We start from the raw sequence: 144,179 nt of genomic DNA, 5'->3' as shown, positions 1-144,179 counted from the left end.
GTGTTCTACTCAATGCTGAGCAAAGGGTCTGAATACTTATGACCATGTGATTTCAGTTTTCTTTTTAATAAATTTGAAAAATTTCTACATTTCGGTTTTTTTGTCTGTCAGATGGGGAGCTGAGTGCACATTAATGAGAAATAACATGAACTTTTTTGATTCTAGCAAATGGCTGCAATGAAACAAAGAGTGAAGATTTAAAGGGGTCTGAATACTTCGTACTCACTGTATATGTGTACATGTATATGCATGTATATATATGCGAATGTGTATGTATGTGTAGCTATCTATCTTTTCTATTTTTTTCTGTTCTCACCTCTCTCTCATCCCTTTTTTCCTGTTTTTTTCTCTTTTTTTCTTTCCTCTCTCTATCTCTCTTCTTCTTCCTGCCTGTCAGATCTGGTAAGAATAAATAAAATAAAAATAAAACTACAATTGACCAGAAAATCCTACGAAAACTGATAGAGCTCTTCTTGAAAAAAGCAAATATGTTTGGTACAAAAGTGCATTCAGATCATCATTCTGACTGCAAAAACTGCCAGACTTGACAAGCCCCCCCCCCCCCCCCCCCCCCCCCCCGAAAAAAAAGAACTCCCCGGAGCAACGGCTCCTCCGGCTCTTTGACTCCACAGATGCTGCTATTGGCAGCCATGACATTTCAGCCTGTCAGCACTTCAGAGGAACAGACAGCAAGGCAGAAACAGCTCAGCATCCAGTTATGAAGAGAAAAGCCCAAAAACTCAGAGGAAAGGAAGGATTTGTGGAGCAACATTTAACAAAGAAGAAGTGCGACATGGCGAGGCCGGCCCGGATTCTCAGGAAACAAAACCAAATCCAGGAAACGTGGATGAGAAACTGTGAGGTGTGGATTCAATGAAACGGGACACCAGAGGAGGCCGAAGTCATCACAGTAAGATTTGGACAGATTGCAGTGATATGACAGATGTATGGCTCACTCATAGTTAATAAGTCCAAACTTCATTATTGTGGAGTGTAAAATGAAGGATTGGGCAATGAGGATGCTGAGATGAAAGTTACTGACTGCATCCAAAGCTTCACATGAGGAGAGGAACTCTGAGCACAGACAGCACAACGCTGAACATAATATTGATCCTGAAAATCACTTTGATCACAAGAAGAATCACAACACAAGTTTTGCTGTGGTTACAATTTCTGAGAAATTATTAAATGATGAACCAGACAGCACGGCTCAATGAAAGGTCATGACCTTTACAGGCGGGACCAAAGGGGGCGGGGCTTTGTGTTTCAGGTCCTGTTATCAGTGTCGAGTTGTTGAATCGATGTTTGAAACTGAAAATGTAATGGAACGTGTTACAGCTGACATAATGAGACAAAATGCAAAAATATAATTGTACAGAGCAGCAGGTACTAACCTGACACATTTAAAGATAAACTGTCAGAAATATATGATGTCATCAGTAAAGTATTAGATTTTTTTTTGTGGAGACTTCAGCGTTGATGGTTTGAATCCTTCTGGGTGAACACTAAGAACTGAGTCTATCAGCTCTGTGTTTGTGTGGGCTCTTCCCCTCAATCTCATATCCTCATAGAATAACTGTAAATGCTGCTGCACTCATTAATAATATCTTCACAAATGTTCCTGAGGGGAACATAGCTGCTGCTCTCGTTATAAATGTTGTGAGTGATCATCTGTCTGTTTTTGAAAAAGATACACAAACCACCATTAACCATCTGAGGACCAATTCAGGACTGGAGCAACATTTATGTTGATGATGCTGATAAAGCACATGAAGGATTCATTTCTATGATACTGCCCCCTGCTGGCTAAAGCAGTCAAAACAAAATCTCTATCTAGTAATGATGTTTTTAAGGCCAAAGCAGAAGTTAGCATTGCCGTGGTTCCATTAAGAAAAAAAGGCTTTTGAATTATTACAGAAAACCTCCTGAAAATTCCTCTTTTGTTTCCAAGATAACAGGATAAACTTCCTGATTTTCCTGAAACATCTCAGATCTTTGTTTAAACTGGGAGAAGCTGTGATTGTTTTTCAGCACAGAGCTGAAAACAAGACATGCACACATAAAAATAATAATGATAGTAACAATAATCTAGCAGAGGATTTTTCACAATACATTTTCAAAGTGCTTCACAAGCAAAATCAGACAAAATCAGCAGGTTCAAAAAGGTCAGACACAAAAGGTGAACTGAATCAGTAACGTGTAGGAAAACAAAGGGAAATCAGTAATATGGGAAATAATTGATCAGTGACTGCAAACACTTTGTCCCTGTGCTGCTGTGTGTGGTACAGGTGAACACAAACACACATTCTGGACACATTTGAATCATATTCTTCACATTTTACTGGCTACATCCATATTTCAACACTGAGCATTTAAATCATTTATATCTCATTATTCTGAATCATATGCAATAATTCTGAGTATCAGCCGAGTGTCTCTGCTGCAAACTCCCTCCAGCAGATGAGCTCACAATAGGAGCCTCTAGTGGACATTAGAAGAACTGCAAGTACACACACACACACACACACACACACACACACACACACACACACACACACACACACACACACACACACACACACACACACACACACACACACAGTCTTAGCTATTGTAAAGGAACAGGTTCTATGTATAAATCCTTTTTAATAAAATAAACATGGTTCTCTTTAGAACATTACTGATTAACAAATAAACATGTTTTAAAGAGATGGGGTGAAAACAGATGATTAACTAAATAACTCCTTGTCTTATCCATCCATCCATCTTCTTATGCTTTTCATGGTCACTGGGGGGGCGGAGCCTATCCCAGCTGTCAGGGGCGAGAGGCAGGGTACACCTGTACAGGCCAGCAGCCTGTCGCAGGGCTAACACAGAGAGACACACAAGCATTCACACTCACATTCACACCTGTGGGCAGTTTAGACTCAGCAGGTAACCTAACCCCACTGACTGCATGTCTTTGGACTGTGGGAGGAAAGCGGAGAGAACCCACACAAACACGGGGGAGAACATGGAAACTCCACCCAGAAAGGCCCGGTGGGGGATTCAAACCAGCACCTTCTTGCTGTGAGGCAACAGTGCTAATCAGCGCGCCACCATGCTGCCCTCCTGCTCTGATATAGAACATAAATCAGATAATAACAACAAACATACTCTAAATGATCCCATTTCAAACTATCTCACAGACACTGATGGAGAACAGGGGCCCTCCTTCTCCTCCTTTCCATCCACCTCTACTTCCCTTCCTCTCAGCCTGTGTTCCCCTCCGCTCCTCCTCCTCCTCCACTCCTCCTCCTCTTCTCTTCCTCTCCTCTCAGAGATCTTCACATTAAAGATGTCCTGGCTCTTACCTCTAAGCTCTCAGCACCAATTAGTTGACTTTACTAGAAAATTGTGGAAACTCGTTGCCTTAAACCATTTCAGTTTTAACATAATGTGAAATTAAATATATTAATTTGTATGAACACAGAATCTTAATTGGATACAGCAGACAAATCAGGAGTACATTAGTAATCTTTACTTAAATTCATTAGTTCACATCAATTATTTCTTTTCTGGAGTCCAACTTAAAATAATCATTATGTTTATTACTACTTAAAATCATTAATAATAATAATAATACACCTAATATCTTTTCTGCTACTTTGATTACACCATTTTTATTTTTCAATTGTTAACAAAAGTAGAAGAAAGCCTCACATATTAATGTTTGAATATTTATATTTTTATTTGAGCAAACATCCAAAGGGAACACTTGAAATGTGTAACTGCATCTTATTGCAACAATAAAAACAAACAAACTTGTGAACCAACAGACGAGTAAAAAGAAGCCTTTATGTCCTTAAACTGGATCCAAGCAGAGTCGCACAATTTAATAAAAAGTCACTGAATAAATAAATGCTGAGTCCATTTGTTTGGTTATGATGAACAACTCACAGATTCATAAAAATCTGACATATTTGAGTTCAAATATAATTTTACATACAAACTAAAAACAGCATAAAGATCACAACATTTAGGCTACAGTACTGTCTTCAAAGGAAGCTGTTTTTCTAAAGGAAATAAGAACAGGTCGCTTTCCAAATAAAAGTTTCTGCAAACTTGTCAGGTTTTCTCAATAGTCCAACTAAATCTAATAACTGAAATAAAAACAAAGCTTCTCTGCCACAGAGTGGGAACCTGTCCTGGGTCAAACTCAGCATCTGCCTAAAGATTGCTGGGATAGCCTCAAACGTCTCACAGCCCCCGACTAAAGTAGAAATAATGGAAGAGCAACAAAAACTTTGATGGTTGTGAAACCTTTTTCAGCTGAGAACTAAAATGCAGTCCTGAACATCAAACTCTACTTCCTGTCCCTCAGTCAGCTTAAAGAAACTAAAGTGTTTTTTAACTGGCTGTAATCCTCACAAAAGTCGGGTTTGTAGCTCTGCTGGTCAAACCATCTTTACTGTTCCTGCCTGTGTTAGAGAGATTTGGGAGCAGAGAAGTGGAATAACACTGTATATACGGCACAATCGTTCAGGCCTATTTTCAGCATTTTCTACATCGAGAGCTGATTTTTAAACGTTTGTAACCTGCTTTTAGTTCTGTGGCCCCTGCTGGATGAACAGGAATGTGCTCTTCATAGACTCGAGGGAGCTGAGAGGAAGTGCATCTGAAAGTCCAAACAGGAAGCAGATAGCTTTTAGCAGATCTGAAACTCTGTCCATCACGACTTGGCCCTCAGTGACGATCTTCAATGAGGCCGGACTGAGATGGACCACAGAACAAGGAGGAGCAACGAGGAGGAGCAACAAGGAGGAGCAACAATGAGGAGCAACAAGGATGAGCAACAAGGAGGAGCAACAAGGAGGACAAACAAGGAGGAGCAACAAGGAGGAGCAATAGAGGTGTGGAACATGGTTCACTCAGACTCAACCCAACCTCCCTTGGGATGCTGTTAAAGCTCTGCTGGAAGTTGGATTTGAAGTAGTGATGGGAAGTTTCGGCTCTTTTCAGAGAGCCGGCTGTTTCGGCTCCCAAACGGCTCTTTACTTGTTATCATTTGTAGCCTCATATTTTAGACTAAATAAGCAAAAATGAATGGTTTGTGTGCTGAGAAGCCCTTTGGCCTTCAGTCTTTTTATAACCTTTATAACTGCTTTATTTTGTGCATTTGTCCTGTTAAAAAAAAAACCTTCTTTTGTTTAACATTTTAAATGTTTAAAGTTTTGGGGAGGGCGGTGGATGCAGCGACAGTTGTTGTTGGTTCAGGACCCGTCTCACCAGGGTCAGTAGATGGAGACCTAGCTTGCCCTCTCTCCTCCAGCTGCACCACAGGATGGATTGTTCTTATGTCGGTGCAGGTTTGTGGTGGAACCTGCTCTCACTGTAATTTTCACTTTGCAATGACGCCACTCTGCTCTGCTATTTCTAATTTCCTTAAATTGCAGCTAAATGCTGCTTCTTTTATGGGTATCACTCATATTCATGTGTTTTTGCACCGTTGTCTTCCGCCATCTTGCTGTCTGTACCTGGACTACGCCCACGCATGGTTGAGCATCTGTCTCCCCCCTGCTTTAATATAATGGTATAATCCCATGTCCCCTGTGTGATTGGCTGCATGGTGTGCCCATCAGTTCTGCCTGTCCTCAGGTTTGTGAGCAGAGCTAATAAGAAATTGGGGAGTCGGCTCTTCTGATTCACTACCTTAGAGCCGGCTCTTTGGCAAACGACGCATCACTAATTTGAAACTCTCCTGGACAGGAGCTTCAGCCAGATGCTCCCAGCACACTGGGTACACCGGGTCTGTCCAGTATCCTTCCCACCACCTGATCCAAGTCACCGCCAGGTGATGATCAGCTGAACAGCTCTGCTCCTGTCTTCACCTGAGTGTCCAGAACATACGGCCACAGATCTGAAAATCCATCATCAATTTGCTGCTGAGGGTATTCCTGTGCCACATGCACTTATGAACACCCTTATGCTCAAACATTATGGACAAACTGTGATCAGCACAAAGGTCCAATAACAGAACAGCATTCATGTTCAGATGGAGCAGGCTGCTCCTCCCAGTCACGCGCCTCCAGGTTTCTCTGATATTATCTATGGAAGCGTTCAAGTCCCCCAGTAAGACACTGGAGCCTCCTTCAGGTTCTCCACCCAGGGTCTCCATGAAGAACCAGACCTAGCTAAAAAACATGGCTGAAAACCAGTGAGAACAGTGAACATCTGCAAACACTGACACAGCTGCACAGATTCAGAGGTTTAACAGAGCATTTCATAACAGACATTTCAGCAACTTTACAGGAGAGACTGAACAAAACATGACCATAGTTTGCTCTGACTTTGTGCTCTGATTTTAGGTTTTAAGCATGTTTCTTTTTACAGACTGATGACACAATGCTTAAAACCCTTTAACACCGAATGTGTCCCCTGTGACACGACATACTTCAAAAGTGCCGCCGGTCGCGGACTTCCGGTAACAAATACCGTATTACCCCTATATGGCTGTGACGTGCAATTTCTGGGCTTTCAGGAACCGCTTGCATTTTTTCGATAGGACAAACGGTTGCGGAGTTACGGTAATACGCCAGCTGATCAACGTTCCTTTGATCAGCCGACTCCGAGCTGATACACCACATCTCAATCAGCTGTTCGCCGCTATTGAGGACAAGTAACGGGCACTTCAGCAGTGATTGCCCAGCATTAAAGGGCTACTGAATAATAATCTCTTTTATTTCAAATTTTATTTTTTCACATTTAAATTTAAAAAATATTCATAAATGCCTTTTGTAGTTTGAAGATTAAAGATGGACATATCTGATATTATAATAAACAGGAAAATACATTAGTGTCTTTATTTAAAGCACATAAATCATTTAAAGGCCATAAGAGTAATAAAGAAAGTGATTTTAAATATCAGTTTTATAATTTTACATTTTCAATGTTAAAAACAGTTCTAGATTTGATAGGTGGATCTATTGTACTGCAATAATAAACACATCAGTATGAAAAAGGAACTGGATTGATGACAGTTTGCACACCATAAATTAAACTCATCATGTCTCATATTTGATCAGCTGTGGATATAAAGTGAGAAAACCTTTAGTTGTTGACTAAATGGAAGCACAGATTGAAGACGAGGGTTCTCTTCAGATGGAGAAACATTGATTTCCTCTGAGAAATCAGAGGTTCATCATCAAAGACCTGAATCTGAATCAGGTGCAGATATAAACTGAGGAAATTTGTAACTAGAAGAAGAAAGTTGGATTGTTTGATCAGGATTCACTTCCGATGAAAAATCATTTCTTCTCAGTTTTTCTTCGTCAGTCTTCAGAAATGTTCAGTGGGGTTGAGGTCAGGTGACTGTGGAGGAAAGTCCATGACTGTCAGCACTACCTGCCCTTCTTTGGTCTTCAAGGATTTCTTAAAGGGCTGAGCTGTGTTTGGGCTCAGTATCCTGCTGCATCAATGCTCTCCACAAACATTCATCATGATAGTAAGGCATGTCTCTGAAGGATGGAGTGCTGCTTCTCTTTGCTTGGACTTGAATCTCCATGTGGCTTTGACCCTCTGTGGTCTCCTTCTCTCCTGTTGCTCTCCTTACATTCACCCTTCTGTTACTGACACTTGTCTCTAAGTGGACTTCATCAGTGACTGGACTTTTCTCCATCATCCACTGTGAATGCTGCTCTGTCTGAGCCCACCCCGACTGTCCTGTTTCTCCTCCTGAGAAGAGCTTTAGAGACGCTCCTCATCTTCTGAGTCTCCACAGCCTTCTTCTGACAGGACTTTTGCTGCTTGGACTCTTGTGTTCTTTATTGAGCCAAATCTGGATCTGTGATCAAGCTGCTTACTTCATGATTATTTAGAGACTTTACCCATAACTGAAGCTTTCCCACCAGTTTCCCTCTAGCTCCACTTCTTTTTGCACTTCATAGTAATAATATTCTTTCATCTTTAACTCATTGTTCTGTACATTTATACGCAGATATTGGATTGTATCGCAGGTTCTCCACAAGCAGCGACGAAAGCCTCAAATCTTCTTCTAATGTTCTCCAAGCTGGACTTAATGACCTTAAACTTGTTGCACACTGAGTTTATGTTGTTCTCCAGAGTGACAGGTGAGAGCTGCAATAACGGACACATTTCCACTGTTCACTGGTCCAATATTAAGAAAGTTACAGACCTCAGCATTTGGACAAACAACCAAGTTCTATTCAAATCACATACAGACGATCTTATTAAGAAAGAAAAATTTGATCAAACTTATTTTCTGTACAGAAATACAGCTAACTTTTCATTGTCCTTTAATGGAGACACAAAGTTCATCAGAAGATCCAGAGGAACACACGGGGATGATGGAGGACTCTGGATCATCAGGACACAGCTCATCCTCTCTCAGCACACACACCGTCCTGCTCACTCTCATCAGGACAAATATCACCAACTCCAGCTGTGGAGAGAAGAAGGAGCAGAGGTGATTAATGAGTGTTTCCAGAGACTCTCCATCTGCTGTCAGTCAGTGATGCAGCACGTCCAGTATAAAGAGCAGCAGTGGAGCAGCTGTGGAGTGTATCCAGCTTCCTCTCAGCTCTCATGTTAACATGTTGTAGTGAACACGCTGAGCTGGACGCTCACAGACCTGCAGAGACTTTTAGCATCAATTCCTGTTTCCTCTGCAGATTTCACTCAAGTCCACAGTGGAAACAAACTGCTGAGAGTCCTGAACGCTTCATTACTGCACAAACACGTCACTGATGGATTACTGCACAAGGACACACACACAAATGTGACTCCTGGACTTTAACAGAGGTTCTGCTCTGTAGAAAGACCACATGGTTACTAAATATAATGATGGTTCTCTGAAATAAGAGCCAGTGATCTGCAGGCTTCAGTCAGACTGATCTCAGAGCTGTTAGAAGAAACTGATCAGCTGTTTAGTGTTGAAATGAGAGAACAAACAGTGTGAGATCAGATGTGATGAATGAGGACCCCTGTCTCTATACATGTAAGGCTGTGAGCTGGAATCCAGCTTTATTTCCTGGAGACATCAACACAACAACAGCAGTCGTCTTCACATCATCTCAAACACATGATCACAACAAGCTTCTGGCTGATCTGATTGGCTGACTGTTGAGTGTCTGTCACCATTCTCCTCTCACAGCTTCACTGAGGAAAGCAGCCACTGAGAAGGCTACAGCTTTACAGGAAACACTGGATCTTTGCTTTCATACTAACTGTGTTTAGTACAATACTGCTGAGAGCAGCACAGACTCACTCCAACCCTCTACTGACCTCAGATCCTTCAGACTACAGTGTGGACTCTCCACAAGATCAGACAGCTGCTTCACATCTGATCTCTGCAGGTTGTTTGCCCACATGTACAGAGTTGTCAGATGGGAGGGGTTGGACTTCAGAGCTGCAGCCAAAGATGAACAGCTGATCTTTGTCAAACTGCACCCATACAATCTGAAAAAGAATCAAAGATGCAGATAAAATCAGTGATGATGCACTCAGATGTGTTCAGGTGTGAAATGTGCAGCTCAGCATTACTGTGTCCTAATCAATGAACTTTTCTCTGAAATGAGATGAGCGACTTTGTGCTTCTGTTATTGTGGATCATCATCATGTCAGCCTTAAACACACATCATATAAATGTCAGCACAACATTTATCCATCTTTTTCATGTCAGTAAAATCAATCACATGCTGCACTGTAGGATCAATATCAATGATCAGACATTATTTGTGAAATCACATTGAAATGAACAGAAACAAAAATATTTCTGCATCAAGTAAACTTTCTCATTTTAAACTGATCTGAGTTCAGAGGATCTTCTGTACACAGATGAGACTCTCATCAGAAATTAGAAGTATTCATTTGGCAGTGTTAGATCCCACAGGTATTACCTCTGTGACAGCTTCTCCATTTCATAGCGTCCTGGCCACATGTGTCAGTGGGGTATTACCCTCATCTGCAACTCTGTGACACTACTTAAGCTGTAGCGGGGTGACTCGCCTGGCTTCTTACCACTAATTAATCGTAACATCTGCCCCGCTTCCGCTATACTCCGATGCTGCCAGTCGGGAAGGCTTACACAGCTGACCCCGAAGTATAGCCCCATTAGTTTTAGCGGCCAACCTCTTTGATCAGTGCGCTTGTTTCTGGCCAGGTTATTCCATCGGCTCGGACAGTGAGCCCAAGGGACATAAGTAAAGTTGAAGTGGACTCTTAAAGACTAGTGTGACCAAAACAGCGTTCGATGTTAAGGCTTAACTTGCCTAGTTTTTACTATTGCATGGACTAGGTGTATCGTTAATGGGGAAAAATAATTCTCAAAAGAATTTTGCTGACTTTTTAGAGTCAAATTTTATTAGCAGGTTTCAGCTCAAGCAGTTTGCAATTAGCTCAAAATCAATTCTCAATCAACTCTCAACATTTAGTGATCAACTTAAGAATCAAAACTCAAATAATGTAAATCAATCACTTAATCTTAATCAAAATGAATACTTTATGAGCTGGGTTGATGAAGAAGGGCTTGAAAGGGTCCAATTGGTTTTGAAATCCTTTTTCTGAAGAAAGACTTCGAGTGGGTGCCTGGTCAAAAGCAACACCTAAAGTCCAGTCCAATTCAACTGCCTCCGTGAAATGGAGAAAAAGGGGAAGTCCACAGAAAGATGTTTTCTGTCCTTCGGTCCTCTCTGTAATCCTCACTTCTTAATTCAGATCTCTTCTCTGACTTAGTCCAAAGTCCAAAGATAGAAATCCTAAAGCAGGGTAACATCCAACTTCAGTCGGCAGTGGAGAATCCAGCAGAACTATTCAAAGTCAAATTAATCCGTGGAGGGTTGGTCCTGTCCTCTCAGCAGAGCAGTTCTAGTCTGGGGAAGAAGCTCCTGAAATTCTCGACTGTTGCTCCTGTGCATCCTCTTATATACCTTAATTCTAAGACACAGCCTATTTCTAAACATCATCATGACAGTTATCACCCCATTCCTGATATCCTTTTAGGGTGTTTGACTTAGACATTACTTCATTCCTAGTTATCACCCTACTGTCCATACCCATTTATGGGACTGTTGGGCTTAACCATTACTTCATTGGGCCTTTTAGGTTTCTTTTAGGTACTTTTCCATTCTGAACATGCCTGGACATGTTCTAACTTTGCTCTGCGTGTCTCCAGGCAACAGCATTCAGTTTCCTCATTTTACCCTTAGCTCAAGGATTTCGCAATTTCCTCAACACACTGCTCCAGCCATCATTTCTGTTACACTTACACACATCATTTGATAGTAAATCATATCCTTCATTCTCTAACGGTTCTATAAATTTGAATTATGATTGTACATTCAGCACCAAGCTTAGGCTAGCAGGCAATTAAGATCTCAATCTTCACGACATCATTTGACAGCAGTAATGGTGTATGACTGCCACCTTCTGGCAGTAATGGTGCATTACATTCTACCAGCCAAGGAAATGTGTACACACACACATATTTTTAGACAAATATTGGCATAAAACATGGAGATTGTTTAGGACTTGATGAATATTATTGTAAAAATCATGTCCATCCCTAGAACAGATGCTGATCAATGGCTGTTTTAGAGCCTGCTGCCCTCCTCTTTATACAGTCTATGTGTGGAGCACTTTTTAACCTCAGGTTAGACACAATGATGCATTCAGGATTTGGCTCAAGCTTCCAAGATGGACAAGTGCAGCCACGTTTTTGTGACCAGTCATGTTTCTGCATTTCATGCTGTGTGGAGGAATTTATGTCCAAATTGATGTCGACTAACTGATTCTAAAGATGTGGTCATAGCGGCCCTAACTGAGCATGCTCACAGTGACAGCAGATATTGGTCTTGTTTGTGGAAACATGAGGACACAAACATCTTTCTGCTGATTTTTACACTTTTCTTTTTGTTCTGAGCTGGACCTGTGTGTCTGAAATAAGGCATTTATCACCATCACTGACACACTCGCCTTTCATCAAAAACACACTTCAATTCAGACAAGAAAAAAAGATGAAGAAGAAGAAATTTCCATGTTGAAGGGAAGTTATGTCTGAAGACAAATGAGGTTCACTTGGTAAATAACCAGATAAGACAGAAACACAGTCAGTGAACTGACCTCAGAGTCTGCAGTCTACATTCTGGATTCTCCAGAAAACCACACAGTTGCTTCACTCCTGAATCCTGCAGCTTGTTCTTACTCAGGTCCAGCTCTCTCAGATGGGAGGGGTTGGACTTCAGAGCTGAGCTCAGATACACACAGCTGATCTCTGACAGGCCTGCAGCTCTGCAATCTGAACAAAGAATAAAACAAAGAGATCAAATCATTGATGATCAATCAGATGTGTTCAGGTTTTAAATGTGCAGCTCAACATTATTATGACCTAATCAATGAGCTTTTCTATCAATGAGGAGCATGAATTTGTCCTTCTGATACTGTGAATCACAATCATGTCAACTTTGTACACACAGCATCCAGATGAAGTTTTTGGCTCAGTTCAATCATGAAGATCTACCTGCTGACCTGCATTCCTGTCATTGGGCTGCTTCTCTCTTTCTTTTTATTATACAACCATCTCCAGACTGTTTAACGCTCAAACTCTGTTATGACACAAATGTCATTTTAACCCTCATCCTACCCACTGGGTCCATGCAGACCTCAGAGGGAGATTTCTGTCATATTTCACAGGTGGTTTAATTCAATAATTTCAATTTTTATTTTGACTTTTTCCATCAATTTGTTCTTAATGATGTCACACCATCGTTTTCAATTTCTGTTCTGATTGATTAGTGCTTTATAAAAATACTCCACTCTTAAGAAGCGACTTCCACCTCTGTAGTTTTTCATTTATTTATTTATAGAGCAACGCGGACCAATAAGGTGTGTGTGTGTGCGTGCGTGCGTGCGTGTGCGTGTGTGTGTGTGTGTGTGTGTGTGTGTCACTCTGTAGTTTAAACTGGGGGTGGGACTCGATTAAAAAAATGAATCGAATTACTTACAAGCTTTGTAATTAATTAATCGAATTAATCGCATTTTAATCGCATTTCAATATTTGACATGATAAATATCAATTTAAGTTTGGTTGATGAATGAATCAATATACATAAGCTTAAACTTCAAATTTTGTTTATTTTCCCACCAGTCTGCTACACAGACCAATGAAGGGGTGGAAGTGCTCCTGTGATAAGCAACTCCTGAAATTAAAGTTAAGCATCATAACTGGATAGTTTTATTCAACATTAATGTCTCACTTAATATAGTTGGAAATTAATCATTCGCTCAGCTGTATTCCTTGATGTTGAAATGTGTCATGCTTGTTTTAACAGCTTATTTTCATAAAAGAATTAAAATTAAACCACAAAAAGGAGAAAAGTTCGTTCTCCGTTTAACCAGCCTGCTTTTACACAGCTGTGCTTCACAACTCACGGTTGCTAGGCGACATGAGCTATGCAGAGGTGACGGCAGCTGATATGAAGGCTAGCCGCTCACTTCCGGCCCTTTCGGTCTTCGTGGGCTCTGAAGGACGTGGGCCGGGTCCTTCGCAGGATGCGGCCCCTGAAGTTTGGACTTGTGCGTCGATATAATCTGTATGCCGGGAACTCGTGCACTGGGAAACGTTCCACGGTGCAAATGCGTTAAAATGCGTTAAAATTTTTACTTCGTTAAATTTCCCCGTAATTAATTAATCGAAATTAACGCGTAAAGTCCCACCCCTAGTTTAAACACTTTGTGATCAGCTCAGAGCATTTGTTGTACTAAAACTCTGTATCTCCAGTTTTCATAACTCTGTTAATCAGCAACAGTCAGTGAACTCACAGCAGAGTCTCCAGTTTACAGTTTGGACTCTTAATCCAGCAGACAACAGCTTCACTCCTGAATCCTGCAGGGTTGTTTCAAGCTCAGGTTCAGATATGTCAGATGGCAGGTGCTGGACTTCAGAGCTGAAGCTACAACTTCACAGTGAGTCTCTGAGAGTCCACAGCTAGAAAGTCTGAAACACAAGAAAAGCAACTTAAAGAGATTTAGAAACAGAACATAGAGAACAACCAAAGATAGGAAAACATGACAGACTTTAATAATAATAATAATAATAAAATAATGATAAAATGCCATAAACAATATCAACTTAAAGAGAAAAGACCCACTTCACTACATGATAAACATGGAAATGAATTTAGCAAACACAGAATGAAAAAGATGAAAATATCATCAATTTGGCAGTAAAGCACCTCTGACATCGAAGTTCTCACACATTTGATTTGACTTCATATTCGACCCCTCTACTGATTTCAGTTGACAGACGCTGTAAAAATGAAACTTTTTCTTGTCTTTTTGTGTTTTTGATGCTTTAACAGTTTATACTTTACTGCCCTCAGTAAGCAGCTTTAAATGAGAGCACATAGAACTCACTGTGAACATTAATAATAAAGTTAAATAAGTGAGTTCACAGGATGAACAGATACAAGTTTTAGAAGTGCAGCAGTGCATAAAGTGCAAACAAAGGCAGCTTTAAGGACACGCATGGGCCACTTACGTAGGTCACAGCGCAGCTCTGCAAAGATTCACTGCAGAAGTCTAAATCTGAACAATTCACTTAGATGAGCCATTTGTTCAGTTTGCTTCTTCTGACATTAGAGGCTCATTAAATGATTCAGTCTCAGGTGAAAAAGATTTGAACTGAAAACCCAGAAACAAAAACATGCACGTCACAATCAACAAAAACATAAATACCAAGCAGAATATAAGTACCAGTGTTAATTTTGACAGCAAATTTTGATTTAGTTTTAGTCATAATCTTTTGAAGAAAATGTAATTTAGTTTTAGTCATAATTTAGTCATCTGAATAGTTTTAGTTTTAGTCTAATTTTAGTCAATGAAATTATCTTAAGAATATAGTCGACTAAATCTACAGTCGATTTAGTGACTAAAATAAAGGGTGAAAAATGTAAATGCTTTTTCTTCAGTTCCCTTGAATTAGTCATTATACACACTTACACAAAATTAAACATTTATTAAAAGTTATGGAATATTATTAATAATATTAACATTAGCATTTCACCTGCTTCCCACACACCTGATCATTAACACCACCTTACTGAGATATTACGAGTGTTTTACAGCAGGAAGCTCTGAAAGGTACAGGGCAGTGTTCAGGACTAAGATTAGGAAAGGCTAATCCACCACGGTGTGGAGAGTTTCTCTAAACACAAACACTAAACTGGGAAAAACACTTTACCCTGCATGACATTAAAATGCTGACCTTTGCATGGAGATCTGGGTGACTGGTTTGCAGATGTTTAAGATTTGTCGTGTTTTTACCCAAGATAGTCGCCCCACATGGTTTACACATCGTTTTGTTTGTCACAACGTCAAAGGACAAATGTGTCCATACATCGGCTCTTCTCTTTCTCCCTGCTGACATTGTTTACATAACTTAGTTCTATCAGAAGTAAAGACAAATCACAGGCTAGTTTGGTCTTCCCGGGTTTAGAGCAAATTTGTGCATCTGTGCATTTGATGGATGTTTTCCTAACTTGTCCCACCCTTTCACAAAATTAGATAAATTCTGATTGGATTTTTTCCCCAGCAAGCATTTTCGTCTCATTTTCATTCATTCATTTTCACTCACTTTTTTTATCATTTTAGGTAGTTTTAATTTAGTTATCGTCATGAAAAAAAGGTTCGTTGACAAAAACTATGACGAAAATATTTCGTCAACGAAATTAACACCGATAAGTACACATCTGTAAATACTGTGAACCACTGACCCTCAGTGACCTACGCCACTCCAATTCTCAACATTAGTCTCATTAAATTCAATAACAACAATATTCACCACTGTCACACCTACAAATATATCAACAAGTGATTATTGAATTTGTATTTTAACAAAATATTCAAATATTTACAAACTGCTCACAAGAAAGCTCAATCATGGAGTCCATTTAACCACGTTTCCCACAAGCCTCTAACATACTGATAGAAATCAAATGTTTAATGAAATAAGTCAAATGTCCTGTAACCTAAATACAGTTAATAACTCCGTGTTACAATCAGCTTTTCCCCGTGCTTATATACTTATACAAACAACAGTTTCACACAGATGATCACCAAGGCTGAACAACTGAGCCACAGCAGAGATTAAGGAGACTGAGTGAAGCTCGTTTGGTGAGTCACTCTGAAAATCACACACGACTTCAAAAGCAGCCATTTGAATGCAACTGCTGCATTGTGCTAGGCTAAGTGTATTTTTGCATTGAGTGTCTGATAGTTCTGTGAATGTGTACCAGAATGAGCACCAAAGGTACTTTTGCTGTGCCAAAAACTGCAGTAAATAACAGCAAGACTTCCATTGAACCCCAGGACGGGTCAGAAGTACAGATTTCATCAATTTCCTACCAAAAAAGAGGTGAGCGACCAATGCTGAGAGTCACTGGAGTGTGAACAGTGAAAAGCTGAGTTCAAACTGATGATGAATGATAAGGTCAGTGAATCAGAATGGGGTGTTTGCTGATTCAGAAATATTTGTGAAACATGATTAAATCCTGCAGCTAGCAGCCAGGCCCGCTGTAGTCAGTGGCAGACCAGACCCGGATTCTGTACCATCACCACTCCTGCACAATCTTTCAGCTGGTCACCATCCTGCTAAGAGTAACACCTTCTCTCAGCAGTGGATACAAACGTCCTGTTGCGAATGGTTCTGCTTTTTTCCTTTTGGGCAGCAAAGCAGGCTGGATTTGTTCCACTTAGCTTGCTTTACAGTCTGCTAATTTGTTAACCTTCTTCTAGGTCCCACCATCTCCTAAACTCAGTTTGACTGACACTAAGTTCTGCACAGCAACAAAAAGTGAGCGTGCAGACTCAGAGCAGAACCACAGAATAGTTGTTTGGTTGGAGTAGATCTGCCTGTTAGTGGTTTTTGCTTTTGTCATTTCATGTCCTGTTAATGAGACAAGCTAATTAGCTGCTGATGAAGATGTCATGAACTATGTAACTATCTATCTGGGGTGGCTGTAGCTCAGGGGGTAGAGCAGGTCACCTACTGATCGGAAGGTCAGCGGTTTGATTCCTGGCTGCTCCAGGCTGTATGCCAAAATATCCTTGGGGCAAGATACTGAACCAACGCATGCACTGGAGTGTGAATGTTAGATAATGAAAAACCACTTAGTTAATTATGGAAGTGGTTGTATGAATGGGGTAAATGTAAACTTGTTGTATAAGCGCTTTGAGTGCTCAAACAGAGTAGAAAAGCACTATATAAGAACTAGTACATTTGCCATCTGATGTCAGTTGGTTAGTATGAGTAACAGAGGAAACTGTTAGAATGAAGCTGTGGGAGGGCAGCCTTCTGCTGCTACCAGTTAGTGTGGGTAAAGAGAAACATCACAGAGAGATATAATACAAGTATGAAGCTATTTTTACAATAAACACTTGGAACTCTGTTAAGAATGATGAGAAGTCACAGTGTGAATATTTAAAGAACTACTAATCTGCACTAAACTGATCATGTTAATCACATTTGGACTCACTCAGCCTTTCTGCAGTTCCTCACAGCTGGGATCAGTCTCCGTCGTCCTCCTCTGATGTGTTGTAATTCTGCAGGTCCAACTCATCCAGAACCTCCTCTGACATCTGCAGCATTAGGAGGCCAGAGCTGAGCACTGGAACATCATAGAATCCTTCCTTAATCTCTTCTCTTGACTTCAGGAACTCCTGGATCTCCTGATGTACTGAGAGGTCCTTCATCTCAATCAGACAGTGGAAGATGTTGATGCTTCTGTCAGGAGAGATTTGATCACTGTTCATCTTCTTCAGGTTGTTGATGGCTCTCTGGATGATTTCTGTGCTGTTCTCTGTCTGACCCAGCAGGACCTCCTAGGAGTCTCTGGTTGGACTCCAGAGAGAGGCCATGAAGGAAGCGAACAAACAGGTCCAGGTGGCCGTTTTACTCTTCAAGGATTTCTCCATGACTCTGCTCAGAAAGACGTCCGGGACATCTGAAAAACCTAAAAATCTTTCTCTTTGAAGTCTTTGAGTCACTCTTTTCTTTTTCTTTAAGAAGTCCACAGGAACTCTCCCCCACCTTTGTCTTCCTGTTGGTGAAACAGTGGAAACATGTAGACTGCAGCCAGAAACTCCTGAATGCTCAGATGAACAAAGCAGTAGACTGGTTTTTGGAAGATCACACCACTCTCTTTTGAAGATCTCTGTACAAACTCCTGAGTACACCGAGGCCCTCTGTCACATCCAGACCACACTGCTCCAGGTCTTCTTGATAAAACATGATCTTTCCTTTCTCCAGATGTTCAAACGCCAGCCTCCCCAGCTTCAGAAGAACTTCCCTGTCAGCCTCCATCAGCTCCTGTGGACTCGTCTCATGTCCCCTCATGGTACTTGTTCCTCTTCCTCTTTGTCTGAACCAGGCAGGAAGTGTGAGTACATGTCAGTCAGGGTCTTGGGCAGCTCTCCTCTCTGCTCTGTAGTCAACATGTGCTCCAGAACTGTAGCAGTGATCCAGCAGAAGACTGGGATTCTACACATGATGTGGAGGCTCCTGGATGTCTTCATGTGGGAGATGATTCTGCTGGACAGTTCTTCATCACTGAATCTCCTCCTGAAGTACTCCTCCTTCTGGGCATCAGTGAAGCCTTGTACTTCTGTGAACCTGTGGACATGATTAGGAGGGATCTGATTGGCTGCTGCAGGTCGGGAAGTTATCCAGATGAGAGCCGAGGGAAGCAGATTCCCCTCGATGAGGTTTGTCAGCAGCACATTGACTGATGACTTCTGTGTGACATCAGACACGAGCTTCCTGTTGGTGAAATCCAGTGAAAGTCTGCTTTCATCCAGGCCGTCAAAGATGAACAGAAGCTTCCAGACAGCGAGCTTCTCTGCTGGGACCTTCTGTAATGTTGGATGGAAATCATGGAGCAGCTCCAGAAGACTGTACTGCTGATCTGGGATCAGGTTCAGCTCCCTGAATGAAAGCAGAATCACCACACTGACATGTTGGTTCTCCAAGCCCTCTGCCCAGTCCAGAGTGAACTTCTGCACTGAGAAGGTTTTTCCAACACCAGCGACGCCGTTGGTCAGAACCACTCTGATGGGTCCCTGTTGGTCAGGGAAGGCTTTAAAGATGTCGTGGCACCTGATTGGAGTGTCATGGAGGGTCTTCTTCTTGGAGGCTGTCTCCAGCTGCCTCACCTCATGTTGGGTATGAACCTCTTCACTCTGTCCCTCTGTGATGTAGAGCTCAGTGTAGATCCTGTTCAGGAGGGTTCTACTTCCTGTTTCATCACTTCCTTCAGTCACATGTTCACATCTCCTCCTCAGACTGATCTTATGTTCCTCTAAAACCTCCTGCAGACCAGGATCTGCTAAACAGCAAGAAAAACAATGAAAGCAAAGAGAAAGAAAACTCTTTAATATCTGAACATCACAACAAGAAGTCCAGTTTTCAGAAATGAGTCCATCAGCAGACAGATGTTCAGTCTTACTTTGTACACAGCTGCTCTGACTGGCTGTCTGCAGTCCAGCTCTGGTTCTGGATCTTTCTCCACACTGGGGTCCAGGTTCATTACTGAAGAGTGGAGGAAGACCTTTGGACTCATCACTCTTCATAGACAGACAGCTGGATACTGAAGACTCTGCTGTGTGTCTGTGCTGCTGACCTCTGGAAACACAAACACAGAATAAAATCATAGCTGCTCTTTTACATGTTCATGTTGTTGGGCACTGAGCTGCTTTCCTGGCAGGAAAAAGGCTGTGAATCTTTTCCTGCTTCTAACAGCTGGTGTTTTTCTCCCAAATCCTGATCGTAGCTGTGAAAGAACTGATGTGTTTGAAGTGGAAATGTTGGAGTGAAGCACTGAGAGAACAGATGACACAGCCCCTCCCTGCCCTGTGAGCAAATCTCTCATTCACAATAGTTTGAATAGATTCAGTTACACAGTTCTTCTGTTTGCCATCAAATGTGTTTGTTTCTCTCTTTATTCATATGTTCATGTGGTAATGTTTGGAATTCAGACTGAATTGATTGTTATCTGCTGCAGCAGCCTCAGCACCCCTCCTGCCCACAGCCTCTCTGGGCCGCTCTTTTTAGACCAAATCATGTTAATAATTGACCTCATCAGCTGGGAGACGTTCCTCATTTCAGGATCTGCACATTCAGTCTCTGTTTCCAGCCGCAAGTTGTTTGACAGCAGAAACATCAGTGAAGAAGCTCAAGTTTCCTCAGTGTGATTTCAAATTGATGGAGCTGTAAATGTGAGCTTTAGCTTTCTATGAAGCCAGCTTTGGGCAGAAGGCTGTATGGTACAGCTGCACTACATGGCAAACATTTTTCTTTATCAAATCTTATAAAGGCTCATAAACTTTCTGATGGACTGGCTGAGGGCTTTCTGTGGACCAGACTGTATGTGGATCTATGACACTTCCATTGTGTGTCCAGTCAAAGTGTGTGTGTGTTGCCCTAAATTAGGGCGGGGCGATGTAAGAAATAAGATATCAGTTTGTCTCATAAACACCAAGAATCAAGCTGAAGATGTGACCTTTGACCTCAAACACTGTGACTCAGTGCTCTGTAATAACTGTATTCCTCAGGTATTCTAATGTGGGATTTGATGGATCTAATATGTGGCTCATATATGACTCTTCACAGAGACTGAGCTGCACATGTGTACAGATACATACAGGTAGAAGAACTCCTTCATGTGTTTCTCAGTGACTTTGATGATGTTTTCAGTCCAAACTAGTTTCTCTGTGGGAAAATAACCTGATGTTGATCCTCACTGAAGCTTTGCTGTGTTGTATAAGCGCTTTGAGTGCTCATATCTGAGTAGAAAAGCGCTATATAAGAACTAGTCCATTTACCATAGTGGGAATGCAACAGTTCAGTGAAGCTGATCTAACAGACAGCAGCATTTTGATTCCTGCTCAATGAATCATCTTCACATTTACAGCACAAACAGGCTCTTACTTTGTGTCTGACGCTTCATTACTGAAGAATGGAGGAAACTCTTTGGACCAATCACTCTTCATAGACAGACAGCTGGATCCTGGAGACTCTGCTCTGCCCTCCTCTTCCTCCAAACCACTCATCTTCAGTCAGTCTGAGAGAGAAACACCGACTGAGAGCAGAGCAACAACCAGACAAACAGGTCTGTACAAGACACACACACACACACACACACACACACACACACACACACACACACACACACACACACACACACACACACATACACACACACACACACACATACACACACATACACATACACACACAGCCAGCACTCACACTTTAAATTAAAATGTTCTTATAGATTGTTCTCACGCAGCCATTTGAAATGAATGGTTAATTAGGGCTCTACGTAGAATAGAACATTTATTAATGAAACTAGTAACACCTGGGTTTACTTACAATGCTGTTATACCTGCATCCTGCTGAAGTATTTGCTGTAAAAAAGGTTTCAGTCCACAGAGACGCTCAGAGACTCTGACAGTAGAAGAAGCAGAAGGTTGGACTCACACTCACCTGGTTTTCCTCCTCCTGCTCTGACTGTAAGATGGAGTCTGAACTCTGAATACTTTCAGTTTCTCCCTCACCTGTAATCACATGACATGAAGTGTTTCTTAAAGAGACAGGAGCTTCTCTGTTTGTTGTCTGTCTCTGTGCTGATGTATCCCCCCCACACACACACACACACACCACCACACACACCACCACACACACCACCCCACACACACACATACACACACACACTAGCCCAGTCTGCTGCATCAGCAGGGCTGACACAGAGAGACAGACAACATCCACACTCACATTCATGCTCTCATTCACACCTATGGGACATTTAGAGTAGCCAATTAACCTAACCCCAGTAAGTGCATGTCTTTGGACTGTGGCAGGAAATTTTATATATATATATATATATATATATATATATATATATATATATATATATATATATATATATATATATAGATCCACAGATGACGCCATATCCTTCCTCCTCCACAAGACCCTTTCACACATAGACACTGGTAAGGGGAACTATGTGAGAGTGCTGTTTGTAGATTACAGCTCAGCATTCAACACCATAGTTCCCTCCAGGCTGGTCTCTAAGCTGCTGGACCTGGGCCTGGGCCCATCCCTGTGCAGGTGGGTTCACAGCTTCCTGACCAGCAGACCACAGGTGGTACGAGTGGGTCACCTCACCTCATCCTCCCTCACCCTCAACACTGGATCCCCCCAAGGCTGTGTGCTCAGCCCTCTGCTGTACTCACTGTACACCCATGACTGCGAGGCCACGTCAGAGTCCAACGTCATCATCAAGTTTGCTGACGACACTGCTGTTGTGGGACTAATCTCTCACAATGAGGAGACAGCCTACAGGAGAGAGGTCTCCCGCCTGGAGAACTGGTGCCAGGAGAACCACCTCCTGCTCAATGTCAGCAAAACGAAGGAACTGATCGTGGACTTCAGCAGGAAGCAGCAGAGGGACTACCATCCACTTGTCATCAGTGGTGCTGAGGTGGAAAGAGTGGACACTTTCAAATACCTGGGAGTGACCATCTCACAGGACCTGTCCTGGACTCATCACATAAACATCACTGTGAAGAAGGCCAGACAGCATCTCTACCTCCTCAGGCGGCTGAGAGACTTCAAGCTCCCACTCAAGGTGCTCAGGAACTTTTACACCTGCACCATCGAGAGCATCATGCGTGGGAGCATCACCACCTGGATGGGAAACTGCACCAAGCAGGACTTCATGGCCCTAAAAAGGGTGGTTCGTTCAGCTGAACGGACCATCAGAACCACCCTCCCCAACCTGCAGGACATTTACACCAAGCAGTGCAGGCTGAGGGCCATGAAGATCCTAAAACAGCCCAGCCACCCCGGACACTCTCTCTTCTCCCTGCTCCCATCAGGCCGGCGTTACCGCTGCCTGAGGGCTAAGACTGAAAGGTTGAAGAAGAGTTTTTACCCACAAGCCATCCGTCTGCTCAACTCTGAGCCCTAACTGGACCATTATTGCACAATGTAAATATTATAATTTATAAAAGTGTGTATAGTGTATAGTATATAGAGTATAGTGTATAGTGTGAATTACTTTTTTTTATTTTATTCTTCTTATTTATATGTGTGTGTATATATGGTTGCAGGTACAAAATACATTTCACTGTGCATTGTACTGTGTATAACTGTGCATGTGACAAATAACACTATCTTAATCTTAATCTTAATATATGTGTGTGTGTATGTGTGTGTGTGTGTGTGTACTACAATTGCTAAACAGGAGTTTTGTTTTGAAAAAGCATGTTTGTGAACAGTAAAGATTGTCTCTTAAGACTTTATGATCTGATTGTTGTGTTTTCCTTTTTTCTGTGTTGTGTGTAATGTTCAGTAGTGTTTTTCATTTTGAGTGACTCTGGGTCTGATCTGACAACATTGTTTGCTTTTGAGCTCTGTTTGAAGTGTTTTGAGGCAATAGTTTGGTTTTGCAGAAAGAGTCAGAGGTTTTGTGAACGTCGTTTGGAAATTGAGTTTTGTGTTTACAGATTAGAGAAATGGAGGGATGGTTTCAAGAAATGTGTCTTGGCACTTGAGAAAAACTGTAATCTGCATCTGTTTTTGTGTGTTGACCTCCATGCAGTCAGGCTGTATATTTCTTTAGTTTTGGGGGTATATAACAATATCTATCAATGTAAACATCTTAGCAGTTTTAGAGTGAATTTGGTTTTGTAGTTATTCCCATTGCTGCTGTACAAACTAAATTTGATAACAAGGCTCCTTTAAAGAGTGTAAAACAGCCTTTAAGTTGTAGCTGCTCTGATGACAGAGTCATAAACAAGGCAGAGAAGTTGTGGAGCCTGTTTTGTGTCTGATTGTCAGGCTCGTTACCTTCATGGTGTGTGTTCTATTTGTAGGAGTGAGCTGCAGGGACTGATGAACTGTAGTGTGTATTGTGGTGAACAGCTACTGCTTGAATATCTGACTGTTAAATGTCGGCCACATTATCGGCCTCATGAGTGTGCGACAGTGTTTGTCATGGCTGTTTACTTACTGCCGGGTGTTGAGGCTAATGTGGCACTGAAGGAGCGACACAACACCAACAGCTCCTTCAGAGCACCTGGAGGCATTTTATGTGGCTGGACTTTAACCATGGAAACCTGACAGACATTGTGCCAAAGTTTTACCAGCATGTCACCGTACCAACACGGGGAATAACACACTGGACTGTATTTACACTAACAAATGAGATGCATACAAAGACACCCCCCGCCCCCACCTCGGCCTCTCTGACCACATCTCCATCATGCTGGTCCCCCCCATCACTCCCTGCTGTCTGTGAGGGAAAGCTGGATCTGGAGGACTATACTTCTGCTGTCCTCAGATACATAAACAAATGTTGGGGATGTTACCACCACCAGAACTGTGTCGTGCTACCCTAACCAGAAACCATGGCTGGATGCAGAGGTTTGCTCTCTGTTGAAAGCAAAGGATGCTGCCTTCAGGTTTACTGACTCAGAGACACTCAGGAGGGCCAGAAGAGAGCTGACTGCTGGCATAAAGAGGGTCAAAGCCACATATGCTCAGAAGGTCCAGGGACTCTTCTAGCAGGATCTACGGAGCATGTGGAAGGGCATCAAGTGCATCACAGACTATATCCCCAGAGATGCAAAATCCCCCCTGGACCCCTCTCTGTCTGACACACTTAACAAGTTCTACGGTTCCACTTTGAGGACCCCACCACCTGAAGAAGAGCCCCTCAGCGTGACCCCAAAAGAGGTGAGGAGGATTCTACGTCCTCACAAATCTGCTGGCCCAGACAACATCTCTGGCCAGGTGCTAAGGGACTGTGCAGACCAAGTCTCTGGGGAGTTGACAGACATTTTCAACTCCTCCCTCACACAAGCAGCTGTCCCCACCTGCTTAAAGACCCCCACCATCATCCAAGTGCTCCACAGTGACAGGTCTGAATGACTATTGGCCAGCAGCTCTCTCTCCAATAGTCAAGAAGTGCTTTGAGAGACTGGTTGTGGCCCACATCAAGGACGCCATCGATGTCACTGTGGACCCACAGTAACATCGAGGAGGCCAAATCCAGTTGTTACATGTGCTTTATTTAACTAACAAGCTGTGTGTGTGTGTGTGTGTGTGTGTGTGTGTGTGTGTGTGTGTGTGTGTGTGTGTGTGTGGGTGGGTGGGTGGGGGTGTATGTGTGTTTCTTTCCTTGTGTGTTCTGTTTAGTTTTACTCCCAGTGTTGTGTCCAGCCTGCGTTCCTGTCTCCGTCTAGTTGTTTCCTGGTTTACTTTGTCAGTCTGTGTCTCTTTTGTTGTGTGTTTAGTTTTCCTTCCTTGTCTCATTGTGTGATTGTGTTCAGCTGTGCTCCCACCTGTTGCCTGTTCCCTGATTCCCCCTCTGTGGATTTATTCTCTCAGTCTTCCACTCGTCTCTGGTGGGATTGTTGCTGTGTTCCTCTCCTGTGCCCTCTGTGCTCCCAGTGTTCCGAGTTAGTTTTCCCAGTCTAAGTTTTCCTTTGTTCAGCTTTGTTCTGTTTGCTTCTGTTTCAGCTGTGATGAAGGCCAGTTTGTGTTATTTATATCCACCTGCTCCTGTGTGCTGTTTTTGGGTCCTCACCTCCACACACCCCACACAGCCTGCTCCCACACAGAGACACAATGGTGTTAAATTCCACAGTAATGTGTCAGACAGCACTGAGAGCAGCCCTTTACTCAGATACTAATTCTATATAACTGCAGTCAGACACAGTATGATGGTCTGTCCCTGTTAACTGTGTTCATCAAATCAACTCTAACTTCAGACGATCACAGCCTGAATCTTTGACTGTGTCACTCACTCCAAGCTGGACACACACAGGACTCGTGACTGTGTCGTCACTTGTTGTATTTTGTTAAGCTCCACATTTGTGTAACACTCCTGTTTGCTTTGGTTTAAACTGCTGGATAAAAATGTTTAAACGTTGTTCTAACTCAGCGACTCATTGAAAGGACGATCAGACCTTCACTCAGAGGAGTTTTACACCTTTCAGTCAAACATCAATTCAATTCAATTCAATTCAATTTTATTTATATAGCGCCAAATCACAACAAACTGTCGCCTCAAGGCGCTTTGTATTGTGGGTAAAGACCCTACAATAATACAGAAAAAACCCAACAGTCAAAACGACCCCCTATGAGCAGCACTTGGCGACAGTGGAAAGGAAAAACTCCCTTTTAACAGGAAGAAACCTCCAGCAGAACCAGGCTCAGGGAGGGGCAGTCATCTGCCGCGACCGGTTGGGCTGAGGGGAGAGAAAGACATGCTGTGGAAGAGAGCCAGAGATTAATATCAATTAATGATTAAATGCAGAGTGGAGTATAAACAAAGTAAATAAGGTGAATGAGAAACAGTGCATTATGTGAACCCCCCAGCAGACTAGGCCTATAGCAGCATAACTAAGGGATGGTTCAGGGTCACCTGATCCAGCCCTAACTATAAGCTTTATCATAAAGGAAAGTTTTAAGCCTAATCTTAAAAATAGAGAGGGTGTCTGTCTCCCGAATCCAAGCTGGAAGCTGGTTCCACAGAAGAGGCGCCTGAAAGCTGAAGGCTCTGCCTCCCATTCTACTCTTAAGTATCCTAGGAACCACAAGTAAGCCAGCAGTCTGAGAGCGAAGTGCTCTGTTGGGGTGATATGGTACTATGAGGTCTTTGAGATAAGATGGTGCCTGATTATTCAAGACCTTGTATGTGAGAAGAAGAATTTTAAATTCTATTCTAGATTTAACAGGGAGCCAATGAAGAGAAGCCAATATGGGAGAAATCTGCTCTCTCTTTCTAGTCCCTGTCAGTACTCTAGCTGCAGCATTTTGGATCAGCTGAAGGCTTTTCAGGGAGCTTTTAGGACAGCCTGATAATAATGAATTACAATAATCCAGCCTAGAAGTAATAAATGCATGAATGAGCTTTTCAGCATCACTCTGAGAAAGGATGTTTCTAATTTTAGAAATATTGCGCAAATGCAAAAAAGCGGTCCTACATATTTGTTTAATATGTGCATTGAAGGACATATCCTGGTCAAAAATGACTCCAAGATTTCTCACAGTGTTACTGGAGGCCAAAGTAATGCCATCCAGAGTAAGTATCTGGTTAGACACCATGTTTCTAAGATTTGTGGGGCAGAGAACAAGAATTTCAGTTTTATCTGAATTTAGAAGCAGGAAATTAGAGGTCATCCAGGCCTTAATGTCTTTAAGACATTCCCGCAGTTTAACTAATTGATGTGTGTCATCTGGCTTCATTGATAGGTAAAGCTGAGTATCATCTGCATAACAATGAAAATTGATGCAGTGCTTTCTAATAATACTGCCTAAGGGAAGCATGTATAATGTAAATAAAATTGGTCCTAGCACAGAACCCTGTGGAACTCCATAATTAACCTTAGTGTGTGAAGAAGACTCCCCATTTACATGAACAAATTGGAGTCTATGAGATAAATATGATTCAAACCACTGCAGTGCAGTACCTTTAATACCTATAGCAAGCTCTAATCTCTGTAATAAAATGTTATGGTCAACAGTATCAAAAGCTGCACTGAGGTCCAACAGGACAAGAACAGAGATGAGTCCACTGTCAGAGGCTCTAAGAAGATCATTTGTAACCTTCACTAATGCTGTTTCTGTACTGTGATGAATTCTGAAACCTGACTGAAACTCTTCAAATAAACCGTTCCTCTGCAGATGATCAGTTAGCTGTTTTACAACTACTCTTTCAAGAATCTTTGAGAGAAAAGGAAGGTTGGAGATTGGCCTATAATTAGCTAAGACAACTGGGTCAAGTGATGGCTTTTTAAGCAGAGGTTTAATTACAGCCACCTTGAAGGTCTGTGGTACATAGCCAACTAATAAAGACTGATTGATCATTTTTAAGATTGAAGCATCAATAATTGGAAAGACTTCTTTGAACAGTCTAGTAGGAATGGGATCTAACAAACATGTTGCTGGTTTGGAGGAAGTAACTATTGAAGTTAACTCTGAAAGATCAACTGGAGCAAAAGAGTCTAAACAAATACCAGCAGTGCTGAAAGCAGCCGAACATGAAGAATAATCTTTGAGATGGTTATGAATAATTTTTTCTCGAATGTCTAAAATTTTATTTGTAAAGAAATCCATGAAGTCACTACTAGTTAACGTGAAAGGAATACTTGGCTCTACAGAGCTCTGACTCTTTGTCAGCCTGGCTACAGTGCTGAAAAGAAACCTGGGGTTGTTCTTATTTTCTTCAATTAATGATGAGTAGTAAGATGTCCTAGCTTTACGGAGGGCTTTTTTATAGAGCAACAAACTCTTTTTCCAGGCTAAATGAGCATCTTCTAATTTAGTGAGACGCCATTCCCTCTCAAGCTTTCGGGTTATCTGCTTTAAGCTGTGCGTTTGTGAATTATACCACGGAGTCAGGCACTTCTGATTTGAAGCTTTCCTTTTCAGAGGAGCCACAGTATCCAAAGTTATATGCAGTGAGGATGTAAAACTATTGACGAGATAATCGACCTCACTGGGAGCAGAGTTTAGGTAGCTGCTCTGCACTGTGTTGGCACATGGCACTGAAGAGCATAACAATGAAGGAATTAGATCCTTAAACTTAGTTACAGCACTTTCAGAAAGACTTCTACTGTAATAAAACTTATTCCCCACTGCTGTGTAATCCATTAAAGTAAATGTAAATGTTACTAAGAAATGATCAGACAGGAGGGGGCTTTCAGGGAATACTGTTAAGTCTTCAGTTTCTATGCCACATGTTAGGACAAGATCCAGAGTATGATTAAAGTGGTGGGTGGGCTCCTTTACATTTTGAGAGCAGCCAATTGAATCTAATAATAGATTAAATGCAGTGTTGAGGCTGTCATTCTCAGCATCTACATGGATGTTAAAATCACCCACTATAATTATTTTATCTGAACTGAGCACTAAATCAGATAAAAAGTCTGAGAAATCAGACAGAAACTCTGAGTAGGGACCAGGTGGACGATAGATAATAACAAATAAAACGGGTTTTTGATTTTCCCAATTAGGATGGACAAGACTAAGAGTCAGGCTTTCAAAAGAATGAAAACTTTGTCTGGGTCTCTGATTAATTAATAAGCTGGAATTGAAGATTGCAGCTAATCCTCCTCCTCGACCTGTGCTTCGAGCATTCTGACAGTTACTGTGACTCGGGGGTGTTGATTCATTTAAACTAACATATTCATCCTGCTGTAACCAGGTTTCTGTAAGGCAGAATAAATCAATACGTTGATCAATTATTAAATCATTTACTAATAGGGACTTGGAAGAGAGAGACCTAATGTTTAATAATCCACATTTAATTGTTTTATTTTTTGGTGCAGTTGATGAAGCTGTATTATTTATTGTTTTTGAATTTTTATGCTTAAATAGCTTTTTGCTGATTTTAGCTTTGGTGTTTGGTGGTCTGGGAGCAGGCACCGACTCTATGGGGATGGGGTTTTGGGGGGATGGCAGGAGGAGAGAAGCTGCAGAGAGGCGTGTAATGGGCTCGACACACGGGGAGCGACAAACGACAGCGACAAATGGGCCGCATCGCCACTGGGGTGAAACCGAACACACGGGAGGCGATAGCGACGGCAGCATTGCGAATCGCGCTCTCATGTCACTCATCTCCAAGAAATGTGATTGGTTAGACATTTTCAAAGCAGTCCGTGTCAGATTTTTATTGGAACTGACAGAAATCGTGCTAAGTCTGCTCTACAAAAGAAAAAGACATCCTTGGGTTCATCCTATATTAGCACAAAAGTCCTCTCTATGCGTCTGTTTAACGTTGGTCTTGTGCCAACACGTTCGCATACGGCTGCCTTTTGTGTGTAAGTCGATAATCACTGTGTGAAGTGTCATATAACATAGGAAAGTCAAACACAGATAAAACTATGCTTTCCTTCGTGCTGAAAGTGGTTGCAGACTGCAACTTGTAGCATACTCTCCGCTCATTGGTCAGTCAATGAAACCCTCGCTGATTGGTTTAGTGCCACGCGACAGCGACAAAAGTAGAACATTTTTCAACTTTGTTGTGTCGCGTCGCCTGGTCGTGTGTGCACGTCTACGTGTACGAGCTCGAAATTTCACATGCACGAATGTCGCCGGTCGCTTAGCTGGAGGAGGGCAAGCGATTGTCGCCTCATCGCACAAGCTCCATAGGAAATGAATGGAGAGCGAGCGACAAACGACAGCGACAAATGGGCCGCATCGCCACTGGGGTGAAACCGAACACACGGGAGGCGATAGCGACGGCAGCATTGCGAATCGCGCTCTCATGTCACTCATCTCCAAGAAATGTGATTGGTTAGACATTTTCAAAGCAGTCCGTGTCAGACACGGCAATAAAGATGAGTCCGAAGATTTTATTGGAACTGACAGAAATCTTGCTGTTAAGTCTCCTCTACAAAAGAAAAAGACAACCTTGGGTTCATCCTATATTAGCACAAAAGTCCTCTCTATGCGTCTGTTTAACGTTGGTCTTGAGCCAACACGTTCCCATACGGCTGCCTTTTGTGTGTAAGTCGATAATCACTGTGTGAAGTGTCATATAACATAGGAAAGTCAAACACAGATAAAATGATGCTTTCCTTCGTGCTGAAAGTGGTTGCAGACTGCAACATGTAGCATTCTCTCCGCTCATTGGTCAGTCAATGAAACCCTCGCTGATTGGTTTAGTGCCACGCGACAGCGACAAAAGTAGAACATTTTTCAACTTTGTTGTGTCGCGTCGCCTGGTCGCGTGTGCACGTCTACGTGTACGAGCTCGAAATTTCACATGCACGAATGTCGCCGGTCGCTTAGCTGGAGGAGGGCAAGCGATTGTCGCCTCATCGCACAAGCTCCATAGGAAATGAATGGAGAGCGAGCGACAAACGACAGCGACGAATGGGTCGCATCGCCACTGGGGTGAAACCGAACACATGGGACGCGATAGCGACGGCAGCTTTGCGAATCGCGCTCTTACGTCACTCGTCTCCAAGAAATGTGATTGGTTATGAAACTAGAGGGATTTAGACATTTTCAAAGCAGTCCGTGTCAGACACGGCAATAAAGATGAGGAGTCTGAAGATTTTATTGGAACTGACAGAAATCTTGCTGTTAAGTCTCCTCTACAAAAGAAAAAGACAACCTCGCGTTCATCCTATATTAGCACAAAAGTCCTCTCTATCCGTCTGTTTAACGTTAGTCTTGCACCAACACGTTCTCATATGGCTGCCTTTTATGTTTAACTCGATAATCACTGCGTGAAGTGTCATATAATATAGGAAAGTCAAACACAGCTAAAACGATGCTTTCCTTCCTGCTGAAAGTGGTTGCAGACTGCAGTGTGTAGCATACTCTTCGCTCATTGGTCAGTCAATGAAACTCTTGCTGATTGGTTTAGTGCCACGCGACAGCGACAAAAGTAGAACATTTTCCAACTTTGTTGTGTCGCGTCGCCTGGTCGCGTGTGCACATCTATGTGTACGAGCTCGAAATTTCACATGCACGAACGTCGCCGGTCGCTTAGCTGGAGGAGGGCAAGCGACTGTCGCCTCATCGCACAAGCTCCATAGGAAATGAATGGAGAGCGAGCGACGTCGCTCCCCGTGTGTCGAGCCCCTAAGACTGCAACTCTGCTTCCTGGTCTCAACCCTGGGTAGTCAGTTTTTAGGAGGGTTAATAAATTTGGCCAGATTTCTAGAAATGAGAGCTGCTCCATCCAAAGTGGGATGGATGCCGTCTCTCCTAACAAGACCAGGTTTTCCCCAGAAACTTTGCCAATTATCTATGAAGCCCACGTCATTTTTTGGACACCACTCAGACAGCCAGCGATTCAAGGAGAACATGCGGCTAAACATGTCGCTCCTGGTCTGATTGGGGAGGGGCCCAGAGAAAACTACAGAGTCCGACATCGTTTTTGCAAAGTTACACACCGAGTCAATATTAATTTTAGTGACCTCCGATTGGCGTAACCGGGTGTCATTACTGCCGACGTGAATAACGATCTTACCAAATCTACGATTAGCCTTAGCCAGCAGTTTCAAATTTCCATGAATGTCGCCTGCTCTGGCCCCTGGAAGACATTTGACTATGGTCGCCGGTGTCTCTAGCTTCACGTTTCTCAAAACAGAGTCACCAATAACCAGAGTTTGTTCCTCGGCGGGTGTGTCGCCGAGTGGAGAAAAACGGTTAGAGACGTGAACAGGTTGGAGGTGTACCCGGGGCTTCTGCTTAGGACTACGCTTCCTCCTCACCGTCACCCAGCCGGCCGGTTTTCCCTGCTGCTCGGGATCTGCTGGGGGGGAGCTAACGGCGGCTAAGCTACCATGGTCCGCACCCGCTACAGGGGCCTGGCTAGATGTAGGATTTTCCAGGGTGCAGAGCCGAGTCTCCAGTTCAGAAAGCCTGGCCTCCAGAGCTACAAACAGACTACATTTATTACAAGTACCGTTACTGCTAAAGGAGGCCGAGGAGTAACTAAGCATGTGACACCCAGAGCAGGAAAGTGCAGGAGAGACAGGAGAAGAAGCCATGCTGGTAGTGAGTCGGCTAAGGGCTAAGCTACTAGCTGAGCTAAGCTAGCGAATTTCTAAAAACAAATAAAGTGAGTAATGTGAATACAGGTGATTCAGCAAAGAGTATGCTATTTAAAGTAGGTGAAGATTACACTAAAATATGTTATTATTCAGATAAATCGAGTTATACAGATATAACAGCTAACAGACAGCAAAACACTGTGCTCCGAAACAGGAACAGGAAGTGATACAATACCGCAGTGAGAGCCAACACCAAGTGACAGAGATGAGTCAGATTTTTTATGAAATGTTGAATAACAGGATCTGGATTTGGGGCAGATTTTATGAGTGAATTATCATAATGAACTGCAGCAGTTAAAAGTTTTAGCTGAAATGAACAGCATCACAGTAAAACTTCTGAATACTCTGCTATTTTATTTGACCAGAATAAAACCTGACAGCTCTGTGAAAACATTATTGCTGCAGGCTCTTATCATCCTTTAATAACCACCTTATAAGTTCCCAAAGTTTGACTCAATAAAGTAAAATCTCTTTGAAACATCACAGGTTAGAGCAGCATTCCCTGTACTGTGTTCACTCTAATAATCAGCTAAAAACACAGTATGCTACTTTTCCATGTGAGCTGTAAACTGTTTTATTCATCAAAGAAACTCCAAACATCACAAATCTGTATTTTACGAAGTTTTGCTGTTTTTGCTCACTGTAAGTTTGACAAACCCCCACAGACAGGCCGAGTTCACCAACAACATGAGCACTGCTGTTTTCCTGAACACTAGAAACCTTCAATCAGTAAAGATATGCAGGAGTGCAGCTGTCACACACTGTCATCATGCTGAAAACTGAAGGAAACATTTCTGTATTGTCCCACCTTCCATCAATACTCCTGTGTTTGGGTTAAATCTAGGTCCTGATGGTTAATCCCCGCTTTGTTTGGATGATTAAACTTAAACCATCTTAAACAACGAGTTACCCCGCCACAGCTTTAAAGGTATTAACAAAGTCCAAATTCTCCCCCATTACATGCAGAAAAACATTATGTATAGTTTTTGATCAACCATTGTCACTAACAAGGTATCCACCATATTCATGATGTAGCTTCTCTAACTGAGCGTCATAGTGAACCAGCATGTGCAACGTTTGGATCAGTTGGTTTTCATTTTCTTATATACCTGTATGAAGAAACATAGGTTGATATAAGTCAGTATTTTTTTAACTTTGTGTGTGTGAGACTCACACTTGTGCATTTCAAATGAGGCATGCTTACAGCTGCCCCCATCACATCCTCCTAGTGGGTCTGTGTTTATTCAAAAAAAAAAAAAAAAGGATTTTCATCAGCTTTTCTTTCAAAACATCAGTTACACCTCATGTCCATTTTTTATTAAGCAAAACTATTCTGTGACAGTCCCCCTTACTAACATGGTTCCACTCTCCTCACATCTGCAGAAAGAACATAGATGTGAACTCACAGAAAAAGTCCTGCATTACTTCATCATCAAGGCCCGATTCTCTCCCCCTCCTCACAGGCAAAAAAAAAACATGGATAGTTTCTTGATCGGGTATTGCCACAAACAAAGTATCCAACATTTTCCTGATGGAGTTTCTCTCATCGTTTGTGTTTTTAAAAAACTCCAAAGTTGCTACATAAGCAGTGTGTTCATCAAATCACAGCCTGCATCTTTTACTGTTTTGTACTCACTCCAAGCTTGACACACAGAACTCGTGACTTTGTAGTCACACGTCGTATTTTGTTAAGCTACACAAGTTATATAACACTCCCATTCGCTTTTGTTTGTTTTTTGTTTGTTTGTTTTTTTTAAAAAATCAAGAACTGACTGGAGCATGAACTTTCAGCTTTAATTCCAGCTGGGTTTTTTTTCTTTTAATTTTATTCATGATTTTATATAAATACAGGTGCTGGTCATAAAATTAGAATATCATGAATCATGAATATCTGCCCACTGAAGAAGAGAAGTCGGAGAAAAAAAAAAGAGTGGGAAAAAAGAACATCAAGCAACAAAGAAAAGGAAAGAACCAAGGAAAACAGAAGGAGAGTGGCTACAAGAGCAGGATGAGGATGAGGGAGACTGAAGATTCATCACCACGCAACCTGCAAAACCATCCAATCAGGTGGGAAGCCAGCTAAGAGCGGAGGCAGAGGAGTTCCAGCCAAGGTCAGCTAACGAAAAGCTGTCACATGCTGTTGTAAGCAGTGAATGTCCAGACGAGGGCGATGAAGTCAGACAAGAACCGGGTACAGCGAGGGAGGACATCACTGAAGTGAGGCAACATGAGTCATCTGAGGAAGCAAATGAAGGAAATCAAGAACAGGTGTCCTCATCTGATGAAGCAGATGAGAGAGCCCCTGAACCCCCAGCAGCTCTCACAAGAAAGGATCCTTTTTCAATGCAGAAACCCACCAAAGACACTTTCATATAACACCTTAGGTCAGCCATCAGTCATACAAAGAATCAAATAATGTCCACAGCTAAGAGTAAAGGACAAGTTCACAGTCACATGTTAAGTTTATGGTTGTGGCAGTTTATAGTGTTGATAGTCGCAAAAGTTAAGAGCAAAAAGTTGATTATTAAATACATGCAGCATTTAAGTGGAATGGTTCATGTGAATCAGACTGTGAATACCAGAACTCAGAATATTTACACAAAGACACTGGGATGTACGGAAGGCCTACAGTAGCAGATGTGTATCAGTGTATTAGTTTACGGGGTAGAGAGTAGGTGACTTTACAGACATTGCCTGGCCAGTAATGTCTGCTGCTGGAATGCGGCATAAAGCGGGAGTGTATGTTATGCCAAAGACTGTTGCTGTACAGAAAGAAAATCTTCAGAGACTGACTCCCAAATAAGCTGCTGCTGTAACCTTTCTGTCAAAGACATGTGTACACTGGGAAATCTGTAATGTTGGAGGGGAGGGTGTGGGACCCACAGTATTGTTTTTGCTTATTGTTACTGTGTTCATTTATCCTCACACTGACATATACTATTTTAGTAGGGTAATTATGATTCCGAAGAGTGAAACTCACACAGGCACTGGGTGGGCCAGCTTGAGGTCCCTTCAGTAAGGTGCAGGGGTCTGGTGTCGTTTAGTGCAAGAACAGCCTGTAGAGTGCAGCTTCTCACTGAGCCCAAGTGCTTGTGTTTCTGTGTTCACAGCACAAATGACAATAAAGTGGAACTGTTACAAACTCATGCACGCCTGGAAGTGTCTTCTGTCCAAGTGTGCAACAAAGTAAAAGATCAAAAAGCATTTTTTTTTCAGTATTTTCAGATCTTTCAGGTTTCCAATATGTGTCCCCTCCAATAGTAAACTCATTCCTGCACCCCTTGCCTTCAGGCACAGCGAGGATGAGTATGGAGGAGGCTCCTGCAATCAGAAGGGCTGCTATCAATAATATTTTTCTCCCAAAAATCTCCAACAGCCATATGGAGAGTAAAACTGACAGTATTTCAAAAACACCGAAAAGGAGCCGAGTCAAGAAGATGTTCAGGTTTTCCATATCTAAGTACATGCTGTAGATGGAGAGGCTCAGTGAAACCTTCAAAACGGGAGAAACACACATTTGATCAGAGAGACAAAGTCCTGCATCACGCAACCATCATTTACACCATGGCAACAGTTTTTATAAAGATCTGTGCCAACATAAAATTATTACAAATATACTTTAATTCCATTTTAATTAACTTATCCAGAGATGTTGAACTTACCATGAAGGTATTAAATACAGAAATACTTGGTCAGCAGTGATGATCTGAAGATGATTTTTATTCCTTCTTTGTTCACAGTGTCATTCATGTCAATCTGTGGCAGAAGTAATGCTTAATGTAATTTCATTTGAATATAATTAATATTAATGGGTCTTTCAAGCGATTTATTACACCTGCTGGCTTTGAATCCAAGGTAGAAAATTGTTTAGCGAAATAAAATTTTGTTTAAAATTGTGTTTTTAACTGTTTGTGTGTAAATGGGAATGAAAGCATGTTGGTTTATGTGGATAAATCTGCAGTTTTTTTCATGCGTCTGTTTAATCAAGATGCATTCAAAGCCCCTGTAAGAGCCACTTTCCTTCTTTCTTTGTATTTTATGCATTTGGACACTAGGGGGCAATAATCGTGAGTTACTGCGTTTATACAAGAAGGGGTTCATTCATTTAGGTGCATTAATGTGGAAGCACAACAGTTTCTGATCGTGGTCTGTCTCAGGTATGTCTAGTGATGGTAGGATGAGGCCCCGTGAATGTGTCCAATCTTTCCAGCCAATTGGTTCACCAAAAGCCTGATCACATGATGCCCCTCATTAAGTAGTGCTGACATCTGCTGGACATTTGATGTACAGCATTCCTGCTGTTCTGTTACATGTTGGCTGGTGGATCTTTAAGCATAATTGTGCAGTCATTACGTCAAAATCTCCATCTGAGTTATTATAAAACCAGAATCAATAAATCTGTGCTGATCGTGTTATATCAAAGTATCAATAGATCACTTGTGGTATATCAATAATTAGCACATTGTTGGTGCAAAAATACTATTTTATTCCTTTCAAACTGTGTTATCTTCATAGACTCAACAAAAGTATCGAGACAGATTGAAGCTTTTTTTCCTTCAGCTATTTGCCTGCAACAATGTTAACAAGCAAGCAGTCCAAGGTCAAGCAGATAGCTGTAAGTTACCTACACTACATGAATCCAGTCATGGTTAGTCTGATTTATCAGCCAGATCAGCCCCAGAGGGTAGTTAACCTTACTCATTAGACAGCTCACAATAATATGAATTACAGTAATCAAGTTTGTTTTCATATCACAGAAAATCAGTGTCGAAAATGCTTTACAAAAACACACGATACACATAATAAAATACAAACTGGAAAAATGTTAAAATAATGAAAAGCACAACTGGGCTGGCCTTCTTTTCTTATTGCTGATGTCTACCTTTTTCAGGTAACTAGTAGGTGGAGCTCACCCAATTTCAGATGTAGCACAACTGAGCATGTCAAGCTCAGGTGTGCTATCAAGCAGTCCTGCCTGAACCTACTGCAGACTCCTATTTGATCCTCTTGGCGGCTGCTTGGCTGACAGTGTTTTGGCACATTCTCACACGTACATCATCTGTGCATTCAAACGTGGGATGCACACTGATATGCTGACAATCCTTCTTTATCATTTTTATTTTTTTTTTAAACTGTCAAATTAATGTTTCCAGAAGCTGTGATTGTTCAAATAACATTTTGTTTAGTTTTGTTTAAAAATGGCAGCAAATTGTAACTTTAAAGTCTTGTTGGTGGCGCGCACAGACGCAGCGGCTCACGGCTCTTCCTTCCGCTGCTCTTTATTCAATTTTAACATTTCTGTAACGGCTATGGACAGAAAAATTGACATTTCCATGGAGTGACTCTTAAATCAATTTATCTGAAAATCCAGTTTTTGGAACTTGTGCTTCTTTCCCAATACACACAGTTGTGCATATTTTCAAATATCTGCACCTGTCCAAGTGGTTACTCTTTCTGATTTGAACATTTTATTGTGTTAGACCAGGACAGCTCTGTTCCTAAATAGACTGCTCAGTATTTGATCACTAGACAAACATTGTGCAAACTTCTACTTAACTGTAAAACACACAGCAGGAAATGCTGGAAGATGTTTATGGTTCTTATCAGCTTTGCAGAGTGTAAATGCTGCTTTTGCTCATGTTCTTAAGTCCTGATAAATACACTGATGTCCTGCCATGAACAGAATTTCATTCTAGACACTAACAAAGAATTTACAATGTAACAGATGTGAAGCAAAGGTAATATTTATTGAAAACTTGTGTTTAGACAGAAGGAAAGAATAGAGAAAAAAAGTGGGTGAAAAAAGTCATAAAGATTGTCAGTCAGTTGTTGTAGGATTGGCAAAGCAACAGCAAAGAGTTCTACGCAGTTTCTGGAAAAACCCCATTTCTTTCTTCTTTTTCTTTTTGGGTTTCATTTCTTCACTGTTCACTGAAAAACTGGAAACTGGTACAAATGTTTCACAAACTGACAGGAGCTGAGCAGGAGGTTCCTCTCTGACATCCACTTCAGACAGGGATGGAGGTGAAGCAGGAGGTTCCTCACTGGCATCCACTTCAGATAAGGATGGAAGTGAAGCAGGAGGTTCCTCACTGGCATCCACTTCAGATAAGGATGGAGGTGAAGCAGGAGGTTCCTGACTGGCATTCACTTCAGATAAGGATGGAGGTGAAGCAGGAGGTTCCTCACTGGCATCCACTTCAGATAAGGATGGATGTGAAGATGGAGGTTCCTGACTGGCATCCACTTCAGATAAGGATGGAAGTGAAGCAGGAGGTTCCTCACTGGCATTCACTTCAGATACGGATGGAGGTGAAGCAGGAGGTTCCTGACTGGCATCCACTTCAGATAAGGATGGAAGTGAAGCAGGAGGTTCCTCACTGGCATTCACTTCAGATAAGGATGGAAGTGAAGCAGGAGGTTCCTCACTGGCATCCACTTCAGATAAGGATGGAAGTGAAGATGGAGGTTCCTGACTGGCATTCACTTCAGATAAGGATGGAGGTGAAGCAGGAGGTTCCTGACTGACATTCACTTCAGATAAGTATGGAGGTGAAGCAGGAGGTTCCTCACTGGCATCCACTTCAGATAAGGATGGATGTGAAGCTGGAGGTTCCTGACTGGCATCCACTTCAGATAAGGATGGAAGTGAAGCAGGAGGTTCCTCACTGGCATCCACTTCAGATAAGGATGGAGGTGAAGCAGGAGGTTCCTCACTGTCATCCACTTCAGATAAGGATGGAAGTGAAGCAGGAGGTTCCTGACTGGCATCCACTTCAGATAAGGATGGAGGTGAAGCAGCAGGTTCCTGACTGGCATTCACTTCAGATAAGGATGGAGGTGAAGCAGGAGGTTCCTGACTGGCATTCACCTCAGAAAAGATTGGAGGTGTAGCAGGGGATTCCACAGGTACAATAATTTTTAAGCCATCTTCAAGCCTCGATGGGCTCTGAGCTGCAGGTGTGTGACCATCCAGCTCTCTTGGGATGTGGGCCTGAAAGAGCTCACATATGCGTTCCTTTGCTACAACAGCAATTTTAGTGAGCAGCGCTGGTGTGACATTTGAAATGCTGTTGAGCAGAACATCAAGTGGAAATTGCTCTCTAATTTTTTTCAGGATGCTCTGGACCACATCATCTCTGATGGAGCGCGAGAAGATGGCCTGATTTTCTGTTCCTGCGAGAGTCTTGGAGATCTTGTCCAAGGTGGCTTTTGTGACACTAGTGCAGAGGATGCTTAAACTCTGGGACGCCATATTTAAGAGCGGTTGTGGAGGAAGCTCCCAGAAGCCCTGTAGGACTCGGGGAACCACTTCAACCACTACTTCCTCTGCTGTGTGCATTCTGGAGGTCTCTGTTTCCTGCTGCTTCTGTTTCAGGAGCTCAATGTAGCTCTTGACCAGGCTGCGGAGTTTAGGTGTTCTGTAGATTAAGGTTATATGTGTTGTTTTAAACCCAGAAATAATGAAACATGGTAGTTGAACTGTTAATGACTGTTTGTCAAATGGGACTCACTGAAATTCAGGAGGTGTGGCCTCTGGAAACTTGAGGAGCATCCTGGCCTGGAACTCAACGTCCCTCATTTTATTATTAACATTTACTGCCCACACCTGGAACAAAAACACAATAAAGTGTATTTTTCTTTTGAGGTTTTGTGAACATAACAAAAAAAAAAGCATCTACAAATGACTACAAGTCTCATCACCTTTCTAGTCTTACCAGTTTTAGAAGAGGTTTGGCCTCTGTTTCCTCCAGATCCTGCAGTTTAAACTCCCAGAGCCTTCAAAGGAAACAAAACAGGTTTTATCTCAGCATTTACTCTTCATTACAACACTGCAAAACCGCATAACAGTACATCTTAATAAAAGAAGCAAGTTCATTTAACTTAATCTGCTGAAACAGTTGGAGCCTCTCGGTCCCATAAATTAAAAAGAATTCAAAATGAATTGTTGAAGTTCTAAGTCAGTTGTTTTGAATACACTTAAATTTGTTGAGTATTTTAAGTTGTGGTAATATATTTCCACTTAGCTCCCCGGACTCATTTTCTTGGCGTTTACCTTATATCATTACAAAAAATGTGAACACCACTTCATCTTTCATCGTTCAGTTGTTGTTTCTATTTCAGCTGTCAAATAATCACATACCAAATATGTATGCAGATAATTGTTAACGATCCCCCAAAGTGTAAAGCTTTGATGATGGTCATATCAAAAAGATAGAATCATTAATTCAATCAGTAACTGTGAAATAGGTTGATTTACAGAAAATTCACTATTTTAACAAATGTTTGTATAGGTACATTTGTAGATTGAATTAAAAAAAAGAGGCACTCATGAGCGCCTGGGTGGCTCGGGTTTGCATCCCGTCCCACGTGACTTCCCTGTCTGGAAAATAACCCCCCCTCAAAAAAATGTTATGTTTCCTTTTAATAAAACCACAACGTTTTTGGCTTTATTCATCCAAGCTGCTTTAACACAAAATATCTGAGTTACTTTTACTCATAATGAGTCATTTTTCATGCTTTAAATGTTTGAGTTAAAGAGCTTAAATGATTCAAGGCAATCGGTTTCCTCAAATAATTTGAGTTGAGCTAAGTCATCGGGTTTTACAGTGAAAGAGACTTTCAGGTGTGAGCTGGGTGGTCTGCAGGTGTCTCAGTAACTCACTGCTCTCTGACTGTTTTGTTGCTCTCCTGCACCAAAAGGTCTCTCATGTCCTCAGCAGTGATGTTAGGTGGAATCCGATTTTCCTGCTGAAGCCTGAGGAATTCCCTCATTATGGCAATCTAAAAATAAAAGTAGATATTTTATCATGACCACACAGTTTTCCAGAAATGAACATATTTGATGTCAGTTTTTGGCTTGCATGGACAGTGGATCTTACCTGAGTCTTGTAGCCTTTGAGATGCCAGCAGGTGCTCACAGCTGTCTCATATATGGCAGTGCCAAACAACACCTGCCATAGAAATGACAAGTTATTCATCATTAGTTAATTTGATTCTCAGTTTCTTAGCTTTTAAAAAAACACATCAAACTCTTTAAATGGTTTAAATGCAGTACAAACAAAACCTCTCATACCCTGATGGGTTTGTAGATTCCTCTACTTCGTTCCATTGAGATTTTGCTCTTTTGTATCTCAGTAGGAAACAGAAATGCTCAAATACACTGTGGAAAGTTTGTGAAAATAAAGCTATACTCCAAAATACTCCGAACTCGATGGTTTCTCTCGCACAAATGAATTGTTTTTGATCTTTGAAGCAGAATTCTAGAACTGCAGGCAGTTTATAAAGTTCTCTCTTTACAACACAGCAGGTCACCATGGAAGCACTTCATGCACGTTTCATGTTGTTACATAAAAAATCTTTATTTATTTTGCACTGCACTTTATTTCTTTCATAAATAAATACATTTATTGTATGAATAAATAAAGTGTAGGCTACAGCCGTACTTTGGTCACTACTGTGAAAAGTTGGATAAAAATGGCAGCTGCTCAGCACCTTTTTCTTATTGTAGATGTAAGCATGAGCAGTAAAACAGTGGCTTACAAGATTTCATTGAAACACTGGGCTGTGGAGGGGAATGATGGATATATATCTGAAGCCGGACAGCATCTGCTATATATGCAGCTTTGGTCATTTGGATAAACCGGCCCCTTAAGCAGCTCAGACGTAGAGACCTCTGTGTATTCTGTAAATCCCACAGCCCCACAGCACAATATTAATACCCCAAATAATTAATTACTAATTACCAGGCTACCTGTTGCCACATAAACACACGTTTATGATACCATAATCATACAGCAGATACTGACTTTAGGGGGGAACAGGACACATAAACCTTAAAAAAAATCACTAACAAGGTATCCACCATATTCATGATGTAGCTTCTCTAACTGAGTGTCATAGTGAACCAGCATGTGCAACGTTTGGATCAGTTGGTTTTCATTTTCTTATATACCTGTATGAAGAAACATAGGTTGATATAAGTCAGTATTTTTTAACTTTGTCTGTGTGAGACTCACACTTGTGCATTTCAAATGATGCATGCTTACAGCTGCCCCCATCACATCCTCCTAGTGGGTCTGTGTTTATTCAAAAAAAAAAAAAAGGATTTTCATCAGCTTTTCTTTCAAAACATCAGTTACACCTCATGTCCATTTTTTCTTGAGCAAAACTATTCTGTGACAGTCCCCCTTACTAACATGGTTCCACTCTCCTCACATCTGCAGAAAGAACATAGATGTGAACTCACAGAAAGAGTCCTGCATTACTTCATCATCAAGGCCCGATTCTCTCCCCCTCCTCACAGGCAAAAAAAAAACATGTATAGTTTCTTGATCGGGTATTGCCACAAACAAAGTATCCAACATTTTCCTGATGGAGTTTCTCTCATCGTTTGTGTTTTTAAAAAACTCCAAAGTTGCTACATAAGCAGTGTGTTCATCAAATCATAGCCTGCATCTTTTACTGTTTTGTACTCACTCCAAGCTTGACACACAGAACTCGTGACTTTGTAGTCACACGGCGTATTTTGTTAAGCTACACAAGTTTTATAACACTCCTATTGGCTTTTGTTTAACCTCTGGATAAAAATGCTTAAACTATGTTCTAACTAAGCAACTCAGCTGAAAGGATGATCAAACCTCTGCACCTGACGATCAAAGCATCAAAGTTTTTCTATGAAATGATGAACAACAGATCGAATGGGTCAGTTTTTTCTTTATGAGTAACTGATCATAATGAACTGCAACATTTAAACGTATTAGCTGGAATTAACAGCGTCACAGTGAAACTCCTGAATACTCTGCTGTTTTATTGGACCAGAAAAAAGCCTGTCGGCTCTGTGAAAGCTTTACTCTTGCTGACTCTTAAGATCCTTTTCTAGCCACATTATGAGTTCGACTCAATAAAGTCAGAACATAAAGTAAAATCCCTTTGAAATATTGTAGGTTAAGAATAGTATTACCTAGCTTGTGCACACCCTAATAATCACTGCCATGAAGTCTGTCTTACACTGAATATGGCTTTGATTAAATTTTGCATTTTTATTATAAATATTATTTTTTTATTTATTTTTTATATTTATTTTATTATTATTATAAATATAAATATTCCTCCTTCCTCCTCTGGGGTGTGTGCACGGCTGCCATCGAGATGTATGGCCTCAGGTCTTTTGAGCTCCTGGTGGGCCTTGGATGACCCGGGTCCCCCTGGGTCTTTCCCTGCCTTGCAAATTTATTAAAAAAGAAAAACTGAAATATCACATGGTCATAAGTATTCAGACCCTTTGCTTTGACACTCATATTTAACTCACATGATGTCCATTTCTTTTGATCCTCCTTTAGATGGTTCTACTCCTTCATTGGAGTCCAGTTGTGTTTAATTAAACTGATTGGACTTGATTAGGAAAGGCACACACCTGTCTATATAAGACCTCACAGCTCACAGTGCATGTCAGAGCAAATGAGAATCATGAGGTCTAACGAACTGCCCAAGGAGCTCAGAGACAGAATTGTGGTTAGGCACAGATCAGGCCAAGGTTACAACAGAATTTCTGCAGCACTCAAGGTTCCTAAGAGCACAGTGGCCTCCATAATCCTTAAATGGAAGAAGTTTGGGACGACCAGAACTCTTCCTAGACCTGGTCGTCCAGCCAAACTGAGCAATCGTGGGAGAAGAGCCTTGGTGAGACAGGTGAAGAAGAACCCAAAGATCACTGTGGCTGAGCTCCAGAGATGCAGTAGGGAGATGGGAGAAAGGTCCATAAAGTCAACTATCACTGTAGCCCTCCACCAGTCGGGGCTTTAAGGCAGAGCGGTCCGACAGAAGCCTCTCCTCAGTGCAGACATATGAAAAACACATGAAGGACTCCCAGACTATGAGAAATAAGATTCTCTGGTCTGATGAGACGAAGATTGAACATTTTGGTGTTAATTCTAAGCGATATGTGTGGAGAACACCAGGCACTGCTCATCACCTGCCCAATACAATCCCAACAGTGAAACATGGTGGTGGCAGCATCATGCTGTGGGGGTGTTTTTCAGCTGCAGGGACAGGACGACTGGTTGCAATTGAAGGAAAGATGAAAGCGTCCAAGTACAGAGATATCCTGGAAGAAAACCTCTTCCAGAGTGCTCAGGACCTCAGACTGGGATGAAGGTTTACCTTCCAACAAGACAATGACCCGAAGCACACAGCTAAACTAACAAAGGAGTGGCTTCAGAACAACTCTGTGACCATACTTGACTGGCCCAGCCAGAGCCCTGACCTAAACCCAACTGAGCATCTGTGTAGACACCTGAAAATGGCCGTCCACCAACGGCCAACAAAGGGAGAAGATCTGCAAGGAAGAATGGGAGAGGATCCCCAAATCCAGGTGTCAAAAGCTTGTTGCATCATTCCCAAGAAGACTCATGACTGTAGTAGCTCAAAAGGGTGTTTCTACTCAATGCTGAGCAAAGGGTCTGAATACTTATGACCATGTGATATTTCAGTTTTTCTTTTTAATAAATTTGAAAAATTTCTACATTTCTGTTTTTTTCTGTCAAGATGGGGAGCTGAGTGCACATTAATGAGAAATAACATGAACTTTTTTGATTCTAGCAAATGGCTGCAATGAAACAAAGAGTGAAGAATTTAAAGGGGTCTGAATACTTTCGTACTCACTGTATATGTGTACATGTATATGCATGTATATATATGCGAATGTGTATGTATGTGTAGCTATCTATCTTCTATTTTTTTCTGTTCTCTCCCCCCTTTTTTCCTGTTTTTTTCTCTTTTTTTCTTTCCTCTCTCTATCTCTCTTCTCTTCCTGCCTGTCAGATCTGGTAAGAATAAATAAAATAAAAATAAAACTACAATTGACCAGAAAATCCTACAGAAAACTGATAGAGCTCTTCTTGAAAAAGCAAATAAGTTTGGTACAAAAGTGCATTCAGATCATCATTCTGACTGCAAAAACTGCCAGACTTGACAGCCCCCCCCCCCCCCCCCCCCCCCCCCCCTTCCCCCGAAAAAAAAGAACTCCCCGGAGCAATGGCTCCTCCGGCTCTTTGACTCCACAGATGCTGCTATTGGCAGCCATGACATTTCAGCCTGTCAGCACTTCAGAGGACAGACAGCAAGGCAGAAACAGCTCAGCATCCATTTATGAAGAGAAAAGCCCAAAAACTCAGAGGAAAGGAAGGATTTGTGGAGCAACATTTAACAAAGAAGAAGTGCGACATGGCGAGGCCGGCCCGGATTCTCAGGAAACAAAACCAAATCCAGGAAACGTGGATGAGAAACTGTGAGGTGTGGATTCAATGAAACGGGACACCAGAGGAGGCCGAAGTCATCACAGTAAGATTTGGACAGATTGCAGTGATATGACAGATGTATGGCTCACTCATAGTTAATAAGTCCAAACTTCATTATTGTGGAGTGTAAAATGAAGGATTGGGCATGAGGATGCTGAGATGAAAGTTACTGACTGCATCCAAAGCTTCACATGAGGAGAGGAACTCTGAGCACAGACAGCACAACGCTGAACATAATATTGATCCTGAAAATCACTTTGATCACAAGAAGAATCACAACACAAGTTTTGCTGTGGTTACAATTTCTGAGAAATTATTAAATGATGAACCAGACAGCACGGCTCAAATGAAAGGCCATGACCTTTATAGGCGGGACCAAAGGGGGCGGGGCTTTGTGTTTCAGGTCCTGTTATCAGTGTCGAGTTGTTGAATCGATGTTTGAAACTGAAAATGTAATGGAACGTGTTACAGCTGACATAATGAGACAAAATGCAAAAATATAATTGTACAGAGCAGCAGGTACTAACCTGACACATTTAAAGATAAACTGTCAGAAATATATGATGTCATCAGTAAAGTATTAGATTTTTTTTTGTGGAGACTTCAGCGTTGATGGTTTGAATCCTTCTGGGTGAACACTAAGAACTGAGTCTATCAGCTCTGTTTGTGTGGGCTCTTCCCCTCAATCTCATATCCTCATAGAATAACTGTAAATGCTGCTGCACTCATTAATAATATCTTCACAAATGTTCCTGAGGGGAACATAGCTGCTGCTCTCGTTATAAATGTTGTGAGTGATCATCTGTCTGTTTTTGAAAAAGATACACAAACCACCATTAACCATCTGAGGACCAATTCAGGACTGGAGCAACATTTATGTTGATGATGCTGATAAAGCTCATGAAGGATTCATTTCTATGATACTGCCCCCTGTTGGCTAAAGCAGTCAAAACAAAATCTCTATCTAGTAATGATGTTTTTAAGGCCAAAGCAGAAGTCAGCATTGCCGTGGTTCCATTAAGAAAAAAAGGCTTTTGAATTATTCCAGAAAACCTCCTGAAAATTCCTCTTTTGTTTCCAAGATAACAGGATAAACTTCCTGATTTTCCTGAAACATCTCAGATCTTTGTTTAAACTGGGAGAAGCTGTGATTGTTTTTCAGCACAGAGCTGAAAACAAGACATGCACACATAAAAATAATAATGATAGTAACAATAATCTAGCAGAGGATTTTTCACAATACATTTTCAAAGTGCTTCACAAGCAAAATCAGACAAAATCAGCAGGTTCAAAAAGGTCAGACACAAAAGGTGAACTGAATCAGTAACATGTAGGAAAACAAAGGGAAATCAGTAATAAGGGAAATAATTGATCAGTGACTGCAAACACTTTGTCCCTGTGCTGCTGTGTGTGGTACAGGTGAACACAAACACACATTCTGGACACATTTGAATCATATTCTTCACATTTTACTGGCTACATCCATATTTCAACACTGAGCATTTAAATCATTTATATCTCATTATTCTGAATCATATGCAATAATTCTGAGTATCAGCCGAGTGTCTCTGCTGCAAACTCCCTCCAGCCTTTGGAGCAGATGAGCTCACAATAGGAGCCTCTAGTGGACATTAGAAGAACTGCAAGTACACACACACACACACACACACACACACACACACACACACACACACACACACACACACACACACACAGTCTTAGCTATTGTAAAGGAACAGGTTCTATGTATAAATCCTTTTTAATAAAATAAACATGGTTCTCTTTAGAACATTACTGATTAACAAATAAACATGTTTTAAAGAGATGGGGTGAAAACAGATGATTAACTAAATAACTCCTTGTCTTATCCATCCATCCATCTTCTTATGCTTTTCATGGTCACTGGGGGGGGCGGAGCCTATCCCAGCTGTCAGGGGCGAGAGGCAGGGTACACCTGTACAGGCCAGCAGCCTGTCGCAGGGCTAACACAGAGAGACACACAAGCATTCACACTCACATTCACACCTGTGGGCAGTTTAGACTCAGCAGGTAACCTAACCCCACTGACTGCATGTCTTTGGACTGTGGGAGAAAACCGGAGAGAACCCACACAAACACGGGGAGAACATGGAAACTCCACCCAGAAAGGCCCTGGTGGGGGATTCAAACCAGCACCTTCTTGCTGTGAGGCAACAGTGCTAATCAGCGCGCCACCATGCTGCCCTCCTGCTCTGATATAGAACATAAATCAGATAATAACAACAAACATACTCTAAATGATCCCATTTCAAACTATCTCACAGACACTGATGGAGAACAGGGGCCCTCCTTCTCCTCCTTTCCATCCACCTCTACTTCCCTTCCTCTCAGCCTGTGTTCCCCTCCGCTCCTCCTCCTCCTCTTTCTCCTCCTCCTCTTCCTCTTCCTCTCCTCTCAGAGATCTTCACATTAAAGATGTCCTGGCTCTCACCTCTACGCTCTCAGCCCCAATTAGTTGACTTTACTAGAAAATTGTGGAAACTGTCATGGTCCTGGGCCGTCTGCCCAGCGTTTTGTGTTTTTAGTTTATTTTCCCTGAGTGTTTAATTCCCAGTGTGTTTTGATACGTTTGTTCCCTACGTCCCTGTCTCCCCTGCTCCATGGTCTTGTCTGTTTTGTCATGATGTCTTAACCCTGACCTCCTCTGTTTTCATGTTGAGTTTATTCCTAGTGTTGTGACTAGTCTGCGTCTCTGCCCCGTGTCTGTGTGCCAGTCCCCCGTATGTAGTCTGCGTGCACCTTGGTTAGTCACTTCCTGTATTATTTTGACAGTCTTGTGTTCCCTGTGCTTTGTGTCTAGTTTTGCTTCCCCTGTTATTAGTTTCATTTGCTTCACCTGTTGTTCCCTGCTGTTTCCTCTTGCCCCGATTACCTGCTGTGTATTTAAGCCCTCAGTGTTCATCTGTTCCTTGTCGCGTCATTTTCAGTGTTCCCTCGCTGTGTGTCTCCCTGCTCCTCCTCGGGTTTTGGTTTAGCTTTTCCCAGTATAGGTTTGTTTTTGTCTTCTGTTACATCCCAATAAATCACTTTAAGTTCACCCTCTCCTGAGTCCTGCGTTTTGGGGTCTACCCGCTCCAGCCACACAGCCAACCATGACAGAAACTCGTTGCCTTAAACCATTTCAACAAAAGTAGAAGAAAGCCTCACAGTTCAATGTTTGAATATATATATTTTTATTTTGGTCAAACATTCAAAGGGAACACTTGAAATGTGTAACTGCATCTTATTGCAACAATAAAAACAAACAAACTTGTGAACCAACAGACGAGTAAAAAGAAGCCTTTATGTCCTTAAACTGGATCCAAGCAGAGTCGCACAATTTAATAAAAAGTCACTGAATAAATAAATGCTGAGTCCATTTGTTTGGTTATGATGAACAACTCACAGATTTATATAAATCTGACATATTTGAGTTCAAATATAATTTTACATACAAACTAAAAACAGCATAAAGATCACAACATTTAGGCTACAGTACTGTCTTCAAAGGAAGCTGGTTTTCTAAAGGAAATAAGAACAGGTTGCTTTCAAAATAAAAGTTTCTGCAAACCTGTCAGGTTTTCTCAATAGTCCAACTAAATCTAATAAATGAAATAAAAACAAAGCTTCTCTGCCACAGAGTGGGAACCTGTCCTGGGTCAAACTCAGCATCTGCCTAAAGATTGCTGGGATAGCCTCAAACGTCTCACAGCCCCGACTAAAGTAGAAATAATGGAAGAGCAACAAAAACTTTGATGGTTGTGAAACGTTTTTCAGCTGAGAACTAAAATGCAGTCCTGAACATCAAACTCTACTTCCTGTCCCTCAGTCAGCTTAAAGAAACTAAAGTCTTTTTTAACTGGCTGTAATCCTCACAAAAGTCCCGTTTGTAGCTCTGCTGGTCAAACCATCTTTACTGTTCCTGCCTGTGTTAGAGAGACTTGGGAGCAGAGAAGTGGAATAACACTGTATATACGGCACAATCGTTCATGCCTATTTTCAGCATTTTCTACATCGAGAGCTGATTTTTAAACGTTTGTTACCTGGTTTTAGTTCTGAGGCCCTTTGTGAGAAGTCCCTGCTGGATGAACAGGAATGTGCTCTTCATAGACTCGAGGGAGCTGAGAGGAAGTGCATCTGAAAGTCCAAACAGGAAGCAGATAGCTTTTAGCAGATCTGTAACTCTGTCCATCACGACTTGGCCCTCAGTGACGATCTTCAATGAGGCCGGACTGAGATGGACCACAGAACAAGGAGGAGCAACAAGGAGGAGCAACAAGGAGGAGCAACAAGGAGGATCATCAAGGAGGAGCAACAAGGAGGAGCAACAAGGAGGATCTCAGTGTGACTCATCAAAGGAACAAAGAGCTCAATCGTGACGTTTCTACTAAATGACAGTAAAGTTTAAATAAAGTGGAATCAGCAGAGAGACGGACACATGGAGACAGAGGTCCATCAGTGAGGACTGCTTAAGCTCTACTTTTACCTTCACACTGCATATTCTCCATAGCAACACAGTCACAGCAACAATGAAATGATGAGATATCAGGAACACAATTACACAACTAGGAAAGGACTCACATTTCTTATCCACCACACGTGCCCCGGCCGGGATTCGGACCCCAGACCTGTTGCTGCAGAGAGGTGGTGTTGCCACTACACTATCAGCTGCTGCTGTGGTTGAAAGGCTTCATGTGCAAGTTTTTGTAGCAGCTTTGATGATCACGACAACATAACACAGCACCAAATAATGATTTAATAATTAGCCCCAAATCTGCTGGACACTGTTTACAGAATTGTTTCCTCAGGTTATGATTTTATCAAAGCTCCATTCTCTGAACACTAACTGAATGGATTTGATGTGTGCGTCTTTCTGTTGTGGCCATCAGTCATACACTGACTCACTAAACTGGAAATATGGATCAACATTGTGCTTATTTCATGTTTGTGTTTTCAGCAGTCAGTGATGTGAACAACATTTCCCATAAGGCCACAGACCTTCAGGGTTTAAATGTGTCAGTGTGCAGAGATGCAGTGAGGCTGTTTATAAACTTACAGTTTCTGTGAATCAGGTGGAGAGAATCCAAAACCAGGGATGGAAACCACAGAGTCACAGAGACGAGGCAGCACTTATACAAAAACAGCAATATTGTATTTTTAAATAAAAGCATAAAGTTGCACAATGTCCTTGAGCAAAACTGGAGCTTCAAACTATATTGTGTCCATAGCTCCAACAGTCTTAAAGCAAATCTTGTTAAAACATCATCAGAGTAACAGGAGGAAGGTCAGTCTGTCATCTTCAGGTGTCTCTCCCTCCAAATCTCCTGTCACTGCTGGATCTCCTCCTCTTCACCACACGCTCATCCTGCCATGGCGTCCCTGTCGCAGGTTTCCTTGGTGTCCATGTTGCTGCCTGTTGCTGCTCTGCTGGGCTAGTTTTAAAGGGGCGGAGCCGGCAGCTGGGATTCAGTTCATTAACTAAGAAGATGTGGCTGGGATGTAAAGCTAACACCAAACAACAATTTTCAGAATAAAAGCATGCAAATAAAAATGTCAAATAAGAACATACAAAATATCAAATCAACCAAATCCACTGATAAAAAATGACTCAATAAAACACAGCATAAAACACTGAAATTCCTCCCACTGGGTGACATCAGTGGGACAGTGTAGTGTTAGTGTTAACATTTAGTGCTAGGCTAGTTAGCTGACAGCTGATGTAGCTGAGAATAAATCCATCCATCCATCCTCCTGCAGCTCATCTGGGGGGACATGGAGGTGTTCCCAGGTCAGCCAAGAGATGTCATTTTTCCAGTGTGTCCTGGGTCTGCCCCGGGACCTCCTCCCAGTAGAACATGCCTGAAACAGCTCACTAGAAGGCTTCCAGGAGGCATTTTAGTTGTTTACCACCTTAACTGGCTCCCAGATGACTGAGCTCATTTAACAGGGACTCTACTTGGTTCACCTGCTCGGAGGTGTTTAACTACCAAAGTGACCTCGCTCCCAGTGATGGTGAGTCATCGCCCTCGTCCCCAGGCTCTGTTTTCACTACAGAAGGACTGTCAGAGACTCTGAGGAGATTCTCAAACTATTCCTTCCACCACTTGGCTGTGTCCTCAGTTGAGGTCAAAAACACTCCATCCCTGCTGTACATGGTTGCTGCCCCGTCTGACAGTTTGCCAGATTCATCTCAAAGCTGACCTAAAGTCTTGTTCTTTGTTCTGGTTTTTGTTGGTCCTGCCAGTAACCACCAGCTGCCTCTGGAGTCCCACAAGCCGACCAAGTTCAATAGAAGGCAACCTCCTTCACTGCCAGGACACTCGCCCTCGCCTCCAGCAGCTGCTGACACAGAGCACACATTAAGTCATTATGAAACTGTATGAAATATTGTGAAAAATCAGGAAACTACACTGAAAGTTTGAGTCTCTTGACTTTGAATGCACACATAGCAGATAAGACCCTGAATGCAAAAAAAAAAATTAATCAGCCCATCTTTGTCATCAAAAACAATGGTTATGTGACAAAGTACCAACTCCTGTGTATCCTGTGAATAAAAGACAAATGAACAAGTACTTTGAAAATATTTAACATTGATAAAAGTACTTTGTGAGTGATTTTGGTCATTAACCCTTGAGGCACCTTTAAACTGATTATATACTTTTTATCTTTAGGTCCCAAAATGTTACAGCTGCTGAAACTATAAACATTCAGTGTTAATTATTTTTACCTTCACTGAATCACCTTATATACATTTTGGGTTGTTCAAAAGAAGCCAGATTTTATATAAAGTTAAAAAAACAATAAGTAATATTTCCCAAAAATAAAACTGCATTTCCAAGCTAACTACACAAATACAGCAGACCAACAAAACAATCCAACACGTCTTACCGGCTTCCTTCTTGCACGACACCGGGCAGGATTTTTAATGGCTGCCGCCTTTTCCAGAACGTGAGGCTGACTGTAGCGGAAGCTGCGGCGGACCGTCTGTAGGTTTAACAAGAAGCTGGAAAACATTTTTGTACATTGTAAATAAAGAGCATAAACACAGTGTATACATAAACATATCCAGGTAAAAAACACACAAACAAACAACACCAATAGATACTTACAATTATATCACGGTCCACGCATTAGGAACACTCCCACTGGCGTTGTGAGGCGAACACAGTCTGTGGAAAATAAAGGTGAAAATAAATAAGAGTAAAAACATTTTGAGTTCTTCTCTCCTCCCCACATTGAATACTGCTGCTTTGTTTCTGATTCTTACCTCTGCAGAGGATCATACCGGCTTTTACTGGATTCAGAGTTGTGCAGGAACTGCTTCCTATAAGATGAAACCAAATAAAAATAAGAAACCAAATCACAATACGTCTGTCAGCTTACTGTGACCATTCCTCCACTCTTAGTATTTTTGTTTTAGAAACGACCAAGTCTTACCGCAGTTTTCGGATTGTGCTGCTGTCTTTTCTTTGTTAGAGTCCAGAGCATCGAGTCGCTACACAATAGACACCATCTTGTCTTTCAGCTGCGCTAGTAGAAACTTGAGTAACTGAGTCGATAACCCACTCATTGCAGCCAGCAGTGTCTTCTCATCTGCAGCGGGGCTGGTTGAAGCTGGCCGGTAGAGAGGCCCGCTTTCACGAGGAGCTTCTGGGGTGTTGAAAATATAGACGACGTCCTCCATTGTCGTACCAGGAAAGCAGCGTAGACAAAGAACGCCATTCAGTTTGAACGGAAGAGAACGACCGCACCGATTTCCTTTGGTCTTGCGAGACCTTCAGCGAGATCCCGCATGTGATCTGTATTGTCCAATCACAGGCGAGGAAGCTGCCACACGGAATTCAATTCATTTCATTTCAGTTCAGTTAAATTTTATTTATATAGCGCCAAATCACAACAAACAGTCACCTCAAGGTGGTTTGTATTGTTGGTAAAGACCCTACAATAATACAGAGAAAACCCAACGGTCAAAACGACCCCCTATGAGCTGGAAGACACACATCCACTGTCCGTTTAAGCAGGACAACTGAGAAGGTGACTGTTGCATTAAAATTTTTCCTTCTTTTTTTTTTTTTTACATTTTCCTTTTTCTTTTTTTTACATTTTTCTCATAAAGGTTTTGCTGATATCTCTTATGTACATCCATGTATAGCAAAATAAAAGTTTATATGTTTATATGTTTTCTTATTACACCTGCCTTGGTAGTCTTTAATGTCATTAATGCATGTGAACATTCACTGAACGTTTATGGCAGCGTTCATGGGATGTTGTCTGAATGTTCAATGCTAGCTGGGAAGCCACTGCACAGAAGAGGATGATGGCGTGACAGACTTTTTGTTACAGTGAATTAGACTGAAAACTGAGTATGCTTTTCAATGAAAATAATGCTTGTAGTGTCACCAAAATCAAGTTATAGCCTTTGTTTAAAGGTACAAAAGCTGAAAACGTCCAAAAGTTTATTTCCAACTAGATAATACTAATTTATAAATTTGAACGATTTCTTGTGAGTTTAGTCTTGTTTGAATGTTTCGCTGTATAACAATTTATGTGTAGTCACATTGTAATGGAAAAAGGCTTAAAAGATGATAATGTAAATTTGATTATATATATCTCAAAATAAAAATATGTTGGTTACAACTGTTGGGAGGGGTAGACCACTGGTGAGCACTGGTGAGTACTCGATTTGCATTTGTATGACTCACAGAAACCTCCTTCACATATGAGAGCCTGCCCTAGACCTGAGGAGAGGGGGGAGCTGAGGGAGCACTGACACAGAGAGTCCACGGCAGTTTCCCTACAGTTTATTGTTCTGGCCAAAGCCTCCTGCTGAGAGCCCTAAAGCTCAAGGAGCACGGCAATATTACATGCCAGAAACTGTCGAAAAACCCACTTTTCATGCAATGATGGTTACTAAATATAACGATGGTTCTCTGAAATAAGAGCCAGTGATCTGCAGGCTTCAGTCAGACTGATCTCAGAGCTGTTAGAAGAAACTGAGCAGCTGTTTAGTGTTGAAATGAGAGAACAAACAGTGTGAGATCAGATGTGATGAATGAGGACCACTGTCTCTATACATGTAAAGGCCCTTTCACACCGGATGCGTTGCGTAAAAACGACACGAATTTCCGAATCTTTCAGATGCGAACCTGTCGTGTAACCTATATACACACCGGACGCGTTGCGTTTTTGCGACTAAATCCTCCCTATATAACGCACAGTGAAAAAAAAAAATGCAGTCGACATCAAGCGATGATGTAATGAGGCCCTGCTGTTTCTTTTTTTTTTTTCCCAACAACTTTTATTATTTTTTACAAGAAAATAGCCAGCAAGTAAACATAACAGAAGAAGTATCATAAAGATTCAAACCTGGCCTAACAAACACAAAAAAAAACCCCAAAACATAACATAAAACAAGCTCAGGAGCAAAGCAAATACCCTCACCAAAACAAAAATAAACAAATAAAATAAAATAAAATAACATACTTTTCCAAGTTGCCTGTCGTTTCAACATTACAATGTGATATGCGTCAATCTGGAACATCACGGAGAACAAGTCTCCCCACATGATCATAGAAACGATCCCACATTGCATTCAATTTATTCTCTCTGCCCATTAACATAAATCTTATTTTCTCCAATTTAGCAAAGTAAAGGACTTCTCTGACCCAGTGGGTATGTGATGGTGGTGATGAAGATTTCCATTTTGCTAGGATTAGGCGTCGGGCCAATAAGCAGACAAAGGCTGCGAAAGCTTCTTCCTGAGGAGACCGGTCTATGTAAGGAGGGGGTACCCCAAATACTGCAATACTAGCAGCAGGCATAATTTGTTTTCCGGCAGTCTTAGTTAGCGAGTCAAATATCTCTCCCCAGTATGATCTCAGGTTAGGACAAGACCAAATCATGTGAGCGTGGGTTGCGGGCGTCAGACCACAGCGGTCACAGGCAGGGTCCACTTCTGGAAACATTTTTGACAACCTAGCTTTCGTTAGGTGTGCACGATGTACTATTTTACACTGAACAAATGCATGCTTAGCACAAATAGAAGATTCATGCACTTTTCTAAGCGCTTTATTCCACATATCATCAGTTATCTGCTCATTTAGGTCTTCCTCCCACAGCCTCCTGAGACGAGTGACAGGGGTCAGATCTAAAGAGTAAATCTGAATATAAATGTATGAGATCACACCCTTCAAAGATGGGACTGGTCTAAAAAAAGAGTCTAAAGAAGAAACTGGGGGCTCAGCAGGAAAACAAGGAAATCTGTTATTGACGAAGCTGTGAATCTGCAAGTATCTAAAAAAGTGTTGCTTTGGGAGGGAAAATTTTTTGGATAATTGCTCAAAGGAAGCAAAGACATTATTCATATATAAATCATTAAATGATCTAATGCCTAAGTTGGACCAAACAGTGAAAGCGCCATCTACTAGAGATGGGGAAAAGACATGGTTTGATGTTATTGGGGCCTGCAATGAATATGACTGAAGCCCAAAAAAATGTCTGAATTGTTTCCAAATTTTCAAAGATGTCTTAACAATTATCTTCTTCGTATACAAGTCAGTGGCAGATTTAATAGGGGAATGAACCAGAGCCGACAAAGATACCGGTCGGCAAGTATTGGCCTCCATTGATAGCCATATTGGGATGGAAGCACCTAAATTTGGGTGAAGCCAAAACTGTAATATTTTAAGATTAGCTGCCCAATAGTAGTATCTAAGGTTAGGAAGAGCCATACCACCTAAGGATTTAGGTTTTTGCAATAGCTGCTTACGCATCCGTGGAGGCTTTTTACTTCAAATAAAGTCGCATATGCAGCCATCCAGATTTGAGAAGAAAGTTTGTGGTAAGAAAATAGGGACACATTGAAATAGATACAAAAATTTGGGGAGAGTAATCATTTTAACAGTGTTGATACGGGCTGCGATAGATAAATTTAGTAAAGACCAGCGTTCAAAGTCCATCTTTGTATGAGTCAAAAGGGTGGCAAAATTTGCTGCATAAAGGTCCTTAAATTTGGAGGTTATACCTAAATAGAGGAAACTATGCTTGACAATCTTAAAAGGCAAGGTCTCTAGCGGATACTCATTTGCAGCTTTATTCAAGGGGAAGAGTTCACTTTTGCCCAAGTTTAGCTTATAACCAGAAATAACGCCAAAGGAATCCAGAGTGGAGAGAGTTGCTGGGATGGAAACAGAGAAGTTCGAAATATAAAGAAGAAGATCGTCCGCATACAAGGATACTTTCTGCTCCAGACCACAAGAAAGAATACCCGAAATTTTTGAGTTGCTATGGAGGGCAATTGAGAGAGGCTCAATAGCCAGAGCAAACAGAAGAGGGCTCAAGGGACAGCCCTGCCGAGTAGAGTGGTGAAGAGGGAAATATCATGACTGATCATAATTTGTTCTGACAGATGCCAGGGGAGATGAATATAAGATTTTCACCCAGGAAATGAAGTTATTCTGAAAGCCGAATTTTTCTAAAGCAAAAAATAGATATCGCCATTCCACCCGGTCAAATGCCTTTTCTGCGTCTGAAGACAACACGGCTAGTGGCACAGTGGAAGATGGAAGATGGTAAATTGTGTTGAAGAGACGCCTCAGGTTAAAAAAGGAATGTCTGTTCTTTATAAAGCCTGTTTGCTCAGGAGAAATAATAGACGGTAAAACGGTTTCAAGGCGTTTAGCAAGTGTTTTTGAAAGTATTTTAAAGTCAACGTTAATAAGCTGATTGGCCGATATGACGCACAGTCCAATGGATCTTTTACTTTTTTTAAAAATTAAAGAAATAGAAGCCTGATTTAATGTATGGGGTAATTTGTGTGCTATAAATGATTCATTGAACATGTCAAGCAATACTGGGATCAGTTTGTGCTGAAATCTTTTGAAAAATTTGACTGGAAACCCGTCAGGCCCTGGACATTTACCAGTCTGCATGGAAATAATGGCATTACCGAGCTCTAAGGCAGTTACCGGTTTTTCCTAGTCCTCACCCTTATCGGGGGGCACCGTAGGGGTTTCAATAGATGAGAAGAAATTTTCAAAGTCTTGCTTACCACATTGCATTTCCGATGTGTAAAGGGATTCATAGCACTGTTTAAATTCGTTGTTGATTTCTGTTGGATCTATTGTAATTCCTGATGATGTGCGAATTTGAGAAATTTGATGGGAAGAGGAGCCAGTAATTTTCCAGCCTTGTCACCGTGTTCGTAGTATGTGCTCCCAGATTTAAGAAGCATGTCAACAGCATGATCTACAGTAAGATTGTTGTACTCTGATTGTAAGGTTATGTGTTCTTTGTACAAGACTACACTGGGTGAGACTGCATAAAGAGGCCCTGATGTTTCTAAACAAGAGAAGGAAGAAAGAGAGTTTATGGGTTTATCCAACTCATAAGAAAGCAGCAGCAGGGAGAGTTTCATGGTTTGATCCCAGAGTTGAAGCTGCATCACGGATGCTTTCGCACATATTTCAGGATGTCAGTGGGACAGTTTGAGCTCTTGATGGCAGAGTTGGGATCACATGTGAGGAGGCAGAGGATAATATCAGAGAGTCGACTGACCCGGAGCAGCGTGTAGCTGTGTGTCTGAGGTAAAATATTATGATTTTATTGTTCCCACATGACTGTATATTCAGTACATCGGTGCGTGTTTTGAGCTTTGACCTCACATGCTGCTAAATGCAGCGCTCTGATTGGTCAGTCCTGTTTGTTCACTTGCGAAAGTGAGAAAAATCAAACTTGATCCGAAAAAATAAATGCCGCAAATTCGTCCTGTGAAATGACGCAGTTGGTGTGAACGGCTGCATTAAGAACAGGAGAGTCCGAAAAATATTTTTAACGCACGAAACATTCGCACGGAATTTACGCGTCCGGTGTGAAAGGGCCTTCAGGCTGTGAGCTGGAATCCAGCTTTATTTCCTGGAGACATGAACACAACAACAGCAGTCGTCTTCACATCATCTCAAACACATGATCACAACAAGCTTCTGACTGATCTGATTGGCTGACTGTTGTGTGTCTGTCACCATTCTCCTCTCACAGCTTCACTGAGGAAAGCAGCCACTGAGAAGGCTGCAGCTTTACAGGAAACACTGGATCTTTGCTTTCATACTAACTGTGTTTAGTACAATACTGCTGAGAGCAGCACAGACTCACTCCAACCCTGTACTGACCTCAGATCCTTCAGACTACAGACTGCACTCTTCTTAAGATCAGATAGCTGCTTCACATCTGATTCCTGCAGGTTGTTTCTGAACAGGTTCAGAGTTGTCAGATGGGAGGGGTTGGACTTCAGAGCTGCAGCCAAAGATGAACAGCTGATCTCTGTCAAACTGCAGCATATCAAACTGAAAAAGAAATAAAAGATGCAGATAAAATCAGTGATGATGCACTCAGATGTGTTCAGGTGTGAAATGTGCAGCTCAGCATTACTGTGTCCTAATCAATGAACTTTTCTCTGAAATGAGAAGAGCAACTTTGTGATTCTGTTATTGTGTTGTTATAATTATTTATATGTTGATGGAATGATTGAATGTCGGTTGATTTATATGTTGATTTATGAACATCACTGACACACTCGCCTTTCATCAAACACACTTCATTTCAGACAAGAAAAAAAGATTAAGAAATAATTTCCATGTTGAAGGGAAGTTATGTCTGAAGACAAATGAGGTTCACTTGGTAAATAAGCAGATAAGACAGACGAAGCTGAAGTTGGTTTTCGATTGCAGCTTCCGATTCGGGAAATGGCTAAAGGGCCATACCACTTAATTTTTCGCTACCTTCAGCATCTTTAATCTGCTCTAGCTCCAAAACTACAACACCTACACACTTTAAACCTGGACTAGATTATTCTGCACTAATAGCAGAATATATAAAACCATGTGTGTGATTTGTGAAACCTTTATCTGATTTGTGAAACTTCAATAAAAGCACATTTCAGCACCTTTTTTGCATCTGGATCACACTAGAACTGATCCAGCTCCAAAACTACAACACCTACACATTTCAAACCTGGATTAGATTATTCTCAACTAATAGCAGAGTATATAAAACCATGTGTGTGATTTGTGAATCCTTGATCTTATTTGTGAAACTTCAATAAATGCACATTTCAGCACTTTTTATGCATCTGGATCACACTGGAACTGCCCCAGCTCCAAAACTACAACACCTACACACTTCAAACCTGGACTAGATTATTCTGCACTAATAGCAGAGTATTTAAAACCAAGTGTGTGATTTGTAAAACCTTTATGTGATTTGTGAAACTTCAATAAAAGGGCGATTTCAGCACCTTTTTTGCATCTGGATCACATTAGAACTGCCCCAGCTCCAAAACAACAACACCTACACACTTCAAACCTGGACTAGAGTTTTCTATCGTACTGGCTAAATAATTAGAGCACAATGAAAAGAAAAGTCAAAATAGGCAAGTGTGTGTTAGTAGGACAAGTCCTAGTTAAAACCATAAACATGCCAAACTTCAAACTTGTAAACAACTTTCATTTCACAGCTTTTCTTTGAGTTTAATGATTTGATCATCTCTCCATTTCTGCTCGTAGTTGCATGAGAAGCTCTCCTCTCTCACTGAAAAAAAGGCATTAAGTTATGAATCACTTGAATTCTTTTTCTGTTTCTTATACATGATTATTTTTAGATTGTCATATTGCTTCAGTCATTTTAATTCTCTTACCTCTCCTCCACTTGGCCATGTTCAATTTGTTCCACTGCCTCAGCCCTGGTTAGTGCTCTGGTGTTTTCCAGTGCATTTATGAATGCCTGCATTACATCCAAAAATGTAATGGTAAAAACTGTTTTCTAAAAATACAAATATTTACTTTACATTTTAATAAAGGTTACAAAGGGTTTACGCTAACATGTTTCATTATTTCAGACCCTGCTTCACCTCACCTATTTCTACCTATCTTTGTTGTGACCAGTGGACTTTCAAACAACAGATTTCTTTTGAAAAATATTTTTGTTGCACTACTGGTCTTTTTTCATAAGTCAATGAGCATGAAGAACAGGTGCTAATGACCTCATTATTTTACTCAGGTGTGTTAAAGCAGAGATACATTTAAAAGTTGCAGGACACCGGCCCTGGAGCCCTGGATTTGAACCCCCCCCCCAACCTAAAGGAAGCCTTACCTTAAAAAAAAGGTCAATTAAACCTAATAATACATACATTTCAATTGATAGTAGTAATCAAACAAGCCAGTAAAGTTCAGATTATTATTCACACTTGTTCCAAGCAGTTTCTTTATCTGAGGAAACTCACTCTTTGTTCAGCATGGAGCCACAGTGGACAATGATTTGCATTTGTCTTTAACTTTGCAGCAAACCCTTATAGCAAGCATGCATGTAGCGACAACGGAGAGCAAACACTTCTTTTAACCTGGAAGAACCTTCCCATCGTCAGTGTGAACAGCCATCTACCATGACCAACTGGGGGTTTAAGGAGATACACGACACTGAAAAAGAAGCACTTATGTAGGAGTACTTTCTGTGTTAAAGAAGAGCAAAAAGTTAATACCAGAAGAAAGAGATCATGAAGTTGTTGGAAGCAGTTGGTATCAGAGAAAAAAAGAACACAAGACCAAATCTTGCTACACTGAAGATGAAAAAAATTAGAGAAAACAGAAAGTTAAACGTGGAAATAACAGCAAAATAATGCAAATTTCAGAGAAGGAGGAGTTCAGTTGTGATGTGGTCCAAATCACACACATGGTTTTATATACTCTGCTATTAGATTATAATAATCTAATCCAGGTTTGAAGTGTGTAGGTGTTGTAGTTTTGGAGCTGGATCAGTTCTAGTGAGATCCAGATGCATAAAAAGTGCTGAAATCGCCTTTTGTTGAAGTTTCACAAATCAGATAAAGGTTTCACAAATCACACACTTGGTGTAGCCCCTTAACTGGCAAGGGCCCGGTGACGGGCCGTTTGTAGTCCCTTTTATATGGCAGGCTAGACCCTCCCATTTTTATTGACACGTCATTCGGCCAATCATGTAACTGGCTGCACCAAATCACCTGACAAAGCTACGTGACGCCCTCTGAGTATTATTGGCTCTGGGAAACCCATTTCTTAACATGATTGGCCGAATGAGGTGTCAGTCAAAATGGGCGGGTCTAGCCTGCCATATAAATGCACTTCATTCGGCCCGCGGACCAGACGCAGCCGATTAATAGGCTATGAAATGGGTTGTTCAGAGCCAATAGTGACCAGAAGGCGTTATGTAGTTTTTGTCAGGTGATTTTTTTGCTGCCAGTTAAGGGGTTAAAGTATTCTGCTATTAGATTAGAATAATCTAATCCAGGTTTGAAGTGTGTAGGTGTTGTAGTTTTGGAGCTGGGGCAGTTCTAGTGTGATCCAGATGCATAAAAAGTGCTGAAATGTGCTTTTATCGAAGTTTCACAAATCAAATAAAGGTTTCACAGATCACACACTTGGTTTTAAATACTCTGCTATTAGTTGAGAATAATCTAATCCAGGTTTGAAGTGTGTAGGTGTTGTAGTTTTGGAGCTAGAGGAGATTAAAGATGCTGAAGGTAGCGAAAAATTAAGTGGAATGGCCCTTTAACCATTTCCCGAATCGGAAGCTGCAATTGGAAACCAACTTCAGCTTCGTATAAGACAGAGAATAGAAACACAGTCAGTGAACTGACCTCAGAGTCTGCAGTCTACATTCTGGACTCTTCAGAAAACCACACAGCTGCTTCACTCCTGAATCCTGCAGCTTGTTGTTATTCAGGTTCAGCTCTCTCAGATGGGAGGGGTTGGACTTCAGAGCTGAGCTCAGAGACACACAGCTGATCTCTGACAGGCTGCAGCTCCACAAGCTGAGCAAAGAATAAAACAAAGAGATCAAATCATTGATGATCAATCAGATGTGTTCAGGTTTTAAATGTGCAGCTCAACATTATTATGACCTAATCAATGAGCTTTTCTATCAATGAGGAGCATGAATTTGTCCTTCTGATACTGTGAATCATAATCATGTCAGCTTTCTACACACAGCATCCAGATGAAGTTTTTGGCTCAGTTCAATCATGAAGATCTACCTGCTGACCTGCATTCCTGTCATTGGGCTGCTTCTCTCTTCTTTCCATCATTTCCTCTTTCCCACACCGTCAAACTCAATTCTGTCCTCATCAGCTGTTCCAATAATCTTACCCGCCTTTTTGAGCGCATCACTTCCTGTTTCCTGTCCTTTCAAACTAAGAGTCATTCTGTCATTCTGCCTTTCACACTCATTTGTTCAACAGCCGTCCTCAGAGAGCCTCATCCAAGCAGGGCCGGATCTAGACTGCTATGTTTGGGTGGGCAGCTAAAAATTATTGGTGGGCGACTTTGTTGAGATGCAGACTGGAGGTTTGAGCAGCCGACTAGTGACCTGCAGGTTCCCGGTTTGAGTCCCTGTTCAGATGCTGCTATCTCTGTATCTCTGTGTATCACAACACATCCAACCGCAAAAGCTGCTACAACAGGTCAGTGAGAACTACACAGAAAAATAAAACTAGCAGAAAAACTAAACTGGCTCAGCTGCACATGTTAGAGCAGGTTACAACTCTGTGTGTGTGTGTGTGTGTGTGTGTGTGTGTGTGTGTGTGTGTGTGTGTGTGTGTGTGTGTGTGTGTGTGTGTGTGTGTGTGTGTGTTCTTTTCTTCAGGCTGCAGTTTGTTGATCAGGTGGATCATGAAGGAGCTCCAGCTGTTTCCCAGTAAAGGTTTAATGGTGGTTACAGGAACAAGTGCTGCTGTTTAGGATGCTAGAAAAACATTTTCTTTGGCTCCACCTGAGCTCACGGTCTCAGTAACGGCTCCGCCTCTTTGCTCTGCACCGTGTGATTGTAGACAATCTCACGTTAAACTGACGTCAACATATTTGGTGCTGTTATCAGTCTTTTTGTTGGAAAACTGGGGGCTGCACGAGCTTAATGTTGGAATACTTTGTATTCACACACGTGCTCCTAAATAAGTTTCTATCACAGGTCTGTTTTTAGTCGCTAATGTGGCTGAAACACTCGCGCTGACATGGAGACACCTGAGCGCTGCAGAGTTTAAACGAAGCATTGAAGCAACAAATTGTGTCGAGAATTTTTTATCATGGAATTATTGTCAGTGAACTGACCTCAGAGTCTGCAGTCTACATTCTGGACTCTCCAGAAAACCACACAGCTGCTTCACTCCTGAATCCTGCCGCTCGTTGTCACTCAGGTCCAGCTCTCTCAGATGGGAGGGGTTGGACTTCAGAGCTGAGCTCAGAGACTCACAGCTGATCTCTGACAGGCTGCAGCTCCTCAAGCTGAAAAAAGAATAAAACAAAGAGATCAAATCATTGATGATCAATCAGATGTGTTCAGGTTTTAAATGTGCAGTTCAACATTATTATGACCTAATCAATGAGCTTTTCTATCAATGAGGAGCATGAATTTATCCTTCTGATTCTGTGAATCATAATCATGTCAGCTTTCTACACACAGCATCCAGATGAAGTTTTTGGCTCAGTTCAATCATGAAGATCTACCTGCTGACCTACATTCCTGTCATTGGGCTGCTTCTCTCTTCTTTCCATCATTTCCTCTTTCCCACACCGTCAAACTCAATTCTGTCCTCATCAGCTAATCATTTGGCAGTTATTTTGTTCTCGCGAGATTGTGTGGAGAGGGAGTTTCTGTTGTTGTTTTGGGAAAATGGCGGCTCAAATAAATCTCTGCGAAAATTAGACGTCGTGTTTTTGGAGTTTTCAATGGTAGCAGAGGATGGTTACCAATTACAGAGTACCGCCAAAGTTTGATGAGGCCAGGCCATACGAGTGCTGGAAAAATGAGGTTAACATTTGGAGACTTGTTAAGGATTTGGACAAGAAGAAACAAGCACTTGCAGTGGCGCTGGGGCTCGAAGGGAGAGCCAGAGAGATTGCATTGGAAATACCCGCGGAGGATCTGAACAAAAATAACGGTATGGAAACCTTGTTTGTTAAACTGGATGCGGTATTTTTGAGAGAAGAAAAGACCGAGCTTATGAAGCATACTCTCAGTTAGACTCGATATCTAAAGACAGTACAATGTCCATGGCGGACTTCATTATAGATTTTGAGCAATGTTACAATGAAGAAGTACAACATGGTGCTGCCCGACGCTGTGTTAAACTCCTGGACGCGGCTTGTCTCGAGGAGAAAAAGTAGGCAGCTTGCCCTGACGGCATGCGCAGATTTGACATTTGCCTCCATGAAGTCAGGATTGAAGCGGATTTTCGGGGGAAAAACTTCTGGAGCAAGAAATGACACTGAAACTCAAGACGCTGTTTATTTTTCAGAGCAAAAATCACAGGGCAAATTCAGAAGGAGCAATGGCTCTACACAGGGCGGACAGCGGCAGCCACAGCTGGGTACAAATCCCCTCGACAAATATGGTAAGCGAACAAAATGCGCCATTTGTCAGAGCACGTACCATTGGGCCAAAGACTGTCCGCATAGGGAGAATGAAGTAAAGCTGACACAAGATGCAAGTATGGAGGAGTGTAACATCACTTTGTTCACAAAGATAGAGACGGACTCTCAGATCTTCCTAACTGAATCACTGGGATCAGCTATTATTGATACAGCTTGCACAAGTACTGTTTGTGGTGAAAAGTGGCTGGACAGTTACATGAAAGACCTAAGCCAAAGCCAAATTAACAAACTGCTGCAGACAGAAGCTCCTAGCTGCAGACCTTTTAGATTTGGAGATGGTCAGGTGGTACACTCTAACAGAAAATTAAAACTTCCTGCCAAGATTGGGCAAACAAAGTGCCACACTGAAACTGAAGTGGTTTCAGCTGATATTCCCTTATTACTGAGCAAAAGGTCTCTGAAGATAGCAGAAACTGTTTTAGACATGAAGAATGACAGAGTTGTCATGTTCAAACAACAAGTTCCACTGTAGCTGTAGCTCAGTAGGTAGAGCAGGTCACCTACTGATCGGAAGGTCAGCGGTTCGATTCCTGGCTACTCCAAGCTACATGCCAATGTATCCTTGGGCAAGATACTTAACCCCAAGTTGCTCTCCGACCATCCTGTCGGAGTATGAATGTGTGTGAATGCTAGTTAATTAAAAGCACTTAGCTTAGTATAAACATGGAAGTGCATGTATGAATGTGAGTGCATGGGTAAATGTAAACATGTTGTGTAAGCGCTTTGAGTGCTCTGACTGAGTAGAAAAGCGCTATATAAGAGCTAGTCCATTTACTTGAACTCACTAGTTCGGGACACTATTGTGTGGATATTAGAGATGAAGATGCAAAAGTGGATGACAAAGAAAGTGAAGTCCTTACTGTCACAGCAGAGATGTCTACAAAAGAGAAGCGTAAAGTTCTCCTGAAACTCCACAAGTAGTTTAGCCACGCCTCCACAGACCGGCTGCAGCGACTCATTCATAGCTCTGGAAATACTGACAAAGACTGTCCAGTCCTCTTGCAGGAGGTTATTCGTGACTGTGAGATATGTCAGAGGTACAGCAGGGCAAAGCCCAAGCCTGCTGTTGGTTTGCCTTTGGCCTCAGAGTACAATGAGACGGTGGCAATGGATCTACACGAGTTGGAGGCTGGCGTATGGTACCTGCACATCATCGACCATTTTACACGCTTCAGCACTGGAAACATTGTGAGGACCAAGAAACCCTTCGAGATCGTCAACTCCTTCATTCACTCATGGATAAGTGTTCATGGTGCCCCCAAACCAATCTACACTTACAATGGTGGGGAATTCAACAATGAGAAAGTTAGAGACATGGCAGAAAAATTCAACATTGAGACAAAGACTACAGCAGGCTACAGTCCCTGGAGCAATGGACTGTTAGAGAGACACAACATGACACTAACTGACATGCTCCTGAAGGTGAAAAAGGAAAATGGGTGTGGTTGGCAAACTGCTCTAGACTGGGCTCTTATGGCCAAAAACAGTATGGTCAATGTACATGGTTATAGTCCACATCAGCTTGTTTTTGGTCACAGTCCTAATCTACCTTCTGTTTTGGTTGATAAACCACCTGCTTTAGAGGATACTTCTATGAGCACTAGAGTAGGACAGCACCTAGCAGCATTACATGCGTCCAGAAGAGCTTTCACAGAGGTGGAATGCTCAAACAGAATAAGAAGAGCTTTGAGCAGGCAGCTAAGACCTACAGATGAAAAGTATGAGACGGGAGACAAGGTGTACTATAAGAGAGCAGATAGTACAGAGTGGAAGGGCCCTGGTGTAGTTATTGGTCAGGATGGAGTTGTGGTTTTTGCGAGAGATGGTGGGATTCTTGTCTGAGTACATCAGTCCAGGCTAAACAAAATGAATACACAGGATGAGAATAAAACAGTCCTGCCCAGTGTTCCTGAAAAGGATGAAGTAAGTGAAAACATGGTTCACACTGAGGCTTCAGAGAGCTCAGATGATGAAATGAGTGTTAGTGGAGAACAACAAAATACTGGCAATACAGAAACAGAGGAGAGGAATGTCACACAGACTAATGAGACACATACTGAAGAAGAGAGTAATACAACGAATACTCAGGGTCCTACAGAGGTCAAACCAAAAACAGGTCAAACAGTTACATTTACTAACAGAGATGATGGTACCAGACACACGGCCAGAGTTTTAGGCAGACATATCACAGGTTGATGATCTTCACACTGTATCTGGAAACGCAGAAGCTGAGGTACTCATTGCTAAAGACATTTCTTTTGATGCTGCTAAACAGCAAAAGATTGAGAGTTGGAAAAATAATAATGTCTATGAAGAGGTCATGGACAGAGGTCAAAAATGTATTTCGACTAGATGGGTCTGTACATTAAAAGAAACTACAGAAGATATCATTCATAAAGCCCGCCTTGTGGCGAGAGGTTTTGAAGAAATCAACATTAACAAGTTACAGAAAGACTCTCCCACATGTGCATCAGAGTCACTCAGGCTGCTGTTGGCAGTGATCTGTCAAAACAAGTGGAAAGTTTATTCTATGGATATTAAATCTGCCTTTTTACAGGGTATGGAGCTTTCACAAGACATTTTCATTCGCCCCCCACCTGAGGTGGGCGCGGAGAATGTTGTGTGGAAGCTAAAGAAATGTGTATACGGACTTGCAGACGCTTCCCTCTACTGGTACAACAGGGTCAAAGAACTCATGCTCAACACTGGTGGTAAAATGTCAAAAGTTGATCCTGCAGTGTTTTACTGGCAGAATGAAGAGTCTGAGGTGACAGGAGTACTGGCGTGTCACGTAGATGATTTTCTTTGGGCGGGATCAAAGCACTTTGTAACTAATGTTCTCCCTGTACTTAAGTCTGCTTTTCATGTGGGCCGTGAAGAACATGAGAGTTTTTCTTATGTGGGAATGGACATTACTACTTTGGATGGTATAGTGCACGTGCATCAACACAGTTACATTGACAGCCTACAACCAGTTCATTTAAAAGCAGCACGGGCTGTGCAGAGAGATGCTCCACTAAATGAGACAGAGAGAGACCAGCTTAGGTCCAAAATAGGACAAATATTGTGGATTGCCAAACAGACGAGGCCAGATGTTATGTTTGACACTTGTAGCCTGGCATCTAACATTAAAAATGCCACTGTTCAGTCCATACATGAGGTAAACAAAGTGATTCGCATACTAGTGGTGTGTGATACTGCAAATTTTGGTATCGATCCGATACAAGTAAATACAGGACCAGTATTGACGATACCAATACTGATACCGATACTTTTGATTTATAAAGGCTGCTTATGTAGGGGAGAGCAGTGTGTCATGATTTGATATGAATTATCATCACTTTGCCAAATCTGAACACATTTTAATGACCACTAAATCACTCTGATTTTTACTTTCCACAATAATTCGTTAACACAATAAAGAACACCTTTCAGCTTTTTCATGTATTTTGAAACTGGATTTTCTTTGGAAACCAGGGACCTGCACTATGAAGGGAGTTCAACATACTCAGGGTATCTTTTGGTTATCAGGGTTAACTTAGCCTAACACTGGCTATTCTGCTCTCCTTGTGTGTGTCTAACACAATTTAGCAGTAAGCCTAACTCCAGTCGAATGAATACGTGAGTCAGGATGTAGCTTCCTTAGCTCCACTTTATTTTGATGAACCACGTACACGTTGAACATGGAGTAAAACTGTAGGACAGAAATAAAATAGCTACTTTTAGTTTAGCATCATTAAAAAGGAAGGTTAAACATAAAAAAATTGGAATGCCTTGTTTGCCTTGAAGTAAACCAACATGAACCCATAGGAATCGCACAACAATCAAACCTCACATTTACTGTAAACATTCTCCACATATAATACTTAAATAAATTGTACTGCTGAATATTAAATCAAAACTTACAGACAGTGGTGTCGATGGCGTGAACAGAAAGCAGATTGCAATGGATGAACTTTCTCACATGTGGCTGACTAAACTAAAAAAAAGATGGCTGACTTCCTGTTACCTGCCCGAGATGACCTTCAAAATAAAAGACTGGATGAACTGAGATTAAATTAACATTCATCATTTATCTTATAACAGGTTAAAGGGCAGAACACTCCCTGCCTGGTATCTGTTAAGATGCCACATATCAATACTTAAGTTATGAAATTATAAACATGTCAGTCCTCATTCTTTAGAAGCATAACAACTTCTGTAACAGGCCTGAGAAACTTTTTGGCAGCTCCATCCTTGATGACCTTGACCTCAATCCTGCGGACTTTGCCATCACTGCCTGGGAAGGTGTCTGTTATGAGAGCCATGGGCCAATCATTGCGGCATGTGCGATCATCCTTCAGCAAAACAACATCACCCTTTGTAATGTTGGGACTTGACTCTTGCCATTTGTGTCAAAGTTGTAGTGTGTGCAGGTATTCGCGTTTCCAACGTTTCCAGAATTCGTTGGCCAATCTTTGAACTTGGCGCCACTGTTGCTTATACAGGTCCTTCTCAGTGAATATCCCTGGAGGAGGTAAAACACTCCGCTTCTGAGTGAGAAACATTGTTGGGGTAAGTATCTGTGGAACATCTGGATCTGAAGAGACAGAAACTAGAGGTCTTGAGTTAATGATGGCCGTTACCTCTGCCATCAGGGTGCACAGGACTTCATGAGACAAGCTGGAGGAGGGAGTACGCATCAGCATTGAGTCTAAGATTCTCCTTGCAATCCCCACCATGCGTTCCCACACACCGCCCATGTGCGAAGAGTGAGGTGGGTTGAAACGCCACGTCCATCCTTGATTGTTTGTGTACCTCTGGACTTCTGAGTCAGTCGCCACTTTATGGAACTCCAGCTCTCTGCAAGCACCAATGAAATTGGTCCCACAGTCTGAGTGTAGCTGTTTGGAAGGACCACGGATTGCAAAGAATCTTCTTAAGGCTTTGATGAATGAAGAAGTGTCCAAACACTCAATGACTTCTATGTGGACCACACGTGTGCTCATGCAAGTGAAGAGTACAGCCCAGCGCTTACTCTGAGCCATGCCTCCTCTTGTGCGCCTAGCTGTCACAATCCAAGGACCAAAAACATCCAGACCAGTGTGGGTAAAAGGTGGTGAAGTGCTCAGTCGTTCTAGCGGGAGATCTGACATCTTTTGTTTCTCTCTTTTTTTACGGAGCTTTCTGCAGATGAAGAACACGCATGAAGAACAGCACTTATGCAGCGCTTGGCACCAACTAGCCATATGCCAGCAGCTCGAATGGCACCTTCAGTGAATGTCCGACCTTGATGCTCAACCTGCTCATGATGGTGTCTGATGAGCAACATGGACACGTGGTGTTTTCCTAAAAGAATGACTGGACACTTTTCTCTGTTGCTTAAATCAGCAAGCTTAAGCCTGCCTCCAATCCTTAGCAGGCCTTCAGAATCTACAGTCGGATTTAGCTTCGCCAGTGGGCTTCTCTTGGAAATATCAACTCCCTTCGAGAGAACATCTAATTCTTCAGAGAAGGAAGTTCGCTGTACAGACAACAAGAATAATTGCTGTCGTAGCCTTCAACAACTCATCAGTGGTAAAAGGTTTTGGACACCAGTGCCAGCCATTACATCCTGTCGTCCTTCTGTCCTTCTTGAAGGAATGAACTACATGAATGAGTGTTGCAACTGCTCTTTGCAGGGACTTCCAAGAAGAGAATTTTGTAAACCTCTCAGGATCCAGTTGGTTAGCCTTTTGACTTGTGACACAACTTGTTACTTGTGGTCGGATTTCTACATCAGAATCTGGACTGATGAGCTCAAATGTCTCTCGCTGTTCGATAGTTGTCTGTGGTTTGCACAAGAATGCTGGACCAGTGAGCCAGCTGGTCCTAGTGAGCTTTGAGGCTTGGACTGACCTTGAGGCATGGTCAGCTGGGTTATGCTCCGTAGGCACATACTTCCATTGGTTTGGTGCTGTAGACTGCCGGATTCTCTGAACCCTGTTGTGAACATACACATAAAAGCGTTTTGACTGATTATGAATATAGCCCAGCACCACTTTACTGTCACAGTAGAAGGTAACAGCATCAACTGGAACGTCGATCTCTTGAACGATGAGTTCGGCCATTTCTACGGCTAGCACCGCCGCACAGAGTTCCAATCGGGGTATGGTTGGTTCAGTTGGAGGTGCAAGTCTAGCTTTCCCGAAGACGAACCCCACATGTATCTGGCCGTTTTCGTCTGTAGTCTTCAGGTATGCTACGGCACCGATTGCTTTGGTCGAGGCGTCTGAGAAAACACATAACTCCTTCCGACTGGCATTGGAGCAAGAAGTACTAGTATAAGCTCGAGGGATGTGAAGATGTTGCAATTCCTGTAGCGAATCTCTCCATGTCTCCCAAACTTCAGATTTGTCTTGAGGGAGTGGACTGTCCCAATCAATTCCATCCAGGGTGAGCTCCCTCAGTAATGACTTTCCTTGAATGGTCACAGGAGCAACAAAGCCGAGAGGATCGAAAAGACTATTTATGGTGGAAAGGACACCACGTTTTGTGAATGGCTTGTCTTTGATGGATACTTGGAAGGTGAATATATCCCTTTTGACATCCCAACTTAATCCAAGGCTTCGCTGTGTGGGTACTGAATCTCCATCCAAGTAGAGATCTTTCATGTCCTTAGCATGATCTCCAGCTGGAAAGGCTCTTAAGACTTCAATGCTGTTGGATGCGATCTTGTGAAGTCTTAAGTTTGACTCCGAGAGCGATGCTTGGGTTTTCTTTAACAGAGAAATTGCCTCTTCTTCTGTTGGCGTGGAAACAAGACCGTCATCTACGTAGAACTCCTGCTCGACGAAGCGTCTGGTGTCTGATCCGTACTGCTGCTCTCCCTTCATTGCTGCTCTCCTGAGACAATATGTTGCTACAGCTGGAGAGGGGCTGTTGCCAAATACATAAACCCTCATCCTGTACTCAATGATGTCCTTACTGGGGTCATTATCTCGGTACCAGAGGAAGCGTAAGTAGTCTCGGTTATCTTCTCTCACGACAAAACAATGAAACATCTGTTCAATGTCGGCCATGACTGCTACTCGCTCTCTTCTGAAACGAATGAGAACTCCCAAAAGACTGTTATTCAAGTCTGGTCCGCTGAGCAGCACGTTGTTTAGGGAGATGCCATTGTATTGAGCACTTGAGTCAAAGACAACCCTGATTTGGTCAGGTTTCCTTGGATGATAGACCCCAAACATCGGCAAGTACCAGCACTCTTTTCCTTTTGGTAGTGGGGATGCTGGCTCTGCGTGATTGTTGTCAAATATCTTTTGCATAAAGGCAATGAACTGGTCTTTCATTTCTGGCTTACGCTCTAACATGCGCTGTAGCGAAGAGAGGCGGTTCATTGCTTGCTCACGATTGTTAGGCAAAGGCGGCCTGGGGGACTTGAATGGAAGTGGAGCCACCCAACTTTTGGACTCATCCTGGAAAACCTCATTGTCCATTATTTGCAGAAACTGTTTGTCTTCTATGGAGAAGGCATGTTTATCATCATCTGCTGTTCTCTTGAAGACTGTGAGGCCGAGTGAGTCATTCTCCACCACAGCGGTATGGCAACTGTGAGGTAGTGTATTGACTGGACTGAAGTTGACCGTTTGCTTGAGATGGATGTGATTTTCACAGGGTCTGAACAGTGAGAGTCTTCCATCTTCTAGGATGTTTGTCTTAAAGTTGTAGACAATGGGCTTATGGACCTTTCCCAAACACACATCACCCACCAACACCCATCCCAGGTCAAGCTTTTGCGCAAACGGAGCATTGCCAGGACTGGTGATTTGCTGTCTCACCTTGTGAACCCGGAGAATGTCCCTACCGAGCAGGAGAAGAATCTGCGCATCATTGTCTAATGGCGGAATTTCACTGGCAAGGCTCTTTAGGTGTGGATAATGAAAAGCAGCCTCTGGTGTTGGTATTTCATCACGATTATCTGGTAAATCATCGCATTCGATCAGCGTTGGGAGTGGAAAACTAATTCCATTATTCACTGCCTCAATCTGGTAGCCATTTGCTCTCCTGCCAGAGGTGGATGCTAAGCCAGCACAAGTCTTCAGGGTGTAGGGATATGAGCCTGCTTTGATTTTAAATAAGTTGAAAAACTCTGACCTGGCCAGAGATTTGTTGCTCTGGTCATCTATCATAGCATACATTTTGATAGCTTGTTGTGGGTGCTCTATTGGGTAGACCTTGACTAGACTTATCTTTGAACAGGATTTTGATTTGAAGCAGTCGCCACAAACTTCAGTGCACAGAGGACTTATGACTGGTCCTGGCACAGTGTCCTCCTTTCCAGACTCCCCGCCGTCATCTATCACAGGACTTGAAGTCTTAGCGAACCACTGAGGTGGACCAGGGTGAAGAGCTGTAATGTGCTTGTCACTGTCGCATTCACCACATTTAAGTGTAACTTTGCAGTCACGGGCGAGGTGAGTAGTGGATGAGCAGCATTTAAAACAGATTCCTTGATCCTTCAAGTAAGCCTTGCGCTCTTCAATGGTTTTTACTCTGAAGCCACGGCACTTCTTTAAGAGGTGAGGTTTGTTATGGATCGGGCAATGCTTGGCCACATCATCTTTAAGCGATGCTTTGTTTTGTATAAGTCCTGAGGAGACTTTGGTCTTGTGCACTGAGACCGGGGTTCTGAAATTTAAATGACGCGAGATTGGATTTTCTGTCGCAGAGCTGCTTCCAAAAAAGGCAAAGCTAGGATCGTTTCTTGTTTTGGCTTGGTAGCAGATGAAGGTGGTGAAAAAGGAGAAGGGGGGGGTAACCAACCTTATAGTCCTCTTTATACTTTGACCCTTGAGTGATCCATTTTTCTTGCAGGTTGTATGGCAACTTTTCCAGAATGGGTTTGATGCCACGAGCAGTGTCCAAGTATGCCAAGCCGGGTAAGTAGCCATCCTCCTTTGCTGAGAGTAGCTCCATCAGTAGATCCCCGAGCTCTCTTAACTTGCGATTATCTTTGTTTGTGATTTTAGGAAAGTTGTCCAGCTTCTTGAAGAGAGCACTTTCTATGACTTCTGGAGCACCATAATATTCATCCAACCTGTCCCAGGTCATTTTAAGTGCAATATTTGGGTTGTCAATATGAACTGCTCTTAGGCGTTTGACATATCCTGAAGACTCCTTGCCGAGCCATTTTGAGATTAAATCCAACTGTTCACTGGCAGTGAGATCCAAATCCTTGATGGTGTTCCAGAAGGCAGATTTCCAGGCTCTATAGGACTCTGGACGATCATCAAAGTGTGATAAACCAGTGCTCACCAGCTCTTTGCGTGCCAAGTACTTCGCCATGTTCATCATTACTGAAGACTCTGGTGGGTTTGTGTGAGAAGTGTCAGAATACTGTGGGAAAAGTTAACTTGGTATTCGGCTGAAGTGTATTGCGCTTTGGTTCTTGTAACTGTATCTCCTTTTGAACTTGAAAGTGATCTTCTCTGGCTAGCTGGGCTGGTGTAGTCGAAAAGTGAGTGGTCCGATATGGGTTAGGTGCTTCTGAACTTGGTTGTGGCTGGAATGGTGGGGACCAGCAGTCTTTCACAGTATACTCGTCTTTATTACTGTACTTGGTTGGTGGCTGTGGGCCATTCTCAATGGGATACTCTGATATCTGGGACATATTGACAGACTCAGTATGTTGGTTAAGCTGCATAGTTTGGTCTTTGATGTAGTCACTTACACGCTCGTGTGTATTCTGCATCACATTCGAGAGGCTTTTCCAACTATGGTGTTCTTCGGCCTCCTGTTCTGCTGCTGCTTCCAAAACCTCAGCTTGGGCGATAGCAGCTGCAGCTTCTTTTTCAAGATTCAGTGCTTCAAGGTTGGCTTCTAGTCTTGCTTTGTCAACTTTAATGCTGATCTCTCTCTGGGCGAATGAAACGTGTGCACGAGCAGCTTCTGCTTTGGCCCTAGCGCGTGCTGCTGCAGCACTGACTGATGATGTACTTGAGCGTTTTGAACTTGAACCAGCACTTCTACTGCTTTTAACTGACACTCCATCTTGATGAGGCTTCAGGTCTTTAGGTCTTGCACCTTCAGGGTGTACTTCATCCATATTTGTAGATGTAGCTGCTTTAATATTGTTCAGCCAGCTGCAAAACGTCTTTTTACTATTCTGCTCTCCTTGTGTGTGTCTAACACAATTTAGCAGTAAGCCTAACTCCAGTCGAATGAATACATGAGTCAGGATGTAGCTTCCTTAGCTCCACTTTATTTTGATGAACCACGTACACGTTTAACATGGAGTAAAACTGTAGGACAGAAATAAAATAGCTACTTTTAGTTTAGCATCATTAAAAAGGAAGGTTAAACATAAAAAATTGGAATGCCTTGTTTGCCTTGAAGTAAACCAACATGAACCCATAGGCATCGCACAACAATCAAACCTCACATTTACTATAAACATTCTCCACAAATAATACTTAAATAAATTGTACTGCTGAATATTAAATCAAAACTTACAGACGGTGATGTCGATGGCGTGAACAGAAAGCAGATTGCAATGGATGAACTTTCTCACATGTGGCTGACTAAACTAAAAAAAAGATGGCTGACTTCCTGTTACCTGCCCGAGATGACCTTCAAAATAAAAGACTGGATGAACTGAGATTAAATTAACATTCATCATTTATCTTATAACAGGTTAAAGGGCAGAACACTGGCGATCAGGATAAACAATGGTTATCAACTTAAGTTAACTGGCTAGGTTAAACTAGTTAATAGGAGGTTTGTCCTACAGGTTAACATGAAAGGGTGGTGTTGGCCGCATCTAACCAATCTAAGAGGGGCGTTTCACGCAAATCATGGCGCTTCCAGCTGATTAGGAAGTGAAACTCTGGAGATAACCTGCTCCTGACAGTTTGAGTTTTTATTCTCCTACTGCAGACTCGATCGAGAATAAAGATAAAATATTAAAACAATTAAATCATAGACTTAGTCTGTTACAGAGTTGATGAGTCCGCACAAAGGGTTAGTTTCAATAAAGTAATTTAACATAGTTTAATGGGCTGAATATATATTTGACTGCCTGAATATTGTCTGTAGGATATCAGTCTGCTGAAGTAACAGCTAAGATGATAAGTTACATTTTAACATTAACTAATCCTGAAGAACCGACATGAGTGATGACAGAAACATCAATTTCACCACTATATGAGCTACCTGGTTATTCTTAGCCTCTCTGAAAGGACTGTGACAGTGGGCTCTGTCTCCGTGTCGGGGTCTGAGTCTGTCTGAGGGATACCCTTCCTTCTGCTCCTTGGGAACAAATATTTTTCTTTTTCGTGCTCTTTCACGTCTTTAAATAAGTCCATGGTGTTCGCACAGTAGAGAATTTCCTCCCAAAACACATCACTATTTACACTAGTTTCATTTACAGCTGTAAAGTACATCTGCACGTCGCTCCGCGTTCTCATTCACTGCAGCCGTCACGACTGCTCAATGCCGCTGAGTCACGAGTCAGCAGACAACTAATCACAGCAGTGCAGAGACTCGGAGAGGAGGGGGCGGAGCAAAGAGTGCCTGCATGAGAGGAGCTGTGTTTGCACAGACATATCTGCTCTCTGATGAACAGGAGCAACACACTGAACTTACAGGAGACAAACAAACTAAAGTATCGATCTTATCATGCTAGTATTGTTCGATACCAATACCAGCATTGTATCGATACTATCAATATTTTGGATCGATCCGCCCACCACTATCGCATACTTAAGTCAGAGACAGTCACACTAAAGTTTCAACATTTGGGCAACAGTAGTGATTTGAGCTTAGTCGTGTTCAGTGATGCCTCTCTGGGTAATCTTCCAGATGGAGGTACACAGGGAGGGGCTTTAATTGCTCTCATTGGAAAGACAGGGAAAATTTCCCCTTTGTTTTGGCAGTCTAAAAAGATCAGGCGTGTGGTAAGAAGTACACTCGCAGGAGAAACCCTTGCTATGTCAGATGGTATTGACAATGCGATATTCTTGGCCACGCTCTACTCTGAGCTCACCACTGGTAAAGCATATCCCAACTCTATTCCGCTCATATGCGTTACAGATAACCATTCCTTGTTTGATGCACTTAGGTCTACAAAACAGGTCACTGAAAAGAGGCTCAGATTAGAAATCAGCAGCATTAAAGAACTCTTGCAAGCAAAAACAATCAAAGAGGTTTGCTGGTCAGAAGCTAAGTCACAGCTTGCTGACTGTTTGACGAAGAGAGGTGCTTCCCCACTTGTGCTTCTTAAGGCGCTGGATGAGGGTGTATGGGTACTGTGATGCTACATGCAGTATGTGGTTTGTACTTGGTTGCAGTTCGTGTTTACAATAATGTTAATCTGTTTACCAAAACAAACAAACAAAAAAATGTTACTGTGTTCAGATACACTTTTGTCCTTGGTGACTGTTTTTAACCGTCAAGGTGAACCTCTCATTTATTGTTTTTCTATTTTTTTTTTTTTTTTAAAGAGAGAGGAAGATTGTTAACATCATTTGGGAGTTATTTTGTTCTCGCGAGATTGTGTGGAGAGGGAGTTTCTGTTGTTGTTTTGGGAAAATGGCGGCTCAAATAAATCTCTGCGAAAATTAGACGTTGTGTTTTTGGAGTTTTCAGTTATGACCTAATCAATGAGCTTTTCTATCAATGAGCAGCATGAATTTGTCCTTCTGATACTGTGAATCATAATCATGTCAGCTTTCTACACACAGCATCCAGATGAAGTTTTTGGCTCAGTTCAATCATGAAGATCTACCTGCTGACCTGCATTCCTGTCATTGGGCTGCTTCTCTCTTCTTTCCATCATTTCCTCTTTCCCACACCGTCAAACTCAATTCTGTCCTCATCAGCTGTTCCAGTAATCTTACCCACCTTTGTGACCGCATCACTTCCTGTTTCCTGTCCTTTCAAACTCAGAGCCATTCTGTCATTCTGCCTTTCACACTCATTTGTGCAACAGCCGTCCTCAGAGAGCCTCATCCAAGCAGGGCCGGATCTAGACTGCTATGTTTGGGTGGGCAGCTAAAAATTATTGGTGGGCGACTTTGTTGAGATGAAGACTGGAGGTTTGAGCAGCCGACTAGTGACCTGCAGGTTCCCGGTTTGAGTCCCTGTTCAGATGCTGCCATCTCTGTATCTCTGTGTATCACAACACATCCAACCACAAAAGCTGCTACAACAGGTCAGTGAGAACTACACAGAAAAATAAAACTAGCAGAAAAAATAAACTGGCTCAGCTGCACATGTTAGAGCAGGTTACAACTCTGTGTGTGTGTGTGTGTGTGTGTGTGTGTGTGTGTGTGTGTGTGTGTGTGTGTGTGTGTGTGTGTGTGTGTGTGTGTGTGTGTGTGTTCTTTTCTTCAGGCTGCAGTTTGTTGATCAGGTGGATCATGAAGGAGCTCCAGCTGTTTCCCAGTAAAGGTTTAATGGTGGTTACAGGAACAAGTGCTGCTGTTTAGGATGCTAGAAAAACGTTTTCATTGGCTCCACCTGAGCTCACGGTCTCAGTAACGGCTCCGCCTCTTTGCTCTGCACCGTGTGATTGTAGACAGACTCACGTTAAACTGACGTCAACATCTTTGGTGCTGTTATCAGTCTTTTTGTTGAAAACTGGGGGCTGCACGAGCTTAATGTTGGAATACTTTGTATTCACACTGTCAAGTGAGTTGAGATCTTGGTTACCCGATAGCCTATGCCCGGTACTGTGTGGACAATCATAATTCAGATTTATAGAATAGTTAAAGGATAATTTATATGATGTAGAATCAAAAGATAAGTGCGTGTGTAACACAGAAATGATTTGAAGCTATGTATTGTGAAATCTTGTGAAGTCCCTGAGCTAAGGGTAAAATGAGGAACTCGAAAATGTTGCTAGAGACGAGTAGAGCAAAGTTGAAAACATATCAAAAAAATATCCCAGAGTGGAAAGAACCTAAAAGACAGTATGTTAACAGAAATAAAGTAATGTCTAAGTCAAACACCATAATTGGATATGAACGGTGGGGTGATAGTTAGTCATGATGAGGTTTGAAAACTAGGATGTGTCTTAGGATTAAGCTATTAAAGATGATGTGCAGAAGCATCGGACGAGAATTTCAGGGGCTTCTTCCCCGCACCAGGACTTCTCTGCAGAGGGGGCAGGCCCAAACCTTTGTCTGTGGATTACTAATTCGGCAATAACAAGTTCTGCTGTGCATTCTCCCTGCCTAACAGTTGAAGTTGGATGTTTCTGAAGATGTGCTCATAATGGCCTTAACCTTCCTCTAGTGCTAGGGTCAGCACCGACCCGTTTTCAGGTTTTAAATGGATAAAAGCACCATTTAAATCTGTTTATTGCATCAAGGCTGTTTGGCTTTGTCAGGAACCTTTATTTAAACAAAACAAAACAAAAAAATCAATTTCATTAAATTTTAAAATGCTCTGATGAAAATAATGACCTTTGTGGTGTTAGGGTCAGCTTTGACTCAGTTGTAATGAGATTATAAAACAATAATTTGTGTCAGAACTGAAATCATAAACACACTGTGACCTCACTGACACTGTCAGAGAGAAGTTAGGAGCTTCCCTGTTTACCTCCTTCCCTGGACAAACATCCCCCTTTATCCCTACTGCTGGTATTGACAGCCTCTCATACTCTGCTTCCAAAGACTGATTAGATCATCCAGATGGGCACAGACATGTACAGACCAGGGTTATAATAGTTTTGGATTTTACATTATAGTTTAGTTTTAGTTAGTTTTTACTTTTTTTTCTGTAACTCAGTTAGTTTTAATTAGTTTTCAGAGTGGTTTTGCTCGTTTTTATTAGTTTTTATTTTTGGTTTCATGCTTAGTTTTAGTTAGTTTCAGTTAGTTTCAGTATTAGTTTTAGTATTTTCATACCTAATCAGGTGCAAGATTCAAGGCGCAAAAGTGACTATTGTGTAATGAAAACTTGACAAAAGATACCGTTTAAAGAAATGTATTCAACAACCAACTGTTCACAAGACATGCTAAATGTGTGCAATATTAAGGACACACATGAACATCAACAGGGAGAAACAAAGAAAAACATGAACTCCCAAACTCAACAAATTCTACAATAAACTCCACAATAAAGTTCAGCATCAGTGCAGCAGATTAATAACGCCTACATGTGGTGTTTGACAAAAACAAACTCTTTGAAGGAGTCAAAGTTCAAATCCAGCTGCATCCTGATGTTCTCACCACCTGATGCTGCTTCTGTTTTGGAGCTAGCTTGGTTAGATGCTGCTGATTAGACTTGCAGGGTCTTTGCAGCCTCTGTATATAACCTATGGAAGTTGTCGACCTCATGTCCACATTTATGCTTGTGTAGCTGGATTGTGTGTGTTAATTACCTTGTGGTCATGTGCAGGTGTTTGTACTCAAAGAACCTCCATACGGGACTCTGCCGCTTTCTCGGCAGACCGCAGCCATTACTTTGTGGACCAGCGCGGTGAGCGCACGCACATGCGCACTCACACAGTTGTCCTGTGGTGCTCCCAGCTTAAACTCGGAGAGCGGAAAAAATGATTTCATATCAATCCACAAGGCTTAAAAACAAACAAACAAAACAAACAAACAAGTAAATGAAAGTCATTTTATCGATAATTTCAGTTAGTTTTAGTTAGTTTTGTAAACTCACAATTCAGTTTTAATTAGTTCTCGTTTTTTCCTTTTAATTATAGTTTTTATTTATTTCAGTTAATGACAATGTTTTTTCAATTTCACTTTTCGTTATTTCGTTCGTTTTCAATAACTATAATAACCCTGATACAGACATGTACACACATGTATAGAGCAAGTGTTACTTGCAGAGGCCACATCTCCAGTTTGCCAAAATGAGAAAAAGATTTAGAATAAGCCAAGCTCTGGATCATATCTTTGCTGAAGATGAGGCAGAAGACACAGAGCACCACAGTGATGAAGATGAGCCAGTTTCTGATGAGGAGGACAATACTGAGTATCAACCAGAGGACACAGACACATCTGATGAGTCTGATGAGGAGGTCACAAGTGCTGAAGCTGCTCCTGCTGAAACGTACAAATCAAGAAGTGGTAACATCTCTTGGAGTACAACCTCTTGGCTTACATGGCAGGGCAGCTGCTTCAGATGTCATCAAAATGACTGCTGGGATGGAAACGTTTGCTGTGACAAGAATAAGTCATCATTGCTGTGACAAACCTTGAAGGGAAAAAGTGCACATTTGGAATGATGAGTACTTGGATGTTTGGTGCTCTTCTTCTTGCTGGAGTGTACAGATCCATCAATGAGGCTGCTGATAGTATGTGAGACACGTCAACAGGCAGAAATGTTTTCTGGACAACAACACCACTTCAGACCTTTCCAATGATATCAAGAGTCTTTAGATCTGACAGCAGAGATACTGGAGCAAAATCTGACAAGCTTGCTTCCACTGATGTTCAACCTACACTGTAACGAATGGCTGTAAAAACTACAGCATGATAATACAGTAAGGCGGCTGTATTTTGAAAATACAGCTCTTTGCTGTAAACAGAAATGCCTCAGAAAAGAATCTCGAATTTAATTGGACCGCTGGATTACGTGCATAGCTGTGCTGTAAATTTTAAATATACAGTTGCATAGTGGGATATTTATCGGCTGGAGGCGAATGTTCACGGGCTAGAGAGCGGGACCAACAAGGATTTTCACCGGGTAAGTATTTTCTCAGGATTTAACATTTTTATTGCAGTTTTGTGTCTGTTAGTGGGCAAAAAAAAAAAAAAATAATATATGGTGAGCTACTCTCGCTTCTGTCACAGTCTTCTAGCTAGCGGTTGATCGCCGGGCGATGCGCCTTGCTGAGGCTGCTATTATCGCCGCTTGCACCTGTATCATTTCACCGCAATTTGCAATCTACCACAGAGCAGGGGCAGTTTCATTAACAATGTGCACATTTGTTCTCACTATGGTCGTGCGTGCTCTTGATTTCGCGGCTACAGAAATGGAAATGACAGCCGGCATGAACGGAGGAGAAGTAAGAGGAAAAATGATCAAATGAAAATTTCAGGCTTCTAATTTAACAAAAAAGTCCCAACATGAAAAAGTAGATAACCTTCATGTATTTTGATACACAAACTGAAAATTGAATACAAATTTTAGGGCTGCAACGAATAACTCAAATAGTTCGATTATTAAAAATCCTCGACACAAATTTGTTGCTTTGATGTTTTTAACTCTGCAGCTCAGGTGTCTCCATGCGGAGCATTTCATCCACATTAGCGACATTAAAGTACTCTGTCGCTGTGGCGGATTTCCATCATTTGGAAAAAACGACCAGAGTTGCCATATTTCGCGACAGAAACAAGCAACCAGCTCTATGAAGACAAGCCCAAAAGAAGCCCAACTGGCAACCCACAACACTGTGTAAAACTGAGGCTGAGTTTAAACAGTATAGCTCTATAGTAGTATAGCTCACTTCATTTTCAGTGTGGGGGGGTGAAGGAGCACAGGGATGCCTAATCAGTGCCGTTCCTCTGTTAATGATCATTTCATATGCACAGCTGTTAAATACAGAAAATGCCGACTAGAGAAGTAATTTCGTCACATCGTTTGGGCCCCCCCCCCTCTTGTGCGGCGCCCTTATGCACTGAATATAGTGCATACCCACTTTTAGCGCCACTGTCTCCCATCGGAGCTCGGATCCATTCTGTAAGTGCACTCTCTTTCTCACACTCTTTATTATATTTTTTTCTATATTTTCCCCGCTTACTGGAGTTCATTCTTGCGCTGCCTCCTCATACTGGGCTGTTATGAGTGTTTGTTTGGGTGTGCGCCTGGTCAACTTGTGCAGGAGCGATAAACAGGAAATGGGGGCTTGGAAGGGACAAACTACCTACCATTCGTCTTTTGCTTTATTATAGGGCGCCGAGAGATATTTAAGGAGTTGAAAACTGAACTAAATGGATTTAAAGTGACCTAAAACCGCACCCCGCGACTCACGAGATTTGCAAGTGACTTTAGAAAAAAACAAGCCCAAAGTCGCTTATAATAAGCGGACTTGGCAACACTGAAAACGACCCTTTACACGAGTGGATCATCGCTAGCTAGTTTTTCCACGCCCCCACTGCTCTGTGCTGTGTGTGTGCACGCGTGCGTGTTGTGCAGAGAATTATTTCCTTACTTCAGCTGTAGCCACCAGGGGCCTATTCCAAAAAGCATGTTCAACAAACTCTGAGTTTATAAACCTACTCTGAGTTGATCAACTCTGTGATCGGCAACTCTGAGTTTCCTGTTTCAGAACAGCTGATCAGGGTTAGTTCAATCAACTCTGAGTATGTTCACCCTGATTTAGCGCGTGCGTGAGTAAGGAAAGAAAGCCATCATCAATGGAGCTCTGATACCAGGATTCACCATGGCAACGGGTAAATAAAGGGCGGAGCCTCCATTTTAATCCGATGGATGGAGGATCGCACGTGTCAGTGTGGAGCATCACGAGTCACTTTAATCAGCCTGACCCACTCTGACATCATCATCATAATAAAAGTTTTTATCAAATATATCATTTTTTAAATGTCTGCTGTCATCATTCACACAACTTGAATCTCCATCAGATGAAGCTGAATCCTAATTTTACATTTGATTTATAAAATCTAATTATTCAGCCTGACAGACAAACTGCAGGAGACAGAAAGTGAAGATAAAACTGTGGAGAAACAGCTCAGACTGAGTTTACTGACCGACCTGTGTGTGAGAGACTGAGACAGCAGCAGAGCCCGGAGTTTAATGAAAACTGTTTTTGCTGCAGTTTATGACAGTTCAGTTTATGGTTATTTGTTTAAATAATTGTACAGTAAAAATGGAATCTACTGATGGAATAGCACCCTCACTTTATTCATTTATTTAATTGAGGATTTCATTATTGATTGATTGATTGATTGATTTATTAATTTATATAGCGCTCAACAACAACCAACTAAGGTGACCAGAGCACTTTACAGTAAAAATTGCATCAAAGAAAGATACAATAAAAATTACATCACAAACAAAAACAAAAAAACACCAAAAAAAATGCCATTCCACTACATAGTATTAAAAGCCTGTCTAAAAAGATAAGTCTTAAGCTTAGATTTAAAATTTATCTGGCCAGAAGTTAATCGAAGATCTAACGGGAGGTTGTTCCAGAGTCGGGGTGCTGCCACTGAAAAGGCCCGATCACCCCAGTGTTTTAACCTAGTTCTTGGAACGTCTAATAAAAGGTAACTGGATGACCTCAGAGATCACCCATGTACAGGAAAACTTAAAAGCTCAGATAAATATGGAGGGGCTAGCCCATTTAATGCTTTAAAAACAAACATTAAGATCTTAAACTCAATTCTAAAACGGACAGGAAGCCAGTGCAAAGAAAATAGAACTGGGGTAATGTGCTCACGTCTAGAGGTGCCGGTTAAAAGGCGAGCAGCTGCATTCTGGACAAGCTGAAGTCGTCTTAGGGAAGACTGGTGGACACCAATATAAAGACCATTACAATAATCAAGTCTAGAACTGACGAATGCATGAATGGCCTTCTCTAAGTCAGTACGGTTTACAAAAGATTTGACTTTAGCCAGCAAATGCAGATGATAAAAACTAGATTTGACTACAGAGTTGATTTGTTTATCAAAATTAAACTCCTGATCAAATATTACCCCGAGGTTTCTAACTGTTTTGTTTAACTTAAAAGGCAGGGCACTGATGTCTGTGGTTGCAACGTCACCAAATAAGATACATTCAGTCTTTTGATGGTTTAAAAACAAAAAATTTATTATTTCTGCCATTACTGGATAGAAATGAGATTTACAGAAAAACTGCTTTAATGTTTCCAGTTTAACCATTTTAATCTGATCTAAGATCAGCGGATAGCTGACAGCTCTCTGACAGCCACAGCAGAAATGTTTCACTGAGTTACCTTTAAAGGTCAGAGGTCAGTAATAGTTTCATATTTAGCTGAAAACATTCAGAGCATCCAAGTCTATGATGAATGTAAAGTTTTGCCAGTAAAGGCAAACATGTTATGATAAATGTCTCAGCTTTACACATTTTAAAATTCAGTGCATTTTGGGAGGATGAGACATTTTAATTAAAGAATGCAGATCGTGTCGGGAAGATGAATCCATTATGAACAGATCCAGACTGGATGAGCTGCAAAATAACTGGAGCTTGAACTGGATCTGGACCTTATCGCGTCTGAATCCATGATCCTGATCCAAATATGTGGAAATTCATACTCTGAATTTCAGACAAGGTAACCTTCAAAATGACATCATTTAAGTCACTTTAAATCCATTTAGTTCAGTTTTCAAGTCTTCAAATATTTCAGCCTCATCTTCACTCAAACATTCACATCATCTTCTGATCCGGACATTTTTCCATCCACAGTATGTTCTGTGTCTGCAGCTTCATCCAGATCAGTTTGATGTAACAGTGATGCTGCAGTAACTACAGTAAATGTTTCACAGGAACTGACTGACAGTCTGACAGCTGCAGCTGCCTCATTAAAAATCCATGACACCATCGCTGTCTCCGTCCTTACAGCCTGTTGACGAGTGAACGACTGTAAAAGCTTCATGTTACAAAAATAACGAACTAACGTCTAACTAGGATGTCAGTGCTTGTAAAAACATAAACGTCTGCAGATGAATTCGCTCCTCTGATCGCTTTGCAGCAACGTTATGAAGGAGGAAATGAATGGGAGTGTCAGACAGGTGGTTCAGGTGCAGCAGGAGGGGAGGAGTCAGAGAGACACTCAGAGTTTGTTGGATAAAACCTGCCAGGTTAGGGTCACAGAGTCTGTTACCCTGGTAACTGACTCAGACTTGGAGTTAGCTCTTTCTGGAACTGAAAACCCGAGTTTCTCTCATTTTAGGGTAAACAAACCCAGAGTTCTTAGCAAAACCTGCTTCCTGGAATAGGCCCCAGGACAGGTGCTATAACAACAGTTTGCTATTAGCACTAGCGATCGTTTGGTGCCGAACACCGAGGGGCTCGTCAAAATGTTTTTATGCTTTCTGATTAGCGACTAAAAATAGAGCTGCAGTAGAAACGTAAACGTAATGCTTGTGAATAAAATGCATTACAGCATTAAACTCATGCAGCCCCCAGTTTTTCAACTAAAACACAACAGCAGCTGTTTTACGTGCAGTCTGTCTGCACACTGCGCAGCAAGCATAAAAAGGCGGAGCCGTTACTGAGACCTGAGCTCAGGTGAAGAGAAAGGAGACGTTATTCTAGTGTCCAAAGCAGCAGCGCTTTCACCTGTAACCAGTTTAAAACCTTTACTGGGAAACAGCTGAAGGTCCTTCATCAACCAAATGAGGAAGAATGAAAAATAAAATCCAACTGTTGTACGTTTTTTCTTAGGTAATCTTATGTTGTGATGTGCTACAGAGGTGTGCTACAGCTGCAGATCTTTAGGAACACACAACCTGCCACCAAGTCCACAACTCATTGCCCTCAGTAAGTACAACATATGCACAATGTACTCTTCAGGGTGTCTCATTGTATCTCCCATCCCCCTGTATATAGACAAATGGGTGGAAGATACAGTGGGATATTGCCATCTTACTGTATCTGCAGAGGGGAGGGAGATACATCCCTCTGTCACTGAGACAGGGATGTATCTGCCTCCCCTCTGTCTATAGAAATGTGTCTCTGTACCTGAACGTTAAATTAAAATGAAAACTAATATCAGTTAATATTGTTATTTTTTCAGGAGACAACATTACCCTTCATCAGTGGATGATAAGCATCGAGGGTGAAATTGTTTGTGAGGGCATTCAACCTACGTTCCAGGCCGGTCTCGCAGCACTTTTTGCCACCTTCTATGTTTTTAACCTTGAGTATCCAGAGGAGGCAACATGCACACTGGAGTTTTTTCAAAGGTGAGATCTAATTCAGTAATGCCTTTGTTAAACATATTTGGTAGTTCACAAGCATCTAATCTAAAAAGGCAATATGTAACTTAAAGGAAAGAAAAGGTTAGTTTTGAACACTGAGCTATATGTCTCCCATCTGTTTTAGGTAATTCACAGGCCTCAACCCTGAAAGGGGAACAAAAGCTGGAAAAGGAAAAGTAATTTCACAAATGACAGGACAACTCGTGTAAAAGAAAAAGACAGCAGTGAACCCACATATCTCCACTCTCCTCTGCAAGTTCATGGACTACCAGAGGAACTTCTAAAATGGTAAGATTACACATATACTGTTCTCTGTATGTGCTCTTTGCTTTTTTTTCTTTATCTGTCCTCCTGTCCATGGATGTGTCTGTCTCTCCCTCTGTTTCTCTCTCCCTGTCTCTCTGGCTGTCTCTGTCTTTTTCTGGCTGTCTCTCCCTCTTTCTCTTTCTCTGCCTCTGTGTCTCTGTATCTGTCCTATCCATTTCTAACAGACAGACAGGAGGACAGCTACAATGAGGTAAGGTCAGAGAAAGAATGTCTGTCCACCAAATCTGTCCTCCTCTTCCTGTCTGTCTTTAACTGACATAAATGTAGTTTAATGTGAAATGTGTATATTTCATGTGTTAAAACATTTTTCCTTTCTTTATCTTCCAGCCACCCTTTGATGATTTCAGGAGGCGTTCAGGACTAAGCCCCACTCAGCACTCATTCATGTTGGTTTGGTTTGGCTGTTCACTAAGTTTTAAACTAGCTCAAATGTTAAAGATGTTACTGTTAGGGTTCCTAAATTTACAAAAATATGTAACTTCAATATTTGACATTGCTGGATTCCTTCCTTCAAAAGGGGAAAAGGACAAAGACATTTAGAGTTTTGATACTGGAGGTTTTACATGAAAAACTTGTAAAACATTGTTATACCGTTGTTTGACAGTTTTTTTTTTTTTTTAGAAATTTTGACCCTTTGGAACTTTTATTTTAAAGGTTATTTAACTTGTTATATATAATGTAATATTGCCATGGGGGTTATGCATTTGAAAATGTATCAGTTCATAATGTTTTTTGGTCAATTCATGTCAGTATATTTTTACACTTTGGTGTCTATGCTTTTTCACTTGTATGTAAAAAGCAAATGTTCCATCCATCCATTTTCTTCCGCTTATCCGGGGCCGGGTCGCGGGGGCAGAAGCCTAAGCAGAGAAGCCCAGGCTTCCCTCTCCCCAGCCACCTCCTCCAGCTCATCCGGAGGGACCCCAAGGCGTTCCCAGGCCAGCCGAGATACATAATCTCTCCAGCGTGTCCTGGGTCTACCACGGGGCCTCTTCCCGGTGGGACATGCCCGGAACACCTCACCCAGGAGGCGGCCAGGAGGCATCCTAATCAGATGCCCGAGCCACCTCAACTGGCTCCTTTCGATGTGGAGGAGCAGCGGCTCTACTCTGAGCCCCTCCCGGATGGCCGCACTCCTCACCTTATCTCTAAGGGAAAGGCCAGCCACCCTTCGAAGGAAACTCATTTCTGCCGCTTGTATTCGCGATCTTATTCTTTCGGTCACTACCCAAAGCTCGTGACCATAGGTGAGGGTAGGAACGTAGATCGACCGGTAAATCGAGAGCTTCGCTTTTACGCTAAGCTCCCTCTTCACCACGACGGACCGGTGCAGCGTCCGCATCACTGTAGAAGCAGCCCCGATCCGCCTGTCGATCTCCCGCTCCCTTCTCCCATCACTCGTGAACAAGACCCCGAGATACTTAAACTCCTCCACTTGAGGCAAGAACTCGTTCCTGAGCCGGAGATGGCACTCCACCCTTTTCCGGCTGAGGACCATGGCCTCAGACTTAGAGGTGCTGATTCTCATGCCAGCCGCTTCACACTCGGCTGCGAACCGTTCCACTGCGAGCTGGAGGCCCCCCCCTGATGAAGCCAACAGAACCGCATCATCTGCAAAAAGCAGAGATGAGACTCTGAGGCCACCAAGGAAGAAGCCTTCCGCCACCTGGCTACGCCTAGAAATTCTGTCCATAAAAATTATGAACAGAATCGGTGACAAAGGGCAGCCCTGACAGAGTCCAACACCCACAGGAAACGAATCCGACTTATTACCGGCTATAGGGACCAAGCTCTCACTGCGGTTGTACAAGGACTGAATGGCCCGCAACAATGGGCCAGACACCCCATACTCCCGCAGAACCTCCCAAAGAACACCCCGAGGAACACGGTCGAATGCCTTCTCCAAGTCCACAAAGCACATGTAGACTGGTTGGGCAAACTCCCACGCACACTCGAATATCCTTGAGAGGATAAAGAGCTGGTCCAGCGTTCCACGACCAGGACGAAAACCGCATTGTTCCTCCTGAATCCGAGGTTCGACTAACGGACGCACCCTCCTTTCCAGCACCCTGGCATAGGCCTTACCGGGGAGGCTGAGTAGTGTGATACCCCGAAAGTTGGAGCACACCCTCCGGTCTCCCTTCTTAAAGATGGGGACCACCACCCCGGTCTGCCAATCCAATGGCACTGCCCCAGATCTCCACGCGATGTTGCAGAGGCGTGTCAACCAAGACAGTCCTACAACATCCAGAGCCTTCAGGAACTCAGGGCGAATCTCGTCCACCCCAGGGGCTCTGCCACCAAGGAGTTGTTTAACTACCTCAGTGACCTCACCCCCAGTGATGGTCAAGTCATCCCCCTCATCCCCAGACTCTGCTTCCACTACAGAAGGCGTGTCAGTGGGATTCAGAAGGTCCTCGAAGTATTCCTTCCACCGTCCGACTATAGCCTCAGTTGAAGTCAGCAGCACCCCCCCCGCACTATAAACAGTGTGAGTGAAGCACTGCTTTCCCCTCCTGAGTCGCCTGACGGTTTGCCAGAATCGCTTCGATGCCGTCCGAAAGTCTTTTTCCATAGCCTCACCGAACTCCTCCCACACTCGAGTTTTTGCTTTGGCCACTACCCGAGCTGCATTCTGCTTGGCCTGTCGATACCTGTCAGCTGCCTCCGGAGTCCCACAGGCTAACCAAGCCCGATAAGACTCTTTCTTCAGCTTGATGGCTCCCTTCACCTCCGGTGACCACCATCTGGTTCGGGGGTTACCACCACGACAGGCACCAACCACCTTGCAGCCACAGCTCTGAGCAGCAGCCTCAACAATGGAGGTGCGGAACATGGTCCATTCGGACTCAATGTCCTCAGCCTCCCTCGGAATGCTGTCGAAGTTCTGCCGGAGGTGGGAGTTGAAGATCTCCCGGACTGGGGCTTCTGCCAGGCGTTCCCAGCGCACCCTCACAATACGTTTAGGTGTGCCAGGTCTGTCCAGCATCTTCCCCCGCCACCTGATCCAACTCACCACCAGGTGGTGATCAGTTGACAGCTCAGCTCCTCTCTTCACCCGAGTGTCCAGAACATACGGCCGCAGATCTGATGATACGATTACAAAATCGATCATCGACCTGCGACCTAGGGTGTCCTGGTGCCATGTGCACTTATGGACATCCTTGTGTTCGAACACGGTGTTCGTTATGGACAAACTGTGGTTTGCACAGAAGTCCAATAACAAAACACCATTCGGGTTCAGATCGGGCAGGCCGTTCCTCCCAATCACGCCCCTCCAGGTCTCACTGTCATTGCCCACGTGAGCGTTGAAGTCTCCCAGCAAGACTATGGAGTCACCAGATGGAGCACTCTCCAGCACCCCACCCAGCAACTCCAAAAACGGTGGGTACCCTGAACTGTCATTCGGCGCATAAGCGCAAACAACAGTCAGGACCTGTTCCCCAGCCCGAAGGCGCAGGGAAACTACCCTCTCGTCCACCGGTGAAAACTCCGACGTACAGGCAGCAAGCCGGGGGGATACAAGAATACCCACCCCAGCTCGCCGCCTCTCACCGAGGGCAACTCCAGACTGGAACAGAGTCCAGCCCTTCTCCAGGAGACTGGTTCCAGAGCCCAGGCCATGCGTTGAGGTGAGCCCAACTATATCTAGCTGGTATCTCTCAACCTCACGCACTAGCTCAGGCTCCTTCCCCACCAGAGAGGTGACATTCCATGTCCCAATAGCCAGTTTCGATAGCCGGGGATCGGTCCGCCAGGGCCTCCGCCCTCGGCCACCGCCCGACACACACTGCACCCGACCCCTACGACACCTCCTGCGGGTGGTGGGCCTGCAGGAGGGAAAAAAAAAAAAAAAGCAAATGTTACCTTTGCAAAACATGTTTTGTTATGTTTCAGTTTGTCGGATTGAAATTGACAATTAAATAGAATAATTTTAAAACATATTGTTTTTTTATTTGCTTGAAATTAGAAAAATCACTAACATTTATTGAGAGTTTGGTAAATTAAGTTACAAGTTGACATTTTAACTTTTAACAGCTAGCAATAGCCAAAGTATGCAAAGTTCAATTCCTGTTGCAATTACAATTTACACTCTTACACTACTGCAAAATGAAATAAGTTTTACTGTAATTCTATGACAGGAAAAAAATGAAGTAACAGTAACCATGTAATATAATTACTGTAAAATTGTGATAAAATCACAGTAAAATTGTAAATTACACAGGCAAACCTGCGAGTGCCATACCTGAGAAAAACCAAGAAAAATGTGACCCTTAATATGACCACTGGACTCTGAGCTCACAATATCATGCGCAGTAATTTCTTTACCACCTTTGACCCTATAGAAGGACTTCTCAGGAGCAAATCTGCCATGATGGGCACAAACCCAAAACCAAACCCTGGCTGCCCCCTGAAATTTAGCAGGTCAAAGACAAGGCTCCACTTTCTTCATACTGAGCTTTTACAGGCAGTAACATTGTTGATGAGATACTTGTTCTGCTTTTAGTTTATATTTGGATTGATGTTCTATTTTTGAAAGGAAAAGCAAACTTTTTAGGATTTGTCTAGAAGTAAATTTTAGGGGTGGGACTTTAACGCTTTAATTTCGATTAATTAATCACGGGGAAAATAACGAAGTAAAAATTTTAATGCAATATAATCGCACTTTGCACGGTGGAACGTTTCTGACTTCACAAGTTCCAGGCATACAGATTATATTGACGCACAATGTGATAAGAATGATGAGCTGTGTCCAAATTCAGGGGCGACATCCTTCAAAGGACCCACGACTGCAAAGGCTGTGAAATTGGAAGGGCTAGCCTTCATATCAGCGTCACCTGCCCTCACCTCTTCGTAGCTCATGTCGCCTAGCAACCGTGACAGTGAGAAGCACAGCTGTGTAAAGCAGCTGGTTAAACAGAGAACGAACTTTTTCTCCTTTTTGTGGTTCAATTTTAAATCTTTAATTCAAAACAAGCTGTTAAAACAAGCATAACACATTTCAACATCAAGGAATACAGCTGAGTGAATGATTAATTTCCAACTATAACAAGTGAGACATTAATGTTGAATAAAACTATCCAGTTATGATGCTTAACTTTAATTTCAGGTGTTTGCTTATCTCAGGAGCACTTCTGCCCTTCATTGGTCTGTGTAGTAGACTGGTGGGAAAATAAACAAAATTTTGAAGTTTAAGCTTATTTATATTGTTTCATTCATCAACCAAACTTAAATTAATATTTATCATGTTAAATATTTAAATGTGATTAAAATGCAATTAATTTCGATTAATTAATTACAAAGCTCCTAATTAATTAGATTAATTTTTTTAATCGACACCCACCCATAATATATATATATATATATATATATATATATATATATATATGTCTGAAATGAAATTTTGACCCATATATATATATATATATATATATATATATATATATATATATATATATATATATATGGGTCAAAATTGACCCGTAACACCTGAGATGTTACTGTAGTTGATAATATTAAAATAAAATAAAAATAAAACAATTTTTTATTGATATGTTCTAAAACTTTTTAGTAATATTAAACTAACATTACAACCTTTTATTCATTTATTGAATTCTCTTGAGTCTCATTTTACCATTTTTTTAGACTGAACGTGAGAGGTATGCTGTTTGTGTGTGTGTGAATGAGGGCAGATATTATAAGTTTATACTTCTTTCTGCTCCTTTTCATTCATGATTTTTCTTTTGGTTATAAGAATGATTTATATGTTGATGGAATGATTGAATATTGATATATTTTGATTTATATGTTGATTTATCACCATCACTGACACACTCGCCTTTCATCAAAACACATTTCATTTCAGACAAGAAAAAAGATGAAGAAGAAGAAATTTCCATGTTGAAGGGAAGTTATGTCTGAAGACAAATGAAGTTCACTTGGTAAATAAGCAGATAAGACAGAGAATAGAAACACAGTCAGTGAACTGACCTCAGAGTCTGCAGTCTACATTCTGGACTCTCCAGAAAACCACACAGCTGCTTCACTCCTGAATCCTGCAGATTGTTGTTACTCAGGTTCAGCTCTCTCAGATGGGAGGGGTTGGACTTCAGAGCTGAGCTCAGAGACACACAGCTGATCTCTGACAGGCTGCAGCTCTGCAATCTGAACAAAGAATAAAACAAAGAGATCAAATCACTGATGATCAAGGAACAAGTGCTGCTGTTTAGGATGCTAGAAAAACATTTTCTTTGGCTCCACCTGAGCTCACGGTCTCAGTAACGGCTCCGCCTCTTTGCTCTGCACCTGAGACACCTGAGCGCTGCAGAGTTTAAACGAAGCATCGAAGCAACAAATTCTGTCGAGGATTTTTTATCATGGAATTACTGGAGTTACTCGATGAATCGTTGCAGCTCTGATCTCAAACAGCAGCTTGTAGCAGGTGCTCAGGGTCTGCTAAAGTCAATAATATAATATATTGATGAATATTATAGTAAAAATCATGTCCATCCCTAGAACAGATGATCAAATGGCTGTTTAGAGCCTGCCTTCATCCTCTTTATACAGTCTATGTGTGGAGCGCTTCTAGTTTAGCAACAATGAAAAAGCCTCAGGTTAGACACAATGATGCATTCAGGATTTGGCTCAAGCTTCCAAGATGGACAAGTGCAGCCACGTGTTTGTGACCAGTCATGTTTGTGCATTTCATGCTGTGTGGAGGAATTTATGTCCAAATTGATGTCGACTAACTGATTCTAAAGATGTGCTCATAACGGCCTTAACTGAGCATGCTCACAGTGACAGCAGATATTGGTCTTGTTTGTGGAAACATGAGGACACAAACATCTTTCTGCTGCTTTTTACACTTTTCTTTTTGTTCTGAGCTGGACCTGTGTGTCTGAAATAAGGCATTTATCACCATCACTGACACACTCGCCTTTCATCAAAACACACTTCATTTCAGACAAGAAAAAAAGATGAAGAAGAAGAAATTTCCATGTTGAAGACGGCTGTTGCACAAATGAGTGTGAAAGAGAATGACAGAATGGCTCTGATTTTGAAAGGACAGGAAACAGGAAGTGATGTGCTCACAGACGCGGGTAAGATGTCTGAAGACAAATGAGGTTCACTTGGTAAATAAGCAGATAAGCAGGGTTATAATAGTTTTGGATTTTACATTATAGTTTAGTTTTAGTTAGTTTTTACTTTTTTTTAATCTAATTCAGTTAGTTTTAATTAGTTTTCAGAGTGGTTTTGCTCGTTTTTATTAGTTTTTATTTTTGGTTTTATGCTTAGTTTTAGTTAGTTTCAGTATTAGTTTTAGTATTTTCATACTTAATCAGGTAACCTTTAAAGAAATAAATTCAACAACCAACTGTTCACAGACAGCAGAACTACATGCTAAATGTGTGTAATATTAAGGACACACATGAACATCAACAGGGAGAAACAAAGAACAATATGAACTCCAAAACTCGATAAATTCTACAATAAACTCCCAATAAAGTTCAGCCTCAGTGCAGCAGATTAACAACAGCTACATGTGGTGTTTGACAAAAACAAACTCCTTGAAGGAGTCAAAGCTCAAATCCAGCTGCATCCTGATGTTCTCACCACCTGATGCTGCTTCTGTTTTGGAGCTAGCTTGTTAGATGCTCACTAATTAAGCTTGCAGGGTCTTTGCGGCCTATGTAGCCTACGGAAGTGTCCGACCTCATGTCCACATTTATGCATGTATAGCTGGATTGCGTGTGTTAATTACCTTGTGGTTGTGTGCTGGGGTTTTTTTGGTCCTTGCTCTTTGTGCTCAGTTTTTAGGGTGCAAACATATTTGTTCCTGTTTTTTCACTTTCTTCATTCCTTCACGTCCATTCCCATAGTTTCAGCAGCTCCCTCCAGGAATTTGCTGACATTTGTGAGTCCTTATATTGATGCTTTGATTATTAGTCCTGATTGTTATTATCTGACTGATAAAGTAGCCGGAAACGCACAAGGACTAAACACGACGTTGTGGCTGCGTGGACCCGACGAGTAGTCACGTTTCTCTGGAGGTGCAGGACGGGTTGCCTTGTAGGATGAGAGCGGTTTCCGTAGCTGCCTTGTGTGTGCTTCTCAGGTCTACTTTGATGTTGGTGTTTTTTTTCCTGACTAAGAAGTGTTCCGTACATCATCCACAACAAGACACTCGCTGCTATCTGTGCTATCATAGTAAAAAAAAAAAAAAAAGTCCACATGGGACTCTGCTGCTTTCTCTGCAGACCGCTGTTGTTACTTTGAGGTGCAGTGCGGTGTGCGCGCGCACGCACGCAGTTGTCCGATGGCGTTCCGAGCTTTAACTCGGAGAGCGGAAAAAATGATTTCATGTCAATCCGCAAGACTTAAAAAAAAAAAAGACAATATCTATAATTTCAGTTAGTTTTAGTTAGTTTTGTAAACTCACAATTCAGTTTTAATTAGTTATCGTTTTTTCCTTTTAATTTTAGTTTTTATTTATTTCAGTTAACGACAATGTATTTTCAATTTCAGTTTTCGTTATTTTGTTCATTTTCGTTAACTATAATAACCCTGCAGATAAGACAGAGAATAGAAACACAGTCAGTGAACTGACCTCAGAGTCTGCAGTCTACATTCTGGACTCTCCAGAAAACCACACAGCTGCTTCACTCCTGAATCCTGCCGCTTGTTGTTACTCAGGTCCAGCTCTCTCAGATGGGAGGGGTTGGACTTCAGAGCTGAGCTCAGAGACACACAGCTGATCTTTGACAGGCTGCAGCTCTGCAATCTGAACAAAGAATAAAACAAAGAGATCAAATCATTGATGATCAATCAGATGTGTTCAGGTTTTAAATGTGCAGCTCAACATTATTATGACCTAATCAATGAGCTTTTCTATCAATGAGGAGCATGAATTTGTCCTTCTGATACTGTGAATCATAATCATGTCAGCTTTCTACACACAGCATCCAGATGAAGTTTTTGGCTCAGTTCAATCATGAAGATCTACCTGCTGACCTGCATTCCTGTCATTGGGCTGCTTCTCTCTTCTTTCCATCATTTCCACTTTCCCACACCGTCAAACTCAATTCTGTCCTCATCAGCTGTTCCAATAATCTTACCCGTCTTTGTGAGCGCATCACTTCCTGTTTCCTGTCCTTTCAAAATCAGAGCCATTCTGTCATTCTGCCTTTCACACTCATTTGTGCAACAGCCGTCCTCAGAGAGCCTCATCCAAGCAGGGCCGGATCTAGACTGCTATGTTTGCGTGGACAGCTAAAAATTATTGGTGGGCGACTTTGTTGAGATGAAGACTGGAGGTTTGAGCAGCCGACTAGTGACCTGCAGGTTCCCGGTTTGAGTCCCTGTTCAGATGCTGCCATCTCTGTATCTCTGTGCATCACAACACATCCAACCACAAAAGCTGCTACAACAGGTCAGTGAGAACTACACAGAAAAATAAAACTAGCAGAAAAATTAAACTGGCTCAGCTGCACATGTTAGAGCAGGTTACAACTCTGTGTGTGTGTGTGTGTGTGTGTGTGTGTTTCTTCCTCTGTGTTTGTACCTCTGATCACATTAAGATGGTGGCCAATCATAGACTTTGGAGGCGGGCTGTAGGCTGACCATCCAATCAGGCATTAGAAACTGTATTCATAGTTTCTGTGCTGCTTTTTCCTCCGGCTGAACAAAGGGACATTTTTAACTTTTGGTGGGCTCAGCTCACTCTGACCCACTGCTCCAACTGGCCGAGCAACCACGTCTCCATCTGCTCCTCCGCCACCATCAACACGGAGACTCCAGAAGCAGCGCTACAGAGCATGATTCCCTCCTATCCAGGTAACTTCAGGGTTGATCCTGGGTTTTCTGCACTATGAAGGTGACTCACTTCTTACCAGGTTTATCTCCATATTTTGTTTTGTTTGTTTTTTGTGTGTTTTTTTAAACAGGTGCAGCAGTTGATGAACATTGTGGTTTTCTACTTGTGCTCTGTCCTCTCTGTCCCCTTTTTCTATTTTCTCCTCTCTTTTTTTTCTTTCTTGCTTTTTCTCAGCCTGTCAACTCCGGCGTTGCTACAACACATTTATATTTATGTCAAAAATAACACAAATAAATAAATAAAAGGACAAACACTAACAAGAGGAGCTTATAGAGAATCTATAGAGCTCATCTTGGAAGAGCAAATATGTTTGACACAACAGTTCATTCAGATCACATATTAATATTTTCTATGAATCTAAATCTCCAAACTAATGTTCCTAAAGCCTTAAATAAATATGGTCTAGTACACCCCGTGCCCCCCTTTAGACTCACTGCCATATAAAGCAGGACGTTGCCGTCAGCCTTCAGCCTGATTTAAACATGGTGTCAGACTAAGTTAAAGTTCATCTGCAGATTTTATTGTAACTTCTGGATCTTTACTGCAGATTTTCTCTGTGTGGAACAAACGGTGGTGGATGGAGCAGCTACAAAGTTCTTTTCTTCAGGCTGCAGTTTGTTGATGAGGCGGATGATGAAGGAGCTCCAGCTGTTTCCCAGTAAAGGTTTAATGGTGGTTACAGGAACAAGTGCTGCTGTTTAGGATGCTAGAAAAATGTTTTCTTTGGCTCCACCTGAGCTCACGGTCTCAGTAACGGCTCCGCCTCTTTGCTCTGCACCGTGTGATTGTAGACAGACTCACGTTAAACTGACGTCAGCATCTTTGGTGCTGTTTTCAGTCTTTTTGTTGGAAAACTGGGGGCTGCACGAGCTTAATGTTGGAATACTTTGTATTCACACACGTGCTCCTAAATAAGTTTCTATCACAGGTCTGTTTTTAGTCGCTAATGTGGCTGAAACACTCGCGCTGACATGGAGACACCTGAGCGCTGCAGAGTTTAAATGAAGCATCGAAGCAACAAATTGTGTCGAGGATTTTTTATCATGGAATTACTGGAGTTACTCGATGAATCGTTGCAGCTCTGATTTCAAACAGCAGCTTGTAGCAGCGGCTCAGGGTCTGCTAAAGTCAATGATATAATATATTGATGAATATTATTGTAAAAATCATGTCCATCTCTAGAACAGATGCTGATCAAACGGCTGTTTAGAGCCTGCTGTCCTCCTCTTTATACAGTCTATGTGTGGAGCACTTCTAGTTTAGGAACAATGAAAAAGCCTCAGGTTAGACACAATGATGCATTCAGGATTTGGCTCAAGCTTCCAAGATGGACTAGTGCAGCCACGTGTTTGTGACCAGTCATGTTTGTGCATTTCATGCTGTGTGGAGGAATTTATGTCCAAATTGATGTCGACTAACTGATTCTAAAGATGTGCTCATAACGACCTTAACTGAGCATGCTCACAATGACAGCAGATATTGGTCTTGTTTGTGGAAACATGAGGACACAAACATCTTTCTGCTGCTTTTTACACTTTTCTTTTTGTTCTGAGCTGGACCTGTCTGTCTGAAATAAGGCATTTATCACCATCACTGACACACTCGCCTTTCATCAAAACACACTTCATTTCAGACAATACAAAAAGATGAAGAAGAAGAAATTTCCATGTTGAAGGGAAGTTATGTCTGAAGACAAATGAGGTTCACTTGGTAAATAAGCAGATAAGACAGAGAATAGAAACACAGTCAGTGAACTGACCTCAGAGTCTGCAGTCTACATTCTGGACTCTTCAGAAAACCACACAGCTGCTTCACTCCTGAATCCTGCAGCTTGTTGTGATCCAGGTCCAGCTCTCTCAGATGGGAGGGGTTAGACTTCAGAGCTGAGATCAGAGACACACAGCTGATCTCTGACAGGCTGCAGCTCTGCAATCTGAACAAAGAATAAAACAAAGAGATCAAATCATTGATGATCAATCAGATGTGTTCAGGTTTTAAATGTGCAGCTCAACATTATTATGACCTAATCAATCAGCTTTTCTATCAAATGAGGAGCATGAATTTATCCTTCTGATACTGTGAATCATAATCATGTCAGCTTTCTACACACAGCATCCAGATGAAGTTTTTGGCTCAGTTCAATCATGAAGATCTACGTGCTGACCTGCATTCCTGTCATTGGGCTGCTTCTCTCTTTCTTTTTATTATACAACCATCTGCAGACTGCTTGATGCTCAAACTCTGTTATGATACAAATGTCATTTTAACCTTCATCCTACCCACTGGGGTCCATGCAGACCTCAGAGGGAGATTTCTGTCATATCTCACAGGTGGTTTTATTCAATCATTCAAATTTTTAATTTTGACTTTTTCCATCAATGTATTCTTAATGATGTCACATCATTGTTTTCTCTTTCTGCTCTGATTGATTAGTGCTTTATAAAAACACTCCACTCTAAAGCAGCCACTTCCACCTCTGCAGTTTTTCATTTATTTCTTTTTAAAGCAACAGCGTACCAAAGAGGTGTGTGTGTGTCTGTGTGTGTGTGTGTGTGTGTGTGTGTGTGTGTGTGTGTGTGTGTGTGTGTGTGTGTGTTAATCAGCACATGTGTCTCTGCTCTGTAGTTTAAACTCTTTGTGATCCTTCTTCTATCAGCTCAGAGCATTTGTTGTAACTAAAAACTCTGTATCTCCATTTTTCATAACTCTGTTAATCAGCAACAGTCAATGAACTCACAGCAGAGTCTCCAGTTTACAGTTTGGACTCTTTAATCCAGCAGACAACAGCTTCACTCCTGAATCCTGCAGCTTGTTCCAGCTCAGGTTCAGATATGTCAGATGGGAGGGGTTGGACTTCAGAGCTGAAGCTACAACTTCACAGTGAGTCTCTGAGAGTCCACAGTCAGAAAGTCTGAAACACAAGAAAAGCAACTTAAAGAGATTTAGAAACAGAACATAGAGAACAACCAAAGATAGGAAAACATGACTTAATAATAATAATAATAATAATAATAGTTCTTCAGTGCTTTGCTGAATGGTGTTGGTGATCATGGTCCTCCAGCATGCCCTCTCTCTCACACAGTGCAGCAGCTCATTTGGTGTTCTTAGAATAAAATTATACATTTGAGATAAAAATGCCATAAACAATATCAACTTAAAGAGAAAAGAAGACCCACTTCACTACATGATAAACATGTAAATGAATTTAGCAAACACAGAATGAAAAAGATGAAAATATCATCAATTTGGCAGTAAAGCACCTCTGTTTTTTTTTCTTTTTTTTTTCTCTGCAGCTCTCAGTGGAGACGGTCACACTTTTCTTCTCTCCCAGCTCTTCCTTTTTCCCTGCTTTGCTGCTTTAGAGTCTCTCTTCACTCAACTTCCGAACTGGAATTTATAATTATGGATCTGGTCAGCTGGTCTCTCAACATCTTTGATCAAATTTTCACCATGAGGAGATTGAAGGAAGGAGAACTCTATTCCCTCTTATTAATTGACATTCCAGCTGGCTACGTTATGGTTCCTGTGTGGTGTGGAAGATGACGTGCCTGGCCGTATGGTCAATGGAGGACACACACATTTGGCTTATTGACACTGGGGTTTCTCTGAATTGGACCTGGAGATACCTGGCTTGTTGTTGCAATTAAGGAAGTCTGGGCATCTGTCTGGCCTTGGTAAGGCTGCTTATGACAGGAATGCAGGAAGGTACAGACTCAAACTCAGACTCTGTATATCTGGAGCTGATTCTGAGGGGTAAGATCTTGGAGATGTATGTATCTGTTTCTGCACGACGAAGGAACGAACCAAGAAGATTCAGATGAATTGGATTTTTTCACCACAGAGAGGTGCCAGAAAGACTGAAGGCTGTCAACAAATTAATCAGTACAGTCTGAAACAAAACAAGTCGTAGAATCAGGAATCTGGCTCCCTGGCGTTCTTGGACTGCTGCTTATCAAATTGTCTCCTGGATGTTTGTAAACAGATGCTCTACCCCCCCGCTGTCCTGTCTTCTTCTGTCCTGTGTTGGACTGATCTCCCTGACCTAGCTGCTGATGAACTCTACATCTTATCAGAACTGTTAGCTGAGGAGGGAGTTTGAGTCAGCCCCACAGTAGCCCGACACCCCCTCTTGCCTCCGCTGGCTCCCCTTTCCATCCCTCCCCACCCTAGTGCTCCCATGCTATATGTTTCTGCTCTATCGCAGAGGTTTTTGTAACCTTATACTGTGTATGTATACAAAGTATGAGATGATTTTTTTCCTCACTCATCCTTATATGTTTTCACTATTGTTTCTGTCTTTTTAATGGCAGCGCCTCCAGAAGGGGGGCAGCATGGCCACAGTTCACCTATCTCCCCATGTTTGTTTGTTTGTCTTCTTGGATGGGTGTTCTGTTAACTGTAATTTCCCCATTGTGGGATCAATAAAGTATCATCATCATCATCATCATCTGACATTGAAGTTCTCACGCATTTGATTTGACTTCATATTCGACCCCTCTACTGATTTCAGTTGACAGACGCTGTAAAAATGAAACTTTTTCTTGTCTTTTTGTGTTTTTGATGCTTTAACAGTTTATACTTTACTGCCCTCAGTAAGCAGCTTTAAATGAGAGCACATAGAACTCACTGTGAACATTAATAATAAATAAGTGAGTTCACAGGATGAACAGATACAAGTTTTAGAAGTGCAGCAGTGCATAAAGTGCAAACAAAGGCAGCTTTAAGGACACACACTTGTTTTCTCCATCAGTGGTGGTCTTTGGGACTTTGAGTCTCTGTGAGATGGAAACTGTCAGCACCATCTCATATCTCATTCCACCACGTTCACCGACTCAGAGCTCGAGGAGGAAACAGGAAACGTCCCATCATTGCTAAATTTGAACATTTCCAGCAGAAAGAACGGCTTAAAAGCAAGAAGCAGGAATTCAAAGGAACATTGTTTGGTATGAAGGAGCAGTTTCCCAAGGAAACCAACAACAGGTGGAAAATACTATATCCCACTGTGAACACAGACACAGGGGTAAACAGGCCCCCCTCATCATGGATCAGCTCTACACTGACAGATAGTTACTCCAGGATCCCACCACCACCCTGTGGCTCCTCTGAATGGACAAGAAGGCAAAGAAAAGGATTCATGCCTAAAAACTAAATTATGATCATTCACACACACACACACACACACACACACACACACACACACACACACACACACACACACACACACACACCTTTAAGGCAGGTATACCAAACTCAAGCTCAGTAGCATCAGCTTGCTGATATAACACACTGTCTTTCCTCCAGCTTGGTACTAAATAGCTGCATGTAGCTAACAGAGGTGTCAGGTATCTATTAAACTATTAAAGCATCTCTTCCCTCTCATGATGCTGAGAGCAGAGCGGCTTTGCTAACAAAGCTGATGACTGAGGTGATGTTAGCGGTTTTAGCTTTTTAGCAGAACAGCTGTTAGCATTCAGTACACGTGCTTCTTTGGTTTCAGACACATTTCTCTGTTCAGGCGTCCCTGCAGTCACACACACTTTTCTTTCTCTCAGCAGATTCATTCAGTGACCTGTTGGTGCAGGGGCTGCTGTGAAAAGGTGAGTTAAGGAGCATTTTAAGGATGTTCAGACTGTCATAGCTGTGGTGTTTCTGTGAAAACCCTAAAAGCTTATCTACACATCATGAAGTATGCATGCTGTATAGCAGGCTGCAAGTCTCACTTCACAGATTACAGTGCTTTAAATGTTTCCTTTACTGTCACCATCAACACCAACCAGACAAGACACCGACTCTGTCCACCAAGAGGAGCCACCCTGAAGACTCCCCGGATGTGGTGTCTCTACATAGCAGCAACCAGGTGGACATGTTGGAGTCCATAAATAAGAAAGTGTCCAGCTCTGACGGCCTGGCCCTGCTGGAAATCCTCCACAGAGAGTTTGAGGCTCTGCGGGAGTCTGTGGATTTCAGCCAGCAGCAGGTGGAAGCACTCACTGTGGAAAACACTGTTCTCAGGGAGTCGGAGAAATGGGAATGGACGTGAGAGAATGAACAAAGACGTGAAAAAAACCTAGAGGGTCAAATAAGTTTGTACCTGAAAAACGCTGAGCACAGCAAAGAGCGAGGACCCAGGAGGGAACAAGTCCCAGCTTTTTATTTGTTTCTGTCGCCCGGCAGCGCTTGTAAAACACGGGGACACGACCACACGGTAATGAACACATAATGCACCTGTACAAGCATCAATGCAGCAACACGGGCCACTTACGTAGGTCACAGCGCAGCTCTGCAAAGATTCACTGCAGAAGTCTAAATCTGAACAATTCACTTAGATGAGCCATTTGTTCAGTTTGCTTCTTCTGACATTAGAGGCTCATTAAATGATTCAGTCTCAGGTGAAAAAGCTTTGAACTGAAAACCCAGAAACAAAAAAACTTTTCAATTTTCCTAAAAAAAAAAAAAATTTGCGCCATCCGCCGTCTCCATTTCCAGCGCCATATGGACGCACGTGGCAATATTTACATTCTTTCAGTCTGAGCCATTTGATTGGTTCACGACTGCCATGTGACTATTCATATCGTCTGCTGCCGTCATGGCTTCTCGTGCATGGAAGAGAAATAAGAGAAAACAGCAGCCATCACAAGTGGGTGCCAGGAATGGGGACCAGATGATTGGGCTTAAGAAATGGTTCAAGCCCACGTCCGAGGTTGAAAGTAAGTAATCTAGGTATACATGATCAATGTAAACAATAGAATTCTAATGATCAGATGAGAGAAAGGTCGCCGGCCTCGTGGAATGCGATCGTCTGCATGATTTGATGATGAATTTCATTCTGGGGCAAGTTTGACGATAAAATAATATGCATTAGCATAGCTTCTGTACTTTTGAAGATTAACTTTCAAAATTATTTAAAGTTAAACCATAACATTGTTGAGATGCGTTGCTTATTAGTAATGGTTTGTGAACACATCGGCCGTGGCATTTCTTCCTATCATAGTACAAGTTGTTCATTTATAGTAACTTTGATATATTTATGGGAGTACTGAATGAAAATATTTAAAAAGTAGTGAAATTTAGGGGATAGTACCAGTGTTGCCAAGTCCGCTTATTATAAGCGACTTTGAGCTTGTTTTTTTCTAAAGTCTTGCAAATCTCATGAGTCGCGGGTTGCGGTTTTTTGGGCTTGTTTTTGAACATCAAGTTGCTTATTTGGGCTTGACTTTATTTCCGAGTGAAACTCCTTGATTATCTCTCGGCACCCGATAATAAAGCAAAAGACAAATGGTAGGTAGTTTGTCCCTTCCAAGCCCCCTGTAACATCTTCAGGAAATAATCATTCATATTCAGCTTGATCTCACTTTAATGACCCAGCAGACCAACATGCACACATAACACTGTACGAGCGGCAGACATCTTCTTTTTGGCACGCTTGTTCTACTCAAGAACACAGTTACAACAATGCTTATAATAGTCTCAGTCTGCCCCCTACTGGGCTCAATGTTACTGCAGCATTAACACATATTGCTGACAACATCAAATAACAAATACTCGTGCAGAAAGCAAATATGTAAGAACAATTAAACATCTACGATACCACATCTCCTCCCCTTCAAGTTGACAGCTTGTACTTGTCTGAAACGTTAAACAGTGGCAGTATAATATACACCAACATAGAACAATATTATATATATTTTTTCTTTTTTTTTTTTTTACTACAAAGAAACATCTGTGAACTTAGAGCACATAACTTCTCCAAGAAAAAAGTCTCTATCTAACAAAGTCTTTGAGATGCACAGGTGAACGTCTCTCTCGCTGAGAACGTCGCACCTCAGGCGCAGCTGGTGCATCAGGCTGAGCCTGGATGTTTGGAGCAGGTGGCAGCTCCTGAGGATCACATGACAAGGCTTGTGAAGTTGTGTCCATTATGGTGGGTAAGCAGTTGTGGGAGCCCGAGTCTGTGTCAGGTCCCGGTTCCCCCTCCGTGTCTAGTTCACTTGGGACAGTGTCTTTTAATCTGGATCTCACCTGATCCACATGTCGTTTCAGGGTTTGACCATTTCCAATGGTGACAGTGTATGACACAGGACCTGATGAGCTCAAGATAACAGCTGGGATCCACTTTGGACCGTAGGAGTAGTTTCTGATGAACACCTTGTCTCCTGGTGCAAAACTTCTCAGTTTCTTCTTTGTGTCATGACTCTCTTTCTGTTTCAGTTGTTTTTGCTGCACTTTGGTTTTTACATCAGGCATGAGCAGGTCAAAAGCTGATCTGAGTCTCCGAGACATCATCAACTCCGCTGGTGACAAGCCTGTTGTTGCATGCGGCGTAATGCGATAACTGAACAGAAATCTTGACAGTCTTGTTTGCAGTGTGTCACCTTTTACTTTCTTCATCCCCTCCTTGAAGGTCTGGACTGCCCTCTCTGCCAGGCCATTGGAAGATGGATGAAAAGGTGCTGATCTCACATGATCAATTCCATTTCGCTTCATGAATGTCGCAAATTCAGCACTTGTGAAACATGTTCCATTGTCTGATACCAACATTTTCGGCAGACCGAACACACTGAAACTCTGTCTCAGTTTCTCGATGGTAGCCTGTGATGTAGGCGATTTCACTGGGTAAATGTCCATCCATTTAGAATGAGCATCCACAATGAGGAGAAACATTTCACCTAAGAATGGCCCTGCATAATCCACATGAATCCTTGACCACGGTGATTCTGGCCATTCCCAGGGGTGTAATGGTGCAGTGGGTGGTGATTTGTGGTGTTTTTGACACTCGTCACATGACTGTACCTCTCTTTCGATACTCTCATCCATCCCCGGCCACCATACATATGACCTTGCCAGGCCCTTCATCTTTGACATGCCTGTGTGAGTCTGGTGCAGAAGTTTCAGTATTTTGTCTCTGCCTTTGGTGGGGATAATTACTCTAGCTCCCCAGAGCACACATCCATCCCTCACACTCAGTTCCATTTTTCTTTGTTGATATGGTTTGAAGCGAGTATCGGTCTGTGCCGGCCAGCCCTTTAAGGTATACTCATGAACTTGGGACAAGATGATATCCTTAGCTGTCCAGCGTTTGAGCTGTGTGGTGTCCACAAGTGTGTCATCTAATACATCCATCATTAAGACTTGTTCTGTCATCTCTTTTTCAGGGGCCGTGTCTGGTACAGGTAATCTGCTAAGCGCATCTGCATTTGCATGGTGTTTTCCAGGTTTGTACACAATGTGGTACTCATAGGCACTCAATGTCACAGCCCATCTTTGCACTCTTGGTGAGCCCATCTGAGGTATAGGCTTCTTCATGTTGAAAAGAGAAATCAGGGGCTTATGGTCTGTATAAATAGTGAAGACTCGACCATACAAATATTTGTGGAATTTCTGGATGCCAAACATTACAGCCAAACCTTCTTTGTCAAGCTGAGAATATCTCTTTTCAGCTGGAGAGAGTGTGCGTGACATGAACCCCAGGGGTCTTTCACTGCCATCATTCATCTTGTGTGACAAAACGGCACCCACACCGTATGGAGATGCGTCACAAGAGAGAATTAACTCTTGGTCTGCTGAGTAATGAACCAACACATCTGCTGAGTTCAACAGAGCCTTTGATTTCTGAAAAGCTTCTTCTTGCTTCTTTTGCCATGTCCAACGCATGTCCTTCCTTAAGAGTTCATGCAGGGGGGCCAGCAGCGTTGCCAGATTGGGAAGGAACTTGTTGTAATAGTTTAGCAAACCTAAGTATGCTTTGAGTTCTGTGACACTTGTAGGAGTAGGAGCGTCCATGATGGCTTTAACTTTCTTTTCTACAGGGTGCAGCCCCTGTGCATCCACTTTGTGCCCCAAGTACTCCACGTCATTTTGCATGAAGACACACTTACTTCTTTTCAATCGTAAGCCTGCCTCTTTCAACCTGACCAACACCTCATCCAGGTTCTTTAGATGATCTGCCTCATTCACCCCGCTCACCAAAATGTCATCTAAATACACAGCCACTAGGGGTATCCCTTTCAAAAGGCCTTCCATGGTCCTCTGGAAAATGGCTGGAGCAGAAGCCACTCCAAAAGGCAGTCTGTTATATGTGAACAGCCCCCGGTGTGTGTTCACTGTCACATACTTTTTGGACTTGTCATCCAGGAGTATTTGCTGGTAAGCGTGGCTCATATCCAGTTTTGAGAACTGCTTTCCTCCAGAAAGTGCAGCAAACAGGTCCTCCACTCTGGGTATTGGATGCTGTTCCAGAGAAGCTACTGTGTTTACAGTAAGCTTGTAGTCTCCACACAACCTTACTGTCCCTATAGGCTTCAGAATCGGCACAACAGGTGCCGCCCATTCAGCATATTTCACAGGTGAAATTATGTTTTCTTTTAGCAGTCGGTCTATTTCCTCATCTACTTTTGCTCGCATGGCAAACGGAACTGATCGTGGACGGAAAAATCGTGGGGTAGCATCCCGTTTTACATGAATGGTTGCTTTTGTGCCCAACTCCTCTTTGAACACATCCTCATGTTTGCTTAAAACTTGCTGTAGTGTGTTATTTTCTGTTGTCTTTACCTGGTGCACCTTCTTAGCTTTGTGTTTGTTTTTGATTTCTCTCCAGTCCAGGTGTATTTCCTCTAGCCAGCCTCGTCCTAGCAAGCTGGGGCCGTCCCCTTCGACCACCACAAGGGGCAGTGTTTTCCTCTGCTGCTTGTACCTGACTCTGACAGCTGTTACACCAATCACCTTCACAGGATCCCCTGTGTATGATTCCAGCTTGATTTTGGCAGGCCTCAGGCTGGGGAGTTTGCAGCATTTCCAAGTCTGTTCATTTGTAACTGTTAGGCAGCATCCAGTATCAATTTCAAAGGTTAAAACTTGATCATTAAGTTCCATATCCACAGTGTAGGGGTCTACTTTTCTCAGGTGCACTGCACTCCGGCGCCCTAATCTGTACAGTTTACTCTGATGCTCTTGGATACACTTGATACAGTTAAGTGTGAATGAGTCCTCTTCTGAGCTCTCACTTTTACTTCCATCACCTATCTCATGAACTTTGTGAGAATGGTAGTGTGAACTCTGCTTTTTGTCTGTCTTTTCAGTTTTTAGTCCATACTTCTTCTGGTTCTGTTTAGCTTTGTTCCTACATGCTCTTGTTATGTGGCCTACTTTGCCACAAACATAACATTTTTCTTGTTTGTACTTACAGTTGGCTGCTGTGTGATTGGTTCCTTTGCATCGATAACACTCTCTGCTTTCTCCTTTAAATGTACGAGCCTCCTGCGACCCTCGGGTGACGCTGAAACATTTTGCTGTCGCACCTGAGGTCCGTAGGTCCTGGGCATTTTTATTTACGGTCTCCAGTGACACAGCGATTGACAGAGCCTTGTCAAACGTGAGGTCTGTTTCTGACAGGAGACGCCTCTGAATTCTGTCGTCATTAATTCCGCAGACGATCCGGTCTCTCAGCCTAAGTTGCAACGTGTTGCCATAGTTACAATCCTGCGCTAAGCGACGCAGCTCGGCCACGTACTCCATGACAGTTTCACTGGGCTTGCGGTTGCGGGAATCAAATTTGTACCTTTGCACAATTTCACTGGGCTTTGGTTCACAGTGGTTTTTCATCAGAGTTACAAGCTCTTGGAAAGTTTTGTCCTTTGGCTTGGCTGGGCTGAGAAGGTTACGCATCAGGCTGTAGGTCGATGCTCCAACGACACTTATTAATATTGCCTTTTGCCTGTCTGCGTTAGTAATCCCATTAGCTGCAAAAAACTGCTCCAGTATTTCACTGTACTCATCCCACGTTTGGCTTTTGGGATCGTACGGTGCCAACGTACCGATTGTAGCCATGTTTCCTCTTCGTATCCCCGCTCTCTCTCCCTCTGTCTTTTAGCCAAACCTGTCGCAGGCTCCCGTCACTCTTTTTGTTTTACTTCTCTTCTGAGTAATCCTCGTCGCCAAAAAGATGTAACATCTTCAGGAAATAATCATTCATATTCAGCTTGATCTCACTTTAATGACCCAGCAGACCAACATGCACACATAACACTGTACGAGCGGCAGACATCTTCTTTTTGGCACGCTTGTTCTACTCAAGAACACAGTTACAACAATGCTTATAATAGTCTCAGTCTGCCCCCTACTGGGCTCAATGTTACTGCAGCATTAACACATATTGCTGACAACATCAAATAACAAATACTCGTGCAGAAAGCAAATATGTAAGAACAATTAAACATCTACGATACCACACCCCCGTTTCCGGTTTATTGTGTTCGCAAACACCTGAGAAAGCAGCTGCGGTCCCGATGAGAGACGTATCAAAGGCATTCTGCAGATTTTGCAAGTGTGAAATATGTGCTCACCATGCTGATTTAATTCAATGTGCTAATACTGAGAAGCACACAAAAAACTGTGCACCCTTCTCTTCTATGAGGCTAAGAACCATGGGTTTCACTGCTCCAAAACACAATGAGACAAAACAAAGAAATGAGCTATACTGTTTAACCCTCTGGAGCAGATCCCGAGCAGCCGGGAAATCAGGCGGCTGGGTGACTGAGGAGGAAGAGTAGTCCTACACAGAAGTCTCCGGTACACCACCAACTTTTTAACATCTCTAATAGTTTTTCTCACTCTGCGACACACCCGCCGAGGTACAAAGTCTGGTTATTGGTGACTATGTTTTGAGAAACATGAAGCTAGTGACATGAGCAAACATAGTTGAAGGTCTTCCAGGGCCCAGAGGAGGCGACATAGAAGGAAATCTGAAACTGCTGGCTAAGGCTAAACATAGATTTGGTAAAATAATAGTTCATGTCAATGGTAATGACACTCGGTTAAGCGAATCACATGTCACTAAAGTAAATATTTAATCGGTGTAACTTTGCCAAAACAATGTGGGATTTTTAAATGGGTAGCTGACCCGCAGCATAAAGATCAATGATACCTAAGCTCGTGGCAGCAGTGATCTTCAACATTTTATTTCTGTCATTTATGTCCTGTTAATGAGACAAGCTAATGAGCTGCTGATGAAGATGTCATGAAACTATCTGATGTCAGTTGGTTAGTATGAGTAACAGAGGAAACTGTTAGAATGAAGCTGTGGGAGGGCAGCCTTCTGCTGCTACCAGTTAGTGTGGGTAAAGAGAAACATCACAGAGAGATATAATACAAGTATGAAGCTATTATTACAATAAACACCTGGAACACTGTTTAAGAATGATGAGAATGTCACAGAGTGAATATTTAAAGAACTACTAATCTGCACTAACTGATAACGTTAATCACATCTGGACTCACTGAGCCTTTCTGCAGTTCCTCACAGCTGGGATCAGTCTCCATCGTCCCTCGTTTGATGTGTTGTACTTCTTCAGGTCCAACTCATCCAGAACCTCCTCTGACATCTGCAGCATGTAGGCCAGAGCTGAGCACTGGAACACAGAGAGTATCTCTGATCTGTTCTTTGACTTCAGGAACTCTTGGATCTCCTGATGTACTGAGAGGTCCTTCATCTCCATCAGACAGTGGAAGATTTTGATGCTTCTGTCAGGAGAGATTTGATCACTGTTCATCTTCTTCAGGTTGTTGATGGCTCTCTGGATGATTTCTGGGCTGTTCTCTGTCTGACCCAGCAGACCTCCTACGAGTCTCTGGTTGGACTCCAGAGAGAGGCCATGAAGGAAGCGAACAAACAGGTCCAGGTGGCCGTTTTTACTCTTCAAGGATTTCTCCATGACTCTGCTCAGAAAGACGTCCAGAGATGTGAAACACTGATCACCAAATCCGAAGAACATAAAAATCTTCTCTTTAAATGACTTTGGGTTTGAGTCACTGTTTTCTTTTTTTTTTAAGACGTCCCCCAGGAAGTCCTTCAGCACCTCTGTCTTCCTGTTGGTGAAACAGTGGAACATGTAGACTGCAGCCAGAAACTCCTGAATGCTCAGATGAACAAAGCAGTAGACTGGTTTCTGGAAGATCACACACTCTCTTTTGAAGATCTCTGTACAAACTCCTGAGTACACCGAGGCCTCTGTCACATCCAGACCACACTGCTCCAGGTCTTCTTGATAAAACATGAGGTTTCCTTTCTCCAGATGTTCAAACGCCAGCCTCCCCAGCTTCAGAAGAACTTCCCTGTCAGCCTCCATCAGCTCCTGAGGACTCGTCTCATGTCCCTCATGGTACTTGTTCTTCTTCCTCTTTGTCTGAACCAGCAGGAAGTGTGAGTACATGTCAGTCAGGGTCTTGGGCAGCTCTCCTCTCTGCTCTGTAGTCAACATGTGCTCCAGAACTGTAGCAGTGATCCAGCAGAAGACTGGGATTCTGCACATGATGTGGAGGCTCCTGGATGTCTTCATGTGGGAGATGATTCTGCTGGACAGCTCTTCATCACTGAACCTCCTCCTGAAGTACTCCTCCTTCTGAGCATCAGTGAAGCCTTGTACTTCTGTGAACCTGTGGACATGATTAGGAGGGATCTGATTGGCTGCTGCAGGTCGGGAAGTTATCCAGATGAGAGCCGAGGGAAGCAGATTCCCCTCGATGAGGTTTGTCAGCAGCACATTGACTGATGACTTCTGTGTGACATCAGACACGAGCTTCCTGTTGGTGAAATCCAGTGAAAGTCTGCTTTCATCCAGGCCGTCAAAGATGAACAGAAGTTTACAGACAGCGAGCTTCTCTGCTGGGACCTTCTGTAATGTTGGATGGAAAACATGGAGCAGCTCCAGAAGACTGTACTGCTGATCTGGGATCAGGTTCAGCTCCCTGAATGAAAGCAGAATCACCACACTGACATGTTGGTTCTCCAAGCCCTCTGCCCAGTCCAGAGTGAACTTCTGCACTGAGAAGGTTTTTCCAACACCAGCGACGCCGTTGGTCAGAACCACTCTGATGGGTCCCTGTTGGTCAGGGAAGGCTTTAAAGATGTCGTGGCACCTGATTGGAGTGTCATGGAGGGTCTTCTTCTTGGAGGCTGTCTCCAGCTGCCTCACCTCATGTTGGGTATGAACCTCTTCACTCTGTCCCTCTGTGATGTAGAGCTCAGTGTAGATCCTGTTCAGGAGGGTTCTACTTCCTGTTTCATCACTTCCTTCAGTCACATGTTCACATCTCCTCCTCAGACTGATCTTATGTTCCTCTAAAACCTCCTGCAGACCAGGATCTGCTAAACAGCAAGAAAAACAATGAAAGCAAAGAGAAAGAAAACTCTTTAATATCTGAACATCACAACAAGAAGTCCAGTTTTCAGAAATGAGTCCATCAGCAGACAGATGTTCAGTCTTACTTTGTACACAGCTGCTCTGACTGGCTGTCTGCAGTCCAGCTCTGGTTCTGGATCTTTCTCCACACTGGGGTCCAGGTTCATTACTGAAGAGTGGAGGATGACCTTTGGACTCATCACTCTTCATAGACAGACAGCTGGATACTGAAGACTCTGCTGTGTGTCTGTGCTGCTGACCTCTGGAAACACAAACACAGAATAAAATCATAGCTGCTCTTTTACATGTTCATGTTGTTGGGCACTGAGCTGCTTTCCTGGCAGGAAAAAGGCTGTAAATCTTTTCCTGCTTCTAACAGCTGGTGTTTTTCTCCCAAATCCTGATCGTAGCTGTGAAAGAACTGATGTGTTTGAAGTGGAAATGTTGGAGTGAAGCACTGAGAGAACAGATGACACAGCCCCTCCCTGCCCTGTGAGCAAATCTCTCATTCACAATAGTTTGAATAGATTCAGTTACACAGTTCTTCTGTTTGCCATCAAATGTGTTTGTTTCTCACTTTATTCATATGTTCATGTTGGTGATGTTTGGAATTCAGACTGAATTGATTGTTATCTGCTGCAGCAGCCTCAGCACCCCTCCTGCCCACAGCCTCTCTGGGACGCTCTTTTTAGACCAAACCATGTTAATAATTGACCTCATCAGCTGGGAGACGTTCCTCAATTCAGGATCTGCACATTCAGTCTCTGTTTCCAGCCTCAAGTTGTTTGACAGCAGAAACATCAGTGAAGAAGCTCAAGTTTCCTCAGTGTGATTTCAAACTGATGGAGCTGTAAATGTGAGCTTTAGCTTTCTATGAAGCCAGCTTTGGGCAGAAGGCTGTATGGTACAGCTGCACTACATGGCAAACATTTTTCTTTATCAAATCTTATAAAGGCTCATAAACTTTCTGATGGACTGGCTGAGGGCTTTCTGTGGACCAGACTGTATGTGGATCTATGACACTTCCATTGTGTGTTCAGTCAAAGTGTGTGTGTGTTGCCCTAAATTAGGGCGGGGCGATGTAAGAAATAAGATATCAGTTTGTCTCATAAACACCAAGAATCAAGCTGAAGATGTGACCTTTGACCTCAAACACTGTGACTCAGTGCTCTGTAATAACTGTATTCCTCAGGTATTCTAATGTGGGATTTGATGGATCTAATATGTGACTCATATATGACTCCTCACAGAGACTGAGCTGCACATGTGTACAGATACATACAGGTAGAAGAACTCCTTCATGTGTTTCTCAGTGACTTTGATGATGTTTTCAGTCCAAACTAGTTTCTCTGTGGGAAAATAACCTGATGTTGATCCTCACTGAAGCTTTGCTGTGTTAGTGGGAATGCAACAGTTCAGTGAAGCTGATCTAACAGACAGCAGCATTTTGATTCCTGCTCAATGAAGCATCTTCACATTTACAGCACAAACAGGCTCTTACTTTGTGTCTGACGCTTCATTACTGAAGAATGGAGGAAACTCTTTGGACCAATCACTCTTCATAGACAGACAGCTGGATCCTGGAGACTCTGCCCTGCCCTCCTCTTCCTCCAAACCACTCATCTTCAGTCAGTCTGAGAGAGAAACCAGCAACACCGACTGAGAGCAGAGCAACAACCAGACAAACAGGTCTGTACAAGACACACACACACACACATACACACACACTTTAAATTAAAATGTTCTTATAGATTGTTCTCACGCAGCCATTTGAAATGAATGGTTAATTAGGGCTCTACGTAGAATAGAACATTTATTAATGAAACTAGTAACACCTGGGTTTACTTACAATGCTGTTATACCTGCATCCTGCTGAAGTGTTTGCTGTAAAAAAGGTTTCAGTCCACAGAGACGCTCAGAGACTCTGACAGTAGAAGAAGAAGAAAGTTGGACTCACACTCACCTGGTTTTCCTCCTCCTGCTCTGACTGTAAGATGGAGTCTGAACTCTGAATACTTTCAGTTTCTCCCTCACCTGTAATCACATGACATGAAGTGTTTCTTAAAGAGACAGGAGCTTCTCTGTTTGTTGTCTGTCTCTGTGCTGATGTATCCCCCCCCCCCACACACACACACACACACACCACCACACACCACCACACACACACACACACACCACCCCACACACACACATACACACACACACTAGCCCAGTCTGCTGCATCAGCAGGGCTGACACAGAGAGACAGACAACATCCACACTCACATTCATGCTCTCATTCACACCTATGGGACATTTAGAGTAGCCAATTAACCTAACCCCAGTAAGTGCATGTCTTTGGACTGTGGCAGGAAATATATATATATATATATATATATATATATATATATATATATATATATATATATATATATATTAGGGGTGGGACTCGATTAAAAAAATTAATCGAATTAATTACAAGCTTTGTAATTAATTAATCGAAATTAATCGCATTTTAATCGCATTTCAATATTTGACATGAGAAATATTAATTTAAGTTTAGTTGATGAATAAATCAATATACATAAGCTTAAACTTCAAAATTTTGTTTATTTTCCCACCAGTCTGCTACACAGACCAATGAAGGGTGGAAGTGCTCCTGTGATAAGCAAACTCCTGAAATTAAAGTTAAGCATCATAACTGGATAGTTTTATTCAACATTAATGTCTCACTTGTTATAGTTGGAAATTAATCATTCTCTCAGCTGTATTCCTTGATGTTGAAATGTGTTATGCTTGTTTTAACAGCTTATTTTGAATTAAATACTTAAAATTAAACCACAAAAAGGAGAAAAAGTTCGTTCTCCGTTTAACAGCTGCTTTTACACAGCTGTGCTTCACACTCACGTTGCTAGGCGACATGAGCTATGCAGAGGTGACGGCAGCTGATATGAAGGCTAGCCGCTCACTTCCGGCCTTTGTGGTGTTCGTGGGCTGCGAAAGACGTGGGCCGGGTCCTTCGCAGGATGCGGCCCCTAATTTGGACATTGTGCGTCGATATAATCTGTATGCCGGGAACTCGTGCACTGAGAAACGTTCCACGGTGCAAAGTGCGATTAAAATGCGTTAAAATTTTTAACGCGTTAATTTCCCCATAATTAATTAATCGAAATTAACGTGTTAAAGTCCCACCCCTAATATATATATATGTATATATGTGTGTGTGTATGTGTGTGTGTGTGTGTGTGTGTGTACTGGCCTGGAGTGGTGGCCTAGGGGAGAAGAAGAGGGTTCGTCACTGAGAGGACCCTGGTTCAAATCCTCGGGCTGGCATCACTGTGGGTCCCTGAGCAAGCCCACCCCCCCAGGTTGCTCCCCGGGCGCCCTTTGGCTGCCCCCTGCTCCATGCTGTGCTGTGTGTACTACATACTCCATGTGTGTGATGGGTTAAATGCAGAGAATGAATTTCACTGCATGTAAATGTATGTGACAAATAAAGCTCTTTCTTCTTCTTCTTCTTCAATTGCTAAACAGGAGTTTTGTTTTGAAAAAGCATGTTTGTGAACAGTAAAGATTGTCTCTTAAGACTTTATGATCTGATTGGTGTGTGTTCCTTTTTTCTGTGTTGTGTGTAATGTTCAGTAGTGTTTTTCATTTTGAGTGACTCGGGGTCTGATCTGACAACATTGTTTGCTTTTGAGCTCTGTTTGAAGTGTTTTGAGGCAATAGTTTGGTTTTGCAGGAAGAGTCAGAGGTTTTGTGAACGTGGTTTGAAATTGAGTTTTGTGTTTACAGATTAGAGACATGGAGGGATGGTTTCAAGAAATGTGTCTTGGCACTTGAGAAAAACTGTAATCTGCATCTGTTTTTGTGTGTTGACCTCCATGCAGTCAGGCTGTATATTTCTTTAGTTTTGGGGGTATATGACAATATCTATCAATGTAAACATCTGAGCAGTTTTAGAGTGAATTTGGTTTTGTAGTTATTCCCATTGCTGCTGTACAAACTAAATTTGATAACAAGGCTCCTTTAAAGACTGTAAAACAGCCTTTAAGTTGTAGCTGCTCTAATGACAGAGTCATAAACAAGGCAGAGAAGTTGTGGAGCCTGTTTTGTGTCTGATTGTCAGGCTCGTTACCTTCATGGTGTGTGTTCTATTTGTAGGAGTGAGCTGCAGGGACTGATGAACTGTAGTGTGTATTGTGGTGAACAGCTACTGCTTGAATATCTGACTGTTAAATGTCGGCCACATTATCGGCCTCATGAGTTTGCGACAGTGTTTGTCATGGCTGTTTACATACTGCCGGGTGTTGAGGCTAATGTGGCACTGAAGGAGCGACACAACACCAACAGCTCCTTCAGAGCACCTGGAGGCATTTTATGTGGTTGGACTTTAACCATGGAAACCTGACAGACATTGTGCCAAAGTTTTACCAGCATGTCACCGTACCAACACGGGGGAATAACACACTGGACTGTATCTACACTAACAAATGAGACGCATACAAAGACATCCCCCGCCCCCACCTCGGCCTCTCTGACCACATCTCCATCATGCTGGTCCCCCCATCACTCCCTGCTGTCTGTGAGGGAAAGCTGGATCTGGAGGACTATACTTCTGCTGTCCTCAGATACATAAACAAATGTTGGGGATGTTACCACCACCAGGACTGTGTCGTGCTACCCCAGAAACCCTGGCTGGATGCAGAGGTTTGCTCTCTGTTGAAAGCAAAGGATGCTGCCTTCAGGTTTACTGACTCAGAGACACTCAGGAGGGCCAGAAGAGAGCTGACTGCTGGCATAAAGAGGGTCAAAGCCACATATGCTCAGAAGGTCCAGGGACTCTTCTAGCAGGATCTACGGAGCATGTGGAAGGGCATCAAGTGCATCACAGACTATATCCCCAGAGATGCAAAATGCCCCAGGGACCCCTCTCTGTCTGACACACTTAACAAGTTCTACGGTTCCACTTTAAGGACCCCACCACCTGAAGAAGAGCCCCTCATCGTGACCCCAAAAGAGGTGAGGAGGATTCTACGTCCTCACAAATCTGCTGGCCCAGACAACATCTCTGGCCAGGTGCTAAGGGACTGTGCAGACCAACTCTCTGGGGAGTTGACAGACATTTTCAACTCCTCCCTCACACAAGCAGCTGTCCCCACCTGCTTAAAGACCCCCACCATCATCCAAGTGCTCCACAGTGACAGGTCTGAATGACTATTGGCCAGCAGCTCTCTCTCCAATAGTCAAGAAGTGCTTTGAGAGACTGGTTGTGGTCCACATCAAGGACGCCATCGATGTGACTGTGGACCCACAGTAACATCGAGGAGGCCAAATCCAGTTGTTACATGTGCTTTATTTAACTAACAAGCTGTGTGTGTGTGTGTGTGTGTGTGTGTGTGTGTGTGGGTGGGTGGGTGGGGGTGTATGTGATTTTCTTTCCTTGTGTGTTCTGTTTAGTTGTATTCCCAGTGTTGTGTCCAGCCTGCGTTCCTGTCTCCGTCTAGTTGTTTCCTGGTTTACTTTGTCAGTCTGTGTCTCTTTTGTTGTGTGTTTGGTTTTCCTTCCTTGTCTCATTGTGTGATTGTGTTCAGCTGTGCTCCCACCTGTTGCCTGTTACCTGATTCCCCCTCTGTGGATTTATTCTCTCAGTCTTCCACTCGTCTCTGGTGGGATTGTTGCTGTGTTCCTCTCCTGTGCCCTCCGTGCTCCCAGTGTTCCCACTGTTCCCAGTTAGTTTTCCCAGTCTAAGTTTTCCTTTGTTCAGCTTTGTTCTGTTTGCTTCTGTTTCAGCTGTGATGAAGGCCAGTTTTTGTTATTTATATCCACCTGCTCCTGTGTGCTGTTTTTGGGTCCTCACCTCCACACACCCCACACACCCTGCTCCCACACGGAGACACAACGGTGTTAAATTCCACAGTAATGTGTCAGACAGCACTGAGAGCAGCCCTTTACTCAGATACTAATTCTATATAACTGCAGTCAGACACAGTATGATGGTCTGTCTCTGTTAACTGTGTTCATCAAATCAACTCTAACTTCAGACGATCACAGCCTGCATCTTTGACTGTGTCACTCACTCCAAGCTGGACACACACAGGACTCGTGACTGTGTCGTCACTTGTTGTATTTTGTTAAGCTCCACATTTGTGTAACACTCCTGTTTGCTTTGGTTTAAACTGCTGGATAAAAATGTTTAAACGTTGTTCTAACTCAGCGACTCGTTGAAAGGACGATCAGACCTTCACTCAGAGGAGTTTCACACCTTTCAGTCAAACATCAGATTTTCTATGAAATGTTGAATAACAGGATCTGGATTTGGGGCAGATTTTATGAGTGAATTATCATAATGAACTGCAGCAGTTAAAAGTTTTAGCTGAAATGAACAGCATCACAGTAAAACTTCTGAATACTCTGCTATTTTATTTGACCAGAATAAAACCTGACAGCTTTGTGAAAACATTATTGCTGCAGGCTCTTATCATCCTTTAATAACCACCTTATAAGTTCCCAAAGTTTGACTCAATAAAGTAAAATCTCTTTGAAACATCACAGGTTAGAGCAGCATTCCCTGTACTGTGTTCACTCTAATAATCAGCTAAAAACACAGTATGCTACTTTTCCATGTGAGCTGTAAACTGTTTTATTCATCAAAGAAACTCCAAACATCACAAATCTGTATTTTACGAAGTTTTGCTGTTTTTGCTCACTGTAACTTTGACAAACCCCCACAGACAGGCCGAGTTCACCAACAACATGAGCACTGCTGTTTTCCTGAACACTAGAAACCTTCAATCAGTAAAGATATGCAGGAGTGCAGCTGTCACACACTGTCATCATGCTGAAAACTGAAGGAAACATTTCTGTATTGTCCCACCTTCCATCAATACTCCTGTGTTTGGGTTAAATCTAGGTCCTGATGGTTAATCCCCGCTTTGTTTGGATGATTAAACTTAAACCATCTTAAACAACGAGTTACCCCGCCACAGCTTTAAAGGTATTAACAAAGTCCAAATTCTCCCCCATTACATGCAGAAAAACATTATGTATAGTTTTTGATCAACCATTGTCACTAACAAGGTATCCACCATATTCATGATGTAGCTTCTCTAACTGAGTGTCATAGTGAACCAGCATGTGCAACGTTCGGATCAGTTGGTTTTCATTTTCTTATATACCTGTATGAAGAAACATAGGTTGATATAAGTCAGTATTTTTTTAACTTTGTGTGTGTGAGACTCACACTTGTGCATTTCAAGTGAGGCATGCTTACAGCTGCCCCCATCACATCCTCCTAGTGGGTCTGTGTTTATTCAAAAAAAAAAAAAAAAAGGATTTTCATCAGCTTTTCTTTCAAAACATCAGTTACACCTCATGTCCATTTTTTCTTAAGCAAAACTATTCTGTGACAGTCCCCCTTACTAACATGGTTCCACTCTCCTCACATCTGCAGAAAGAACATAGATGTGAACTCACAGAAAAAGTCCTGCATTACTTCATCATCAAGGCCCGATTCTCTCCCCCTCCTCACAGGCAAAAAAAAAAACATGGATAGTTTCTTGATCGGGTATTGCCACAAACAAAGTATCCAACATTTTCCTGATGGAGTTTCTCTCATCGTTTGTGTTTTTAAAAAACTCCAAAGTTGCTACATAAGCAGTGTGTTCATCAAATCACAGCCTGCATCTTTTACTGTTTTGTACTCACTCCAAGCTTGACACACAGAACTCGTGACTTTGTAGTCACACGGCGTATTTTGTTAAGCTACACAAGTTATATAACACTCCCATTCGCTTTTGTTTGTTTTTTGTTTGTTTGTTTTTTTTTAAAAATCAAGAACTGACTGGAGCATGAACTTTCAGCTTTAATTCCAGCTGGTTTTTTTTTCTTTTAATTTTATTCATGATTTTATATAAATAAAAATACATACAGGTGCTGGTCATAAAATTAGAATATCATGAATCATGAATATCTGCCCACTGAAGAAGAGAAGTCGGAGAAAAAAAAAGAGTGGGAAAAAAGAACATCAAGCAACAAAGAAAAGGAAAGAACCAAGGAAAACAGAAGGAGAGTGGCTACAAGAGCAGGATGAGGATGAGGGAGACTGAAGATTCATCACCACGCAACCTGCAAAACCACCCAATCAGGTGGGAAGCCAGCTAAGAGCGGAGGCAGAGGAGTTCCAGCCAAGGTCAGCTAACGAAAAGCTGTCACATGCTGTTGTAAGCAGTGAATGTCCAGAGGAGGGCGATGAAGTCAGACAAGAACCGGGTACAGGGAGGGAGGACATCACTGAAGTGAGGCAAAGTGAGTCATCTGAGGAAGCAAATGAAGGAAATCAAGAACAGGTGTCCTCATCTGATGAAGCAGATGAGAGAGCCCCTGAACCCCCAGCAGCTCTCACAAGAAAGGATCCTTTTTCAATGCAGAAACCCACCAAAGACACTTTCATATAACACCTTAGGTCAGCCATCAGTCATACAAAGAATCAAATAATGTCCACAGCTAAGAGTAAAGGACAAGTTCACAGTCACATGTTAAGTTTATGGTTGTGGCAGTTTATAGTGTTGATAGTCGCAAAAGTTAAGAGCAAAAAGTTGATTATTAAATACATGCAGCATTTAAGTGGAATGGTTCATGTGAATCAGACTGTGAATACCAGAACTCAGAATATTTACACAAAGACACTGGGATGTACGGAAGGCCTACAGTAGCAGATGTGTATCAGTGTATTAGTTTACGGGGTAGAGAGTAGGTGACTTTACAGACATTGCCTGGCCAGTAATGTCTGCTGCTGGAATGCGGCATAAAGCGGGAGTGTATGTTATGCCAAAGACTGTTGCTGTACAGAAAGAAAATCTTCAGAGACTGACTCCCAAATAAGCTGCTGCTGTAACCTTTCTGTCAAAGACATGTGTACACTGGGAAATCTGTAATGTTGGAGGGGAGAGTGTGGGACCCACAGTATTGTTTTTGCTTATTGTTACTGTGTTCATTTATCCTCACACTGACATATATTATTTTAGTAGGGTAATTATGATTCTGAAGAGTGAAACTCACACAGGCACTGGGTGGGCCAGCTTGAGGTCCCTTCAGTAAGGTGCAGGGGTCTGGTGTCGTTTAGTGCAAGAACAGCCTGTAGAGTGCAGCTTCTCACTGAGCCCAAGTGCTTGTGTTTCTGTGTTCACAGCACAAATGACAATAAAGTGGAACTGTTACAAACTCATGCACGCCTGGAAGTGTCTTCTGTCCAAGTGTGCAACAAAGTAAAAGATCAAAAAGCATTTTTTTTTTCAGTATTTTCAGATCTTTCAGGTTTCCAATATGTGTCCCCTCCAATAGTAAACTCATTCCTGCACCCCTTGCCTTCAGGCACAGCGAGGATGAGTATGGAGGAGACTCCTGCAATCAGAAGGGCTGCTATCAATAATATTTTTCTCCCAAAAATCTCCAACAGCCATATGGAGAGTAAAACTGACAGTATTTCAAAAACACCGAAAAGGAGCCGAGTCAAGAAGATGTTCAGGTTTTCCATATCTAAGTACATGCTGTAGATGGAGAGGCTCAGTGAAACCTTCAAAACGGGAGAAACACACATTTGATCAGAGAGACAAAGTCCTGCATCACGCAACCATCATTTACACCATGGCAACAGTTTTTATAAAGATCTGTGCCAACATAAAATTATTACAAATATACTTTAATTCCATTTTAATTAACTTATCCAGAGATGTTGAACTTACCATGAAGGTATTAAATACAGAAATACTTGGTCAGCAGTGATGATCTGAAGATGATTTTTATTCCTTCTTTGTTCACAGTGTCATTCATGTCAATCTGTGGCAGAAGTAATGCTTAATGTAATTTCATTTGAATATAATTAATATTAATGGGTCTTTCAAGCGATTTATTACACCTGCTGGCTTTGAATCCAAGGTAGAAAATTGTTTAGCGAAATAAAATTTTGTTTAAAATTGTGTTTTTAACTGTTTGTGTGTAAATGGGAATGAAAGCATGTTGGTTTATGTGGATAAATCTGCAGTTTTTTTCATGCGTCTGTTTAATCAAGATGCATTCAAAGCCCCTGTAAGAGCCGCTTTCCTTCTTTCTTTGTATTTTATGCATTTGGACACTAGGGGGCAATAATCGTGAGTTACTGCGTTTATACAAGAACGGGTTCATTCATTTAGGTGCATTAATGTGGAAGCACAACAGTTTCTGATCGTGGTCTGTCTCAGGTATGTCTAGTGATGGTAGGATGAGGCCCCGTGAATGTGTCCAATCTTTCCAGCCAATTGGTTCACCAAAAGCCTGATCACATGATGCCCCTCATTAAGTAGTGCTGACATCTGCTGGACATTCGATGTACAGCATTCCTGCTGTTCTGTTACATGTTGGCTGGTGGATCTTTAAGCATAATTGTGCAGTCATTACGTCAAAATCTCCATCTGAGTTATTATAAAACCAGAATCAATAAATCTGTGCTGATCGTGTTATATCAAAGTATCAATAGATCACTTGTGGTATATCAATAAAAAAATGACAGTGTTGGGGGCTCAGGTAATTCCTTCTTCTTGGCATAAGTTCCCCACCCTTATGAAACTCTCTGTCACAGAGGACTGAAGAAGCAGGCGCACTGAAAGTGAAGTTCAAATGTGTACAGGTGAGGATCCAGGTGTTTCTGATTATGCACAGTGGATAACAGTGGATCGGACAACTGATGGGTCGGTCGTGAACTATCCGGGACTTTGATTCCTTTGATTGCCTGTCACTTCTTTTGTCTTCCACTTTTTAAGAAGACACTGCACACCAGCTAGTAGCTCTTTGGGAATCACATTGTTGGTGCAAAAATACTATTTTATTCCTTTCAAACTGTGTTATCTTCATAGATTCAACAAAAGTATCGAGACAGATTGAAGCTTTTTTTCCTTCAGCTATTTGCCTGCAACAATGTTAACAAGCAAGCAGTCCAAGGTCAAGCAGATAGCTGTAAGTTATCTACACTACATGAATCCAGTCATGGTTAGTCTGATTTATCAGCCAGATCAGCCCCAGAGGGTAGTTAACCTTACTCATTAGACAGCTCACAATAATATGAATTACAGTAATCAAGTTTGTTTTCATATCACAGAAAATCAGTGTCGAAAATGCTTTACAAAAACACACGATACACATAATAAAATACAAACTGGAAAAATGTTAAAATAATGAAAAGCACAACTGGGCTGGCCTTCTTTTCTTATTGCTGGTGTCTACCTTTTTCAGGTAGCTAGTAGGTGGAGCTCACCCAATTTCAGATGTAGCACAACTGAGCATGTCAAGCTCAGGTGTGCTATCAAGCAGTCCTGCCTGAACCTACTGCAGACTCCTATTTGATCCTCTTGGCGGCTGCTTGGCTGACAGTGTTTTGGCACATTCTCACACATACATCATCTGTGCATTCAAACGTGGGATGCACACTGATATGCTGACAGTTGTTCTTTATCATTTTAATTTTTTAAAAAACTGTCAAATTAATGTTTCCAGAAGCTGTGATTGTTCAAATAACATTTTGTTTAGTTTTGTTTAAAAATGGCAGCAAATTGTAACTTTAAAGTCTTGTTGGTGGCGCACACAGACGCAGCGGCTCACGGCTTTTCTTTCCGCTGCTCTTTATTCAATTTTAACATTTCTGTAACGGCTATGGACAGAAAAATTGACATTTCCATGGAGTGACTCTTAAATCAATTTATCTGAAAATCCAGTTTTTGGAACTTGTGCTTCTTTCCCAATACACACAGTTGTGCATATTTTCAAATATCTGCACCTGTCCAAGTGGTTACTCTTTCTGATTTGAACATTTTATTGTGTTAGACCAGGACAGCTCTGTTCCTAAATAGACTGCTCAGTATTTGATCACTAGACAAACATTGTGCAAACTTCTACTTAACTGTAAAACACACAGCAGGAAATGCTGGAAGATGTTTATGGTTCTTATCAGCTTTGCAGAGTGTAAATGCTGCTTTTGCTCATGTTCTTAAGTCCTGACAAATACACTGATGTCCTGCCATGAACAGAATTTCATTCTAGACACTAACAAAGAATTTACAATGTAACAGATGTGAAGCAAAGGTAATATTTATTGAAAACTTGTGTTTAGACAGAAGGAAAGAATAGAGAAAAAAAAGTGGGTGAAAAAAGTCATAAAGATTGTCAGTCAGTTGTTGTAGGATTGCCAAAGCAACAGCAAAGAGTTCTTCGCAGTTTCTGGAAAAACCCCATTTCTTTCTTCTTTTTCTTTTTGGGTTTCATTTCTTCACTGTTCACTGAAAAACTGGAAACTGGTACAAATGTTTCACAAACTGACAGGAGCTGAGCAGGAGGTTCCTCACTGGCATCCACTTCAGATAAGGATGGAAGTGAAGCAGGAGGTTCCTCACTGGCATCCACTTCAGATAAGGATGGAGGTGAAGCAGGAGGTTCCTCACTGACATCCACTTCAGATAAGGATGGAAGTGAAGCAGGAGGTTCCTGACTGGCATTCACTTCAGATAAGGATGGAGGTGAAGCAGGAGGTTCCTGACTGGCATTCACTTCAGAAAAGGATGGAGGTGAAGCAGGAGGTTCCTCGCTGGCATCCACTTCAGATAAGGATGGAGGTGAAGCAGGAGGTTCCTCGCTGGCATCCACTTCAGATAAGGATGGAGGTGAAGCAGGAGGTTCCTCGCTGGCATCCACTTCAGATAAGGATGGAGGTGAAGCAGGAGGTTCCTCACTGGCATTCACTTCAGATAAGGATGGAGGTGAAGCAGGAGGTTCCTCACTGGCATCCACTTCAGATAAGGATGGAGGTGAAGCAGGAGGTTCCTCACTGGCATTCACCTCAGAAAAGATTGGAGGTGTAGCAGGGGATTCCACAGGTACAATAATTTTTAAGCCATCTTCAAGCCTCGATGGGCTCTGAGCTGCAGGTGTGTGACCATCCAGCTCTCTTGGGATGTGGGCCTGAAAGAGCTCACATATGCGTTCCTTTGCTACAACAGCAATTTTAGTGAGCAGCGCCGGTGTGATGTTTGAAATGCTGTTGAGCAGAACATCAAGTGGAAATTGCTCTCTAATTTTTTTCAGGATGCTCTGGATCACATCATCTCTGATGGAGCGCGAGAAGATGGCCTGATTTTCTGTTCCTGCGAGAGTCTTGGAGATCTTGTCCAAGGTGGCTTTTGTGACACTAGTGCAGAGGATGCTTAAACTCTGGGATGCCATATTTAAGAGCGGTTGTGGAGGAAGCTCCCAGAAGCCCTGTAGGACTCTGGGAACTACCTCAACCACTACTTCCTCTGCTGTGTGCATTCTGGAGGTCTCTGTTTCCTGCTGCTTCTGTTTCAGGAGCTCAATGTAGCTCTTGACCAGGCTGCGGAGTTTAGGTGTTCTGTAGATTAAGGTTATATGTGTTTTTTTAAACCCAGAAATAATGAAACATGGTAGTTGAACTGTTAATGACTGTTTGTCAAATGGGACTCACTGAAATTCAGGAGGTGTGGCCTCTGGAAACTTGAGGAGCATCCTGGCCTGGAACTCAACGTCCCTCATTTTATTATTAACATTTACTGCCCACACCTGGAACAAAAACACAATAAAGTGTATTTTTCTTTTGAGGTTTTGTGAACATAACAAAAAAAAAAAGCATCTACAAATGACTACAAGTCTCATCAGCTTTCTAGTCTTACCAGTTTGAGAAGAGGTTTGGCCTCTGTTTCCTCCAGATCCTCCAGTTTAAACTCCCAGAGCCTTCAAAGGAAACAAAACAGGTTTTATCTCCGCATTTACACTTCATTACAACACTGCAAAACCGCATAACAGTACATCTTAATAAAAGAAGCAAGTTCATTTAACTTAATCTGCTGAAACAGTTGGAGCCTCTCGGTCCCATAAATTAAAAAGAATTCAAAATGAATTGTTGAAGTTCAAAGTCAGTTGTTTTGAATACACTTAAATTTGTTGAGTATTTTAAGTTGTGGTAATATATTTCCACTTAGCTCCCCGGACTCATTTTCTTGGCGTTTACCTTATATCATTACAAAAAATGTGAACACCACTTCATCTTTCATCGTTCAGTTGTTGTTTCTATTTCAGCTGTCAAATAATCACATACCAAATATGTATGCAGATAATTGTTAACGATCCCCCAAAGTGTAAAGCTTTGATGATGGTCATATCAAAAAGATAGAATCATTAATTCAATCAGTAACTGTGAAATAGGTTGATTTACAGAAAATTCACTATTTTAACAAATGTTTGTATAGGTACATTTGTAGATTGAATTAAAAAAAAGAGGCACTCATGAGCGCCTGGGTGGCTCGGGTTTGCATCCCGTCCCACGTGACTTCCCTGTCTGGAAAATAACCCCCCCTCAAAAAAATGTTATGTTTCCTTTTAATAAAACCACAACGTTTTTGGCTTTATTCATCCAAGCTGCTTTAACACAAAATATCTGAGATACTTTTACTCATAATGAGTCATTTTTCATGCTTTAAATGTTTGAGTTAAAGAGCTTAAATGATTCAAGGCAATCGGTTTCCTCAAATAATTTGAGTTGAGCTAAGTCATCGGGTTTTACAGTGAAAGAGACTTTCAGGTGTGAGCTGGATGGTCTGCAGGTGTCTCAGTAACTCACTGCTCTCTGACTGTTTTGTTGCTCTCCTGCACCAAAAGGTCTCTCATGTCCTCAGCAGTGATGTTAGGTGGAATCCGATTTTCCTGCTGAAGCCTGAGGAATTCCCTCATTATGGCAATCTAAAAATAAAAGTAGATATTTTATCATGACCACACAGTTTTTCAGAAATGAACATATTTGATGTCAGTTTTTGGCTTGCATGGACAGTGGATCTTACCTGAGTCTTGTAGCCTTTGAGATGCCAGCAGGTGCTCACAGCTGTCTCATATATGGCAGTGCCAAACAACACCTGCCATAGAAATGACAAGTTATTCATCATTAGTTAATTTGATTCTCAGTTTCTTAGCTTTTAAAAAACACATCAAACTCTTTAAATGGTTTAAATGCAGTACAAACAAAACCTCTCATACCCTGATGGGTTTGTAGATTCCTCTACTTCGTTCCATTGAGATTTTGCTCTTTTGTATCTCAGTAGGAAACAGAAATGCTCAAATACACTGTGGAAAGTTTGTGAAAATAAAGCTATACTCCAAAATACTCCGAACTCGATGGTTTCTCTCGCACAAATGAATTGTTTTTGATCTTTGAAGCAGAATTCTAGAACTGCAGGCAGTTTATAAAGTTCTCTCTTTACAACACAGCAGGTCACCATGGAAGCACTTCATGCACGTTTCATGTTGTTACATAAAAAAATCTTTATTTATTTTGCACTGCACTTTATTTCTTTCATAAATAAATACATTTATTGTATGAATAAATAAAGTGTAGGCTACAGCCGTACTTTGGTCACTACTGTGAAAAGTTGGATAAAAATGGCAGCTGCTCAGCACCTTTTTCTTATTGTATTTTTATTTAAAAAAAAAAAAAAAAAGGGGTTGATATACTCACACACACACACACACACACACACACATCCATACACACACCCATATGCACCTACATATACACACACACACAAGTTTATTGTTTGTAGTAATGTGTGTGTATGCGCCTTTGTCATGCAATGTATTCGATAATGAGGGCGAGAAACTGCAACCATGCCCCCCGCGACCCAGAGGTAGATAGGGAAGGACCCAGGGGACCCAGGCCATCCATAGCACAGGAGCTCAGAAGACTTGGGGCCACACATCCCGATGGCAACCGCGTACACTCCCCAGAAGAGGAAGGAGGGAGGCTACAGACGGAACCCCCACAATCCAGGGGCTAGAGTCCAGAGAGCCAGAGACGACGGGCAGCCCACCCCCCCCGGCAGGCCGGCACCCCCAGCACGAGCCAGGCATGCGGCCCCCGAGGCCCCAAGCGCCCGAGAGCAGCCCGACACCCGGCAGAGCCCCCCACGCGCCAAAGAGGCCCAAGCCACCCCCAGGTCACGGCCGCCAAGGGAGCAGGCCAAAAACCATGCCGAGACATCCGGCCACACATCCCGGGACCCACGGGCACCCACACCCCAGGGGCGGCAGTGACGACCAGTGGGGAGCAGCGTGGAGCGGTAGGGAGGGGTAACTCCTACCCTCCGTGTCCCACCGGTGCCAAGGCTCGGCAAGCCACCAACCCAGGCCCAGCTGTCCACACACACACACTCTCACAAGCACGCACGTACACACACACACACACGTACCAGTCATTCCCTCATGTACACACACGCACATACACACGCACGCACATTCGCATGCACCAGTCACACACTCATGCATACGCACATGTAACATACATGGACACCTAATGTGGGAGAGCGGGTACCAGCACCAAGCCAGCGGCAACCCAGGGAAGCAGCCAACCCAGCCCCGAACAATGAGCCAGTCCCCATCCCAGGCGGGGTGCATGGAACCGGGGTGTGAGAAGGCCCGCCCGCCCCCTCCTCCCACTCAGCGTGTTGGGGGGGTGATGTGAATGTATGTACTGAGAAGAATGTGTATGGCTGTGTGAAAACTACAGTGCTTTTAAAATTGGAGGGACAGATGTAATATGAGCACTGAATAACAGCGCCCATCCACACCGTCCCCCCAAGGCCCTCAATGTCTAAAATGTAAATAAAATTAAGGTGCAGGCAGCAGTGAACAGACAAGTGGGGCCACCTCAGCAGTGCCACCCACTAACCACTGTGTGACACACCTGCCCCCCAAGGCCCTATATGTACTATGATGTGTTGTGAGCTGTATAATGCAATTAAAAAAGGAGGAGTGGGACATCACGCAGCACAGCGAGCAGAGCCGAGGTGATGGCCCTACTCACTGCAGCACGAGCCCCCCACCCCCGAGAACCTATGTGTGCATAATGTGATGTTAAACTGAGTGGGAGGAGGGGAGGGGCCAGGATAAATATGACCGGGAGGCAGAGGACTACCCCCCGGAGGAAGAGAGCCAGCTAGCTACTGGCTCACTAGGCACCCCAGTTCCCTACACCCCCCCGCAGCCCAGGGAAGGCAGGTCCAGGGCCTGAAGTGACCGCACCCCCAGGACGCCACCGTACTCCAGGCCGGCACCCACTGCCCCCACTGCAAACAGGACACAACACACACCCCACATGCATACAAAGGACAACAAATATCGCACACACACACACACGCACGTACGCACACATACACACGCACGTACACACACGCACACACACACAGACACACACCCCCACATACATACTCACACATACACACACACGCACACAGTGGTCCTGAGTCAGAACCAACCGGCCCCGTGTGGGGCAACTGCTGCTCCCTCACCTGAGCGCCCCACCACCCCATGGGGGAGGGCACCCAGAATCCCGGAATGCCAGCCAGACACCCTGACACAGCCAACCCACCCCACACGGCGGCGCGCCCAAGGGGGCACAGACCCCTCCAGCGCAGGGAGGGGCCCAGCCAGGAAACGGGCAACCCCGGGCACCAGGGCCCCGACCCCCGCACCCCGGCCCCCACAGAGGAAGCCGGCCACCCGGACGGGGCCAGCACCGCCACCACGGGACCCCGAGCCCCACACCCCACGACCATAAGAGCACCATCCAAGTCCCCACCACCAACAACCAGGGCCCGGACACAGAAACCACAAAACGGTAGCCACCGCCTCCAGGCCAGAGCCATCAGACACCCAGGCCCCCCCGGCCCACCCCCAGCCACCTACCGGGTGCGCCATGAAACTAGACCACCTTTTTCTTATTGTAGATGTAAGCATGAGCAGTAAAACAGTGGCTTACAAGATTTCATTGAAACACTGGGCTGTGGAGGGGAATGATGGATATATATCTGAAGCCGGACAGCATCTGCTATATATGCAGCTTTGGTCATTTGGATAAACCGGCCCCTTAAGCAGCCCAGACGTAGAGACCTCTGTGTATTCTGTAAATCCCACAGCCCCACAGCACAATATTAATACCCCAAATAATTAATTACTAATTACCAGGCTACCTGTTGCCACATAAACACACGTTTATGATACCATAATCGTACAGCAGATACTGACTTTAGGGGGGAACAGGACACATAAACCTTAAAAAAAATCACTAACAAGTTATCCACCATATTCATGATGTAGCTTCTCTAACTGAGTGTCATAGTGAACCAGCATGTGCAACGTTTGGATCAGTTGGTTTTCATTTTCTTATATACCTGTATGAAGAAACATAGGTTGATATAAGTCAATATTTTTTTACTTTGTCTGTGTGAGACTCACACTTGTGCATTTCAAATGAGGCATGCTTACAGCTGCCCCCATCACATCCTCCTAGTGGGTCTGTGTTTATTCAAAAAAAAAAAAAAAGGATTTTCATCAGCTTTTCTTTCAAAACATCAGTTACACCTCATGTCCATTTTTTCTTGAGCAAAACTATTCTGTGACAGTCCCCCTTACTAACATGGTTCCACTCTCCTCACATCTGCAGAAAGAACATAGATGTGAACTCACAGAAAAAGTCCTGCATTACTTCATCATCAAGGCCCGATTCTCTCCCCCTCCTCACAGGCAAAAAAAAAACATGTATAGTTTCTTGATCGGGTATTGCCACAAACAAAGTATCCAACATTTTCCTGATGGAGTTTCTCTCATCGTTTGTGTTTTTAAAAAACTCCAAAGTTGCTACATAAGCAGTGTGTTCATCAAATCACAGCCTGCATCTTTTACTGTTTTGTACTCACTCCAAGCTTGACACACAGAACTCGTGACTTTGTAGTCACACGGCGTATTTTGTTAAGCTACACAAGTTATATAACACTCCTATTGGCTTTTGTTTAACCTCTGGATAAAAATGCTTAAACTATGTTCTAACTAAGCAACTCAGCTGAAAGGATGATCAAACCTCTGCACCTGACGATCAAAGCATCAAAGTTTTTCTATGAAATGATGAACAACAGATCGAATGGGTCAGTTTTTTCTTTATGAGTAATTGATCATAATGAACTGCAACATTTAAACGTATTAGCTGGAATTAACAGCGTCACAGTGAAACTCCTGAATACTCTGCTGTTTTATTGGACCAGAATAAAGCCTGTCGGCTCTGTGAAAGCTTTACTCTTGCTGACTCTTAAGATCCTTTTCTAGCCACATTATGAGTTCGACTCAATAAAGTCAGAACATAAAGTAAAATCCCTTTGAAATATTGTAGGTTAAGAATAGTATTACCTAGCTTGTGCACACCCTAATAATCACTGCCATGAAGTCTGTCTTACACTGAATATGGTTTTGATTAAATTTTGCATTTTTATTATAAATATTATTTTTTTATTTATTTTTTATATTTATTTTATTATTATTATAAATATAAATATTCCTCCTTCCTCCTCTGGGGTGTGTGCTCGGCTGCCATCAAGATGTATGGCCTCAGGTCTTTTGAGCTCCTGGTGGGCCTTGGATGACCCGGGTCCCCCTGGGTCTTTCCCTGCCCTGCAAATTTATTAATAAAGAAAAACTGAAATATCACATGGTCATAAGTATTCAGACCCTTTGCTTTGACACTCATATTTAACTCACATGATGTCCATTTCTTCTGATCCTCCTTTAGATAGTTCTACTCCTTCATTGGAGTCCAGTTGTGTTTAATTAAACTGATTGGACTTGATTAGGAAAGGCACACACCTGTCTATATAAGACCTCACAGCTCACAGTGCATGTCAGAGCAAATGAGAATCATGAGGTCTAACGAACTGCCCAAGGAGCTCAGAGACAGAATTGTGGTTAGGCACAGATCAGGCCAAGGTTACAACAGAATTTCTGCAGCACTCAAGGTTCCTAAGAGCACAGTGGCCTCCATAATCCTTAAATGGAAGAAGTTTGGGACGACCAGAACTCTTCCTAGACCTGGCTGTCCAGCCAAACTGAGCAATCGTGGGAGAAGAGCCTTGGTGAGACAGGTGAAGAAGAACCCAAAGATCACTGTGGCTGAGCTCCAGAGATGCAGTAGGGAGATGGGAGAAAGGTCCATAAAGTCAACTATCACTGCAGCCCTCCACCAGTCGGGGCTTTAAGGCAGAGCGGCCCGACAGAAGCCTCTCCTCAGTGCAAGACATATGAAAAACACATGAAGGACTCCCAGACTATGAGAAATAAGATTCTCTGGTCTGATGAGACGAAGATTGAACATTTATGGTGTTAATTCTAAGCAGTATGTGTGGAGAACACCAGGCACTGCTCATCACCTGCCCAATACAATCCCAACAGTGAAACATGGTGGTGGCAGCATCACGCTGTGGGGGTGTTTTTCAGCTGCAGGGACAGGACAGCTGGTTGCAATTGAAGGAAAGATGAAAGCGTCCAAGTACAGAGATATCCTGGAAGAAAACCTCTTCCAGAGTGCTCAGGACCTCAGACTGGGATGAAGGTTCACCTTCCAACAAGACAATGACCCGAAGCACACAGCTAAACTAACAAAGGAGTGGCTTCAGAACAACTCTGTGACCATACTTTACCTTATGGCCATACCACCCTCAACGCGCCCGATCTCGTCTGATCTCGGAAGTTAAGCAGGGTCGGGCCTGGTCAGTACTTGGATGGGAGACCGCCTGGGAATACCAGGTGCTGTAAGCTTGGGGTGGCTGTAGCTCAGTAGGTAGAGCAGGTCACCTACTGATTGGAAGGTCAGTGGTTCAATTCCTGGCTACTGCAGGCTGTGTGCCAATGTATCCTTGGGCAAGATACTTAACCCCAAGTTGCTCTCCGACCGTTCCGTCGGAGTATGAATGTGAGTGAATGTTAGACGATTAAAGCACTTAGCTTAATTAATTAATCATGGAAGTGCTTGTATGAATGCGTGTGCATGGGATAAATGTGAACGTGTTGTGTAAGCGCTTTGAGTGTTCATATCTGAGTAGAAAAGTGCTATATAAGAACTAGTCCATTTACCATTTACCATTACTTGACTGGCCCAGCCAGAGCCCTGACCTAAACCCAACTGAGCATCTGTGTAGACACCTGAAAATGGCCGTCCACCAACGGCCAACAAACGGAGAACATCTGCAAGGAAGAATGGGAGAGGATCCCCAAATCCAGGTGTCAAAAGCTTGTTGCATCATTCCCAAGAAGACTCATGACTGTAGTAGCTCAAAAGGTGCTTCTACTCAATGCTGAGCAAAGTGTCTGAATACTTATGACCATGTGATATTTCAGTTTTTCTTTTTTAATAAATTTGAAAAATTTCTACATTTCTGTTTTTTTCTGTCAAGATGGGGAGCTGAGTGCACATTAATGAGAAATAACATGAACTTTTTTGATTCTAGCAAATGGCTGCAATGAAACAAAGAGTGAAGAATTTAAAGGGGTCTGAATACTTTCGTACTCACTGTATATGTGTACATGTATATGCATGTATATATATGCGAATGTGTATGTATGTGTAGCTATCTATCTTCTATTTTTTTCTGTTCTCTCCCCCCTTTTTTCCTGTTTTTTTTCTCTTTTTTTCTTTCCTCTCTCTATCTCTCTTCTCTTCCTGCCTGTCAGATCTGGTAAGAATAAATAAAATAAAAATAAAACTACAATTGACCAGAAAATCCTACAGAAAACTGATAGAGCTCTTCTTGAAAAAGCAAATATGTTTGGTACAAAAGTGCATTCAGATCATCATTCTGACTGCAAAAACTGCCAGACATGACAGCCCCCCCCCCCCTTCCCCCGAAAAAAAAGAACTCCCCGGAGCAACGGCTCCTCCGGCTCTTTGACTCTACAGATGCTGCTATTGGCAGCCATGACATTTCAGCCTGTCAGCACTTCAGAGGACAGACAGCAAGGCAGAAACAGCTCAGCATCCATTTATGAAGAGAAAAGCCCAAAAACTCAGAGGAAAGGAAGGATTTGTGGAGCAACATTTAACAAAGAAGAAGTGCGACATGGCGAGGCCGGCCCGGATTCTCAGGAAACAAAACCAAATCCAGGAAACGTGGATGAGAAACTGTGAGGTGTGGATTCAATGAAACGGGACACCAGAGGAGGCCGAAGTCATCACAGTAAGATTTGGACAGATTGCAGTGATATGACAGATGTATGGCTCACTCATAGTTAATAAGTCCAAACTTCATTATTGTGGAGTGTAAAATGAAGGATTGGGCATGAGGATGCTGAGATGAAAGTTACTGACTGCATCCAAAGCTTCACATGAGGAGAGGAACTCTGAGCACAGACAGCACAACGCTGAACATAATATTGATCCTGAAAATCACTTTGATCACAAGAAGAATCACAACACAAGTTTTGCTGTGGTTACAATTTCTGAGAAATTATTAAATGATGAACCAGACAGCACGGCTCAAATGAAAGGTCATGACCTTTACAGGCGGGACCAAAGGGGGCGGGGCTTTGTGTTTCAGGTCCTGTTATCAGTGTCGAGTTGTTGAATCGATGTTTGAAACTGAAAATGTAATGGAACGTGTTACAGCTGACATAATGAGACAAAATGCAAAAATATAATTGTACAGAGCAGCAGGTACTAACCTGACACATTTAAAGATAAACTGTCAGAAATATATGATGTCATCAGTAAAGTATTAGATTTTTTTTTGTGGAGACTTCAGCGTTGATGGTTTGAATCCTTCTGGGTGAACACTAAGAACTGAGTCTATCAGCTCTGTTTGTGTGGGCTCTTCCCCTCAATCTCATATCCTCATAGAATAACTGTAAATGCTGCTGCACTCATTAATAATATCTTCACAAATGTTCCTGAGGGGAACATAGCTGCTGCTCTCGTTATAAATGTTGTGAGTGATCATCTGTCTGTTTTTGAAAAAGATACACAAACCACCATTAACCATCTGAGGACCAATTCAGGACTGGAGCAACATTTATGTTGATGATGCTGATAAAGCTCATGAAGGATTCATTTCTATGATACTGCCCCCTGTTGGCTAAAGCAGTCAAAACAAAATCTCTATCTAGTAATGATGTTTTTAAGGCCAAAGCAGAAGTCAGCATTGCCGTGGTTCCATTAAGAAAAAAAGGCTTTTGAATTATTACAGAAAACCTCCTGAAAATTCCTCTTTTGTTTCCAAGATAACAGGATAAACTTCCTGATTTTCCTGAAACATCTCAGATCTTTGTTTAAACTGGGAGAAGCTGTGATTGTTTTTCAGCACAGAGCTGAAAACAAGACATGCACACATAAAAATAATAATGATAGTAACAATAATCTAGCAGAGGATTTTTCACAATACATTTTCAAAGTGCTTCACAAGCAAAATCAGACAAAATCAGCAGGTTCAAAAAGGTCAGACACAAAAGGTGAACTGAATCAGTAACGTGTAGGAAAACAAAGGGAAATCAGTAATAAGGGAAATAATTGATCAGTGACTGCAAACACTTTGTCCCTGTGCTGCTGTGTGTGGTACAGGTGAACACAAACACACATTCTGGACACATTTGAATCATATTCTTCACATTTTACTGGCTACATCCATATTTCAGCACTGAGCATTTAAATCATTTATATCTCATTATTCTGAATCATATGCAATAATTCTGAGTATCAGCCGAGTGTCTCTGCTGTAAACTCCCTCCAGCCTTTGGAGCAGATGAGCTCACAATAGGAGCCTCTAGTGGACATTAGAAGAACTGCAAGTACACACACACACACACACACACACACACACACACACACACACACACACACACACACACACACACACACACACACACACACAGTCTTAGCTATTGTAAAGGAACAGGTTCTATGTATAAATCCTTTTTAATAAAATAACATGGTTCTCTTTAGAACACTTACTGATTAACAAATAAACATGTTTTAAAGAGATGGGGTGAAAACAGATGATTAACTAAATAACTCCTTGTCTTATCCATCCATCCATCTTCTTATGCTTTTCATGGTCACTGGGGGGGCGGAGCCTATCCCAGCTGTCAGGGGCGAGAGGCAGGGTACACCTGTACAGGCCAGCAGCCTGTCGCAGGGCTAACACAGAGAGACACACAACCATTCACACTCACATTCACACCTGTGGGCAGTTTAGACTCAGCAGGTAACCTAACCCCACTGACTGCATGTCTTTGGACTGTGGGAGGAAAGCGGAGAGAACCCACACAAACACGGGGAGAACATGGAAACTCCACCCAGAAAGGCCCCGGTGGGGGATTCAAACCAGCACCTTCTTGCTGTGAGGCAACAGTGCTAATCAGCGCGCCACCATGCTGCCCTCCTGCTCTGATATAGAACATAAATCAGATAATAACAACAAACATACTCTAAATGATCCCATTTCAAACTATCTCACAGACACTGATGGAGAACAGGGGCCCTCCTTCTCCTCCTTTCCATCCACCTCTACTTCCCTTCCTCTCAGCCTGTGTTCCCCTCCGCTCCTCCTCCTCCTCCACTCCTCCTCCTCTTCTCTTCCTCTCCTCTCAGAGATCTTCACATTAAAGATGTCCTGGCTCTTACCTCTAAGCTCTCAGCACCAATTAGTTGACTTTACTAGAAAATTGTGGAAACTCGTTGCCTTAAACCATTTCAGTTTTAACATAATGTGAAATTAAATATATTAATTTGTATGAACACAGAATCTTAATTGGATACAGCAGACAAATCAGGAGTACATTAGTAATCTTTACCTCAATTCATTAGTTCACATCAATTATTTCTTTTCTGGAGTCCAACTTAAAATAATCATTATGTTTATTACTACTTAAAATCATTAATAATAATAATAATACACCTAATATCTTTTCTGCTACTTTGATTACACCATTTTTATTTTTCAATTGTTAACAAAAGTAGAAGAAAGCCTCACATATTAATGTTTGAATATTTATATTTTTATTTTGAGCAAACATCCAAAGGGAACACTTGAAATGTGTAACTGCATCTTATTGCAACAATAATAACAAACAAACTTGTGAACCAACAGACGAGTAAAAAGAAGCCTTTATGTCCTTAAACTGGATCCAAGCAGAGTCGCACAATTTAATAAAAAGTCACTGAATAAATAAATGCTGAGTCCATTTGTTTGGTTATGATGAACAACTCACAGATTCATAAAATCTGACATATTTGAGTTCAATATAATTTTACATACAAACTAAAAACAGCATAAAGATCACAACATTTAGGCTACAGTACTGTCTTCAAAGGAAGCTGTTTTTCTAAAGGAAATAAGAACAGGTCGCTTTCCAAATAAAAGTTTCTGCAAACTTATCAGGTTTTCTCAATAGTCCAACTAAATCTAATAACTGAAATAAAAACAAAGCTTCTCTGCCACAGAGTGGGAACCTGTCCTGGGTCAAACTCAGCATCTGCCTAAAGATTGCTGGGATAGCCTCAAACGTCTCACAGCCCCGACTAAAGTAGAAATAATGGAAGAGCAACAAAAACTTTGATGGTGTGTGAAACCTTTTTCAGCTGAGAACTAAAATGCAGTCCTGAACATCAAACTCTACTTCCTGTCCCTCAGTCAGCTTAAAGAAACTAAAGTGTTTTTTAACTGGCTGTAATCCTCAGAAATGTCGGATTTGTAGCTCTGCTGGTCAACCATCTTTACTGTTCCTGCCTGTGTTAGAGAGACTTGGGAGCAGAGAAGTGGAATAACACTGCATATACGGCACAATCGTTCATGACTATTTTCAGCATTTTCTATATCGAGGGCTGATTTTTAAACGTTTGTTACCTGGTTTTAGTTCTGAGGCCCTTTGTGAGAAGGGCCACATGAACAGGAATGTGCTCTTCATAGACTCGAGAGAGCTGAGAGGAAGTGCATCTGAAGTCCAAAGTTTGTTTTTTTCCCATTTTTGGCCACAGCGGCTTTTTATGACAGTGGAGAGAGACAGGAAATGGGGGAAAGATACAGGGGAAGACACAAGGGCAAATCGGCGCCCGAACCTGGCCGCCCGCACTGCAACGCGGCGTGTGTATATGGTCGCCGGCTTTGCCACTAAGCCACCCAGGCGCCAGAAGCAGATAGCTTTTAGCAGATCTGTAACTCTATCCATCACGACTTGGCCCTCAGTGACGATCTTCAATGAGGTCGGACTGAGATGGACCACAGAACAAGGAGGAGCAACAAGGAGGAGCAACAGTCTCATTGTACATCCATATAATGACAATAAAGAGCAGCAGAGAGCTGATCTCTAATGAGCCACCTGACAAAACCCCCTCAGACAGGAAGTCAGCTGTGGAGAGAAGATATTTGGAACCAGTGAAATCTGAATGTTCACAATGAGGTTTGTAAGAGGAAGCTGATGAGGGAGATTGTGGTTTTTGTTTCCATGTCAGGAATGTTTTCTTCCTCAGTCTTCAGAAATGTTCAGTGGGGTTCAGGTCAGGTGACTGTGGAGGAAAGTCCATGACTGTCAGCACTTCCTGCTCTCTTTGGTATTCAAGGATTTCTTAAAGGGCTGAGCTGTGTTTGGGCTCAGTATCCTGCTGCATCAATCCTCTCCACAAACATTCATCATGATAGTAAGGCATGTCTCTGAAGGATGGAGTGCTGCTTCTCTTTGCTTGGACTTGAATCTCCATGTGGCTTTGACCCTCTGTGGTCTCCTTCTCTCCTGTTGCTCTCCTTACATTCACCCTTCTGTTACTGACACTTGTCTTAAGTGGACTTCATCAGTGAACTGGACTTTTCTCCATCATCCACTGTGAAATGCTGCTCTGTCTGAGCCCACCCCGACTGTCCTGTTTCTCCTCCTGAGAAGAGCTTTAGAGACGCTCTCATCTTCTGAGTCTCCACAGCCTTCTTCTGACAGGCTTTTGCTGCTGGACTCTTGTGTTCTTTATTGAGTCAAATCTGGATCTGTGATCAAGCTGCTTACTTCATGATATTTAGAGACTTCACCCATACTGAAGCTTTCCCACCAGTGTCCCTCTAGCTCCACTTCTTTTGCACTTCATAGTAATAATATTCTTTCATCTGAACTCATTGTTCTGTACATTTATATGCAGATATTGGATGTATCGCAGGTTCTCCACAAGCAGCCATGAAAGCCTCAAATCTTCTTTGAATGTTCTCCAAGCTGGACTTAATGACCTTAAACTTGTTGCACACTGAGTTTATGTTGTTCTCCAGAGTGACAGGTGAGGAGCTGCAATAACTGACACATTTCCACTGTTCACTGGTCCAATATTAAGAAAGTTACAGACCTCAGCATTTGGACAAACAACCAAGTTTCTATTCAAATCACATACAGACGATCTTATTAAGAAAGAAAATATGATCAAACTTCTTTTCTGTACAGAATACAGCTAACTTTTCTTTGTCCTTTAATGGAGACACAAAGTTCATCAGAAGATCCAGAGGAACACACGGGGATGATGGAGGACTCTGGATCATCAGGACACAGCTCATCCTCTCTCAGCACACACACCGTCCTGCTCACTCTCATCAGGACTAAGATCATCACCCACCAGCTGTAGAGAGAAGAAGGAGCAGAGGTGATTAATGAGTGTTTCCAGAGACTCTCCATCAGCTGTCAGTCAGTGATGCAGCACGTCCAGTATAAAGAGCAGCAGTGGAGCAGCTGTGGAGTGTATCCAGCTTCCTCTCAGCTCTCATGTTAACATGTTGTAGTGAACACGCTGAGCTGGAAGCTCACAGACCTGCAGAGACTTTTAGCATCAATTCTGTTTCCTCCTGCAGATTTCACTCAAGTCCACAGTGGAAACAAACTGCTGAGAGTCCTGAACGCTTCATTACTGCACAAACACGTCACTGATGGATTTACTGACAAGGACCACACACAAATGTGACTCCTGGACTTTAACAGAGGTTCTGCTCTGTAGAAAGACCACATGGTTACTAAATATAATGATGGTTCTCTGAAATAAGAGCCAGTGATCTGCAGGCTCGTCAGACTGATCTCAGAGCTGTTAGAAGAAAACTGATCAGCTGTTTAGTGTTGAATGAGAGAACGAACAGTGTGAGATCAGATGTGATGAATGAGGGACCACTGTCTTATACATGTAAGGCTGTGAGCTGGAATCAGCTTTATTTCCTGGAGACATCAACACGACAACAGCAGTCGTCTTCACATCATCTCAAACAATGATCACAACAAGCTTCTGGCTGATCTGATTGGCTGACTGTTGTGGTCTGTCACCCATTCTCCTCTCACAGCTTCACTGTGGAAAGCAGCCACTGAGAAGGCTGCAGCTTTACAGGAAACACTGGATCTTTGCTTTCATACTAACTGTGTTTAGTACAATACTGCTGAGAGCAGCACAGACTCACTCCAACCCTCTACTGACCTCAGATCCTTCAGACTACAGTGTGGACTCTCCACAAGATCAGACAGCGGCTTCACATCTGATCTCTGCAGGTTGTTTCCTCTCAGGTACAGAGTTGTCAGATGGGAGGGGTTGGATCTTCAGAGCTGCAGCCAAAGATGAACAGCTGATCTTTGTCAAACTGCATCCATACAAACTGAAAAAGAATCAAAGATGCAGATAAAATCAGCGATGATGCACTCAGATGTGTTCAGGTGTGAAATGTGCAGCTCAGCATACTGTGTCCTAATCAATGAACTTTTCTCTGAAATGAGAAGAGCGACTGTTATTGTGTTCTGTTATTGTGGATCATCATCATGTCAGCCTTAAACACACATCATATAAATGTCAGCACGACATTTATCCATCTTTTCATGTCAGTACAGATCAATCACATGCTGCTCTGTAGGATCAATATCAATGATCAGACATTATTTGTGAAATCACATTGAAATGAACAGAAACAGAAATATTTCTGCATCAAGTAAACTTTCTCATTTTAAACTGATCTGAGTTCAGAGGATCTTCTGCACACAGATGAGACTCTTCATCAGAAATTAGAAGCATTCATTTGGCAGTAATGGTGTATGACTGCCACCTTCTGGCAGTAATGGTGCATTCATTCAACCAGCCAAGGAAAATATGTACACACATATTTTTTAGACAAATTTTGGTTAAAAACATGGAGATTGTTTAGGACTTGATGAATATTATTGTAAAAATCATGTCCATCTCTAGAACAGATGCTGATAAAATGGCTGTTTAGAGCCTGCTGTCCTCTTTATACAGTCTATGTGTGGAGCACTTCCTAGTTTAGCAACAATGAAAAAGCCTCAGGTTAGACACAATGATGCATTCAGATTTGGCTCAAGCTTCCAAGATGGACAAGTGCAGCCACGTGTTTGTGACCAGTCATGTTTGTGCATTTCATGCCTGTGTGGAGGATTTTAGTCCAAATTGATGTCAACTAACTGATTCTAAAGATGTGCTCATAACGGCCTTAACCTTCCTCTAGTGTTAGCGTCAGCACCGACATTTAAATCTGTTTATTGTGTCAAGGCTGTTGACTTTGTCAGGAACCTTTATTTAAACAACACAAAACAAAAAAATCTATTTCATTAAATTTTTAAATGCTCTGATGAAAACAATGACATTTGTGGTGTCAGGGTCGATTTTGACTCAGTTATAATCTGAGATTATAAAACAATAATTTGTGTCAGAACTGAAATCATAAACACACTGTGACCTCACTGACACTGTCAGAGAGAAGTTAGGAGCTTCCCTGTTTACCTTCCTTCCCTGGACAAACATCCTCCTTTATCCCTACTGCTGGTATTGACAGCCTCTCAAACTCTGCTTCCAAAGACTGATTAGATCATCCAGATGGGCACAGACATGTACAGACATGCACAGACATGTATACGCACAGCAGTTTAGTTTGTTACTTGCAGAGGCCACATCTCCAGTTTGCCAAAATGAGAAGAAGATTTAGAATAAGCCGAGCTCTGGATCATATCTTTGCTGAAGACGAGGCAGAAGACACAGAGCACCACAGTGATGAAGATGAGCCAGTTTCTGATGAGGAGGACAATACTGAGTATCAACCAGAGGACACAGACACATCTGATGAGTCTGATGAGGAGGTCACAAGTGCTGAAGCTGCTCCTGCTGAAACGTACAAATCAAGAAGTGGTAACATCTCTTGGAGTACAACCTCTTGGCTTACATGGCAGGGCAGCTGCTTCAGATGTCATCAAAATGACTGCTGGGATGGAAACGTTTGCTGTGACAAGAATAAGTCATCATTGCTGTGACAAACCTTGAAGGGAAAAAGTGCACATTTGGAATGATGAGTACTTGGATGTTTGGTGCTCTTCTTCTTGCTGGAGTGTACAGATCCATCAATGAGGCTGCTGATAGTATGTGAGACACGTCAACAGGCAGAAATATTTTCTGGACAACAACACCACTTCAGACCTTTCCAATGATATCAAGAGTCTTTAGATCTGACAGCAGAGATACTGGAGCAAAATCTGACAAGCTTGCTTCCACTGATGTTCAACCTAGGGTCAGAGGTGACAACAAATAACCATTTTTTGTCCCTTTCCATAGAAAATGCCCCTTCTGGAATACATGCCCAGCAAGCCAGGAAAATATGGCATAGAAATCTGGACAGCTTATGATTCAAACACCAGCTATGCATGGAATCTACAGATTTACACAGGCAAACCTGCGAGTGCCATACCTGAGAAAAACCAAGAAAAATGTGACCCTTAATATGACCACTGGACTCTGAGCTCACAATATCATGCGCAGTAATTTCTTTACCACCTTTGACCCTATAGAAGGACTTCTCAGGAGCAAATCTGCCATGATGGGCACAAACCCAAAACCAAACCCTGGCTGCCCCCTGAAATTTAGCAGGTCAAAGACCAGGCTCCACTTTCTTCATACTGAGCTTTTACAGGCAGTAACATTGTTGATGAGATACTTGTTCTGCTTTTAGTTTATATTTGTATTGATGTTCTATTTTTGAAAGGAAAAACAAACTTTTTAGGATTTGTCTAGAAGTAAATATATTTGGGTCAAAACTGACTCGTAACACCCGAGATGTTACTATAGTTAATAATATTAAAATAAAATAAAAATACAACAATTTTTTTAGTGATATGTTCTAATACTTTTTAGTAATATTAAACTAACATTACAACATTTTATTTATTTATTGAATTCTCTTGAGGTTCATTTTACCATTTTTTTTGGACTGAAAGTGAGAGGTACGCTGTTTTTGTGTGTGTGTGAATGAGGGGCAGATATTATAAGTTTATACTTCTTTCTGCTCCTTTTCATTCATGATTTATCTTTTGGTTGTTATAAGAATTATTTATATGTTGATGGAATGATTGATTGTTGATATCTGTTGATTTATATGTTGATTAATCACCATCACTGACACACTCGCCTTTCATCAAAACACACTTCATTTCAGACAAGAAAAAAAGATGAAGAAGAAGAAATTTCCATGTTGAAGGGAAGTTATGTCTGAAGACAAATGAGGTTCACTTGGTAAATAAGCAGATAAGACAGAGAATAGAAACACAGTCAGTGAACTGACCTCAGAGTCTGCAGTCTACATTCTGGACTCTCCAGAAAACCACACAGCTGCTTCACTCCTGAATCCTGCAGATTGTTAAACTCAGGT

General features: G+C 42.3%; 2 protein-coding genes and 1 non-coding gene across 3 annotated transcripts; 1 reads left to right on the top strand and 2 right to left on the bottom strand.

Moving 5' to 3' along the window:
* Positions 1-18,384: 18,384 nt before the first annotated feature.
* LOC115794239 (protein NLRC3-like) lies at positions 18,385-21,561 on the bottom strand. Its single transcript, XM_030749614.1, has 4 exons — positions 21,422-21,561; positions 20,978-21,110; positions 19,497-19,672; positions 18,385-19,373 (listed from the first exon to the last, which is right to left on the bottom strand). The coding sequence occupies exons 2-4, from the start codon at positions 21,097-21,099 to the stop codon at positions 18,385-18,387; spliced, it is 1,287 nt and encodes a 428-aa protein (XP_030605474.1). The 5' UTR covers positions 21,100-21,110; positions 21,422-21,561.
* A 28,431-nt stretch (positions 21,562-49,992) lies between these two features.
* On the bottom strand, positions 49,993-114,656 carry LOC115794238 (NACHT, LRR and PYD domains-containing protein 12-like). The gene is made up of 11 exons (XM_030749613.1): positions 114,626-114,656; positions 114,164-114,296; positions 112,749-112,924; positions 110,762-112,625; positions 100,227-100,400; positions 99,249-99,422; positions 96,224-96,397; positions 93,607-93,780; positions 62,617-62,790; positions 59,120-59,293; positions 49,993-50,185 (listed from the first exon to the last, which is right to left on the bottom strand). The coding sequence occupies exons 2-11, from the start codon at positions 114,283-114,285 to the stop codon at positions 49,993-49,995; spliced, it is 3,399 nt and encodes a 1,132-aa protein (XP_030605473.1). The 5' UTR covers positions 114,286-114,296; positions 114,626-114,656.
* Positions 114,657-133,186: 18,530 nt separating this feature from the next.
* On the top strand, positions 133,187-133,305 carry LOC115795168 (5S ribosomal RNA). Its single transcript, XR_004021241.1, has one exon. It is a non-coding gene; the product is annotated as a 5S ribosomal RNA (ribosomal RNA).
* The last annotated feature ends 10,874 nt before the right edge of the window (positions 133,306-144,179 follow it).

Source organism: Archocentrus centrarchus, chromosome 16 (genome assembly GCF_007364275.1).
Source record: "Archocentrus centrarchus isolate MPI-CPG fArcCen1 chromosome 16, fArcCen1, whole genome shotgun sequence".
Lineage (NCBI taxonomy): Eukaryota > Metazoa > Chordata > Actinopteri > Cichliformes > Cichlidae > Archocentrus > Archocentrus centrarchus.
Note: the sequence above shows the minus strand (reverse complement) of the source record. Positions and strands in the feature narration are given on the sequence as shown.

Bases quoted from the DNA above. Each gene is read 5' to 3' on its own strand.
- LOC115794239 (XM_030749614.1), bottom strand. From the start codon at position 21,099: ATGAGTGGTTTGGAGGAAGAGGAGGGCAGAGCAGAGTCTCCAGGATCC. The intron at 19,673-20,977 runs GTAAGAGCCTGT...TTGTGTTTCCAG, and splicing joins AATGAAGCGTCAGACACAAA to AGGTCAGCAGCACAGACACA. The intron at 19,374-19,496 runs GTAAGACTGAAC...GCTGTTTAGCAG, and splicing joins TCAGAGCAGCTGTGTACAAA to ATCCTGGTCTGCAGGAGGTT.
- LOC115794238 (XM_030749613.1), bottom strand. From the start codon at position 114,285: ATGAGTGGTTTGGAGGAAGAGGAGGGCAGGGCAGAGTCTCCAGGATCC. The intron at 62,791-93,606 runs GTCAGTTCACTG...TTCTTTGCTCAG, and splicing joins TGTAGACTGCAGACTCTGAG to CTTGTGGAGCTGCAGCCTGT. The intron at 50,186-59,119 runs GTCAGTACAGGG...GGTCCATCTCAG, and splicing joins TGTAGTCTGAAGGATCTGAG to TCCGGCCTCATTGAAGATCG.